Source organism: Marmota monax, unplaced genomic scaffold (assembly GCF_021218885.2).
Source record: "Marmota monax isolate L192 unplaced genomic scaffold, Marmota_monax_Labrador192_F-V1.1 WCK01_AAM20220418_F8-fsc00007, whole genome shotgun sequence".
NCBI classification, from domain to species: domain Eukaryota; kingdom Metazoa; phylum Chordata; class Mammalia; order Rodentia; family Sciuridae; genus Marmota; species Marmota monax.
In genome coordinates this window covers 1,772,244-1,916,422 of record NW_026692781.1, presented here as the reverse complement: position 1 = coordinate 1,916,422, position 144,179 = coordinate 1,772,244, and the positions used below count along the sequence as shown (strand labels likewise).

General features: G+C 33.9%; 1 protein-coding gene across 3 annotated transcripts; it reads left to right on the top strand.

Moving 5' to 3' along the window:
• The first annotated feature begins 54,927 nt into the window (after positions 1-54,927).
• On the top strand, positions 54,928-143,758 carry Scn7a (sodium voltage-gated channel alpha subunit 7). Of its 3 annotated transcripts, none has more exons than XM_046447547.2 (25): positions 54,928-55,251; positions 79,944-80,191; positions 82,819-82,937; positions 83,291-83,380; positions 84,562-84,690; positions 86,747-86,838; positions 90,656-90,862; positions 93,238-93,307; positions 95,824-95,965; positions 98,711-98,914; positions 105,243-105,339; positions 106,983-107,221; positions 108,842-109,015; positions 110,480-110,836; positions 114,742-115,179; positions 125,083-125,188; positions 127,053-127,207; positions 130,605-130,778; positions 132,131-132,238; positions 134,016-134,294; positions 135,024-135,077; positions 135,470-135,607; positions 137,210-137,314; positions 137,626-137,896; positions 140,653-143,758. In XM_046447547.2, exons 2-25 carry the CDS (start codon positions 79,958-79,960, stop codon positions 141,717-141,719), a joined length of 5,049 nt encoding a protein of 1,682 aa, XP_046303503.1. In that variant the 5' UTR covers positions 54,928-55,251; positions 79,944-79,957; the 3' UTR covers positions 141,720-143,758. The 3 variants fall into 3 exon arrangements, with proteins under 3 accessions (XP_046303503.1, XP_058436135.1, XP_058436136.1); XM_058580152.1 differs by lacking the exon at positions 54,928-55,251 and adding an exon at positions 55,758-56,227; XM_058580153.1 differs by lacking the exons at positions 54,928-55,251; positions 79,944-80,191; positions 82,819-82,937; ... (1 more) ...; positions 84,562-84,690; positions 86,747-86,838 and adding an exon at positions 89,738-89,982.
• Positions 143,759-144,179: the final 421 nt, after the last annotated feature.

Sequence of the window (144,179 nt, the reverse complement as noted above, 5' to 3'; positions counted from 1 at the left end):
AGCTCAGGAACTCCAATAGTAGACTACTTGACAGTCCCTTGATTGTTTTGTCTTGTTTTGTTCTGTTACTTCTCAGCCCTAACTTCATGGCTCTATTCTTAGCAACACTGGCGATGGTGGTGGGATAGTAAAGACAATCAATAGACCAAGCACACTATTCTCTCTTTTGAGTCTTTGCAAGACTACAATCATTTCTGCGTGCCCACACCTTGACCAATAGCTTTTCTGGACGCTCCTCACCAAGTCCTTTGCTTATGGTTGTGTCAAGTTTTCTTCTCTCTCTGGGTAGACCACACCCAGTGAAAGTCCTCAGAGTTATTCTGGGGTTTCTGCTTCCATATGAAACATTCCTCTCTCTGGGAATCAGCTCATCAAGACAGTTTTACTTCCACTGTTCTTCAATAATTGTTAGGGTCTGTAAACAAGTCAAGATGGCCCCTGGCATTTTGCCAGAGGGAGTGGTTTGTGAAATAACGCCAGCGAGCCATTAAGTGTGGAGATTCCTTATTGGTTGACTGCTGTATCTAGTTTATATTAATTAAGATAAGCTGTGTGGAATGTACATATACCCCTCCGGTCCTACAATAAAGGGCTCCCACTCCTGCTGTATCAATGTACACAAGTTCTTCGTTACCCCCCTGTTATTTTGCTGCAGCCAGACTGCGGCAAATAATGCCAAGGATTTGTATGATTTTATATTTTGTATGAGATTCCCTCTGTGTTACTACAGGAATGAAAGGTGTCCATATATTTTTGCATCCTAAACAGAACTGAAACCCCCATTGCCTGATGTTGCTAAAATCAAATCCTTAGAAATACTGATATTCTGATATTGCTACAAACAAATTGCTGGAAATATTTTGTGTTATTTTTGTTTGTTTGTTTGTTTATTTTTCCTGTATGGGGGAATCCAACACAGGGACTTAAAGATACTAGGCAAGTGCTCTACCATTGAGCTCTACCCCCAACCCCTTTATGTTACCTGTACTTAACTACTTTTCAGGGATTAAAGCCAGGGGCACTTTACCACTGAGCCACATCCCCAGTCATTTTTTTGTATTTTATTTAGAGACAGGGTCTCACTGAGTTCCTTAGGGCCTCGCTAAATTTCTGAGACTGTCTTTGAACTGACAATCCTCCTGCCTCAGTCTCCCAAGCCGCTGGGGTTACAGGCATGAGCCACTGCACCCAGAATTTAACTACTCTTACTTAGGTAGGTTTTAGATTATTGTAACAGAGATCCAACAATCATATTTTGGCTTACTGCTATAGTGATTTATTAATTAAATCAATTTTTTAGAAAGAAAGTATACTTTTCAAAAGATGTTCTTCATAAACTCAGAGACTAGTTTTTCTCCTAAAAAACTTTAAAGTAATTAATTTAATTAATTCACATGTACTGCCAAAGACAGAATTCATGATCTTCAATCTACTTTTATTTTCTTTTTTAATAAAGTCGATATTTAACAATGGTAGGTCTTCTAGTATACTGCCTGGTGTCCATTTTATCTACAAGATTATTAATAATGATGTTACAGGCAAATTTTCAGTACCTAGTATATTTCAGTATTCTTTAATGTAATTATCTTAATACTACAAATGTGTTCAAACTTCTTTCTGTGGAAGCAAAACTAAGTAGTACTTAGTTGCTATCTCTGTTCCTTGTTCCCCTCTTCTTTATTTTATTTCATAGTTTTACATCATATTTTCCAAGTAGAAATTCTTTCTTGTTCTTCATGTTTTGCCTAAGCCATAAAAATATTCATGTTCTAATATTTTATTTCTTGTTGATCTACAAATTTTCACTATACATTTGCAGGATCTTTTTTATTTTATAATGTTTATAATGATTATCTGATGTTTCTCAAATAATTTATAAATGCACATTAATTGTTAGTGCATTTAAAACCCAACACATAATCACAGATATTTTTCTTAGTTGAAGTCTTTTGGATAAGAAACAACCAAACTTTATATTTTTAAATTTTATTTTATATTTGAACCAGGTTAACATGTGAAAATAACCATATGATCTTATGTGCTTTTAAAATTAAATTTTAATCTTTCTGCAACATTATTGTTCCAACTATCAACTATACCTTTTGTCTTTCCTAGGAACAAGTAATTCTGGAATTCTAAGCCAGGGTTCTGAAAACTAAGTTCTGTTCTTTGGTTGTTTATTGTATCACTTTATTTCATCTTCTAAAGGTGATACCTTTCTCCATATTAGGGATAAAAATATTCATTATATTTTCTTTGTCCTTGATTATAACCTGTGATAATGTAAATGGTAACTTTTTGTAGCTGTGTTGAACAGAATTTCCTCAGGCAAATGCAGCATTCATCTACTCAGACCTTGACCAAATGTATTAAAAATATTTTACTTACCTCACCATTTTTTTTTTTTTACTGCATTAGTATCCTAGTAACACTTGTCAAAATAAAACATGGCTATTAAAACATAAGTTTTTTTTTTCCTTTCTTTTAACACTTTCAAAAAGAATACCAAGAAATGAAACATTTAGAATAGAGAAAGAGATAACAAATGAGTAAGTTACCAAAGTACCATTTTGATCTGATCTAATTGCAGAGCCCCCAAACAAGTCCTCAAAACTAAGCCTGACATTTCCCTTTTATTCACTTGAGCAGAGTTATATTTTCAAACAATGTTTATTTTCTCCATGATTTTGCCTCTTCTGCTTTTGTATACTCTTAGGAACCCTCTCAGCCAGGGAAAATTGACAAGTGAGTGAAGTAATTATAGGTAACTATAGGTACTATAAGTCATTTAAATTTCTCTTACATTTATTAAAAATTTATTAAAAGTATCTTTTATTTGTTTGAAATCATTTTCTTTCTCTGATTTTAATTTTGGATAATTTCTGCTTCTATGTATTAAAACTTGTTAAATCGTTTTTTTTTTTCTTCTGCATCTAATTTGCTATTTTTTTTCTAGAAAATTTTTCATTTAGAATGTTTTTCAATTTTTGGGTTGGAGGAATAGCTCAATGGTAGAGTGCTGGCCTAGCATGTGTAAGGCCCTAGTTTTGATCCTCAGCAATGCAAAAAAAAAAAAAAAAAAAGGTCAATAAATTATAAATATGTGTGTCTGTGTGTATTCTATACATATTATACCTAGAAAATGTTTAGGACTTTTAAAAATAGATACCTATCTCTACTAACATTGTCAATTTGTGTTGTTCAGTCTACATTCTAGAGTAGATTCCTGGTCTTTTAGACTGGATACCAGGCAATGTAAATTTTACCTCTAGTTATTAATATTACCCTATTTGTTCTTGAATTTTTTTTTTCTTGGAAACTTTTCTACTCTTTGGTTTCAAAGCTTTCCTTTAGAATTTACTTTCTGAGACTAAAGCAGCTTTAATATAATTTCCTCTACTACTTAGATATTATTCTAATTATAACATGAAACATGAAGTTCCCCGAATTATAGGAAAAAAACAAAAACTTTTCCATGTCTTATGCAAGATCTCTTGATTATTCCATCTACTTCTTTAAAATAATACTTTTCCTGGTCTTGGGTATTTTCTACTCAGCTGAACACTTCCATGGGACTCGCTGAAAATCTCCAGAGCACTCTCTCTTGTATAGCTCTTGCCTTTCTCCAGAAATATGCTTCCTGATAAATCAACACCAAGATCTCCCCAGGCTGTGAGCTTTCTCTCCTCAACAAAGAAATTTCCAGGATCCTCAGGTTTCTCCTAGTGGGCTTCTTCTTTTTATCACTGCCTTTGTTGCTTTCATATGAATATGTAAATTTCATTACTCCATTCTATCATGGCTGGCAGAGATTGCCTCTTGTGAATTAGTATTTTTTTTTTTAATTCTCATCGTACATTTACCATGTTTAATCATGTTTAAAGTACAAAATGAACTAGGTATTGAATAGGTGACAACTAAACTCTAAGAAGAAAAAGAACTTTTACGCAGAACACAGGCTTAATGTTTTATAAATATAATGATATTTCACTCTGAGCTTAACAACCATATAATTAATACCTGTTATGTGAGGCAGCAGTCAAACAGTAGTAAGACAACTTTTGCATGGTCTTTGTCATTTCCAATTATTTGACATTTCTTTTCCCCAGGAATTGAACTCAGGGGTACTCAACCACTGAGCCACATCCCCAGTCCTATTTTGTTTTTTATTTAGAGACAGGGTCTCACTGAGTTACTTAGCACCTTGCTTTTGCTGAGACTGACTTTGAATTTGCAATCCTCCTGCTTCAGCCTCCCAAACCACTAGGATTGCAGGACTGGCTTAAAATTTTGAGAGAAAGTTTTCATGTTTTTCAGAGAGTAAATTTGAATGAAGTGTTGGGTTTTTTTTTAGTAATTTTTTAATATTTATTTTTTAGTTGTAGTTGAACACAATACCTTTATTTTGTTTATTTTTATGTGGTGCTGAGTATCGTAAACAGGGTCTTGCACATGCTAGTGAATGCTCTACTGCTGAGCCACAACCCCAGGCCTGAATGAAGTTTTAAATATATTAATAGAGCACCATTTAAATGGTAGTCAAAGAACTTTGATCTAACCCTAATTGAAAAATAAAATTAACTTGCTTTGCTCTTTACTTTTCTTGTTTTAGGTTTTAAATCTTCTACGTATGTGTGAATTTCAGAGTATGAGACAATAGCAAAATGATATATATTTTAAATACAACATAAAAAGTAAAATATAAGCCAAATTAATATTCTGAAATTTAGTCTTTTAGAAAACTGAATCAGAAGTCTATGTTTTATATACATTGAGGAATAATATTAATTTTTTGAAGTAAGAAGACATAAGAAGATCATTCTAAGTTTGATGATATGAATTTAATTTATATGCCTGCCACACCATCAGCTATCTTTTAAATGATGGATTCTTTCAAATATTAGAAACAAAATTCATCCATATTTATGAAAAGACAGAACGATGTTTTTATTATATTTTCACTTTTCAGGCATAGTTCTTAAATAGAAACAATCTATTTTAAGGGAGAAGAACTTAGATATCATCATAATGTTTATAAGATTACATATTAATTAATTACTTTATATTCTAATAGTACAACTCTGTCTAATTTGTCATATAATAAAGTTCTAGAATTCTCTCTTATGCCTCTCTTTTCAAAATAATAAATCTCAAAAGTAAACTAAATTAAGTTGTCTATGCTTTTTAACACCATAACTTTCAAACTGCTATTTCATGTTGTTATATACATATAATATGCAAGAAATCAAAGAAAAAATATTAATGGGCCCTACCAGTAAAAATAATTCTTAAAATTCTTTTAAAAATAAGTCATAGAAATCAAAACCTAATGCTACAACAAAGATATTATAAAGGGTTAGCAACCCTTTCTGTTTTTTCCCACCACTTCCTGCCTTTTGGATAGTGACTGAACCATTTAAAGGGAAACAGTCTAGATCCCCATACCATTTTTGAAAATCATAAACACAACATGACCTTAGGGCTAGAAGTAGTCTAGTGCACTAAGTCTAGTGCCAGGGTAATATGATATAGCTCCCTGGATATAAAGTAGTGTTTCTAGCCTTCCCTAAATCCTTTAGCATAATGTAAACAAAAAAATCATTTAAGTGAGTAATTCATTTGTCTAATATGTCTCAGTTTCCACATTCTACGTATTTCAATTTTTGTGCATTTTGTTTTGTTTGATTTTTTAACGTCCCTTTGTAATCATGATATGGGAATACAAATCTTAAGAATGATCTTTAAAATGATCATTTGGATATAAATCTCTCTGAAATATCGAAAAACAAATAATTCATGTAAGAACAATATTGTCCTGGGATAAAATATTTAATCACCTACTATGCTTGATCTCAAATGCATTGGAAGCTTCTGCTTTTTAAGAAAAAGAGGGGAAAACCCCTTTACTCATTGGCTTATTCTTATTATTCCACGTTTAAAACCTCTGTCATTTGACTCAAAGTTTTGTCCTTGCTTAAACACAAGTATTCCTGGTAGAAGTAAGAAATTCAACTTCCACTTCTTATTTATGCCTTCACACAAATCATTTGTAAATTCTTGGATAAAATAGAGGCAGTATAGAATTTGAAAGCACTGAACAACTGAAAATTTTGATGAAGGGATGTCTTTTAAAATGGAAAGAATAAGAAATGCAAAAGTTGAGAGTGATAACAAATGCCACTAATGTATATAATTGCCAATTATGTACTTTTGCACTGTGTGTTACTTACTAGTATCACATATTTAAAAATGTTATTCAAATACAAGTAACCACTAGCTCCCAAAATGTCTATTATAATTTAAATGTAATTATAATTTGTATTTTACTTTTTCAATTTTATAATCTATTAATTACTTATATTATTTGTTGGAATTTTTAAAGTAATAAAAATATTATATAAGAATATAATATAAAGCAAATACTGAAATCCTAACAACAAATGTCAAGATTTCCACATGGTGAGTAAAGACACCGATAAATTTCTCTTATTTGTAGAAGGAAACCTTGAAAATACAAAGACAAGTCCAAGAGTAGTACAGAGACCTTGAAACTGATAGTCCTATACTCATGTATATGATATTATTAAAATCCTTCCACTCACTTCCCTCTAACTCGGTCTCCCCATCTACTCATATCTTTGTCTTGTATTCTATGTGCATTCTCAATGGACAGGTTAATAAAATATTACTAATTATAAATAAGTATAATTGAGGTTGTGTCCTATAATTCTTAAGAAATTATTCTTCTAAGTATTACCTGTATATTTAGTGGCGCTTATTAAAATCAAATATCAAAGCACAGAAAATAACATTGCAATGAACAGAGACCATGGTAGAAGCCTTTGGTTTCCATCTTCTACCAAACTCTTCACCTACACTATGATTGCAAGTATTATCTGAGCATGGACCATGTTAATATTATAATCACAGACCTATCCAAGATGCTTTGCAATGACACTGGAAGAAGCGGGGACAGGAGAGGGGGGTAAATAATTTTGGGAATCTGCACATACCATGATAATAAAAAACTAAAGACTTTGCTTAAAGTATGAAAAACCTTGATGGAAATAAGCAAATATAGAGAAGATCTTGAGCAATACAATAGAACTATTGTATTCCTTATATAATTCTATAGCTTTTATTGGATGCTACAAGGAGCACAGAACAGGATCTGGGCCAGATCAATAAAGCATGAAAAAATGATGTGTCATAATTGAGACACGTGGAAATTCTTATATAATAACTGTCACTGCTTGACCATAAGAGGTTACAAGATCCCCAAATTATCGAAAGTGCTAATGAACCCCCTTTCATAATAACTTGCATGGACTTCTCTGTCTTAATAAAACTCTCAATATTCCCCTTGTGCTGTGGACATAGCAGAGACCACTCCAGCCTATGCCTGTGTGTCCTGGATTGTAATCCTATTCTTTTTCCCAAATAAAAGTTCCTTTATTGGAGATTTCATCTCTATACTTTCACTGACTTTGACAGACATAATGATGTAGAAAGAATGCATCTAATGGAAACTCTTAGTGAGAGCTGGAATAATCCAGGCAAATAGAGGAAGCATTATAGATGCCAAGTTTCAGTAGGCAAATGAGGGAGAGCTTTTACTGTATTAAAGACAGGGAGTTAAAAGAATATCTTGTAATGTCACAGGTGAAAGTACTCGGGACTATGGAATGAAGAATAGAGATACAAAAACCAGGAACATCAAAGGAGATCTATCTAAAACAGAGGTCCCCAGTGGGGTCATATTGAAAGGGGACCAAGTCCAGTACCAGCCACAAAATAGGTAACTATCTACAAAACTTGATTTTAGATGCTTTGGAAGAACCTGCTGTATAAAACAAAAAGAAAGAAAACTATCCATTTGCACCTCAATCAGTTGACTTAACGCTTGGACACTCCATGCAGGAGGAAAATCTATTGCACTCAGCAAGGTGATGCAAACATTTATGATCAATCTCCAGCCTTCATAAAACTAGAATCTATGAGTAAGAGGAATCAGGGTCCTGGGTTCAATCCCCAGCACTGCAAAATAAACAAACAAATACATAAATAAATAAAATTTGCTAATTCTTTATTCTCAAAAATTAGCATAGAGTCTTATATATCGTGGGAATTTTTAAGCTTTGGTTAACCTGAATTTAACTAACGGTAATTTGGTTCAAGAAAAAGAGTGAGTTTCAGAAATGAAAGCTACATATTATTATTAGTGTACATAAAAGCAAACAGCCTGAGAACTACATTTTTTTAAAATTTAAGTTCTCCTCTCTAAATTAAGTGCCTTGTTTTAAACTTTATTGTCATTACTATAGAATTACTGTTAAAAATTTAAACAATCTTTTACTTGTGTCTCACTCTGTGTCCTTGAATGTTGCATCATTTTTTCTTAGATCTAAATTCCAGATAATACTATTGGTCTTTAGTACAGTATGGAGGGATACCCTTTATCTATCTTTAGTATGCATGTGGTTTGAAGTTATTTCTATAGTAGAGTAATATATTATGATGTGATACTGAACAAGCAAACATAAATGTTGTCTCAAATATTGCCATACAAATATACACTAAAAAAATCATATGTACACATAGTCACCTGGTCATCATTCCAACCAAAGAATTCATTTGGCTGAGATTTGGGGAAGAGCTGGTTTCATTGGCATAGGGTACAGCCAAATGCTTCATGTCTTTGTTCATACAAGCTGCGTTCATGAAGCAAATGGCTAACAAATAATGTGGTTTATAATGGTGTCAAAAGAACGCTTTGCAGCACAATTCACAATAGCTAGACTGTGGAACCAACCTAGATGCCCTTCAATGGATGAATGGATAAAAAAAAATGTGGCATTTATACACAATGGAGTATTACTCTGCATTAAAAAATGACAAAATCATGGAATTTGCAGGGAAATGGATGGCATTAGAGCAGATTATGCTAAGTGAAGCTAGCCAATCCCTAAAAAACAAATGCCAAATGTCTTCTTTGATATAAGGAGAGTAACTAAGAAGAGAGTAGGGTCGAAGAGCATGAGAAGAAGATTAACATTAAACAGGGATGAGAGGTGGGAGGGAAAGGGAGAGAGAAGGGAAAATGCATGGAAATGGAAGGAGACCCTCAGAGTTATACAAAAGTACATACAAGAGGAAGTGAGGGGAAGGGGAAAAATAATATAAGGGGGACAAAGGAATGTCAGTAGAGGGAGCAGAGAGAGAAGAGGGGAGGGGAGGGGAGGGGAGGGGAGGGGGGATAGTAGAGGATAGGAAAGGCAGCAGAATACAACAGACACTAGTATGGCAATATGTAAATCAATGGATGTGTAACTGATGTGATTCTGTAATCTGTATATGGGGTAAAAATGGGAGCTCATAACCCACTTGAATCAAATTGTGAAATATGATATATCAAGAACTATGTAATGTTTTGAACAGCCAACAATAAAAAATTAAAAAAAAAAAAAGAACGCTTTGTACAGTTATTACATTTTATCAAGACACCAAAAACCTGTGCCAGGGAATTCTTATCTTCACATAATAGCGTCTTCAACCCTAATGAATGATGCCCCCTTTTGACACTTTATTGTAATAAGATGCCTGATGTAGAGAAATTTAGATACAAGCAAATATGGCATATTCGATTTTATTTCAGTCAGTCTATGCTAGTATATTTTTAAGTTCCTCATCTTTGAATTTTATATTTTTCCTTCTTAAGAAAATTTACTAAAGGTAAGAAATCATCCATGTCTGCATAGAAAACATTCTTGGATCCTCTCCTCTGCTTCTGAGTGAGTAACTTGCCCCAGGACCTTGTCACCTACCACAGTTAACTAAACAGGGTGGACATCCTATCACATCTGGACCAACTGGAAATTGTCTTTAGGAGATATGGAGTTGCTACCCAGAGAGGTTAGAAGCAGTAATCCCTAATGCCAAAACAGCCTCTTATGTCTGCCTCTTGGCTGCCACGAACACATCTGACAAAGACATCTGGTGTACAAGGAAAAAGAGGAAAGAAACTGAGCTACAAGAAAAAGCAGAGATTAGAGGAAGAAAACATGAACCCAGAGCTGGAGACCAAGAAACAAGAGTAATCGCTCTCACAGTGTCAGATTATTTTAGGATTCTTAATTTCCACTTCTCATGACCTAATTCCATCTGCCCTTTTACTCAAAGTTAGGTAAATGTTTAAATTATAAACGTCCTTCCTTGCTGAGGTAAAATTGAAGTTCATGTTTTTACTTTCAAAAACTATGATTACACAGATGTTACAGTAAGTATTCAAAAAGTTAGTGATTAAAATATGTATATATTTTAAGAACAATATTTTACTTTAAATGTTTTGTTTCCAACAAATGAAATTAATTATTTGGAGCTCTCATTTCTGATAGAAGCATTATTGGGTCCCTGATATGTAATAAATATTGAACCAAAAGCTTTATATTATCTCCTTTTATCCCCCCAACAAACCTAGGAGTTATATGCTATTTCCAGCATTTCACAGATGATGAAACTGAAACCTAAACAATTTTATAAGGTCATACAGGCATTAAATGGTGTAGCCAGAATACAAGCTCAGGTCTTTCTGACTTCAGAGACTATTTTCTTCTCATATTTAATTCATGTAAAGTTGGTGAGGTTTGTTTCTATGCAACGAGCCATGACTAGGCTGTTCTTCCAGTATAATGGTAAATTAAAAAATAATAACCTAAGGACTACAAAAGATAGCTTATAGTATTTGTAGTTACAAACTTGCCAAATTAATAGAGTGAACAATTTCAGAATTAAATGATATATATAAATTTGGAATTAAAGGCTGTAAAATACTTAATTGTTTAAACCTAAAAGAAGACTAACAGCACTCAATGCAATTTAATTTAATACATTAATTTATTTTGATTGTGCCTTGTAGGGAATAAAATGATCTTTTCAGTATCTTTAATTTCACCATTATTATCTGTTAAGAAGATTAAATTGGCAATGTCTTTGTTGAAAAAAAAAATGTATTCAGTATTCTCTAAGCATTTCAGAAACAAATTAATATATCCTATACAAGAAATATCCAAAAAGTGTGATTCATGGAAACAAACTATTTTAATACCTTTATTTTATTTTGTTTATTTTTTATGTTGTGCTGAGGATCAAACCCAGTGTCTCACATATGCTAGGCAAGTGCTCTACCACTGAGCCACAACCCCAGCCCCAAAACAGACTATTTTTAAAGCAGTTTTACAAAACCCACAGTACAAGTAGCTATTACACATTTGAGTAAATGTATCTCATAAATATTAAACTAGATTTAACTCTCTGTGATCGAAATATTCATGTAAAATTTTAAGTACTGCCTTCTTTTTAATGCAATATCAAAATTTTTCAGTCGTCAGTGCTTAGTATGAAATCACACTTTCCAATGAAGAAAATACACTGAATTAATGACTCAGAAAAAGTACATTCAATCTTCAAGTTTTATTTTTACAAAATAAATCCACTAAATAAGTTGACTAAGCCACTAAAATAAGTCTATTAAGCAATATTATTTGCAATTATGCTTTCCTAGCATGTCATCAAAAGGAAAAGAGTGGCTTAATTCTTCCAAAAGCTATAATTATGTCATTTTAAACTTCAAAATTCTTGACTAGCGACTCACAGATTAAAAATAATTTGCATGAGTTCAGGAGAATAATTTTGAAACACCACCTGGAGGCTACAATATAGTTGTATATTTTAAGGCTTTTTAAAAAAAATATTTTAAATGACTCTAAGAGAACCTCCCTTAACCCTTACAGTTTTTTAATATTTTGTTTTAAATGAAAAAGATGACAAGGACACTAGTTCATTCTTTGAGACAGGCTCTGTACATCAAACAAACATTGATTACAGGGATAATCCAAAAAGAAAAAAAAAATTAAAAACATAGCAATCCTCAAAAATAAGACATGAAACTACGGAGACACAAAGGGAATCAGATGTAAAACCAGAAAGTAAGATCTGGGCTTCCAGCATCAGTCAGAGTAGATGGAATAGCAGGGATGAAACGTGCCTCAGAGGTAGAGGCTGAATCCATTCTCCCCCATGAAGGGGGCAAAGAAAAGCTATAACTCTTCTCAAGAAAATGAACTCTCTATAGAAGAGGGTGAAAGTAGAAAAATTTTCCCACTGAGGTCTGGTACCAAACTGTTTATGACTCAATGCCTTGATCAGAAGTATCCTCAATATTCCCCGATGTTACAGTACAAAGATGACAACATAAAGTCTGTTTACATACAGGGGACTACACAGGCCAAATCGAGACAGTCAAAACTACAGGCAGGGAGAAGTATGAGCAGGGAAGAGAGAAACAAATGGACAGAAAAAAAGAGAAAGAAATAGAAAAAAGGCCATTATAGACAGGTCTTTCAAAAGATTGTCACTTCAGATATAGTACAAAATAGTATATCTAAGATGACCTTAAATAAATGTGTTGCTGATTTTCAAAGGCCTATGGGAAGGAAACCATGAAACACAAGAGTAGGATGTTGTGAAAATAGGACTAGTTCAAAATCTTAGGTATAAAAAGTGTGATAACTGGATTTCAAAAATTAGGCCACATGTGGTGGTACATGTCTGTAATCCCAATTACTCTGAAAAGAAAGGCAGGAAGATCACAAGTTTGAGGCTGGCCTCAGTAATTTACCAAGATCTTCAGCAATTTCGTGAGACCCTGTCTCAAAAAAAAAAAAAAAAAAAAAAAAAAAAAAAATTGGGGGTGTAACTCAGTGTTTAAGTGCCCTGGATTCAATCCCTGGTACGCCCCCCACCACCACCACCAAAAGAAAAAAAAAAAAAAAGAAATTTAAGAATTAAGAGATTGTCTAGGTTATAAAGGAACATAGTTGAAAAAAAGTTTCAAGTGTTTAAAAGTTGTCATGAAGAATCTGCACTGAACATAATACCAGTAAACTAGAGAATATAAACACAAAAAAGAAATTCAGAGACAGATATCAAATGACAGATATGCTGAGAGGATCTAATTTATCTCTAGTAGAAATGCATGAGAAAAACAACAGAGGAAATATTGAACAAACAATTCCCAAAGAGGTAAGGCTGAGAATATTTTAGTGTAAATGAAATCAATCTTCGGATGGAAAGTACACATGAAATGACACACAGAATAAATCAGAATTAATCAGTATATAAATGCATTGTGGTGATATAATGGTATTCGAGGAATAATAAACATTACTGATAACAAAATTGGTGCAAGAATAAATAATTTTAAAATTTCCCATTTAGAAACAACAGGCAAGGCTGCCTTTTCCCTAGGAAATCCCCATTAATTAAAATGTTCAATATGCTCCTTTTTAAAAGAAAGAAAGAAAAACTCAGAATGATAAGTAGCAAACATCAGATGTGGGTTTTTTATTCTTTTTTAAAAATTATATTTGCTTTTCTGTTGGAACTCAATTTGAAAGAATTTGAGTTAATGACACTTTTAAATTTCAATTTATTTTAATGGATATCTAAAACCATAAAAGCTGTACATATTTGTGGGGTACCGTGTAATATTTCAATATATGTGTACATCGTGTAATATTTAAATTAGGGTAAATGTATCTAAGTCCTAAAACATTTATCATTTCTTTATGGTTAAAAACATTCAAAGTCTTTTCCTCTAGCTTTTTGCATTATAGTTATCTATAGTTACTCTATTGTGCAGCAGCACAGCAGAAATTCTTACGCCTATCTTATGTACCCATCAATCAACTTTTAAATTAGAAAGAACGTTTCCATCATCCGTCTCTCTTAGGCATCCTTTTATTTTTGCCCATCGTTCATGCAATATTTTTATCTCCCCCCCTCCGTCTCAAAACTAACATGCTTAATCTGTGCCCTTAAATATAACTTTCATAAAATATGTTTTGAATGGATAAATGTGTTTTTAGTTTACCTATTTGTGTAAATTCCATCTGATTTTCTACTTTTCTTACCAAAATCTCTTATTAGTGATCTTTCAGTGCTGCTAAAACACATTTGCATATTCTCAGTATTTTATAGTGAACCACGTCAAACATATACTGCATTTAAATATCTATCACCTATGGAAGAAATGAGCAAGCAGCTAGGCACATACAACCTACCAAAAATGAACCAAGAGAATATCAAAAGACCAAACAGACCAATTTAATTAGGTAGAAGCAGAAAAATAAAAGATTTCCAACAAAGAAAAGCTTAGGACTGAACCAGATGGATTCTCAGCTGAATTCTACCAGAATTTTAAAGAAGAACTAACACCAATTCTCCTCAAAGTATTCCAAAAATTAGCAAGGAAGGAATACTTTCAACCTCATTCTATGAAGCCAGTAGCACCCTGATAAGAAGAAAAGAACACACATATAACAAAAGAAAACCAAAGACTAATATCCCAGATAAATATAGATGCAAAAATCCTTCATAAAATATTAGCAAGCCATATTTAACAACTCATTAAGAAGAGTGTATATCATGATTAAGTTGGTTTCATTCCACAATGGAAGGATGTTTCAACATACACGAATAAATAAATGCAATTCATCACATAAATAAAATGAAATATGAAACAACCATGAAACCCAGCTGTCCCATTTCTTGGTATATGCTTTAGTCAGTATTTTTTTTTCTTCTTTCCTGCTGTGAACAAAATAGAGGAGAAAAATTCTATTTGGGGGCTCATTGTTTCAGAGGTCTAACTCCATTGACAGCTGATTCCATTTTGGGGAATCCAAGTGACGCAGTACATGGAAAAGTGTGGCAAAAGAAAGAGGCTCAGATCATGGTTCCAGGAAGCAGAGAATGAGAGAGAAAGAGAGAGAGCTCTCCTCATCAAGACAAAATACAAATTCCAGAGGCACATCCCCAGTGACCTCACTCCTCCAGCCACACCACAGCTTACTGCTGTCACTGCCCAGTTACTCTCAATAAGTGGATTAAAACACTAATTAAGTTAAAGGCTCTCATAACCCAATCATTTTACCTTTAAACATCCTTGTATCATCTAACACATGAGCTTTTGGGGAACATCTCATATCTATAACCATAGCAGTATTTATGCAAAGGAAGTAAAATCAGAATACTCCAGTGATGTAGCCACATCAATGTTTATAGCAGCACAATCCCCAATACCCAAGTTATGGTACCAGTCTAGCTGCCCATCAATAAATGAATGTGTAAAGAAAAATGTGACATATATACACAACGGCATTTTACTCAGCCACAAAGAGGAATGTTATGGCATTTGCTGGTAAATGGATAGAACTGGAGAACATGATGCCAAGTGAAACAAGCCAGACTCAGAAAGTCAAAGGTTAGATGATTTCTTTCACATGCAGATGGTACAGCAAAATAAGGGGAAAAGTGGTGCTCTTAAAAAATAGAAGGGAAGTCAGTTGAGAATAAGGGGATTGAAGAGAAGAGAGGAAAGGCAGGAAAAGGGATGAGCTGAGACACAAAAATGGCCAAATTATGCTATTTGCATATATTAATGTACCACAATGAATTTTATCTTTATGTATGAATATAAGACATTAATTTGAAAAATAATAAATAAATAGAAGAAAATCGGTAGAATTGAGGAAGGGGAATGGGGAAAAGAGAAGAGGAGTAAAAGAGGAAGTACTGGGGACTAAAATGGAGCAAATTATATTCCACATATATGTGGTTATGTCAGAATTAACCCCACTATTCTGTATAGGTATAATTCAGTAATAAAACACCAAAAGATAAATAAAATAAAGTATAAAAATAATATCATATCTCAATGGATGCAGAAAAACAACTTTGATAAAAATTTCTACCTATTCATGTTAAAAACACTGAAGAAACAAAAGATAGAAGGAACTTAAATCAACATTATAAATGTTATAAACAACAAACCCCAAACCAATCTCATACCAAAAGGCGGGAAACATCAATGTTATACTGTATAGAGAAAAACTGAAAGCATTTTCTCTAAAATCAGGAACAAGACAAGGATATACACTCTCGTGACTCCTGTTCAATATAGTAGTTGAGAAGAAAATAAAAGGGATACAAATAAAAAAGAAAAAAAAAATCAAATAAAAACAACACTCCACCAGAATACTTCTATAGTTGATAAATAAATTCATTAAAGTAACAGTATAAAAGTAAACATACAAATATCAATATGCCTTATCTATACACCAATAACAAATCTGTTGAAAATGAAATCATAAAATATTCCATTCATGATTGCCTAAAAAAAGAAAAATTAGGAACAAATCTAAACAAATAGGTAAAACCCTCTACAATGAAAATTAAGAACACCAAAAAAAGAAATAGAAGACGACTCTAAAAGACGGAAATATCTCCTATGTTCATGGATAGACAGAATTAATATTCTTAAAATGACCATATTACCAAACGTGATCTCATATTCAGTGAAATTCCCATGAAAGTATCAATGTCTTTCTTTACATAACTGGAAAAATAGTCTTTAAATTAATGTGGAAGAATAAAAGACCCAGAATAGGCAAAGAAATTCTGAGCAAAATTGAGTAATGCTGGAGGCGTCACAACATCTGATTTCAAACTTATACTACAGAGTTGTAATAACAAAACCAATATGGTACTAGCATAAGTACACACATGAAGACCAGTGGAATTGAAGACACAAAGACAAACTCTCACACTCATCTGATTTTTAACAATGTTGCCATAAACATATGGTAGAGAAAAGATAGCTCTTTTAACAAATGATGCTGAGGAAACTGAATAACCATATGTAGAAGAATGAAACTAGATTCCTATTTCTCACCTTTTACAAAAATCAACATAAAGTAGATCAAAGTTCTAGTAATAAGAAATACTGCAACTGCTAGAAAAAAAACATAACACTGCAACATAGTGGTGCAGGCACCTACTTCCTTAGTAAAACTCCTAAAGCTCAAGAAAGAAGCCAAGTGGGAAGCTGTTAAATTAAGAAGCTTCTGCAGAACAAAGAAAACAAAAATGTGAAGAGAAAGCCAATAGAATGGGAGGAAATCTTTCCAGCTACTCTTCCAACAGAAGATTAATATCCAGAATATATAAAGAACTCAACAACAACAGAAACCAAATAACCTAATCAATAAATAGGCAAATAGTTAAACAGATGTTTCTATAAAGAAAAAACACAAATGGCCAACAAATATATCCTGCCTGCAGGGTCCCAAGATGGCTGCAACCGAGGGAGCCCCACGTTGGTAGATGGGGGTCCAAAGGGAATGGTGGTCAGAGTTTGTGGGAAGCTGCCTGGTGTCCTGCATGGGAATGGCAGTAAGTGATTTCTGTTCCAGTAGGTGACCGAAAGTTCTCTGCGGGTGGTGATGGCCCTGCGTGGGTACCCTGTAATCCTGCGTGGGCAAGTAGTTGAGAGACCTACTCTAATACTGTGGCCTGAAGCCCTGGATGGCATTGTGGCCATGATTCCCGCACAGAAGCAGTAATATCGCTTGCAGAGAAGCAGTACTCTCAATATTTGAGTCCCAGGCCACGGAGCCACACAGAATGCTGCCTCCCTCTGGCCTGCCATCTTGAATCTCCTGGCCAACAAATACATGAAAAAAATATTCAACATCTTAGCAATCAGGGAAATGAAAATCAAAACTATACTGAGAGGGCTGGGGATGTGGCTCAAGCGGTAGCGCGCTCGCCTGGCATGAGTGCAGCCTGGGTTCGATCCTCAGCACCACGTACAAAGATGTCATGTCCGCCAAAAACTAAAAAATAAACATTAAAAAATTCTCTCTCTCTCTCTCTCTAAAAAAAAAAAAAAAAAAAAAAAACTATACTGAGATTTCATCTCACTCCAGTTATCATGACAATCATCAAGAACACAAGTCATTACAAATGCTGTCAAAGTGTGGGGAGGAATAACAAGTATACATACATTATTGGTAGAATTGCGGATTAGTACAGCATTTATGGAAATCAGTACGGAGGTTCCTCAGACCAGGAAAGGAACCACCATATAATTCAGTTATACCACTTCTTGGTATTTTTCAAAAGAATGAAAGTCAGCATATTATAGCAATACATGCACACTCATGTTTATAGCAGCATAATTCACAGTAGCCAAGTCATGCAACTGAGCTACAAATAAATGGACAAAGAAAGCACTGCATATATACACAGTGGAATTTTATCAACCATAAAAAAGAATGAAATTATGTAATCTGCAGGAAAATGAATGGAGATAAAGAGCATCATGTTGAGCAAAATAAGCCAGACTCAGGAAATTAAAAGTTATGTTTTTTTCTCATATGGGAAAGGTGGAGAGAAAAAAGGAAAAGATAAAGGAATCTCATGAAATTAAAAGGTAGAACAGTGTGGTAAAGAAGGGGATGTGGGAAAGGAAGTAGGGGGTATAAGTAAAGATGCTGGCGAATGAATAAGATGCTAGCGAATGAAATTGGCCAAATTATGTACGTGTATGAATATATCATAATGAATCCCACTATTGTGTGTAATCATAACACACCAGTAAAAATAAAAGAATGAATGAATGAATAAATGAATAAATAAATAAAATATCCCTCTCATCTCTCCCTGACAGACACAGTACCACTCTGATTATTCTTATCTTCTTGCATGCACAGCATCCTGGATTTGATCCTTAGCATCCAAAAAGAAAAAGAAAAATGTTATCCTCATTGATGTATGGACTTTTGTTAGAATTTCTCAGAGGTATGTATATAATCGTGGGTTCATTAGGCATATTAGTACTAATTTTGAGAAAATACTTTTCACTACAAATTAAAGTCAGTAATCCGTACACATTACCTAGAACTTGATTTTTTTTACATATTTGTTTAAATATGCTTTTTTTTTTTTTTTTTTTTTTTTTTTTTAGTTGTAGTTGTATTTTTATGTGGTGCTGAGGATCGAACCCAGTGCCTCACATGTGCGGGGCAAGTGCTCTACTACTGAGCCACAGCCACAGCCCCTAGAACTTGATATTTTTGTCATTTTTAATTATAGTCTTTCTGAAAAGAGCAATATTTCACTGTTTTAATCTGCATTTCTATTATTATGAGTATGAGAGTTTCTTTGTACACTGTTAAGCTGTTGTAGTTGGAACTATGGTCGTTTATCTCTTTCATTGGTCTTCTTGTCCGTGCTGGAGTTTATGTCTTTTCCTTGATTAACAGAAGTATTTCTATACTCTAGATAACAATTCTCCATTAGTTTTAAATACAGCCAACAGCTTACCCATTTATCAATGGTATCCTTCACTGAACATAAAGTCTAACTACTGATGACCTAAAAAAAGCTGGTTTCATGGTACTGTAGTTTGTGCTTTGGTCTTTCCTAAGAAGTCTCTTCCGACCCATAGTCGGCAAAGCTGTTCTGATTTTCTTCTCTTTGCTTATAGTCCAAATTTCTCATGTGTTGCCTTTTAACATACTGAGAATCTGCTTTTGTATTGAATATGAGAAAGGCCCAGGTTTATTTTTCTCTTTTAGAGAACTTTTAACCACTGATTTGCAGTGCCATCTTCTATATCAAGTTTCCAAAAAAGGTGTACCTATTTTCAACATTTCTATTGTGTTTCCTTTGTCCATTTTTTAAATGACAACTTGGTTCAGTTAGAACACATACTCAAGATAATTTTAGGGAATTATATTAAATTTGTGAGCTTACTGAAGAACAGTTTATAATACGTATGTATTTACTATGCTATGTCATTTAAACAAATTTGATATACCTTTTTACTTATTGAAATATTTTAATCAATTTATAATAATTTTCTTAATAAATGCTGCATTCTTTCTTAGTTGTTTCCTATTTTGCAGAATTGGATGGTTTTTATTTGATCTAGTCACCATTTTTGGTTTAAAATAGGTTATATATAATATTTCTAATCATTTATATACAGGGTATATATTATGTAAGTACTATGTATTATTTAAGATACCTTATATAATACATCATATATAGATTTTATATACATATATAGTCATATTTTATATTTACATATAGGAATATATGTTATAAATATTGAACATGTATATTTAAATATATAATATGTATACTACATATTATGTATGTATGTGCGTGTGTATGTATATATACATACACACACACATACATACATACATATAAAGGGTTAGATAGAGTTCCTGTCTCTTGAGTAGTGAGTGGAATTCATTTAGAACTTTTAAAAACTATATCACTTGCCTATAATCCCAGCTACTAGGGAGACAAGACAGGATAATGGTGAGTTCAAGGCCAGCCTGGCCAATTTAGTAAGACCTTTCTCAAAAATAAAAAAATAAAAAAAATTAAAAGAGCTGAGGGTATAGCTCAGTGTAGAGCACTTGCCCAGCATGTGAAAATCCTAGTTTAAATCCTCAAGATCACAACAAGCAAAAAAAAAAAAAAAAAAAAAGCAACTACTAAGAAAAACTTCAGTTACTTTGTGTTACAATTTACAACACTGCTGTAGACTAAACCTCCCCACCCCCATTCCCCACCTGAATTCACATATTGAATCTCAAACCAGCAGGGAGATTCTATTTGGATATGAGGCCTTTGGGAGGTAAAAGTCAGATAGGATCAAGAGGGCAGGACCTCATGATGGAATTAATGCCTTAATAAGATATCAGAGCTTGCTCCCTTTGTCCCAACCTCCAGAAGACACACAGCAGGAAGACTGCTCCCTGCTTGCCAAATAGTGAACCCTCACCAGGAAACCAAACCAACAGGTACCTTGATCTTGAACTTGCTAGTCTCCATAATTGTGAGAAACTAATTTCTGTTGTTTAAGCCACCCAGTCTATGGTATTTTGTTGTGGCAATCCAAGCTGACCAATGCAAATATTTTTCCAAGCTACTTTGTCCTTGTTTTTTTTTTTTTTTTTTTTTTTTATAATAACTTTTGTTTTTTCATTAATTTCTTCCTGGACCTGACTCAATTTCTTTTGATGTTGTTAAATCTATTCATTCTATTCAAGTTTTTTTCTGGTTTCTTCCTTTCACTTCAATTTTAATTAAAAAAAAAAAAATTCATTGTTTCTATCTTCCTGCAAGACAGGGTAGATGGTTTAGTATATTCTGTCTTCCTGCCATTCCCCAGCAAGGTCTTTTTTCTTCACAGGACAATAGAAAACAAAACAAAAAAAGAATTGCAGGTTAAATAAAGATATATTTGAATATTTGTGAACAATTTAAACTTCAAAAAATACTCTTAAATCAGGTTCCCTCCCTAAACTGTGAGTAATGCTGAAATTTTGCATTGTGCTACATAGGTAATAGGTAATGAACAAGCGTCAACTGCCTGATTTCTTTCTTTCCCGTTCTGAAATTTGGATAACTCACTCTGAAATGAATCAAATGAAGTCTTACCCAGAGCATAATTATACTTCATTTTAGCAAATTTCAGAACTATACCAGCCGTGAAGATTTGAAGACTAATTAGCAAATTTCAAATGCCATCTTAAGTTCATTTATCCTCAGTGGACCTCATATTCCTGTTGGCCTCAGTTACACCTAGGCAGGTGAGTAAATAAGTTTGATATTTCACCCCTCTTTAATTGCTTTGTCTTCCTTAGGCATACATGGGTTTTTGTGACATGAAACTTAGATTTAAAAATCAATATGGAGTGTGGTCTGTATATGAGGATCAAGGAAATAGCACACCGAAAAACTATTGAAATCAGAGTTCCAGGTTGATTTAGGAAAAAAACCCAGATCAGTGCGCCTTATGAGAAGCATTAGTGAGATTTTAGCTCCACCTAGTGTTCTGTATTGGGATCACGTCTTGGAGATAAAAACTAATTCATCCTAATCTAGATCTAAATTTGACAGCTAGCATAAGGCTGGGTGCTGACTCAAAGCAGCAGGATAAAAGAAACGTCTTTTAGTTACTGTTTGGAAAAACATTCATACAAGAGAAACCGTTCTTAGAATAAGGAATCTGAAGTCTGGTCAATAGAAGTAGTCATTCATATATTAGCCTTCAAAAACAGGAAGGCTTGAAAAGATTTCCATAAGAGAGCTCATATATAATGGTATAATTTGTTGTGAACATACTTTATATACAGAATTATGAAAAATTGTGCTGTTAATGGATAATTATGATTGTAATGCATTCCACTATTGTCATGTAAGAAATTAAAAATAAATAAATAAAAAGAAAGTACAAATAATAAAGACAAAAGATTTCCATCTTCTGCTTTGTTGGAAATAAGAATGTTATGATGCTGATTTACTGCAAAGATGGCAAAAACAACTGAAAATAAAAAGGCCACACACATAAAAGCATCATCTCACATATGCATGAATGAGGTCATACTGTGCTTTTATTAATCTCACAAGGAAGACCTCAGTGCACCCATTTTGGAACTGAATCGAGATAGTAGACAATAACCAAGGAAGGACATAGAGGCTATGAGTAACATGATTATTATATCTGATTATGTGACTACAGTGATATATTGAGAGAATCTTAAATTTATCAAGTAAAGAATGAACTTTATTGTTTCTATGTAACATTTTGAAAAATTGATCATGCACTTAGCTGAAACCTTGAAAAGGAGAATAATTTAAACAAAACCTATGTGACATAGGAAAAGCAGGATTGAGGGGAAAAAGTATACTGTTAAATGGCTCCGTTATTAATGAAGAAAGAATAAAAAATAAGGGGGTTAATATTTACCTTACACTACTTAGAAAAAGAATAACAAACCCAAAGCAATGAGGAAAGAGAATTAGTAAAGATGAAAAGGAAAATCTATTTGTTTAGGGACTTTTTTATTTTTTTAAGAAACAACGGTATAAAACAAAATTTGTGTCTGGTTGGATGGTTCAAAGTCATCCCAGAAAAATTTCCAAAATCTGACTGCAACAGAAACCTAAATATCAGGCAATTTAATATTTTTATTTTTACATCTTACACAGTGTATTGATCTCCATCTTATTTTGAAGTTTTGTAAGTGTTCCTTACCACCCAAGTTAGGCTCTTGTGATGTCTCACATACCTTCACAGAAATTAGGAGGAGTTAAAAACTTCTATGTAAGAGTACAAAAGTAAATTTTTAAAAAATATTTATTTTTTAGGTGTAGATGGACACAACACAATGCCTTTATTTTTATGTGGTGCTGAGGATCGATTGAACCTGGATCCCGCCCATGCTAGGCGAGCATCCCAGCTCCCAAAAATAAATATTTTCAAGTTTGTGAGCCATGTAGTGTCTGTCTGCTTAACGTACTTTGGCACATTGCTCACAAGCAGCCACAGACAACATAAAAATGGGTAAGTGTGAGTCTGTTCCAGTACAAATTTGCTTACAAGTTTAAAAAGAGAAAGAATGGAGCATGGATGTGGCTTATGTGCTATGTTTGTGAACTCTAGGTTAAAGTTAATACTAATTTTAATACACTATCTATCTGTCTGTGAATCCATAAACAAGTTTAATTCAAAACAAAGAAGATATTCATTTAAGAAAAATATAATGATGAGGCATCCATATTCAAAAAGAAATACTTGGTCCAGGTTGGCATACGCCTGGCACATGAGGGTATTTTTCCTGGGTGCAGGGGACTGTTTCTCCTGCCCATTTTCCTAGGAAGGTATTCTCACTTCATTTTCCAGGAGGAAACAGTTCATTCCACCTTTCTTGCTCCTTGGCCAGCATTGAGTTCTCTCTCCTTGCATCACTTAAACATGAGTGTGGGTCCCAAACATTATATCTAGGAAGCATGGGCCAACTCTGTCTTGTCCTTTGGAGCAGCAAATGCTTGCTCTTATCAATTCTCTGGATTAAGGTGAAAAAGTATGGCCTCTCCCACCCAGTGTATTCACCTGGACAGGTCAGACATGAGGGTGTTAAATTGTAGGCTCAAAATAAAAGTAGCCATATACTGCCATAATTTTCAATCCAGCTTTCCTAGTAAGAATTCTGAGACTATTTGAATACTTACTAACTCTTTGTCTGATCTCAATTAGTAAAGTTCACAAAGTTGCAAAGAATGATTGATTAAACTCACTAAAACCTCCTGATTATAAGAAACAGAAATTATGAGAAGCGCCTGACGCTACTTGAGAGCAGATTGTTTCTTAAATTTTATCAACTGCCTAGACTATATCCAAAGGCAGAATAGCTATCAAGTATGTTGAATATCTCCCCGACCCACACCCCTATTTAACAACTCTAAGAGGCTTCTTAAATGATTGCCTAAAATGAAGTTAATAGAAGACTAACAAATTACAGTCTAACCACGAAATAGGCTAGAGTTGAACCTAATGAGACTCTGTGAAATTGCAGAGGACTGTGGAATGTATTATCAGGGTCATTTGTAGTCAGTACTTTAAATGGCTGGTTTCACATAATGAAGTTCCACTACGAATTGATGAGCGATGCAAATGGATGAGCAATGCCAGAGCAATCACACAAAAGGAAGGATGGTGACCAGTTCTGCCTTTGTCCAGTGGGAATGTTCATCCCTATGTAAGAAGTATTTAACTCAGGCCCACAGAATGGTGGCAGACCAATAAGTAACTGAGATGAGGACAAAGCTTTCATTTCTCTGGGACATTTTTAGTGAATACCTTCTCCTTCTTTCAGTTTCTGGATTCTAAAGTTCTTGCCTAAATCAATGTGTCAAAACACTCATAAAAACCATGCCTTCCTACAATCAGGCAGGAAAAAGGATTCTCTTGGAATCATCTAGTGAGATCACAGCCTGTCAGTTTGCACTCTGAGCTGCTGGGAAAGCAAAACGTTGGGCTGTGAAAATTCTCCCTGCATAAGTGTGACAGAGGCGAGAGGGATGTCTGGCAAGTAGAGGGTGCTTTCTTAAATTACTTTGAAGAATAAAACTTGCTAAGCAAACACTATTTAACAAGTGTAGTCTGGGAATACTCGGTAATTATTCCATTTGTCTACATGGCCTCGGTAACAATATATAAACAATAAAGTTTTTCGCTCTGTTATTTTTGTATGTAAGACTGTACCGTGGTTATATCACTAGTATTTAAATATATATTATCTTGGCCTTGGAAAGGATCTGACCAATAGACAGGTAGATGAAATGAGCAACAAACTTATCAATTGTATACAAAGAAAAAATTAAGTATTAGACTGTAAGTACATGTTGGAAATAAACAATTTGAAGTACAAATCTGAGTTCAGAATATGCATAAAAGGAAGTAAGTAACATAGATATGAATGTAAACATTGCTTCTAATTTATTAGAGACACTGGTTTGAATGATATGATTCCAAAATGTCTTTTATACATAAGGTTTGCATCTCAGACTTATATAAGCTTGTGTGAATTCTTAACTCTCTGGAGGTCTTGTCTTTCCTTCTGTGACACTCTTACATAAGGGAGTAAAAAATGGACAATTTGTAGATAAATTGATAAATAAATTGCTTAATTCACAAATTAAGCAAATATGTTAGTCAATACATCCACTTGTATTTACATCTACATTTGCCTGCCCCTTCTACTCCCATTATTAAACTCTTAACCCCTTGGTCAAATCCAGTTTCAAAACGTAAAGTATATGCTTAAAGCATCTCTAAGAAACAAAACAAAATCATCATCATCATCATCATCATCATCATCTTGGGTTTCTTTGACCTTATTATATTCCAAGAGCTGCTTTAAATATCTCCTGCCTCAACAACTGCAAAATAATTGACTCTTTGACATGAATCAATACTACTTCTTTGCTCCTTTGCCAACCTCAAGATTAATTAATTAATTAATTAATCGCATAGAGGTATTAGACACCTGTTGCTTTTGTAAAAAAATAGCATCCATACAGTGACTTAAAAACAAAACAAATTTATAATCTTGCAGCTTTGGAGGTCAGAAGTCCTAAAATAAGTGTGTTCTCACAGCTGCAGCCTTTCTGGATCTCTAGGGGAAACTCTATTTACTTGATTTATCCAGCTTCTAGGAACCCCTGCTTTGTTGTTGTTGTTCATAGCTCCTTACATCTTCAAAACCAATTGTTCGCATCTCAAAACTCTGTCTCTTGACTCTACTGTCATAAGGCCCCTTCAAATTATGTTGGGCCTACCAAGATACTGCAGGATAATTTTCTCATCTCATGATCCCTCATTTAATCACATCTTCCAAGTCCGTTTTGCCAGGCAAAGTTACATATTGACAGCTCAGAGGATTGGGAAGTAGAAATTCGGGGAGAAGGAACATTATTCTTTTTTTTTTTTTTTTTTTTTTTTACTGTAGTATCATTTAGAAGCTTGAGTCTAAATCCAACATGGTCTCAAGGATAGAAAGAAAGATGGATGAGAGAAGAGAAAGCTCCTTTTGAAAACCATTTAAATTTCTTTTTTTTAATTTTTTTGAGAGAGAGAGAGAGAGAGAGAGAGAGAGAGAGAGAGAGAGAGAGAGAGGAGAGAGGGAGGAGAGAGGGAGAGAGAGAGAGAATTTTAATATTTATTTTTTAATTTTCGGCAGACACAACATCTTTGTATGTGGTGCTGAGGATGGAACCCAGGCCGCACGCATGCCATGTGAGCGCGCTACCGCTTGAGCCACATCCCCAGCCCCCATTTAAATTTCTTTCTTTTCTTTTCTTTTCTTTTCTTTTTTTTTTTTACTGCAATTCTTGTGAGATGTTAAATGGGAAATAATGCTGTTGGGGAAGAAGTCTGTCTTTTTCTAGACATTAATGTCTTAATTTGAATCATGAAATAAACAATTTATAGATGCAAATTACCTTCTCCTTGCCACGATCAACCTTATGTATCCTTCTACAGATAGGAAAAATGCAAGACAGAGACAAACAGTAAGGAACTTCCCAATTAATAAATTTTATAAACGGTACCTCTCCAGTTAATTCCATAAGTATTTTCAAGTCCAAAGCCCCTCAACTCTATATGTAAATTATTGTATGTCTGTTCACTAGTGCTTTTTCAAGGCTGCATCTACTTATCTGTCCTCCATATTATTCTTCCTAAACCATGCCACTTATCAGATCGCTTTGTTGATGTGACCCCTGAAGTTATACTCCTTGACTGACTGATTCATTAGCTAAGCTATATTTTCTTTCATCAATTAATTTTTCCAATATATTTTTGTCCTAGAAATGTTCTAAATGAACAGTAATACAGAGACTATAAATGCATGCAATTCTACAGTTTTTTCCATGCTCATTCCTTCTGACAATTATTTTGCTGTTTTAGGGAGATGATACTGCTTAGTGATGGAGATCACTGACAGTAAACTCAGATTTTCTGGGTTCAGCCAGGTGCTTAACCATTAATCATCTTTAAGATATTGACAAATTACTCACTCCTTTGGGCCTTATGTTTTTCCTCAATAATTGTTTTGGCCTTTACCTAAGGACTTTGTTTTGTAGTTTAAATAATCAAATTGATATAAAGTGCTTAAATCAGTTGCTGAGTAGATGATAAACATTCTAATTTCCCAGCCCTCTCTAATTTATTTTTTTATTTCTTCTTTTTAGATATACATGGCAATAGAGTATATTTTGACATATTATTCATACATGCAGTATAACTTATTCTAATTAGGATTCCATTCTGGTGGCTGTACATGATGTAGAGTTTCACTGGTCATGTATTCATATATGAACATAAGAGAGTTATGTTGGATTCATTCTACCATCTTTCCTGTTTCTATGCCCTCTTCCTTCCCTTCATTCCCCTTTGTCTAATCCACTGAGCTTCTATTCTACCCTAATCCTCTCCCACCATTGTGAATTAGCATCCTCATATCAAAGAAAACGTTCTGCCTTTGATTCTTTGGGATTGGCTTAATTTCACTTAGCATGATACTCTCCAGTTCCATCCATTTACTGGCAAATGCCATAATTTCACTTTTCTTTGTGGCTGAGTAATATTCCATTGTGTGTGTGTGTGTATACACAGAATAGTTAACTCTCACCTAGTGTTATGTGTGTTTATATCTATCTCTCTCTCTCTCTCTCTCTCTCTCTCTATATATATATATATATATATATATATATATATATCACATTTTCTTTATCCATTCATTCATCCCTCTGTTAAGTTTAGAAGAGTTATCTCCTAACCAAAAAACCTCACACTTCTCCTAACAATAAGTGGAAGGGAAAGCTGGAAAAGAGAGGTTAGGAGATAAGCGTTAGCTATAAACAATTTAAGAATGAAGGAAAGTCAGAGAAAAGTGGAGACCATGAGAGGTGTAATAGATATTTAAAGAGAGAAAATAGGCATGTAATTTTTAAGAACATGCCTTATTAAGATATTGCGCCTTTAAAATGTCTAAGAGAATCTTTTAGTCAATATTATAATTGCTTTTATTTATTTGAAGTTGCCTGATAATTGATATTTTCATTCATTTAAGCACCAAATTATTGATGAGGTAAAACTATGAATCATATCATATTCTAGGTATGTGAGATTGTGTGAAGAAAATGACAATTAGGTCCCTTTCTGCATTTAGTCTCTATTCAGGGAAGGCAACAAAATTGAATGGCCAATGTAATATATACATATCAAATGATTATTGAGTAAACTATCTCCTTGTAAAAGCACAGGGGTCTGATCTACTTGGTATGGTCAACGACACTTTCCCTGGGTTCTCAAGGATGATCATGCAAGTTTTCATAGCTGCTTCTGTGAACTGGAGGATGTGGCTGGGATGCATTCAGTGAGGACGTGTGAAAGGATGCCAGAAGGGTCGATAGATGTCAGACCACACACACTATGTAAGTGTTGGGGATTTTGTTCTTTATCTGCAGGAATAATGGGTTAGTATGAAAGGAGTTTTCCTCAGAGACTGCTTTTAGGAGAAGAGGACATGTGAATGGACCAGGAGAAAACTGTGTGTTAGTTCAAGTGAGAGCAGATAGTAACAAGATAGACTGGTGACGCTGTGAATGTGAATGGGCGTGAGGATTTGAAAGCTACCTAAGAGTGGAATCAATCTATTCCATTAGAAATGATGGAACAGATGTGAAGATCGGAGAATGGAGTGCCACGGGTGGCTCCTGGATTTCTGGTTTGAGTTCCTTTTTGTATACATAATGGTCATATTCCTGGGAAGCCTGGAGGGGAATGGAAACTGGTTTTGGATTTATTGTTAGCCAATCTGTCTTCAGAATGAAAGCAGAGTTTACTTAGAATAGTTAACTGTCATCTAGAGATGGGCCAAGAGTACTGATTACCTATGAATGTGGGCAATTGAAATTTACACTTGAGAGGCATACAGGTTGACCAGACTTAGTGTGTAATTTAGGAGGAAATGTTGTTTATCGAGATAGATGAAAATTTAAAAATTCTGGGCAATGTTTTCTCTTCTTCTTTTCATGTATTTATTTTCATTACATAGAGAAAGTCAAGAAAACTTCTCTGTAAAACTGCGACTAAACAATATTCTCAACCCAATATTAATGGAAACACAATTTTTCAAGCAGTACTTTTTCTTGGTTGGAAGAAGGTCAAGAGTAGAGGTGCCTCTGTGAATTTAAAGCCACCATGCTGGAGATGGCTACTGTTTGAAATTTGAATATAGCAAGGGATGTTTTCCATCAGAGACTGGAGACATGTGTAGGTCATTCTGTGAAAAATAAAGAGGAGCAAAGGAAACTTGGGTTAGGAGAGCAACAAACTCTTGCTATAGAAGAGGAAAGGAAAGGATCAAAGAAGCACACGAATTCTGCCAGCTTGGGAAGGTCTGGATTGGCACCAGGAGACAGTGTCTCAGCAGAAGACACCCTCCTTACACTGCAGATAGGAACTCGGAATCACATGCAAAATTTATAACAACTCTTTAGACAAGAAGGTTATAAGCAGTCTGCCTGGGAGCTTAAAGAAAAGAAACCTCTACTGAAATATAAGTCAAGGAGCTAATGTTTTCACAGATCAGTACAAGCTGAAATAAGACACGGAGTAACCTTTCTTCAAAAAGTCATCTGTCTTGATCTCACACTGAACACAAACCTCACTTGGTAAAGTTAGGAATGAATAAATTGGCAGAAATACTTTGGCAGGATTCTAGCACTAAGAGATAAGCAGCAGCCAGGTTTCAGAAACCAAATGTCAGGCCAATAAGCCTCATCTTCTTGAAGAAAGTCTCCCCAAATCTCTGTGGGCTCTTTCCAGTCCCCACCTCTAAGAACATCACGGCGAGTCTGTGGCAGAGCTGGAGAGAACATAGCTGAGGTTTCCCCGGTCAGTATGAAGGTAAATTGTGAAATGGATTACTGTGATCACTCTGCTACCCTACTTTGCATAACCCTCCTTGAAGAAAGAACAATGCAATTATAAATCTGCTGACTAAATATGCACTTCTCATTGTCCCTTCATGAATGCTCAAAAAGAAATGTGCTCACTGTGTTGTGAACACAAGGGATTGATTCTCTCTATGTGGAAGACTTAAAGAAGTGATCCCAGACATGGTACTATTAAAACCAGTGTCACATGTATTAGTAGAACACACGTAGTAACTTATCTATAGAAAAACACATATGCAAGTTTATACCTCCATGAATTTCACAACGTGGATATGGTACAACCAACTGTTAACATGCAGATCAAAATATAAAACTAACTACCACTTAAGAAGCCCCTCACTAGCACTATTCCCAAAAGCGACCACTATTCTAATTTTTGTCATCAGAGATTAGTTCAGGCTATTGCTCTGCTTTATAGAAATAGAATCCCATAGTTTGTTTTCCTTTGAATTTATCTTCTTCAGCTCAATATTGAAGAATCACCTAAATTGTATGTATTAGTAATTTGAATATATCATAATTTATGTAACCATTCCTTCCTTGGTGTATATGTGGATAATTTCTTTATTTTTTTACTATTACATATTTACTTCTATGACATTCATATATATGAATATATATATATATACATGCACACACACATATGTATCCTCAAAGATAGATAGATAAATATTTATCAGATCTATCTTTCTACTTGATAGACCTACATGTCTTATCTATTTATCTATCTATCTATCTTTGGGTTATATAGATTGGTTAGATATATACCAAGGAGTTGAATTTCTGAGTCAAGGTTTGTTACCCTTTAGTAGACACTGTCTAGCAATTTGCTAAGGTGGTTTTAAAAATTTCATCCACACCAGCAGTATTTAAAATAATTTTTGCATTATCATCACCTGGCATTTTCAGACCTTTACATTTTTGCCATTCTTGTACAATTTTTCTGGCTTCTCATTGTAGATTCAATTTTAATTTCCATAGTGGCAAATGAGACTAAGAAATATTCCTCACTGGCAACTGGCCTAACTTTTGTGAAAATTTTATAGAAGATGTTTGCCCATTTCTAGAAATTTTGGGTGGTCTTTCTGTTAGTAAATTATATATTTGCTCTAATATATTCTGCAAATGAATTCTTTGTTGGATGTATGTATTGAAAACATCTCCTCCTTTTCTGTAGGCTTGCAGTTTTACTCCGTTAGTGGTGTGTTTTTATTAAATTTTAATGAAGTTCAATTTGCATATATTTACATTTATGATTAATGCTATTCTTTCCTCTTTAAGAAACTTTCTTACAAAATCATAAAGAAAAAATGTTCTTAGAACATCTTTTAGGTATTTCATGGTATGATTTCCACATTTAGGGCTACTACAATTATGTAATTTTTCTGCATGTACATAGTATGAAGTTAAGATTCATATATTCTCCAGATAGATAACAGATTAAGCCCACACCATTTGTTGAATAGACCATACTTTATCTATGCATCTTTTGCCCTGACTTCATCATAAAATATTCTGTATAAGCATATATCTATATAATTTGGGGCTTTCTATTCTGATACATTGTTTTATTCATTTATTCTTATGCCTATTAGTAACTTTACAATAAATCTTCATGTTTGATGTCACAAATTCTTCAACCATATGTCTTTTTGTCAATATGATTTTCCTTGTTCTTGGCTATCGACATTGCCTCACAAGTTCAAAAGTGTTTTGTCAATTTAAAAAATGACCTGTGGACACTTTGATTAAAATTTCACTGCATGAATAAAAGAGTTTGGATAAAATTGAAGTATTTAAAATACAAGAACTTTACACTTCATTAAAACAAAACACAGAAAAATCTCAAATCAATAACCTAACAGCACAACTTAGGAAACTACAAAATTAACAAACTAAATTCAGAACTAGCAGAAGGAAGGAAATAACAAAAATTAGAGCAGAGACACAGTAAATTTGAAAATTAGCATAAAAAGATGTAGAAAATAAAAATTGAATTAAGAATGAAATACAATAGAGAAAACTAATGGAACCAAATTTGGACACTTGAAAACATCATAATTATAACTTTTTCTATAAGCTGCTTCATTGTTCTCCTTTAGTAATAATTTCTTAGCCTTTTTCATGTTTATTTTACTATGCAGTCTTAGGATAAACACATTAACTTAAAAATAACTTTAATATTTACTGAAATAGTATTACATTTACATATTGATTTTGAAAATGTATATTTATAATGTTTTTACCATACTGAGTCTTTATAGAAAAAATTAGTAACATCTACTAATATACTATGTGTATTATTATAATATTATTTTCATCATTACTGTTATTATTTAATCTTGCACATTTTTGTTGAAATTTTTCTTAGTTTTTTTTGTTGCTGTTACAATGTATCATTCTTTTCATTTTTCTGTTTCTTGCATATAGGAAAGCTGCTAATTTTTATAAGTTAACATTCAATGCAACTTCCCACCATATCATCTTATGTTTTATAATAAGTAGTTTTTTTATTTGTTCTTTTTAGTTATACATGACAATAGAATTTATTTTGACATATCATACATACATGGAGTATAACTTTCCATTCTTGTGGTTGTACATGATGTGGGGTTTCACTGGTTGTGTATTGATATATGAACATAAAAAAGTTATGTTCGATTCATTCTGCTGTCTTTCCCATTTCCATATTCCCTCCATTTCCTCCTCCAATCTGATGAATCTTCACTCTCTCTCACCCCCCACCCACCATGTATTGTGAGTCAGCTTCAGCATGTCAGAGAGAACATTCAGCCTCTGTTTTTTTAAAGATTGGGTTATTTCACTTAGCATGATATTCTCCTGCTGGTAAATTCATTCTTTATGGCTGAGTAATATTCCATTTTTTATACATACCACATTTCTTTATCCTCTCATCTATTGAAGGGCACCTAGGTTGGTTCCATAGTTCAGCTATTGTGAGTTGAATTGTTATGAACATTGATGTGACTGCTTCACTATAGTTTGCTGATTTTAAGTTCTTTGGGTATATACCAAGGAATGGGATAACTGAATCAAACGATGGTTCCATTCCAAGTTTTCTGAGGAATCTCCATACTGCTTTCCAGAGAAGTTGTACCCAATTTGCAATCCCACCAGCAACCTATAACTGTAACTTTTTCTCCACATCCTCACCAACATTTATTGTTACTTGTATTCTTGATAATTGCCATTCTGACTGGAGTGAAATGAAATCTCAGAGTAGTTTTAATTTTCATTTCTCTAATTGCTAGTGATGTTGAACATTTTTCACATATTTGTTGCCTATCCATATTTTTTCTTCTGTGAAGTGTCTGTTCAATTCCTTTGCCCATTTATTGACTGGGTTATTTGTTATGTTGATGTTAAGTTTTTTGAGTTCTTTATATATCATGAGATTAATGTTCTATCTGAGATGCAGGTGGCAACGATGTTTCTCCTCTTCTGTAGGCTCTCCATCTCCATGGTCTTTGGTTGTTTCCTTTGCTGTGAAGAGTTTTTAGTTTGATACAATCCCATTTATATTATAAGTGCTTTAATTTATTTGATATTCATAATATAAAACTCTGCTAAAATAATATTAATGTTACCTCTTCCCTTTCAAATTTAATCATTTCCCTCTCTATTTAGTTATAATTGACTAGAAAATTTAAACATTAAACAGGAGCACTGATATATCATTTACTTGTGTTTAATTGAAAATATATTTCTAGCATATGATGGTTAGGATATTAATTTATTATATAAAATGAAGTAGCTATCTCATAACATTCGTCAGTTTTGAATAGAATTGAAAATGTATTTTATTAAGAGGCAAGAAAATAATCAATTTATTTTTCCCAGAATTATAACATTGGGCTGCATTCACGTATTTCCTAATGTTACCTCATGCTGCTTTCTTGGTGTAAACACAATCTAGACACAATTATTGGTTTAATGTGTTTTTTATAGAATAAATTTACTGTGTATCTTCTTTGTTCTTTTTTCATTCTATATAGGAATTACTTATTCTGTATAAGTATATTGAACTTTCTCTTAAAATGTGCCGTTTTCATTATTAGTGGTCAATTTTCATAAATTTTCAATAACTTCTCTAATATTTATTCCAATTTTATCATTTAAAAAAATCATTCTAATTTGTTATTCTGGTTTCAACAGTGTTTAGTTTAGACTTTTTAATACCTCTGCAACTATATATATATACATATATATATATATATATATATATATATATATATATATAAAATATATATATTTATATATGCCTGAATATAAAAAATAAATATATATATGCCTAAATAAAAAAACCTTTTATTGTGTTTTCCATTTGTTAGCCTTGCAGGTAGTTTATTTATGTTATTGGTTTTCCTTGGGTTTTAATAATCAAGCCTACAGTGCCTTTTGATTATTTTAAACTTTTTTATTAGCTTATACTTTTACTAATATTAATCACTTATTAATGGAGTTATTTTGATCTCCTATTAGTTTGTTGAGTTGATTTTTCTTAACCGCCAAAATATATTGAAGGTATAATTTTCTTCTGTACATTTTTCTCATATATTTATTGAGTGGCTGATTTTTAGGAATGTGCAACTATGTTGATATATCTACATTTTATAAATATGTTAATAAATATAAGCAAATATTAATTAATTAAAATGGTAATGACAATGGATACAGCTAAAACATGTGATAAAGTTAGCTCAAAAGTTGAGAATACAGTTAGTAGAGCTAAAGTGCCATGAGAATTTGGTCCATTCAGAAGGAGAAAAGTAGTAATTTAAGAGACTCAATAAATCGAAGATTCATTTTGTGATGATCTCCAGGAAAATCATCACCCTGCTCCATGCAATCACAATCTACAGCTAACAATCCAGGGAAACAGAAAAATATAAAATACCTTTGATCAACTTATAAACCAAAAAAGTGATTAGACAAAAGAGGAAATAAGAACAAAAGGGAAATTTTGAAAAAAGAGCAAGATAATCTAGATCCAAATATATCAGTGATGATACTAAAAGGTAAGACAATTCAGTCAGGGTGAAAATAAATTGACTTTATTATTACAAAAAAAAAAAACCCACCTAAATACAAGAAAACATTAAAGTAAAAGAATACAGAAGATATGCCCTGCTTCATTAACCAAAGAAAGACTGTGTAGCTATACTAAAATTATATTTAAAAAGCTTTAGCTTTTTAAATATACATGATGTGGGGTATCTTATTCTCGTTTCCACTAGTGTAACACCAGTGGAAACGAGAATAACATATAATCCTAAAAGCTGAATATAATGAGAGGACATAGTAAGATTATAGCTTTGTATACCAGAAATACAGCTTCAAGATGCAGAAAACAAATATTCACAAAAATGAAAGAAAACTTTACAAGCCCACAATCATATTAGGATGTTTCACCACACTTTTTTTTTTTTGATGAATCACTCATAAAAGGGACATAATCAGAAAGTATGTAAAATATTTGAACAATATCACTATTAAAAATAATGCAAACTACATAAATAACATTCTAACTACCCAGGAAAATAGAATATGTATTTTCCCCATGGGTTCATGGAATATTGAACAAATCAAATCTTCTTGGACCACAAAGCCAAAAGTTTGAAAATCATTCAGAATAGTTCTCTGACCAGAATGAAATTAAGCTGCAAGTAAATAACAACAACAAAAAAGAAATTCTCAACTGTTTAACAATTAAATAATATATTTCTAATAAGCCCATTGGATAAGCAAAATGACAAAGGAGTAAGATAATAGTTTGAGCTATACAAAAATGGAAATAAAGCAGAACTTGTGGAATGAAGCTAAAGAGTGGTAAGTGAAATTTATAGATTTAAATAATATTGTGATATAGAAGAAAGCTTAAATACTAATAATTGAAGAATTCATCTCAAGAAGCTAGGGAAATATCAGCAAATAAAATAAGAGAAAATAAATAATCAAGATGTTTGCAAACATGAAATAGAAAATGTGATTAGCAAAGTTCTCAGTAAAACCAATTTAGCTTTTAAAGCAAATTAAAAGAAAGAAAGAGAGAGAGAGAGAAAGAAAGAAAGGAATAAAGAAAACTAATAGGATTGATCAAGAAAAAAGGAAAAAAAAAACCCTAAATTAAGAATTTAATAATGAGGGATAACTACATATTCTATAAAAATAAGATGCTAAGGGGAAAGTAAAATAGACTTTATTTCAATAATTCAAGTATTTAGATAAAATGTACTCATTTCTTTAAAATGTAATTTTCCATTTTTTCATGGTAATAGGAAAAATGGGTAGTTCTATACCTATTCGGGAAATTAAATAAGATATGAATACAATATTTTCAAATAAAACACCAAATTCAGGTGTTTTCACATCTGAAATTTTCTAGACATATATATCCAAATTATAAATAGTGTGTGTGTGTGTGTGTGTGTGTATAAACTTTTTCAGGAAAGAGGTAAAACTACTTGAATTCATTTATAACGTCAGCATACTCATGAATTCAATATCTGACAAGGATTTTTTTTTATTTTTTTTTCTTTAATTTTTATTGTTGGTTGTTCAAAACATTACATAGTTCTTGACAAATCATATATCACACTTTGATTCAAGTGGGTTATGAACTCCCATTTTTACCCCGTATACAGATTGCAGCTTCACATTGGTTACACATCCACTGTTTTACATATTGCTATACTAGTGACAAGGATATTTTTAAAAACACAAATTATATGCTGATGTCTTTTATAATCATAGGTGCAAATACTCTGAGAAAAATGTTAGTAAATCAAACTCAGTGTATGAAAAGGAGGACATACCATGTTATATTTGCAAGAATGCAAATTTGCAAGAATGCAAATATTGTTATATTTGCAAGAATGCAAAGGTAGTGTGACACTAGTAAAGTGGTTTATGCTAGACTTCCTTTTCCTGGTCAGGCCCTTCTTTCAACTGAATCATTTGCCTATTTTATTTCTTGATTTTTCCAATTTTGTTTTACATATAATTGTGATTTTTCTTTCCTTTGACTTTCAAAAAGCCTTGCTAGTGTCAGATGAAACTGTCTACTAACCATAATACCAAATTTTCCTTTAACAATACTGGGAAAAAAATTGACCAAATTATACTGTTATATTATGTATACAGGTGAATGTTTATCAATGAATCCCACTATTACATATAATTCTAAAGCACTAATTAAAAACACTTAAGAAAAATGCTCAGGCAGCTTTCAGTAAGCAGTGTTAGGCACACAATTTTCCAAATGGATCAATTTCTGACCTCTCTAATTAAGGATTCTTTGTGAAGTAAATTTCTGTATAGCTTTCCAGGCTTCCCCTGGTGGGAGTTGAGCAAACTCCTACATCCACTGAAGATTACATTAAAACTGAAATTATGTGATTAAATATTAAATCATTTATAGCCAGTCACATTGTCTCGGGTAAAAATATGTAGATACATCTTGAAGTAAAAGCTTAATGCACCTGATTTGTACTGGCGATTGCAGCCCAATGGGAATAAGTTCGAAGGATAGCAATCACCACTGCAGCACAACAAAGAAGCTCTGGCTTCAGGTTCTGATTTCTGTAAAGGCAGAAGAACACATACAGGAGTGCAAGACTGAGGTGGTCACAGATTTGTTGCAAGGATGCCTTTTGCTTTGTCTCACTGGATAGGTCCTTAGAATTAGAATGGAACTACTGAATCTCAAATAGTCTAGGCCAGTAAGATGCTGAGAGGGCATTTATTCTGATTAACTCAGAACCCCTATGCCTCATTGGTCAAAGTTTTTCTCTTGTAAGATTGACTTTCCTTCACTTCTAGATGGCTCATCTGTTTCAGCTCCAGTCAGTGAAGCCAAATGCTTCTGACTGCTGCGTGGAACTTTCTCTGGATGTGGAGTGGCAGGAGAAGGAAGGGCCACAAAAGGTGGCAGTAGGTGACGCTGCAACAGTTGAGGTAGATTGACAATAACTGGGACCAAAAAAAAAACAAAAAAAAAAAACTGGTCTTGGAAAGTCAGATTAGGTAGAGAAATATGAGGTAGGAAGAAATGGTGCCAGGTATACTCATAATAGCCTGATTTGCCTGTTAGCCACTAGAAATACATCCTATGTTTCTACAGTGTTGCCTTATTAATGAATAAAATTATTTTCTGGCTTTGAATATGGTACTTCAGAACACTGTTATATTGACTCCCTGACTTTTTTTTTCAAATTTTATACCACTACACTTTAAATATCTGGGGCAAAACACTCCCCATCTTAACAAAGCTAACCTAGCAGCTTAATATCCCTAGTAATTAGTCTTCCAGAAAATATAACATAAATTGAAATCCTGAATACATTAGTAAGAACAGTGTTAATGCCAAGCTTTATCAAAGCCATCAATTTTACCCAAACCCAGTTTTGTTTCATATTTTATAGCACTTATATATATATATACTCATTAATTTTTTAGAATACTATGCACTTTTCAGACATTATGAAACCTGCTCTGATTCTTTTGAAATGGTTACAAAACATATTCATCGAAGATAAATTTTTAGAAATTTGAAAGTTGAGAGTGGATGGTTAGAAATAAGGAATAGCCAGGAGCAATATGCTAATTAGTTTTACAAGTTTGTTAACACTTTTATATCTAAGTTACAACAACGCTGGGACTCATATTGCCGTAAGAGTTGGCTGTTTCCTTTTAGCATCTTCATGTAATCGTGTTTAGGAAATGGATTCAAATTTAACTTGCCACTCAGGGCTCTTAGTAAAACTTGGAAGGAGCTGCTTTTCAACACTCTCCACTCAGCAGTCCCAGTGGGCCTGTGAGGAGGATTATGTTCTTCCGACTCTTGGCATAATATTCTAAGCCGTCAGTGCTTGGCCAAAGCCCTTATTACATTAGGAAAAGTGAAGATCTGGAAGAGGCCATGGCCATTCTTTTTGAGTAAACAGAGAAGTCTTTGGGAGGGTGCTTGTCTTGGCTGGTGCTGGACAATGATGCAGAAGTCAGGTGGTGAGGGAACGGGGTGCTGAGTGAAGAAGTTGCCTCCTTCACCTGCTAGCTCAAGTGCACAAGTACCTAAGTACTCTTTAATTATGCTGATGCTAAAGGAGTATGTTACTATTCTTTTGTGAGCTTAAACTTTTTTTCTGATTGAAGCTGTCCTTAAAATTTAAATGTCTGGACCCCACTCCATACCTACAAGGTTTTCAATATCTATAAGTTTTTTCTTTCAGTAAGTTGCTTTTATTAAATTAATTTATTCTAATTAGTTATATGTGATAGCAGAATGCATTTCGATTCATTGTACACAAATGGAGCACACCTTTTCATTTCTCCAGTTGTACATGATGTAGAGCCACACTACATGTGCAGTCATACATCTACCTAGGTAATGATATTCATCTCATTCTGCCATCTTTCCTACCCACATACCCCCTCCTTTCCTCTGTCTCCCCTTTGCCCAATCAAAGTTCCTCCATTCTCCCCATGCCTCCCCCCACCCAACCCCGCTTATGGATCAGCACCTACTTATCAGAGAGAACCCTCAGCTTTTGTTTTTTGGGGATTGGATTACTTTGTTTCACATGATATTTTCCAACTCCACCCATTTACCTGCAAATGTCACAATTTATTCTCTTTTAATGCTGAATAATTTTCCATTGTGTATATGTACCACAGTTTCTTTATCCATTTATCTGTTGAAGGGCATCTAGGTTGGTTCCACAGTTTAGCTATTATGAATTGAACTGCTATGAACATTGATGTGGCTGTGTCACTATAGTGTGCTGATTTTAAGTCCCTTGGATATAGACTGAGGAGTGGGATAGCTCGGTCAAATTATGGTTCTATTCCAAGTTTTCTAAAGAATCTCCACACTGCTTTCCACAGTGGTTGCACCAATTTGCAGTCCCACCAGCAATGTATGAGTGTACCTTTTTCTCCACATCCTCGCCAACACTTATTATTGCTTATATTCTTGATAATTGCCATTCTGACTGGAGTTAAGATGAAATCTTAATGTAGTTTTGATTTGCATTTCTCTAATTACTAGAGAAGTTGAACATTTTTTCATATATTTGGTGATTGATTGTATATCTTCTTCTGAGAAGTATCTGTTCAGATCCTTAGCTCATTTATTTATTGGGTTATGTATTTATATTTTTGGTGTTAAGTTGTTTTTTTTTTTTTGAGTTCTATATATATCCTGGGGATTAGTGCTCTATCTGATGTGCATGTAGTAAAGATGTTCTCCCACTCTGTGGGCAATCTCTTCATGTTATTGATTGACCCCTTTGCTGAGAAGAAGCTTAGGAAAACTCAATAGCCTCAAAATAAATAAATAAATAAATAAATACTTGGGAATTAATCTAACAAAAGAGGTGAAAGACCTATACAATGAAAACTACAGAACACTAAAGAAAGACATTAAAGAGGACCTTAGAAAGTGGAAAGATCTCCCATGTCCTTGGTTAGGAAGAATTAATATTGTCAAAATGGCCATAATACCAAAAGCCTTAAACAGATTTAATGCAATTCCAATAAGAATCCCAACAACATTCCTCAGAGAACTTGAAAAAGCAATCATAAAATTCATATAGAAAAATAAGAGACCCAGAATAGACAAAGCAGTCCTTAGCAAGGAAAGTAAAGCAGGAAGCATCACAATACCAGACATTAAACTGTACTACAGAGCTATAGTAACATAAAACAACATGGTAATGGCAGCAAAATAGAGATGTAGACCAATGGTACATAATAGAAGACACAGAGACAAACCCACATAAATACGGTCATCTCATACTAGACAAAGGAACCAAAAACATTCATTGGAGAAAAGATAGCCTCTTCAATAAATGGTTCTAGGAAAACTGGAAACCCATATGCAGCAAAATGAAATTAAACCATATATCTTACCATACACAAAGCTCAAATCAAAGTGGGTCAGGGACCTAAGAATTTGACCAGAGACCCTGTGCCTAATAGAAAAAAAGTAGGCCCAAATCTTTTAAGTCCTTTGGGTATAGACTGGGAATGGGACTTGCTTAACCAAACTCCTAAAGGACAAGAAATAACATCAAGAATTAATAAATATGGCCTGGGCACTTAGCTTAGTTGGTAGAGTGCTTGCCTCCCATGCAGAAGGCTCTGAGTTCAATCCCAGGCACCACACACACACACACACACAAAAAAAAGAATTAATAAAAGGGATGGATTCAAACTAAAAAGCTTCTTCCAGCAAAGGAAACAATCGATAAAGTGAATTAAGTTGCTTTTCTAATATAAAACTGAAGTTTGAGGTTAGCTCGGAATCTAAAATTTAACAGGTTGTCCTCCAGAGGTTAGGAGAAGGACTCTGTGACAATCCACCTGAACTCGGAATTTAGGCTGGGGTGATAATCTCAGTGATCATGTTAACTGGGTTTCAAGTCTGCAGAATTGGGGATGTACTAGTTTTTAAAAATAAGTATTTTCCCAGAGATGAGAGCCCTACTTATTACAGTCTAGTCACTCCTCTACAAATGGAAAAGCCTAGACTTCCTTAATCAGAATCATCTTTGTTGAGTTTTACACTAAATGTCAGAGAATTATAAGCCAAATTGTTCCCAAATCACTAGGACCTGTGCAAAGCAATTCAGGATCTTTAAGTTCCAAATCAAATGAAGACTAATTGGATCTTAGATGGACAAAGAATGAAGGAATTAGGTTAGGATTGAGGAAAACCATCAAAAAGAGAATCTGGCTATGTTCAAGCAAACACATTCTTTGAGTTGACAATAAACTGCATTATACACATACTCCATTATGTCTCTGACTTCAATAAATAATTGACCTTCCATGAAACAAACACCTACCATAAGTTTGAATCTCAGCTGAAATACGTATGGTATACAATGTTACAAAAAAATTAAAACTATAGATAACATTTTAAACAACTGACTTTAGATAAAATGATGCCATTGTGCTCCAGCAACAATTTTCTGTTTTCAATTGGACTATCACCATTATTTTGGTCTCAAAGTCCCCAAGACTCAGAAATAGCCAGAGCAGTAATACATTTCTTATATTATTTTCACCTTTTAAATGTTTTTTTTTCAGTTTTTTATTCCCTGCTCTTGTACTATTGAAAATCATTACCATTACAGCAAGACAAATTTTTGTACCATTACAAATACTGACATTTATTCTTAATGACTCTGTGTATGGAAGCCAAAAAGCAATTGCCATTGATTTTATGTAGAAAGTTCTTTTTGTCACAATTATAGCATTTGTGGAAATTTTAAAATCTGCAATTGTAAATGTCTCATAAGATAAATTCGCAATTATCAGTAAAACACAAAATATAATTTTCTAAAGCAAGCTCTTTTAAAAAATAAAATCTGGAACTAGCACCTAATTCTGTGTCCTAATATGTTGTTCATTTTCTACTAGATTCCAATATAAAAGCTCTTTTTCTTTCAACTACTCCCTCCCAAAGTATAGCAAAGATTTTCTTACATTCCAAGTTCTTAAAACAAATTATCTTATTGAAATAAAGTTTAAGCATTGATTTCATATAAATTCCCTATTGTCTTCCTGGAACTTCAAAATGCATTTCTTTCCCTGAAGCACTTTAGTGGTATTATTATTATTTTTTTTTACAGAAGTGATTTTTAAACCATCTTATGTCCTTTCTGCCAACTCATTTCTCTCTTTTCCTTATCTTTCCTATTACTGGGTTAGGAGAGGCTCAAATATTTAATCAGGAAGAGAATGAATCCTAGCATTTTTTTCTTGTTTTTTTTTTTTAACATTGATCCCCATTTCTAAACAAAAATAGAAATATATGCCTCTTGCTCTTAGCACTAACCAAGTCAACTGTTAGAGGTTTATTGTTGAAATTGCTGCATTAATCAAAGCTTAGCACTTCAGTGGATGTTTGCTTTCATACTACTGAGGATTGAACCTAGAGACTCAAGACATATGCTAGGCATGCACTGAGCTATATACCTCCATCCATTTTCAATTTTTATTTTGAGACAGGGTCTCATTACATTGCTGAGGCTGGCCTTGAACTTGAGATCCTCCTACCCCAGTTTCCTGAATCATAACCTGGGATTACAGGTGTGTACTCCCATACTTGGCCCTATTTGTTCTTTTAATGTACTTATCACATTGCATTACAAGTCCTACTTAGTTATCTGCTATCCTTATTTAACTTTGAAAGGTGTTTACTTTGTGCCAAGAAAAATCTAAAGCATATAGAAGGTATGGGACCAACATTACTATAAATTAACAACAATAATTCCCTTGCTGCTTGCCATTGGGGAATTAAAAAGAAAAGGCATAAGGACATGTTATTGACTTGTTATTGGCCTTCTGTTATCTTAACACATCTTCAGTTGTACAATGAGAGAGTTGAACTACCTTGTCTAGAGATTATGGTTAGCTCTGAGTGTCTAAATAACATGATTTCTGTTCTGCCTTCTAATGTTTGAAAGGAGAATCAAAAAACAAATTTTCTTCTTATAAATTCTTGAGAATTCTCATGGACATATACATAAACTAAACATAATGATTAATTCTATATGTTAAATTGACTGTACCCTGGGATGCCCAGATATTTGGTGATTTTGTTGTCTGTGAGGGTGTTTCTGAATGAGCTGAGCATTTGAGTCAATGAATACTGAAGCAGATTGCCCTCCCCAAAGTAAGTGGGCTTCTTCCAGTTTGCTAAAGGCTAAGAGGGAATTCTTTCTTTCCTAAAATAAAATAAAAAGCTGAATATCTTCTGTCTGACACATTGATCTTCTCCTGCCTTTTGACTTGGATTCAAACTGGAATGATATCATCTATTCCCCTGAGTCTCAGTTTCACTGACTTCAGATCTTGGGAGTCTCAGCTTATATAATCATGTAAACCAATTATAATACACATATAACCAATATTAATACAATGAGTAATTAATAAGGGGGAGGGGAAGCAGCAAGGAATGGGAATGGAGAAAGAGTAGACATATACTCTTAAATTTAGATTGGAATCTGTTCCGATATAGTAATTGAATAAATTCAAAAATATTGAATATGATTACTAATCTCACAAAATTTACAGCTATAATTAAATTATATTTCTGACCAAAATTGTATACAACACCTTATCTCCCATTAGGAAAAAAATAAAACATGGGAGTGTAGGAATGGATGGTTAACTGGATAGAGACAAGGCTGAAATTGAACACCAGGGGGCAGTAAAGTATTCTCTTATGTAAAATGCAGTGAATCTACATTCTTGCTATAAGGAAAAACTTCATTTGAAAATTTCAGTCAGACATGGTTACAAATACTCTATGTGTGCAGATTCTTGAAGAATAAGTTGAAGAAATTCTCTAAGAAATAATGTTCACAGGCCATAGGCATTTAACATGGAAAAATTTCAGTTTCACTAGCTTACACTGTAAATGTTCAATATGGTTAGTGACTACTATATTAAACTGGCAGGTATGGAATATTTCCACCATTGCAGAAAATTCTTTTGGCTAGCACTGAACCACAGAAACAGCAAGAATAAAAACAGATCTCTTCAGAAGATGTGCCAGAGAATTGAGCCAGGAACGTATGGTGTCAACAAACAAAAAGTTCCAAAAAGGAAACAATACAACAGAAATGTATTCTGGAATTTAGAGAAAATTCTTACCTAACTATACACAGTGCCTCCCTCTTCTCAATATCTTAACAGGATGACATGATTTTTCAGCAGGGAAAAGTTATTTTTTAAAAATGAGGCACTGAATCCCAATGGCTCAGGAGGCTGAGGCAGGAAGATCAGGAGTTCAAAGCCAGCCTCAGCAACTTAGGGAGGCCTAAGAAATTCAGTGAAACCCTGTCTCTAAATAACATACAAACAGGGTTGGGGATATGACTCTGTGACTGTATGCCCCTGAGTTTAATCGCCAGTACCAAAAAAGAAAAATGAAGTGCTGAATTGTAAGATATGACTGTACATAATATCAGTTAGTTAGCACAGAATCATTTCCAGTTGAAACTTTCATAGTGTGAATTTTGCAAAATCTTTGTGAAAATAAAAACTGAAAAAAAAGATAAACTAATATGGCTCTATATGGTGATATCAACTACTATCTGTGTACACTTTGTAAGGTATTTTATTCATATAAAATGCTCTTATTGATGACCTAGCAAGAGTATTTTGTTGTAGAAAAATAAAAAGAGCCTAACACCCCAAATTCCCAAATAGATTGAAAGAGTGAATGGGTGAAGGCAGAATCCTCAAATACAAGCTCTTCTCCCTGCAGAACTCATGGGATCTCACTGTGTTGCCCAGGGTGGACTCAACCTTGCCATTCTCCTTCCTCAACCTCGCCAACAGCAGGGATTATAGATGTTTATCACCATGCTGGGCTAAGATATTCTTCTAAGAAGGTGGTATACAAAAGAAAGAGATTATCAGAGCCCACTGAAAGACCCGAATTTTGTTTGCTGCACCATTTATTTTTAGATTAATTGAGAAGCCTCAGCCTGGTTCACAAATCTTATGACAATAAGTACAAATCATTCTGGCTTGAAAATAAAGAAAAAGAGATGAAAACTAATTGAGCAAGGTTCCAGCAGACACAGGTATGGAAAGGAATCAGGAGGAGAGAGAAGAAAATCTTAGAAAAGAGTACAAAAGCCTCAGTCTTGTTAGTTAGCACAGAATCATTTCCATCACAGGGAAGGAAGGCAGATGGATGAAGAGACAGCGTTAAACAATCAGTTCAAGAAATCCTGCAACATTGTTCACAGAGCTTCAATCAAGATTTCTCCAAACATTTTTGCTAAATATAATCTCTACATAGAAAATTATATTTGTAAAATATCATTACCTTTTTTTGCTGGATATATTTGTAAATAGATTATAAACTAATTTATCAACATTTATTAATTAAGCACTTAGAAGCTGATTGTGCTTATTACTGTTTTCATATTCTTACATGTGTTTACTTGTACAAAGACCAGAACCAGCAAAGGCAGACTTTAATGCAGTATAGCTTTAATGATTTAAAATATTTAGTACAGTTGGTAATCTTACTTTTATTTGCTATTCCTGATGCATAATTTATTTTTCATCTTTCTCCAGCATCTCCAAAGTCCTCCTTGTACTTTGCAGTAAGCAGTCACAGTTCCTAGGAAGCCTGTTTAATTATAATGCAGTACTATTTCCTTAAACCTGTCCACATTGATTTTACTCTAAATGAGATGTTTGGAAATTACTTTGTTATTCTGTTATTGCTCTGATTGTCCTATAATAAACTCCAATAATAATAAACTATAACATTTTAAGTATTTAACATATCAAAAAAAACTTATATTAGCTACATCTTTAAATCTTCTCAATAACTTTAGACATAGTTACATTATTATGTTATATGGATGACTTAATATATGCAATTGTCTTAGATCTCCAAAATTCATAATTTTAGTTCTTTACTCCTATAGTCCATTAGTCAAAACTAACAACCATGCATAAGGGTGTCTAAGACACTGAGATATGGGAAGGAAAAATGACTTTCTCTGAACTTTGGGTGTTACATTTTGGAAAGAAGATAGAAATTAAACAAATATTTACACAATTAATAACTTGACCACAATAAGCAATATAAAAGCCCAAAACTGGGATGATAGGAGATAGCAAAGGATTCCCCAAGGATTTTATAAAGGAAAAATGAATAGTTGAAGGGAAAATAACACAAGAGACAAAATGGCTTTGCAGTATCTTCAGAGAAGTAGCTGACTCATGATTAAGTGACTGCTAACTCCTTAGGCTTTTTTGTATAATAAGCTGAAAAGAAAAATTTGATTTCTTATCTGCTTATAAACATTTCAGAATAATGAATTTATAGGATTAACTTTTCACCCCAGCTGATATTTGCTGTGCAAACTGAGATGCTATTGCTCCTCCTGGAGTATGTCAGTTCAAGTTGATGGTTCATCTGCTCAGAATTTCTTCCTCCATCATCTGTTATGAGGGAGGAACACTATTCTATTTCTGCAAGGGATGCAATCACCTCTGGAAAAGAGTTGCCAACACAGGGGAGGAGACAAAATGGGGTCTTCCACCTGTCTGGAGGATGTTGCTGGTTATGGAGTAGAATTTGGAAAAAGGATGGAGAGGAATTTTTCAGCTATAGCTACAAATGTAATTTCACTTAAGACAAAAGCCAATTAAATATCTGGTGGTTTTCTGGAAATTTCCCTCATTTCTGATATGGTGAGAGGATTAGGGATTTTTGATATCTCTTTGGAGGGTCATCCTTAAATTTTCATTTTGTGAAATAAACAACTCTATGTTTATTTTTTTTCAGGTAGATTACAAATAAAGCAAAACAACTATGAGCTTGAAAGTTAGGACTTTTTAAAATCTTCATATTGATATGAAAATTTCCTGGGAAATTATACTTTGGCTTCATTTTTAATTTATTTTATGTTTTATTAAATAAAACATAAGCATAGTTTAACAAGCTGGTCATATAAGATAATCAAACCTTTCTTATCTGCTGGGCATGGTGGTACATTCCTGTAATCCCAACAGCTCAGGAGGTGAGGCAGGAAGATCATGAATTCAAAGCCAGATTCAGCAATTTAGCAAGAGGCTAAGCAACTCAGTGAGACCCTGTCCCTAAATAAAATATATATTTTTAAAAGGGCTGGAGAGGGGGCTCAGTGGTTAAGTGCCCCTGGGTTCAATCCCCAATACCAAAAGCAAAAAATACTTTCTTATCTTCCTGAGTTCTCCTTCCAATAATCAACCCCTTAAGTTATTTTATTTTATTTCATCTACAATATCGTACCAAATTTACAAATAATGCATGAATGCTGATTTCTCATGATTCATCAATTTTAGATAATCGTCTATAGTGTTTATACTATGAAAATAACATTTTGTCTCTCTTTTACATGTGAATATCCTTCCAATGTGACAATATGATATTAATTAAATCTACTTCGATCATATACATAATTTTGATTCTGCTAAGGCAGAGAGTACTATAATCATATTTCTTTACAAATACATATTTCTCCTTTTCTTAAGAAAGTTAATATTTGGAGAACTTCTAGAATTTCTTAATTTTAATAACATTTAGTTAAATATTTTCACATTTTCATTTTTTTTTTCCTCTGTAAAATGCATGTATCTTCACCTGCAGTTGGAACTTGAATGATCTCAGAGACTGTTATACATCTGGCACATCTTCTTCCATCACTAGTGAATGAATGCCTCTTTGCACTTCTCCTTTGTGGAAATCCTATTTATAAGATAACGGGGACATTTTAATTTGTTTGCTTTTGCAATACCGGGCCTCATCCAAGCTAGGCAAGTGATCGACCACTGAGCTATACCACACCACTCCAAGCTCCCAGGAACCTTTTGTTTTGCTTCCTCTTTGGATATTTCATAGCTCCTATTGACTTCTTAAGCCAGAATGCATGAGATTATTTTTATTTCATAGAATAGATTGAGGTTGTATTTAACAAAATACCACATAATTGGTATTGATAGCCTCTTACTTCTTAATAGGAGGAACATGATATCTGCCTGTCTTTTTAGTGATGTTAACAAGTTTTGTTTTGTTTCAAATGACCTCATTTTATAAAAACCCACTCTTATGATAACTAGTCTAGTCATGTGAGACTTAACCCATTCCTGGAAGATAGACATAATCCCTTCTGAGGATAGTGCCCCCTATAACTTAATTACCTACCACTAGTCCTCATCTACCAAATCTTCCATTTCTCAGTACTGCTACCTGGAGACCAAGCCTGAGTACCTGAACCTTTGGGGGACAAAACACAGCTGGACAATATCACCTTATGACGGAAATTTTATATTCTTTGAGCAAAAGTCTCCCATTTCCCCATATCCCAGCCCTTGGCATTATATATATCTATATCTATCTATCTATCTATCTATGTATTCCACATATAAGTAAGATCATATAATACTTGTCTCTATCATCTTATTTCTTACTTTCATTAGATTTTATTTAAATTTACTTTCGGTGCCCCACTATTTCTACCTCTACTGAGTTATTTCTTTCAATAGGTTTTTTTTTTTTTTTTCAGTTTCCTTTCTGCCGTGCAGAAGGCACTCCTTAAATGCCTAGGGATTTTTTTTTTTTTCGTGATCAGTAGGAAACCAATTGGACCCTATGAATTTCTGCATATGTTTAAGCATTAGAGATGCAAATCCTGTGGGCTAGAAGTCTTTATTCTAGATGATCTTGTAATAACTATTTTTGAGAACATCAGAATGTCAGTATCACTGAGTCTACACTGTGGAGTAGATCAGTATATCAGAGAAAAATTTTAGAATCTTCCTTCTGAACTATAAAATGTCACAACCAGCATTTTCGGTACTGAGTATGGAAAAGAACCTAGAACAAGAGTGGGAGTCTCATTATTTAGGATGTAAGCTTTTTGTGTGTGTGCCTGTTTTCAGCCCCACTCTTTACTTTATCCTCCTCTATGTTTAATATTCTAGATTTAAAAGACTCCATGTTGCAAATTTTCTAGAGAATATATTACTTATTCTAAATTGAGGAGAGGGAAACATGATGAATTTAAGGGCATGACTAGAATCTGTTGTTATGCTGTTCAATTAGGTGTTCTTCAGTATCAATTCCTTCCTGATAATTCTAACTTGAGTGGGGAAGAATGTCTTCTGATGAATTTGATTATGCTTTTGGAAGCTGTTATCACATTAACAGTTACATTATTCTCATTTGGTCTTTGGCAGGGGCAACTTTAGATGCAGACATGACATGACAGAGATTGCTAGTAATGCCCTAAAATGTACCATTACCTTTTCCTACGTTAGTTGAAACATTGATTTTTTTGCTCACTGAATAGGCATGAGAATGGGCTGGCCATTCCCCCAGGCTTTCTCCCAACCAGTGATGTGTATGATATTATGTTCTAACCAATAAGATATGAATTCAAGAATATAGAAAGTAAATCTGATTTTTGCTATTCCCTTTTTCCATTGCCTGGTAAACATCCTAAATCATGTGAAAAATAGCACTTCACTACAGATGGCAAGTTCACAGGATTGAACAAGCTCATCTCCTTGGCCTTTCATAGCTCTGGGTTATTTAAATCTGGACTGCCAGGTTATAGAGAAATAAATTTCTGTTGTGTTTAAATCACTGCTTTTTTTTCTTTTTCTTTTTCTGTAACAGCAGTCAAATCTGCCTTTTAACAGGATGTGCACATGTGGAATGTTTCTCATACTTTCATAAAAACAGCAACAGGACTCCCAGATAAATGACAACAAATTGCAATTTTATAATTATATGTTTTTCTTTTAGTTTTCCCACATGAAAATGCTATGGGCCTCTGCCAAGCCTGTCTAGGAATTATTTGATAGATAATTGTTGAACATGAAATTGCAAATGCAATGTATTATAGTCAGGAACATTTTGAACATAAACTCCTGATGTGTCTGTGATTTTTGTAGTAGATTCCTGGGGCCAAAGCAATATTAGTAAATAAATACAAGCAGGAAAATGTCCAACTCATATTATATTAGTGTGTTTTTCCAGGAGAAGTTCAGCATATTTTTTTTCTTCTGATTTCCAATATTTAGTTTATATTTTTCTAACATGTTTTATTGATTATGCCTATACTTGGAAGATATTTGTAATGTCAAAACTGGGGCAATATGTTTACATGTATATCTCAGAGGATCTGAGAAATTGGAACCAGTTTAGAAATTTTTCAGCTGATAATTAATGTTCTAAAAGGGTTCTTATCTACTCTTTTTTATAGAGAAGTTCAAGTGGCTCTTACCATCAATTACCAGTTCTTTCACTTCTGAGAATCCTTAAGAAACAAGGGGTTCATTTTGTTCCTCTGTGATTTTCAGACAGCTCTTTACAATTTGTTTTTCCACTGCCAGGTCCGAATTCTTATAATTCTGACTTAGAACAAAGTTGAAGACTGTGACAAGGTTCTCTTGGCACAATTCCAGGAACTCAAACCACAATAGATCCACAAGTAAATTTTTATGTGTATTCTTATGCACATAAAAATAGTGATAGGGAACTGATTCTGGTTTTGTAGCATCATCTTGTATATGTATTTAAGAGTGGTAAAAACTGGGGTGGGGGGAAGGATCATAGATATTTTCCAGTGATGCTAGCATGACACCTGGAATATCAGTGGGTATTTGCAAAGAAAATAGGAAGTCTTAAGAATGAGAAAATCCTGAACTAGGTTATGTATCTTAGCGAAGAGCACTTGCCTAACATGTGCAAGGCCCTGGATGTGATCCTTAGCACCATAAAAATGTATTTTAAAAAATTATCATGAAATTCAAATGCTCAGGACAACCAGTTTCTAAAATATGTTTATATTTTATTCATCTTTCAAAAGACATAGCCCTATATTTTGACAACAATCAAAAACCAGTTTCTATTTTTTTTGTTATTCCACAATGCAGACTAAGAAATCATCCCCTATACTTCTCACACCAACAGCTTTGAGGTCTGAATAAACAACCCCGTTTAAGGAGGCAGAAAGGAGAATAAGGCTCCTGGGGAGATGGCTGATTGAGGATAGCTTGATAGAGCAGCTTTCTCTTGATAAGGACGAGCATGTGGCTCTAGAGCATCCACCTTCTAAATACAAAATAGAAAACCTGGCTTCCTAATTTTTGTATTTTGTTTTTTTTAATTGACAAATAATGACTGGGCCTATTTTTGGGGTGCATTGTGATATGCACACATTGTAAAAAGACTTAACCCAACGAATTAGCATATCCATCAACTCACCAACTTGTTTTTTTGTGGTAAGAGCATTAAAAATTTTGTTGCAGCAATTTTGCAATCTGCAATACATTTTTAATAACTGGGTCACCAGGGAGTGCAATAGGTGAGTAAACCTTCTTCTTCCAATCTAACTGAAATGTTTTACTCTTTCATCCACATCTTCCTTTTCCATCCCCTCCCTGGCTTTAACCTCTGGTAACCACCTTTCAACTTTGTTTCTGTGAGATTGATTTTTTTTTTTTTTTGCCTTCCACAGTTAAAATTGACCATGTAGTATTCATCTATCTGTACCTAGCTAATTTCATTTAGCATATTTTCTCCAGTTCCATCCACACTATTGTGAATGACAAAATTTCTTTGTTAAGACTGCATAGTATTCCACTGGTTATGTGTACCACATTTTCTCTATCCATCAATCTGTTAATGAAAACTTAGGTTGTTCTAATTTCTTAACTATTGTGAATAATGCCAAAATGAACACAAGAGTGTAGATATCCCTTTGACATACCAATTTCAGTTGCTTTGGCTATGTACCAAATTGAGAATGTTAGATCACATGTTAATACTATTTTTAGGGTTTTGGTGTTTTTTTTGTTTTTTTTTTGAGAAATTTCCATACTCTTTTCAAAACATACTCATTCCCATCAACAGTGTGCCCTTTTCTCCTCATCCATGCCAACACTTTTTATCATTTATCATTTTGATATCACAATGGGATATTATTGCCTTTTACCTGTTAGAATGGCTATGAGGGGGAAAAAAAAAACAGAGCTGCTTTTTGACCTTGAGTGCTTATTCTGAGACCCCTGGCATTCCTCACATGCAAGTTTGGTCTTCCTTATTTTCACCATTTCTTTTTCAGGTAAGTCTGTGCTTTGTATGAAGTTTCTGGAGCATGTTAGAAATTGTCATACCTATATAATATAGCAGCATCAACGTATGTTTGTGCAGCATATTAAGCAGCATGAAATCAGAACAGCAAACAATTCTCATGTCTTTCATGTTACATGTGCCGTGTGGCAAATCACCACTTTCTTCCAGGAAAAAAAATGTGGTGGATTAAGTGATGCTTGGATCGTTCCTTTAGAAAATTAACTAGGTACCTACTCAATTACAACCTCTATTTAAAGTACTTTGATACATTAGGAAATAAACACCTCCCAGCTTTCATGCAGCATGCATTCTAGTATAACATGGAAGAAAATAAACAGATAAGCAATTGATATTTAGCATATCAGATAAATGCTATGGAGAAAAGCAAAGCAATTTTTCTATGATGAAGTACAGTCTGGGTGTGGGAATTAAGAGTGGAGGTGGTGTGAAGAAAAGGACAATCTATTGCGGACAAAATCAGAAATTTGACTGTTAGATGTTCATCCCAAGCACTACTGCATCTAAATGAATGAATCATAAGGTTCTTAAGAATGACAGAAAGAATTCAAGTGGAGGGCACGACTGTGAACCATAAAATCCATAAATAAGAATGTCCATAAAGTCAGATGATTGTTATCAAAAGAAAAAGATGATAAAACTGGAGCACATATTTCAAAGGGGGAGGCTCCGCAGCTCACTATTAAGAGCTTCATCATTGTAAAACTACTTCAGGTGCAGTAATATTATCTGACAATGTTGACAAAATATTCATTCCAGAACAACAAAAAGTTTGTGCAGCTTAGAACATACATTCAATACCACTGGATTTCCTTTATTTGCCTCATTTTCATAATACTGGTTTACAAATCTTGCAATTGGTTGCCTGTTCACTGCACATTGTTAAAAGCAATACTTTTTATTTATTTCAAATATTTTAAGTTTTGAGATAGCCAACTATTGTTAAGTTTATGCTATGTTTGAATACACTAAAAGATGCATAGAATTTTACTGGGTAAATGAAAGTTAGGTTGCTTTAAGAGAAAGTTTCATGCACTGGAAATGTACATTTTCACTTCAGTAAAGATATGCTGGCAATGCATACATTATCTATGTAAAAGAAATCAGTGATTGTTTGACACTACAAAATAATTATTGCCACACCTAAGACATGATCATGTTATGGGGTTAAATTGGGATTAAATGCGCTTATTCAGAAATCTACACTGATATATTTTTGTAGAAAATGATGTGATATCTGGACAAGATAGGGTTATAAAATGATTGTTCTATGGTGTGGCAAAATTTTCCAAACTCCCTTTGGGAAATAAAGCCCAACACACACTTCTTCCCTTTACCTCCAAACTTCACTGTAGCAACTCAATGTTCTCCACTATGAGTTATTTTTCATCTGTACCTCCTGTTCCAAATCACCAGATGAGGAAAGACATATACAGCAAGAAAATTATAGTAGTTTTCAGCAACTCTTTCCCAAACAGCTACACTACACATACACACAACAGCAACATCATAGACTCCAGATATGCAGATTGGGAAGCTGAGAGATCATTACCCTTGCAGGCTCTATCTGGACAGCTAGGCAAGGCGAGAGGAAAGCAACTAGAAGAAATGAACCTGAGTTTCTCTCTTCCTCTCCTACTCCTCTCCCTCCCCCTTTCCCCACCAAACACAAAATTGAGCTATGTCCTGCTCTTCCTCTCCTCTCTCTGACTTTTCTCCAGCCACTCCATTCCATCATGCCCTGCAAGTTGTCGTCCCCCTCCCTCTCTTATCCCCAGTCCTCTCTCCTCTGCTACCTCCCTTCCCAGCAGCTGGCGAAAACGCCACAGCTGCTGCTGCTATTGCCTCTGCAGCCAATCTCTGTCAATATCACCCCGCCCACGCCTGATCTGGATTCTGAAGTCGCGCACTGGCCTGGGAATGAGGGCGGGGGAGAGAGTGGCGTGGCGGAGAGAGGGGAGGAGGAGTGGGAAGGAGACAAAAACAGCTTCCAAGCAGCTGCAGGCAGGCGCGGCTCCACTGGGCATCTGGGCAGGAGGGGTCTCTGGATCAGTGGCTGGGGAGCCGCCCAGGTTGATTTGGTTTCTAGCTAGCAATTCAATGGGGCCGGTTTACTGCTGAGCCATCCTGGCCCTAGGGGCAGCAGCTAGTGAGGACAGACGCCAGGCTAGCAACACCTCCTAAGCAACCAGAGCTGAGGAAACCAGAGATTGGTGAAGACACAAACCCAAGAGAAGGAAAGGCCTCCAGGGAACCTTGCTTCACAGGGTTCCCACGGGTGCTGGTGGAGACCTGTCACTGGGTTGCAAGTAAGTGATTTTTCTTGCTATGGTGTCCAGTCTGAAGATGGTGATAGCTGTATCTGCTGCCAGATTTTCCCACCCACCTGGCTGCCCACTCCATACAATGCGTGGGGTCTCCAACAGAACTGAGATCAAGATTTTGGTCATGAATTAAGAGAGCCAGGGACTCCAAGAGCACTAGTGGTCTGTGGGTGTTTGCTCTGCACTGTATGTGTGGTTAGTTATCTCTTCCCAACAGGTAAGCTTCTGAAACCAAGGCACTGTTAGTGTACAATTTCTAGACACCTTCTATGGCAATGGCTTTTATATTACATGACACCATGATAGTAGAAATGGAATGAGATACTTCTAAGGAATCCAGTCTCCTTATTCTATGTATCTTAGTAAGTTCAAGATTGGTATTTTCCACAGGAAAAAAAAAAACAAAAAACAAAAACATCAGTATAAAAGTAGAGGTATAAATGTGATTGAAAATGCTTGAACAACTGGGCATTTTGGTTTTGTTGTGTTCAACAGCATGTTTTTGGTTTGTGTTGTGTTTGTTTCTTCGCTTTTGCACTGCTTACATCAGGAAGATGCATACCTTCTGGAGGTTTTGCTTTTTGTGGGAAGAGAGTTGATGTACACTGTAACCAGAAGTGACTCTGGTTATGGGTTACCTCCGGCACTTGGGACACTGGACAAAGCAGAATAGATGCTGAATCCATGTGGAATTATCCACTGATGGACCACTTTCATTCCTGGAAATATTGGACTGAAGTTTGGATACTGGCCAGGAAAATATTTTGAAATAGGAGGAAATTTGGGTGTTCCTTTTTGTGGAACACAAAAGGATTTCCTCTCACCCAAGAAATCATTCAAGAGAACGGTTTGTGGTAAACTTAGAAGGAAACTGGGCCCTCTAATAAATAGAGCTACAGGCCCTGTACCTGCTAAGACTAGCCCTGATTAAAATACAATAATCCAGCTGCTGCCTTTACAGGTAAGAAAGATATTACCTACAAGGAGTAATTTGATGAAGTTGTCTAATTAACAATAGAACTGTAAATTCAATGAGAAAATCTTTGGGATTTAGAATTATAAAACTTGATCTCCATATTTGTACAAAAGAAGCAAATTACTGAACTTGATTAAGGTTTATTTTCCTGATTTATAAATGACACATCAAAAAGTTCTGCTAAGAACTAATTGACAGCAATTACATGAAGAGTTTTATGAAAGTAAAATTTTGTATAACTGTCGCTTATATAGGGAACTATTTTATGTTTTTTTATCAACTTCATTCCAGTTCTCAAAGTCTAGTACAATATGAAAAGAAAAGGTTTTTCAATTGCCCTCTCTTGAATGACTAGAGGAAGTGAAACTCATAACTGTCACTTGCCACTTGTACAGTTATAAGCATCTTCCAAACTGTAAGCCTTTTTTTCTTGCAAAAGAGTGTGCTTTGGTTAGGCTCTTATCCTTATATACCTTTAAATATTCTATAAATATGCTTTACTCTCATCCTCTTTTTAATTTAAAATTATGTTTTAAGTATGTGATGTTGCTTCCTAGGAATGAAATCATCAAGTATATTGGATATTGCTATCTTTATTTGGTCCATAAATTAATAAATCAGTGTTTAGGCATAAATACTCTTGACTGTAGAACTCATTAAAATTTTGCACTCAAGTAAGAGGTATTATGAGCCCCCTTTTCCTCCGTGGATATGTTTAAGTGATAGTAGAAAGATCTGAAATTGGACACAGGCTCTGGTAAAGGGGCTAACTGGTCCCAGAGGAAAAGTTCAGACCCCTAAACCTATTGCTACATATTAGTCTCCATTGTAGACCTGGAAGAATGAAATTGTTAGAAACTGGTCATTCTGTTCCCAAAATGTTTTGTAGTAAAGAATTTGGTAGGATAGTTTATACACATGCTTACGATTTTACCTAAGTAGGATGATTGCAAATCTAAGCATACTAGAAATTAAAACAATGGTATTTTGTTCAATCTCCTATTTAGGGAAGAAGCATCCAGATACACCTCATACATGGCATGTGTACTGCAACCAGGGTACTCAGAGACAGATCTGCAACTCTCTACCTACCACCTGAGACTCTTGAAAGCTTATGATGCAAGGATTAGTGTAATATAGACTTTCTTAATTTCTGCGAATCTGATTCTATTTTTTTTAAATAGAATAATTTTTGAAATAGAATAATTAGAATCTGATTCTAATTATTTCTGATAGCCACTCTCAGTATTGGTCAGTTAAGAAGGACATTTGTAAACCTACCTACTGCCACTGGCTACCAGGAGTGCACTGTTACCTGTCATCATATGTGACTCAATCATAGAAACAGATCTCATTTTTCCCTGACTTGGTTCTCTACTTTTGTGTTAGCTTGGGCTTTGAGGTCTCATCTCTGCTACATAGAAAGAGTGAACCTTTGAGGGAATGTTTTCATCTGTGCGTTTGTGGAGATATTTTTTATTTGGGACACATCTCTTGACTCATTTAAGATCCTGGTTTCCATACATTTGTTTAAAATGCTTTCTTTTATAAACCAGTCTCCATTTTGCTGTACTCCAACCTTATATCCTAGAAAATAGGTAACCCTATTGTCTTCAAAGTGTTTCTAACTTAACTGACTCAACCTGAAGCTGGCTGAGAATAGCTAACTCTGTGGACAGCTCAAAGACCTTGGTAGAAAAGCTGAAGGGAGGGTCCCAGAAAGAAAATTGTAAATTGAATGTCTGAGATTAGGATTAGGATAGGATATCAGATTTTAAACTAGAACCTCAGATGATAGGGGTCTAGGGGCCATAGTCCCTGGTTGAATATACTGTGCTCAGTGAAATATTCCATCCCTTCTGCTTTAAATGTTAGGGTGAGCCTTCTAGTCCACCAGTCTCTTACTCTCCAAGTTCTTCCAGAGCCTTCATGGTCTAAGCACCTGATTACAAGCTAGAACTTTGGCTCTCATCCAAATTTACTTTCTCCCCTAGGCCCTTGAGCCCTAGGGAAGGATATATATATATATTAGATATATAGTGGATATATTAGAATATATATATATATATATATATATATATATATATATATATATATATTGTTGTTGTTGTTGTTGAACTTATAATGAAATAAAAACTAACTCATGCTTACCTCAGTACATTTCAAAACTCCTCTCTAATTGCTCTCCTATTTGAAAAGGACATGAACCTATATTATGTTTGCTTCCACATTTGAAAATCTAGAGTAGCTTTTGTGGGTAGGGGAGATGAGAAAAGCAGACTATTTCATATTTATCAGGAGCAGAGGTATATAGTTCCAACAGGCCTCTAGGGTTCTAGTAAATGTGCCAATTCTGGAATTTAAAGGAACAAACAAACAAAAAAGAATTTCGTAGATCCAGTGGCATCTAAAACTGTAGACCAAAAGGTCTTCGGGTTCCTAGTGAGTAAACAAGTTGCATTCATAACAGGATCTCCTTTGTATTACTCTAGCAAAGACAAGAGTACATTCCTCCCTTTTGAGCTCTTAAATGGCCTCTGGCCAGATTCTTCTGGTCAAGGATCTGACTGAGTAGGGCCATAGGAATGGTTCTGAAAAGGTTCTGGCTTGTTCCCAACATGCTTGATTTGGTAGACTGGACAAGCACAAAATGGACATTTTCCTCACATCTGTAGAAGCAGATGATCCTTCTACGGAACCATGCTGCTTTCATAGGGAAGTTTAAATGAACATGTTTTAAACCAGAGCAGCTTTCCTTCTTGTTCCTGGAACTCTTCCCTGCCTCCTTTGTCTGCCTAGTCATCAGAGTTCACCCTGGGGAGACTCATCCTCCACAGAGACTTTACCTATGCTGTGTCTCCAAACCCTCAAACTTCCACTGAGCTTTCCCTGGACTCTATTTCGTAATTGAATTTGAGATCAGGTACTGTTCTCAGGAGTTTGTCTTATGTCTAGTCTTCTAGTGAACGTTGACAATGCCCATTGGCATTGGAATGTGTGTGACTGCAGTCCTCCTCCCTGGAAAAGAGACATTAGCAAAGACCTCAGCTCCTGGTTATTTTAATAAAGCTTCATTAGAATCTAAATTTATGAAGCTTTGGGGCAGGGGGATTCAGTCTTCCAAAGTCAATTTTTGTATTTGGGAAAAGATGGGACTTGCACCTTTGAATTTTTACTGGTACTCATTTGTTTATTGAACTATTTCCCTTGTTGTTGTTGTTGTTTTTAATCCAGAGGAAATTCCGGATTGATATTGTTAAAAACAAAATGGCAATGCACATGACAGACTTTTGTTCTTCTTTAAGACTGGGTAGTATGCCATTGTATACGTATATCACATTTTCTTTATGCATTCGTCCTTGATGGACATTTGTGTTCCTTCCATATGTTGGCTATTATAAATAATGCTATAATAAACATGGTAGTACAGATATATCCTAAACATATGAATATCCATTCTTTTTAACATATACTATTTTTGACAACATAAATGAACAACATAGATGACTTTATGCTAAATGAAATTTGTCAGGCATAGAAAAAAATGTAGCTACTCCTTGGTATTTAGGCAGTGGGTTCTTGGATCCCCTGTGGATGCCCAAATCTGCAGATTCTCAAGTCTTATATAAAGAGATGTACTATTTGCATATGATTTATGTATATCCTCCCATATATTTTAAATCATCTCTAAAATTACTTATAATACTTAATACAATGTAAATGTGTGTAAATAGCTGTCACATTGTATTGTTTAGGAAATAATGATAAGAAATTGTCTGTTCATGCTCAATATAGATGCAGGTTTTCTCCAAAAAAATTTTTTTTTCAAGACTGTGAAATAGTTTCTTTATTTAATCAATACAAAGCAAGGACATTGGTAAACAGCTGTTCTGCTGTCAGGATGGCACACAGTTCAAAGTAAAAGTCTACAAAGTAAAAATCTACAAAGCTGATGTTGTTTTCTAGGGCACTGAGACCTCAATTGCTGAGATCTGGGGTATGATCCTCATCCAGCATATTTCACTTAACTCTGTCAATATTTGCTAAGTCTTATTAGCATTTATGTCTATGATCTAAATGGTTTTGATCCATTGTTAGTTGAATCTACAGTTGCAAACCCAATGGCAACAGAGGGCCTACTGTGCTACATGATCTCATTTATAAGTATAATCTAAAATAGTTAAACTCATAGTTAGGAATAGAATGGTGGTGCCCAGAATATGGGGTGGGGAAATGGATTGGGAAAGAGGAAATGATATAATCAAAATGTACAGTTTCAGTTAGGCAGGAGGAATATTTTACTGATTTGGACAGCATGAGAACTATAGTTAACAATAATGTAGTGTATGTTTCAGAATTGCTAAAGAAATATGTTTTAAGTATTTTCACACAAAGAAATAATATATTAATCAGTTTGATTCAGTTATTTTACGAAGTATGCATATATCAAATGTAACACTGTACCTCATAAATATATATAATTGCTATTTATCAACTAAAGGGCAAATACAAATTTTAGAGCTGATAATTTATACTTGTTTTTGAGAAGGTTGATTATTTCCAATTTTATTCCTCAAAATAACATATTCTAGGAATGAGTTGGCTGAAATTTTCAGAGTGAAGGAGTTGAGTTCAAAATGAGTGGATTCTAATCATTAATTGAAGAATAAGACCTGCAGCCAAAATGTCTTGACCTGAGACCCAGACATAGCTGCAGGCAGATTCTAGATCCAGGGACAAAATGGTAATGTCATCTAATTCAGGCTAGATAATCTGTCTACCTAGGACAAGTAAAACACTTGGTATTAGATAGTCAAAGCCAGAGTGGAAGTAACCAATTCAAGTGGAAAACTAATGCTTTCCAAAAGCAGAAAGCCAAGCTGATAGAAGATGAGGGGAAATTTAAAGAATACTTGTTCATACGGATGCAAAATCCCAAGTGAATCAGTGCCATTTAAGTAAAACTGTCTTTTTTCCTCAAAAATTCAGGGTGCAAACTTTTCATTTCTAGACTTTGAAAATACACTTGCATTTTGAGTTGTGTCCAAGCAATATGGAAATGTTAACTGGGAAGCAGCAGAATTCCCTACAACTGTTTAGTCTCTTTCCAAAAATATAATAGTTTATTTACTTCAAGAGAAGAAAATATTAGGCACAAAGTACTGCAGTTAGACAGGAATAAATTTCAAGACGTCTACTGGACAATAAGCTGACTATAGTTAATGACTTGACTTCTTGAAAAAAGTAAAAGAGTGTGGATATTACATGCTATCACCACAAAAATAGCTATTTGAGTTAATGCATTTGTTACTAGTTCTGCAGTGTATATATATTTTAAAACATCATGTTGTACACAATAAAAGCATTCAATATTGTCAATTTAAAAATAAATAGTTTTGCCCAAAATGGTGGTGCATGCCTGTAATCCCAGTAACTTGGGAGATTGAGACAGGAACACCACAAATTCAAGTCCAACCTCAGCAATTTAGCAAGGTCCTCAGCAACTTACTGAGCCCCTGTCTCAAAATTAAAATAAATAAATAAAAAGGACTGCAAATGTAGCTCAGTGGTAAAGCACCCCTACCAAAAAAATAAATAAAATAGTTTTTAAAATTTACCCAGAAACAAGTGATACAGTTTGTTCTCAACTTTACATTTTTCACTTAATAATTGGTTTGGCAAGTCTTTCCATATGAGCACAGATGTATCTATGTCTCCTCTTTATTACTGACTAGTAGTCTATGATAGCAACATCTGAGTGTTAATTGCATTAGCCCTTTATACTGTGCACTTTGTTTCTCTCTGTTGAGCTAAAAGTGTGTTGTAATAAATATACTTACAGATATAACTTCTTCAAGTTCTGAAAAAAATTTTCATAAGGCAGTTTAATTGTTGGATCAGGGTACATGAAGCTAAGAAAGTACTGATAAATTTCCCTTAAGAAGAAGAAACCCACCAAATTGCACTCTTACGTGAACTGTATGAGGGTGCCTGTTACCTCCATGGACCAATCTGCAGAAGGTCATATCCATTGAGATGAATCTGTATTATCCCTCTATAGAGTTTTACTATTAAAATTATTGATTATGTTAATTTTATCCATACCCTTCAGAATTTCTATCTTTAGCCATATTTCCTCACAGGCTTCTGCTTCCTAGAAGTCAATGAGTATATTTTTGAAGCCTCCCATAAAAGAAAAAAAGTAGAGCATTGCATTTAATATAATTTGAGATCTAATCCCTGTGGGGAAAAGGAATTCTAGTCAAGAGTGCTTTAAGGGCAGAAGGTTTTGCCTCAGAGAATTTAGCTGTGAGTCATTGTGCAATGTTGGAAAAGTGAATTACAAGCCATAATACTAACTGCAGTGAATTAGGTCCATCCCAAAATAGTCAATTTAAATTGGTTACTAAATGACCAAATTGGTCATAAGGTGTGATTCCTATGTATCAACAATATAGATTTTATTTAATAATTGCATTTCCTTTATATCTTTCTCTTACGTAAATGCTACATTTAGTCCCAAGTTAACTTATTTCATGGGTCTTACTATTATCTTTAAAAAAAAAAAAACAACAGTTGTTATTTGAATGTCATTAGTACAATAGGCTTGGTACACTGTTCATGTCTGATGCAGTGTACAATTGTTTCAAAATACCTTGAAAACTAAGTGAGAAGTTGTTTTCTCCTTATTTGCTATTCTATGTCCTCTTGAAATTGGATTTTAGGATATTATCCTTAGTCTAGGCATCAACTGTCCTAATTTTTTGTTTCAGTTTTCTTTATTCTTAACTTACCTTGCTCTATGATTTACATTCTTGTCTGCTAACCTGATTTTTCTTGAAATTCATTAGATAGATAAACTCTCTCTCTCTCTCTCTCTCTCTCTCTCTCTCTCAGAGAGAGAGAGAGAGAGAGAGAGAGAGAGAGGTGCACACTCAGAGGATATATCACAATTTCCCAGTTCTCTCTGGCAGAGCTAATCTAGCATTTGTTTTCTTTTCTCTTTCCAGTTCTGGGAAGGCATGTACATTGATTCTTCAGATGCTACAGTTTCTATTCCCGTAGATAGGAAAAAATGGGCACAAAGAAGCTGTGAGTGCTGGGTGGCCACATCGTACTTGGGGAGAATCTGTCTCCACAGTCTGGCTGAATTACAGGCAGGAATCACATTAAGAAACGGGAAGCCATTGGGAGTGGGAACAGGAAAGATGACTTCTGGCATCCCCTTTACAGGAGAGCTGAGGGGAAAGAGTTTAGGTGCCCAAAGAGACGAAAAGAAAAGGGATCTTCTATTATGGAATATTGTTAGGCAGGTGTTTGCCTCAGCAACTCTGATTTATGCGTTCTATTTGGCATATTATCCTATATAGATCCACTATCCTATTTTTTTTTTTTTTTTTGCTGTTGTTTCATTTATCCTCATACTCAGGATATCAAATGAGAAGAAAAAAAATGTACAGAGGTGTCTTATTGCTTCGTAAAGGTAGTTGGATGAAGTGTAATTATCAGCCAGTAGAGTCGGGGGTTCTTTATATGGCACCAGAAATTGAACCCAGGGGCACGCAACCAATGAGTCAAATTTCCAGCCCTTTTTACTCTTTTGAGACATAGTCTCCCTGTGTTATTTAGAGCCCAGCTAAATTACTGGGGCTAGCTTTAAATTTGTGGTCCTCCTGCCTCAGCCTCTTTAGCTGCTGGGATTACAAATATGTGCTACCATGCCTAGCTCTAGGTTGGGGTTCTTCAGCCTGGCAGCCTTCATCAGAATCATCTCAAGGAACTGTAACCTAAGATATTCTGAAGTTGTCTGGGTTGGACCATGGGCTCCTAGGTTTTCAATATAAGCCCCAGGAGATTTCTAATGTACATACAAAAGCTAGTATGATCTATACCACCTATACAGAGAGAATTTTCTCTCTCTCTCTCTACAGCTCTCAGTACAAAGGTATAGACAGGTGTTGATAAGAGTACGTCATCATTTAGCCTTTTTGTCTTCTCAAGGGCTTCAGAATTCATGAGCTACAGATTTGACACAAACACATCTAGTCTTCTTCCCAAGGTCTAGTACCTTGGTGAATTTTTATGTCCATCTAAGCTATCACAGAGCCAAACTAGATATTAGCCTTCTTTGTTTGGATTTACATGACAACTGTTTCAAAACTCTTTTGTTGGTCACAGATTTAGGATACAATTTATGGATCTATGAGCTTAACTCCATTGCTGAGAAGCTAAGAAATAATAGAGGTTCAAGGAAATCTAGCAGTGTACTCACAGATGAAGTGGACATTAAGGGAGGTCAGCTGGTTCTGACAGTTTCCCCAAAGTTTCAGAGACACTAAAAGCTCTGAAATTTTTAAAATAGAAATAGAATTCAGGTCTTCCATCTCAGGATGACTAGTTATATTAAGTACTTCAAGATCAAGAGCAAAATTTAGATTCTAATCCCATGAAAGAGCCTCTTTTGTATTCCTCTGGGAAGTGACAAAGGGCACTTTTCTTTCACTTGTTGATCCCTAATATGGCCACTAGCCAGGAATTTTTGGTCAAGGATGTAATAGACTGGGTCCACTACACATAGAATTCTAAGACAATACTGGCTCCTTCACAACTTGCTCATTTTAGTGGAGTAACAAGGGATAATTCAGAAATCCTAGAGGATGAGTTCACAAAGCAGTGGGTGTGTTGAGAACATCTGGGTAAATTGGGGAAACTGAGTGTTTTAGAATATTGGGTTGGATCATTTTCTCTGGGTGACTGGTAAGGAACCAAAGACCTTTTTTGTCTTGGAAAATTCAAGTGGGAACATTTAAGGCTGAACAAGCTTTGCTTTGTATTTTTGGTAAACTCCCTTTCTGCTGGCATTTCTTATTGGGGCAGGAGGCCCTTGAGAGGATCTTTTCACCACTAATCTGCACCCCTTCCTGGCATTTTAGCTGCCACTAAGCTCTTGTTACACTCATTGCACTTGTAAATTAGAATCAGATGCAGGTAGGAGGATTTGGTTTGGTTATCTGGCACAGTTTGTGTTCTTTTAATCCTATTATGTCCACTGACTGTGTCATCCTAAAGCGTAATATGTTTGCTCCCGTCCAGAAGAAGATAGACATTAATTGATTATTCTTGAACTATTGGACAATGACAATCTGTAGAATCCACCAGGGTTTGGATGATTTTAATTTCAGTCTCTGCTCCTCGTGAAGATTTAATCATTTTCAGAAATGAATTAAGGTTGAAACTTCATTCTAATTTATTCACAAATCTGTTTCAGATTATTCTTAAATTTAGTCATTTTATTTCATTAATACTTAGAGCATTATTGTCTAATATCATGCTTAGCACTTAATAAGTGTATGTTCCACAAATGAATGTCAAAAAAATAACACCCAGTACAGACTGAATCAAAATTTCACATTTTACATCATATATATGTGTAAATAGTATGTGTCAATCAATAATTTAAAAATACATAAAAAATGATTACACCATGGATAAACTTATTGCAAGATAGGGACATATCAAATTGCAGGAACAGTCATTTAAAGAAAAATTGGAGTTCACTTTAATATATATGAAATAAAAATAAAAATTTTAAAAGTAGTGAATATGATTATATTATAGAGAGACTTACTTGTTTATACAACATTTTTCAAAAGAGAGCAAGCATATTCCAGCATTTTCCAAGGAATCTGAGAGGAATTAGAATGAGGGAAGTAATGAAGACAGAGTTAAGCAATCTGGAAAGCTGGAGCCAGCAAAATCACAGAACAGGGATCCAGAGTAGGCTTATCTTACCTCAGGCAGATATATTTAGGAATCTTGGCCAAAATTTGCACTAAGAGACTCCAAAGCTACATAAATGAAAAGTCATTTAAAATGGAAAATAAAATGGTCTCGGGGTAATAAAAAGTTGTAATGAAGTGATAGCATGCTGAAGAGATGCAAATACAAGAATAATCCCAAGAGTATCAACCAGTTATGCAACAGAGGAGGCAAGTTTTGAGATTGGAGCTTGTGTTTGCACAGAATTACATGACCATTTCCTACCAGATGTTAGGTCTGTTCAGCTGGCTGCCTTTTGGTCTTCACACATAGAAATAGCTCTTTCCCTTGGGAGTGGAAGTCATTAAGTAAAATTGTGATATGTCTTGTATTAATCTGAAAACAAACAAACAAACAAAAAATAAAACAAACAAACAAACACCAGATCCTTATAAACCTGACTAGACTCTGGGAATCTACCGAGAAGTATGCTATACTTTCAATTCCCAGGAGTCATCATCCACCAATATCAACTGTTCAAGCTGGGTCTCAGGACAAGAGAAAAATGAATGACACATTGAGTAGGGCAAAGGATAGGAGCAAGGAGGCTTCTAGATATTTAAGACTTTTGTAGCATGGTGGATTTTTTCCATTGGACATGTTGGGTTGCCACTCAAAGCCTATTATTAAGGTGCTTAAACATAGTTGTAGACAATTGTTAGAAGAGGAAATACAAGCAAACAGCTTGAAAGTAATAAAAATGAAATCTAAAAGTCTGATGAAGAGAGATACAAATAAAGCAGAAGAAAATGTAAAAAAATACATAAAGAACTTGGAATTTTAAAACCTATTTAATAAAGCCACAGTATTATATATGATCATTATAACAGATTCTTGTTATTACTTTGAGCTATGAGTAAAAAAAATAAATTGTATTCTCCACATTCCTTGTGTAAATTCCAATAAATTATATAATTATTTCAATTTAAAAGATGGTTAAGCTTTAGTGCTTTAAAGTATTAAGAACAATGATAACTAATATTTATTGAAGTTATATTTAGGCATTTTTCTAGATGCTCTTTTATTTATTTAGTTTTTTATACTGGGGACTGAACCAAGGGGGTACTTAGCCACTGAGTCACCTCTCTAGCCCTTTGTTATTTTGTATTGTGAGACAGGGTCTTGCTAAGTTGCTTAGGGCCTCACTAAATTGCTGAGGCTGACTTTGAACTTATGATCCTCCTGTCTCAGCCTACTGAGCTTCTGGGATTACAAGTACAGGCCGCCATATGGCTGGCTATATATTTCTTAACTCATTCATAATTGTATTACTCTAAGAGGTAGTTATTCTTATCTATTCCATTCTATAGTTGAGAAAATTGAGTTTAAGGACTAAAGTCAAAGAAAGTACCACATTTAAATCTAGAAAATCTAGCTCCAGAACTAAACATTTTTTCACAAATATTTATCATAAGATACTTCAAACATATAAAAATATAAAAATTTTTGATAGGACTCTGCAATCAATAATTAGTATCTTCAGCTACCATTTTTAGATAATTTATCATATCTGTCTCCATCTGTGCATCCCTCTAATCATGCATTTTTATAATTATTGACATTTACTGAAACAGTTTTAAATATTCATGCAATTGTAATATATAATAAGGAGAGATCCCTTGTTCCTGTTTTCCCCCAATGGTAACAAAACTATAGGATAACAACTAGGATATCTTAATGTTTTAATAATAAGATAGATCACTAAATGAGTATTTCTCCAATAATTAAATTCTCTATATGAATTATAGTCAGTCATATAAGCCATATGTGATAGACTATCATTACTCATGACATAGATAGATAAATAGATAGACAGAATTAGGAATTAACTATTAGGGTTTTTTTTTAATATAAGGATATTAGGAAGCACATCATTTTCTAGTTAAGACCTGTTCCTATTTTTAAATACTTCTATATGCATACACCTTAAAAATTGATGTGGCTACAGATGCATAAAAAATTAATAGTAGTCATTAATAAGGATATACCATAAATTTTTTAATGATTACACCAGATGTACATGTTGACTTCTTCTCTTATTAAAATTACACTACCATGAAACATCTTGTCCATATAAATTGTTTGACATGTTTACGTAAGTGGTAAGTACCTTTTACTCAGCTTACTAGGGAAAAGTCTACACATTTCAATCTAAAGGGTTAGTGCCAGATTTTCTTCTGGAACTTTTATACCTATTTGCCAGAATATCTAGAATATCTCTAGAATATGGCCTCAGCAGCACTTTCTGTTATTCAACTAATACTTTCATCTTGAATTATTATTCATAAGTTTACTTATGCTTTTTTTTAAAGAGAGAGAGAAAGAGAGAGATAATTTTTTTAATATTTATTTTTTATTTTTCGGTGGACACAACATCTTTATTTTATTTTTATGTGGTGCTGGGGATTGAACCCAGCGCCCGGCGCATGCCAGGTGAGCGTGCTACCGCTTGAGCCACATCCAGCCCTTATGCTTTCTTTTATAAGTTTTATAGTTTATTTTTTTAATTTAAATTTCATTTTCCATTTGGGTAATAGAGTCACCTAGCATTTACCTGGATAAGAAAAGTATATGGAGCCAGGGTTAATAGGGATTACCCAATTATAAATCCTCCTATATATGCTCCCCAAACAATGGAGTACAAAAAATAAAGCAAATAAAGCTGCACAAAACTCTCACCGTCAGCATAACCAGAAGGCAGAGAATGCTCAAATTTCAAAAAGCAATAGAAGAAAAGCAAAACCAAATCCATTTGTACTTTACATCATGATCCAAACCCTTTATGGAAATTGAAGTTAGGAAGAGAGAGAATGCCACTGGTAGTGACTAAAATTGTTTTAAAATAACTGACAGAAAGGGAATGCCCACCCTAACTGTAAAATTCTTGGGGTTAAGGGGGGAGCATTTTCCACAAACTTTCTTGCATCCGTTATTAAATACCTCTATTTTCCACTATAATTTAGACAAAACACTTAATGTTTTTGTAGATTCTATATTATATATACTGATAGTTCAAGTTATGCTTAATGACAATAACAAAATCAGCATGGGAAAATAAAACCATATGGTAGATTAAAAGCCAACTTTGAATAGTCTTAAATTCAAGAGAGAATTAAGTTTAAGACTAATAGCCAAGACCACAGTCATTTTCAAATGGCTGAGACATTAATAATAACTCAGCCTCAAACTGCCAAATATGCAGCACTTGGGCACTGCCACTGACTCCATTGCTACAATTGTCACTGAAGTTGCCAAAAGTTGCTACTGGAACTTCTGTTTGTTTTGCAAAAATGGATTGTCTACAGCCCCTCTTACATTATATCTCCAGGTCCAAATTCAAAATCTTCAGTGTATGCATTTGATTGGTTTAGCTGAAGAAATGTGATCATATCTTAAATTCATGAGAGATAAATTATTTTCTGTATTATCTGGCTCACTTTTTCACTTCCATTGCAGGAACTCTCCTACAATGAAATAACAAATTCCCTAAATCTACTCAGTGGGTTAGAGGATGGGAACATAGCTCAGTGGTAGAGTGATTGACTAGCATATATAAGGTCCTGAGTTTGATCCTCATCATTGAAATAATAACAATAATAATAATAACAACAACAATAATAATAATGGAGGGTTACCAGGTTAGGCAGTATATTGTCCTTTCCAAATTAATGTTGACTCTGCTTCCTTATCTTCAGTTTTATAAAAGGTAAAATATTTGACTTTGGTAATATTTGCTTAAAGTCTAGCCATTTCCACCTGACATTAACCTGACAACTACTTAACAATAAAAGTTGGTGGCCAAGTGGACATTTCTAAAGGATCCACACTGAAGTATCAATTGTTTAGACTTGCCTTAAAATTTTTAAGTTTGCATGAATTTTTGTGGTATAATTTAAATGTATACAAATTTAGATTTAAATGCAACCTGATTAGCATTCATCTCCACCACCTAAGCAGCTACACAATGATGGAGAAGTTATGAAACTGATCAAGTTCTGTCTCCACATCTGTATGGCAATCATAAGGATGATATAATGAGAAACATGTAGTCTGGTGCCTCAAAACTGGTAGTCATTCAGTAAGAGTGGTCATAATTCAATTGTCAATACATTATAATGAATGTTGGTTCATATTTGAATTTGAAATTTAGGGAAAATAGTTTTTCTTTGATAATTAACCCCATATTTTGCAGGATCACTTTTAATTTATACCCAAAATAAACCATTTCCAATTCAATCAGCAATTTAAATTATTAGTACAACTATAATTTGTTAGAGTCCTAGCCTGAGTTGAATGTGATGCATTTATTGCCAAAAACTTACTTTAGCTATTCAATTTTTTAGGAAGGCCTTCTAATGGACAGATTAACTATTAATCTTTCTGTGTGTTTCAGTCTTTAGTGCTGTATTAAGATAGCTCACTGAAAAGCATGGTGCCTGAACCATATTATATAAATACCCCACAGAAATGCTTTTACTGAATTATTATTTAATGATTAATAATTTACAGTCTGCTTTCAACCATTTAGAAGTCCAACTCATGCCAGTTCCATTTGACAAATGAAGCCTTGCTTTGCAATGCTGTAGAAGACAAGGCCTTCTAGCCATTCATTCTTCTAGTCAACAATCCCACTAATTCCATTCAGTGTCAGAATTATCACCGAAAGCGTCTTCTAGGATAAGTGGGTTGGGAGAATTCATATTGATGAAGCCAGTAACATGGTCCCAGGATTTCTGTGTTGTCTGATTTAATCTTTACAGCATTGAGAGATGCATGAGGGCTTCTAAATTTTACATAGGAGGAAAGTAAGACTTGAGAGATGTTATTGAGGTCTCATATCTAGTAGGTAGCAAAATGAGGAGTCAGACTATTTTACCATGGAGTAATAACAGAAAAAATAGAGAGAAATTATACTGGACAATGCAATAAGAAGGCAGGCTATCAAATTGAATCTTGAGGTTTCAATGAAAGAATGAAAAATATGCAGATTCTTTTTCCATTAATGGAAGCATCTTTGCAGTAAGTTTGAAACCTCCCTTTTTGCCTACTTTTAAACAAGATATTCTTTATATAAATAGGTGTAATAATGTTTGTTAGCCATCAGACTAGGTCCTTAAAAACATCAGTAAGAATTCACTGTAAGTAATTCAGTAAGTAAATCAGTAAGAATTCACTGTAGTGCAAACAGATGTAAAAATGCTTTTGATTTTCTAAATTTAATGCTGTATAGGTTTAATTTAGTTAATAGTGTAGTCCCAAATTTTAGGTCACCTGATACTGTGGAACACATTCAATCCAAAAATCTTAACATTGGAAGGTTCCAAAATTATAATTTATTAATATTTCCAGTAAATATTTGGACCCATTGCAATCATCCCACCCACTGTCAAGTCCATGCTTCCCAGTGCCAGTTAAGAAAAAGGTCTGTTGCCCAAATCAAGTCATTCTGTTTTTGACAGCTATTGAGAAAACTCTTTATTGACTTGAACCAAATCTGTTCTGGGTTCAGCTCACTGACCCCAGTTCATTCTTTCTTAATAATATGGATGTCTCATTTTCCTTCCATATCTCTCATACCTGAAAATAGTAAGGATTCATTTGCATCTTTTCTGCCTCAACTGTTATACATACTTCCTTCTTTCTGTTGGTTACTATATGGATTCTTTTTAATTCAACCAACATCCTGTCCTCACTTAAAAACACTCTAAGTAAGAAGACAGTAGAATGAATTGAACATAACTTTCCTATATTCATCTATGAATTCACAACCAACGTAACTCCACATCATGTACAACCACAACAATGGGAAGTTATACTCCACCTATGTATAATATGTCAAAATACACTCTACTGTCATGTGTATCTAAAAAGAACAAATAAAAAAAGAATTTAAAAAAAGGAAGAAGAAAAAAAACTCCAGTTTTTGTACACACCTGTGAACTGAGAGGAGAGCAAAGGGACTTCCCCTCCATCTTTCATCAATACAGTCAAGGTTGTATTAGTTTTCTTGCCAGACAAAAATTGTTATTGATTTATAAGTCTCATTACTATCAAGTAAATTTCCTTGACAGTTTTTTTTTCTGCCACAAGATCACATCTTTTCTCTACTGTAATTTTGAAGATTGATTTATTTAGGTCAAATTTCCAAGACTTATATGTATGACTTTCATATATTATTTCATTAGATTTGGTCTACCATTCTAAGGTATCAAATTTTATCACAATTAAAATTCACATTTATTCTGTGACAATTACTGGGTATCAATTACACCCATTAAACAATTATCATTATTTAACTCAATTTTATGACTGAAAAAACAGGTTCAAATATATTAGATAGTACATTTAACTGATATCTTTCAGAATTTTGGTAATAGTTTTGGATTTGAATGTAGATCTACCCAATTTCAGTTTCAAAGTTCATGATGTTATTTTTTTTATTCCACTGATTTATTTCTCTACCACAACCTAAATTATTGATATGTCTGATAAGTCATGTAGGAAACCAAAGGCTTTGATACGTCATATTTGTTGGTCAAAGGGGTTGTGGATAAAGTGCTTGGTAAGCCTATCTTCTAGTATTTATCCAGTACAGATTTTCATATTGAGACATTTTCAGAATTAATTTACTAAACATTTAGTTTGTTTTCCTTATTAAATAATCAAGGCCCGTGTTGAGTACATAAAGCACAAATAGAATTGGTTTTTGTACAAAGAAAAAAGTCCATCTACAGGAATGAAGATGGTGTTTAGAGGCACCCAGCACTCACCCACTTTCTTTTTTTTTTCACTTACTTGCATATGATTTATTCAATTTTGGCATGAATCTTTCAAGAAGAGTCTTCCCAGACCTTATAAAAAACTGGGAAAATTAGAAGACTTCCCACATTTCTCACATTCTCAGGGCTTCTCTGAGTATTTTCATATATGAGAAGGAAAGCAGGGCTGAGATGGGAAGCTGACAGAATGTACCCAATCTTCCACATTCTGAGGTTTGTTTTACAGTGTGAGTGAAATGACTTTGAAGGCAACAGGGAAAATGGAATGATTTTCCAAAATCTTCACATTTAAAGCATTATTCAGTTAGATCTAGTAGTGTTTGCCTTTAATCCCAGAGACTCGGGGTCTGAGGCAGAAGGATCACAAATGTGAAGCCAAACTCAGCACCTAAGCAAAGTCGTAAGGAACTCTGCAAGTACTTGTCTCAAAATAAAAAGGAAAAAGGTTGTGGCTCAGTGATAGAGGACCACCAGACTAAATCCTCAGTACTATTTATAGATAGATAGATAGATAGATAGATAGATAGATAGATAGATAGATAGATTTGGACATGTGAGCACTTTCTTCTCTTTGATTTTGACAAGAAATGTTGATTCACAACATTTCACATTCAAAGAATTTTTATACAGAAAACTTACTACATGTTAATGAGTGAAACATTATTAACAGAAGACTTTGCCAATTGTTTTCATGAGTATGATTTCTCTGCACTCTGGGTTCCTTCATTTAAGTGAAGCTGAGCAGATGTAACAAAGGCTTTTCCACATTGTTTACAACCATAGCACTCACCCACTTTCTGGGGGATAGGATCAAATCACCTGGAGAGCAGCTTCTCATAAAATTGATGACTGTGGGAGAACACTGAAGTTCAATAGTGGACAGAGACTTGGAGAAACTCAAGGCCTTTGGATAATGGAACAGAGGGTAAAGCAGTTTCCCAGAATCAGAAGGCAGTGTGGCAGAGGGTGGGGACTGAGGTAGAAGAGGGACAGTTCCAATGAGCACCACTAGAACAGGAATCAATCAACTATTTGCAGAAATATAGTTTAAACAGGCAGTCAACCTGGGATCATCCTCATACCAGTCTGCTCTAGACAAGTTTACTACACTTAGCAGTGTATTCTCATGGAACTTTCTTGAGAAAGTCCTGTCTGACTTGCTGTTCCGAGAGTCAAAGATTCCTGCATTTTCCAGCCTCTAGTTCTTCATGAAGGTAATACTACACTGACTTAATGGAGGCAGCTGCCTCCAGAGTCAGTTTGGACTTGGGGAGAGCCTCTGATGCAAAGCTGCTGAGAACTATGTGCCCTGGCCACCTGGACTGTGACATGTAAGGGAACTGAAGATGCTTCCACTTTAAAACTGGCAATTCAGGAAGTCAGCTGCAGGAGTCTAGGCGAAGGAATAGTCAACTTATGATTTTGCATGGGAGCAAAGTCTCAGAACAGCAGAATCATAGGCAGTAGATTGCATGGGGCCAGCTGCCAACCCCTAGCACAGATAGTTGTGATTCTTTAATATCTACTTGCCCTCAATGGATGCAGCATAAAAAGTGTCAGAGTTCTTGACACATTGCAAAGCCCAACAACAGCCCTGCCTTGTGAGTGCATAGTGAAGAGGGCACTTATTCCAGATGAATTCCATACTCCACACTATGTTAGTGCCATGCTGCAATATCAGTGTCTGCAGCACTCTTGGAGTGCACAGTCTAAATAAATCCAGACTAAATCCTCTCCTCCAGAGCTCTGAGTTCCACCCTAGTTCACTCTAGCATGCAAGGCAACTCAGTTATTCCAACTGACTTCAGCAACAGACCACTTCAGCTAGTTGACTGACAAGCACCACAAAGCCAAGAAGCATGAGTAATCCCCAGACTTTGCTGTCTTGAAGGGGTGGACAGCCTAAGAAGACATGGAAAGAACCTCTGAAAAGCACAGGTCTCAAACAACCAGTCTTGTCTCCATAATCCAGCATGATGGAGAGGACATTTTTACTCTCCATTAATCCTATTTTTTTTTGGTGTGTGTGTGTGTGTTTGTTTGTTTATATGTGTATATATAAATGTGTGTGTGTGTATATATATATACATACATATTTTTCTTATATTCCCTTTATATTTAATTTTTCCTTTTTACTCTGTTTCTAAATTAATTTTACTTTATATAGACACATACACTTATATGATAAAAATTTGCATTTTATATAATATGTATATCTTTTATATACATATGTATATGAATTAGATATTTACACATACTTACATAGATATGTAGTTTTTCTACTCCTTAGTCTCTTAATTTTTTCTTTTTTCCTTGGTTTCTCTCTTTTTGAATTAATTTTACTTTTTATTATTTTTTAACTTTTTAGTTTATTCTATATTATTTTCCCTTCTCTTTTTTGTTGTTGTTGTGTTGTGATTGTTTTTATTGGGATTTTACTTTATTCCTTTCTCTGGTTTTTGTTGTTTTTATTATTGTTTGTTTTCTTCTTCTATGCAGTCTTGTGTATCCAACCCAGCACCTTGAGCACATTAAGTGGGTGCTCTACTGCTGAGCTACATGCCCGGCCCAGCTTAGAGAAATTATTCCATACACTAGCAAGCAATAGTCTGTCCCTGAGGCATGGCTGGGTCATGAAATCCTACTCCTAGACATTCACTGACTTCAGTAGCAGCAGAGAAAAAAAAAAAACAATGGTTGTGGATACCACATCAAGAGGGACCTCAACATAGGTTGCCCTCACAACCGGTCAGACTGCCCACATTGCTGACAAGACTGAAGGAGTAACCACACAGGTGTGCTCACATATTTTTCTGAGCATACCACATCTGCCTGAAATACCAGAAGGACTCCACTTATGCAAGACCTATAGAGAAAGTGAGTCCCTCAGGCTCCAATGCAGTTATGCACTGCATCAAAATTCACTAATAAAAGCCAAAGAAGCAACAGGGCAACTATGCTATGAAGTCCAATTGGAATTAAAGTCAGCACTACACAGCAAATTGATATTCCAGAGCAAATCATTGAAAGAAGGCTGCTTGCAAAGAAAGCTCTCATATAAAAATGGAAGAGACATCCATCTCAATAAATCAGCAAATCTCAACACAAAAACACAAGAAATATGAAAACACAAGGCAACATGGCACCTATAAAGTTCAAGGTTCTCTAGTTAGTGATTCTAAAGACACCAAAGTTAATGAAATGGCAAAAATTTCAAATGAACAATTTTTTTAAAGTTCAACAACTTCCAAGAGAATACATTATAGCTAAATGACAATTTGGGATGCAAAGAGGAATTCAATAGAGAGAGAGAGAGATTTTAAAAATTGAAGCATCAATCTTAGAAATGAAAAGCTCAATAAGTCAAATTAAAAACTTCATTGAAAGCCTCACCAATAGAATGGATCAGTGGAAGAAAAAATATCAGACATATTAAAATACCAGACATGCAAATGATAAGAATAGACAAGAGAGAAGAGTTGAAGACAGGCTGAACACAGGTTGAAGACACAGAAAACTCATTGATGAAACCATATTAGAAAATTTCCCAAATCTTGAGAAAGACAGACATGCAGGTGCAGGAGGCATTTAGAACCTCACATAAACATGACCATAAAAGAACTTCTCTACAACAATATATTATACTTAAATTGCCAGAAGTACAGAACAAAGAAAGAATATTGAAAAATGCAAGAGATAAGTGGGCTGGGGGTGTATAGCTCAGTGATAGAGCACTTTCTTAACATGTGTGAGGTCCAGGGTTCAAAACAGAAAAATAAAAAAATCTATAAATGTGAAGTGCTGAGTCACACTGAAAGGCAAAATCTCTGTCCATAGTGGCACACACCTGTAATCCCAACTATGTGAGGAATGAGCAGGAGGATTAGAAGTTCAAGGCGAGCCTGAGCAATTTAAGGAAGACCCTGACTAAAAGCAAAAGGACTACTATAATCATACCTGACACAACAGGCTTTAAGCCAAAATCAGAAGAAACAAGCATCACAGCCATGTGGATAAAGAAAGGAATTCATCAAGGAAATGTGACAATTATACCACTAAATTTTGGAGAACCCAATTTTATAAAACAAACACTACTGGACAAAGAGTGAGAGGCAAGACTCCATATAATCATAGTAGTTGACTCCAATACCCAACTCTGACTAATAGATTGATCATCTAGACAAAAAATAAACAAAGAGATTGCACTTTTAAATTACACTACATATCAAATGTATCTAACGTACATCTACAGAATATTCCACTCAGCTACAGAATATACATTATTTTCCTAATCATACAGAACTTCTTTTCCAAAATAGGTCACATTTTAGGATATAAAGCAAGTATTAACAAATTCAAATTTTTTTTTAAATTTCCTACATCTTGTCAGATCATTATGGAATGAAACTAAAAATGTTATTGCAAGAGAAACTACAGAAATAATGCAAATAATTGGATACTGAATAACACACTTCTCAATGATCAAGGAGGGAGTTATTGGAGAATTCAGGGGAAATCTTTTAAATTCATGGAATTAATCAAAATGGAAACATGATATACCAGAATCCATAGAATATTAAAAGCAGTACTTAAAGGAAGTTTATAGTTATGAGTGCCTACATTAATAAAATAGAGAAATCTCAAATAAATAACCTAATGATGTATTTTAAGGTCTTAAAACTACAAGAACAAACTAAACTCAAAATCAGCAGAAGGAAAGAAATACTAAAGATCAGGGCAGAAATAAATGAAATAGAATATTTTTAAAGTAATGCAAATAGGAGCTGGGTTGTGGCTCAGCAGTAGAGTGCTTGCCTTGCATGTGTGAGGCACTGGGTTCGATCCTCAGCACCACATAAGTAAATAACACAATACTTTTAGTTTATTTATAGATGTACAACTAAAAAAAATAAAATATCATAATACAAATAATAAATGAAACAGAGTTGATTTTTGAAAAGAAAAGTAAAATTAATAAGCCCTTAGCTAAATTTACCAAAGAAGAGAAAAAAACCTATATATAAAAGGATATGAAAAAAGGAACATTACAACATATACCATTGACATTCATAAAATCATTAGGGATTATTTTTAAAAATTATATAACAATAAAGTGGAAAATCTAGAAGAAATGAACAAATTTCTGGACTAAAAGTGAACTACTAAAAGTGAACCGAGAGGATATAAAAGACCTAAATAGATGAGCAATGAACAATGAGGTTGAAGCAGTAGTAAGAAGTCTCAACAGTGTCATATTGAGCATATTCAAATGTATCTTCATGTTATGTATGATAATAATTCTTAGCAAACTTTCAATAAGTTTCAGTTTTGCGCATGATATTGAACAAAGACATTTGGAAAATAAGCAAATTTTGAGGTGAGCAAGAGTGAATTTTTATATCATTAGTCTGGGAAAGGGAGCTGCAAGTAGACATATGCTGATTTTTCTAGTCCATAATCCCCTATTTAAACTTGTTCCACATCCAATACCTGGAACATATCTTGATGACTTTTGAATAAAGCAACCATTTCCGATGTGAAGTTGTCCCTCTTTCTGGTCACAGGTGACTATTTTAAGAGGAAATGGATCCATAGGCTGTGGTAGTTTCATTAGAATAACCTTTTACTTATTTATTTTTGACACAAAGGTTATTAGTACACATGGGAACTTAAACTGAACAATCAAAGTTATGACTGTGATATGTTTTTGGTGGGTATATTCTTAGAAGTACATGAAGGAAGGCTTGTTCCAGTAGAATGAAGCAACATGAAAAGCAATGCAAAACCCAAAAAATTTATGATCCCATGAAAGACACAGGTGGTCAATCCAATAGATTTTCCATCGTACATTTATGCCACAGAAATATACTATGTGTTCTCCCCTTGGGTATTTATGAGATTGCCTTTTTTATCTATAATTGTTTATATCCATCATTTACCTATGTTGGTAGTGGATGTATAATTTTTATAATAAATGTTATTCCATTAATATTAACTCACCTTTTTCTTCTGATTAATAGACAAACAAAATATTAAAGTATTAATTCAATTTTTCACAACAGTGAAAAATTCTGAAGTAGACACATGTTCTTGTGAATGTAATTTCTTTCTTAAAAGTTTTTTTGTATTTGTAGATGGATAGAATTCCTTTATTTTATTTGTTTTATTTTTATATGGTGCTGAGGATGGAACCCAGTGCCTCATGCATGCTAGCTAGACAAGCACTCTGACAGTGAGCTACGGCCCCAGCCTGAATGTAATTTCAGTTGTAGAAAATCTCATAAAAGAAATTCAGCTAGTGCCAGCACTGTGAAATACATGGCATATGATATAAAATGACACAACATCAAGTACAAAATTCCTTATTCTTTATTGCAATAATAAAATTACAGGAAAAAAATAGGCAAATAAATAAAGGAAACCTGTCAGTTGGCATTAAGTAAGATCAATTGAAGAGAAAATTTTGACAAGAATTGGAATAGAACGAGTCAGCAAAATAGTTGGTTTTGACCAATGATTCAAAAAGATTTCAATCAATTATTAGCCAGGTCCGTATTATGTACCACCCACTCCTAGGGCCAATGTTAATTTGGAACTCACCATATAAATCAAGCAGGAGCAGTTGACAACCTCCTGATAATGCTACAGATAGGAGCCAATAGTCCTCCACTGGATACCAAAGACATAGTGGGAAGATTGTAATAATTAATACTGTCAATTGGCCAACGTGAAAGATTCATGATAGATGGATAGAGAGAGAGGGAGACACATATTCCTGTATAACAAACTCCATTACAGCATTACTCTGCCTTTGCATCATGGAATTATCAGAATCTCAACACAAATGCACTTATCACATACAAAAAAAAAAAAAGAATGTTCAAGTAATGAGTAAATAAAGCCAACTGAGTCACTTGTGAAATTATAAATTAAGTCTAATATTAAGTCTAACAATTTACATTTCTATAGAATTCAATGTACTCCATAAATATATGTATTTCTTTTGCTCTTCTCCATTCTAACAATATTCTAGGTTTTGTAAATTAGATTTTCTTAATAAACCCAATTTTTATATGGAACTGAAGAAAAGTAATTTCTTACAGGTACAAAATTGGAAATGTTGGATTCTCCGGAATCAAAGGGCCTTGTCCCTTTCACGGAAGAATCTCTTAAACTTATAAAACAGCATATTGCTAAAAAACAAAACGAGAAACATGAAGAAGATGATTTAAAGCCGGACCCTACCTTGGAAGTTGGCAAAAAGCTTCCATTCATTTATGGAGACCTTTCTAGAGGAATGGTGTCAGAGCCCTTGGAAGATGTGGATTCATATTACTATGTGAAAAAAAATGTGAGTATTAATTGAAATTATTGTGATTACATTTTCATTATTTTATTTGAAGACAATGCAAAAGATATAATTGACATAGGACAAAAAAAGAGTGAGTGAATGAAGAACTGATAAAGATAATTTTATATTATACAGAACTACCTAAGATATATTATTTGGGGAATGCAGACATTTGAGATTTTATCAGAACTGCTATATATTGGTTGGGTAGTTTGTATTGTTAACTTCTTAATGTATATACTATGTGCCTTCATGGAAGCAATTTGTTTTATGACAGCAAAGTTGATTAGCTATTTATGGTTATCAATTTTAAAATAATTTTGAGATATTCAGAATAAACACAGCTATTTAAAATGGCCAACTTGGTGAGCTTCCTCAGGAGACAGGAAAGTGAATCGAATCTGTATGAGTTTTTTAATCACTTTTTCTCATTTATTCCTTCATATTTTCATACCTGATCTCCAGAAAGACTTGTGGCACCTATTAATATATCCTAGAACAAGCACAAAATGCTGAACATGAAAATAATTTTGCTTAGAAAAGATAGATCTGTGTGGAATGATGAACCTGAAAGTCCTCACTGAGGAAGTAAAATTTGAATTAAAGCTTGCAGAACACTTTTGATTTTAATAACACAAAGGGAGAGCCTTTTAGAAACAGGCAAGAGCAGAGATTGTTCTGGAATGTGGAAAAGAAAGGCTGATCATGTGACTGGGAACATGGTTATGTTGCAAGTTGTGGGAAATAAGATGAGATCATGAAGATGTCAACAGGGATTTAATGTGGTAATCAAAGGACAGATATGAATAAAGTGATTAAGTAAAGTCAGTCTGGTAGATTTCTAAATCACTATTACATAAAATCAAAAAATTGAAATATGAGGGAGAATAATCCAAACTGCTGGATTTGAGGTCCAGAGTATAGTAGGGTCTTAGAGAAGAGGGAGAGAACAAACCTGACAAGAAATAGAATCTGACTGACAAAGAATGCCAGGATTTTCAGCTTGGAAGAATGGTTGGAGCCATTGACAAAAATGAAGTAAATATAAAGTAGATTAAGTTTCCGGGGATGAAGAGGAGCTTCATGGTAGACAAATGTGATTTGATATTCTTGTAGTATTTTCAAAGATGTTATAAAATTAGTGAAATAAATTTGAATTGAAGTCTCTGGAGACAAAGTGCGTTTTTGTTTGTTTGTTTGTTTTATATTAATATAACTCTGGAATACCTTTCATGATTAGAAAATAAAAATGTGTCAGCTGCATAATCTTGAGTGTTCTTTACAGTGCAAGTCTTCATCTCCATTATTTCAGCATTTAGTTGTTGGTATGCCTAAGCGATAAGATTTCTATGGCACAGTATTAGTAGCTGTGATGTAGCAGAGAAAAGAGTATTTTGTCCTGTATATGATATGGTAGGCAAAGGCAGACTTGATATTGAAGACAAAGACAAGGCTATTGAAAATTAGTGCAAAGCCCAGAATTACTCATGGTCTAGTTGCCATGAAAAACGTGGGGCAAAATCACAAGAATAGTTTCATGTAAAAAGTGCTGTGATTTATCAGTGACACTGTGTTATTTAAACACTTGAGTTGTATTCCGTTTATTCTGTTAAAGATAAAACATAGAAACAAATGATTATAAAATTAATACAAATTTGAGCCCTTAAAAATTGAGAAACCATTTTATCTGTAAGTATTCATCCCTTTGCAATGACACAAATTAACTGGTTACATATATATTACATCTTGTGTGAAGTTTGAAATTGTTCTGGAAAACAGCATAGAAAGAACACTTTAAGTAATCAGATTTATTTTCTTTATTTCTTTTTAGATTTTTTCTCTTTACATCGAAAAATCAAAAGGGGAAAATTCAATAACAGACAAACATTCTTCATAATTTCAATGAATATATACAAAAAAAACACATACATATGCTCCCATACATACATATACATGTATATATACACATATATAAATACATACAAGAACACACACTCATAGAGATATGAAATTCAGTTTCAATTTTAGGACACTTCTGATCATTCATCACATTTGTTAGGATTTTAATGCTTTAATATCCCAACATCTTAAGTTTCCATAATATAAAATTTTGGATTAGATATGTTTATGTAGTGATATCAAAGAAATCAGATTTTATTTCACAGATAATTGTTAATGATTAATATAGTATTTTCATACACTAAATCATATTTACTATTGAAACCAACATTTAATTTGTTCTTTAATAAAATTAACTTTTATACTTTCCTTACATTCTGAGATGTGACACTTCTGGTACTTTTAAGTGTGTCTTCATGTGCCATCAGGATACAGTAGTCTTCCTGTTATGCTGGTGCTGTGGAGACCTGGTGGTGTGGTCTAAGGCAACTTTCTTGACTATAGCAGTGGCAGGACAAAACAAAATGAAACTGGTAGATGAGCACATAAAAGTAAATATGAATGAAAACTGTAAAAATCTTTTCATTTGACTTAGTCTGTAGAAGGATATCAAAAAGATATATAGCTGTTAAAATCCTAGATGGTAATGATAGTTGGCAATGTTACATAATTAATGAAATTCCAGTTCTACATTCTTATTTCACTTCATTTGTTTTTTCTTCTTATAGACTTTCATGGTGTTAAATAAAAAGAGAACAATCTTTAGGTTCAATGCTGCTTCCATCTTGTGCACATTGTCTCCTTTCAGTCCCATCAGAGGAACAACTATCAAGGTTTTGGTGCATCCATATCCTTTGCTACTGGCTTGTGGACTGTGTTTTAAACTGTGCTAATACTAAATTCAACTATTCTGTACTTAACTGTTGCTGCCAAACTTTTCTCTTTCAAATTGATATCTCACATTAGGTGATAATGAAATGTGAATAATGCTCCACTAGTTATTCCATGTTTGAAAATACATATGAAATATATTTTCTAAATACCCATAATAGTAGAAATTAACAAATATTAATGTCCATTAATTTTCAATAATGTTTTCAACATTTAAAAATATTTTATTATGTGTTTTTATAAAGTTTGATTATAGAAATATTTTTTCTAATATCATTTATTATCCACTATTCCTTGACTGTAGCTCACCTTTTTCCGACTGTTAATTTTAATTAGCGTCCTCATTGATTGCATATTTATGACTATGACTAATTGGTCAATATGGATAACAGCAATTGAGTAAGTTTATAAATTTTATTACACATAATGTCACATATTACTATATTTTCATTTTTAACATTTTGTAATTTTGATGTCATAACATTAAGTTACACAATATATTATATACTATAACATTACATGATATAGTACTTATACTTTATATATAATAAAATATTTAAGGTATATAATGTATTTATACCTGCAACAGAATGAGTGAATTCTCCAAATAAAAATTATCATATTTATCAACTCATTAATTTTAGTATTTTTGTACCCTTTCATTATTCTTAGTTAGATTTTAAATACCTCTATTTCTCAATAGATTAACATAATATAAATGTTTGAGACTTTAGTTTAATGATTTTGTTATAATCCTTATGGAGGATATAATTTCAAACTTAATATTAATGATTAATATATTTTAGTGCTTTGGGTCTTAACTCTTGTAACCCAACACCTGATTTGTTTCTAACTCAAATAACTTTTTTTTTTCTCCTTTTCATTTATTAAGAAATTGTTAGGGCTGGGGATGTAGCTCAGTGGTAGAGCACTTTCCTAGTATATCAGGGTTCAATATCCAGCATTAAAAAATAAGAAAAAGAAAGCAATTGTTATTGTTCTGTTTTTCTTTCCTCTGCCACATGACTTGAATTAGACCACAATTATAGAAAGACCCTTTGAAATTTCTAGGTAGAGACTTTCTTGAAGTTATGCCCCTGAGCTTTATAAATTCCTAGAGCTGGTTGACTTTGGAAGGTAACTCTAATACTGGTTCACCAAAGATATCTTTGTGTTTATATATGTATAAAATAAAGGTAAATCTTACATATTTCCTTAATTATTGTTAACTATTGTGCAATCCTAATGTTGAGTAAATTTGATATTTTTATTATTTACATAGATGAAAAGCCTATCATCTCTGAGACAGAAATAGCTAAAAGAAGTTGGTAGCCAAACTCATGGCTAATGCCACAAGAGGTAACCATCCTAGGAGACCTATCTAAAATGATACTCAAGTTCAAGGGCACTTGCTGTTTTGTTTGTTGTCTGATTGGTTGTTTTGGCCTGCCTACCAGACATGTTTTTACCTTTCTGATGACTGATTTTCAAATACCAGGTAGTCACTTACAGATACAGTATTTCAGAACTGACAGTATGTTATTCTCACTTTTAAAATTTATGTGAAAAATTCTCTACAGGAATACTTTACTTGGAATTTACACATTTGAAATACTTGTCAAAATCATTGCAAGAGGCTTCTGGGCAGGATCTTTTTCTTTCCTTGGGGATCCATGGAACTGGCTTGATTTCGGTGTAACCTTATTTGAGTGAGTATTTCTTCAAGTTGCAAATACCTGAGTCTTTTGCTAAACAAGTGCTTTTCACTTAAAAATTGAGTTCTACAAAAACTTCTGCTTCCAAAACTTCAGCAAATAAAGAATATTTCATGAGTCATAGTTGTAGTGAGTCTCTTGGGCACTATTTCTGAGTGAGTCCTCAGAACATGCAAAGAGAATGAAAGAAATGAGATGTTTTCTATCTTGAGCAAAAATGATAAAGATTGAATTTGTACATTTTAACTGATTTTTTTTTCACTGAGTAGAGAATTCCCTGAAGACTTAGGCCATCCTAGCATAATTGATTCTCAGTCCTTAGTCAACATTTCATTCCGCTACATTGCTTGGACCAGTAAATATCCTAAATATCAGAATAAGATATTTTAAACACACACACACACATTTTTCTGTAGTGTTATATATAATTCTAATCGTTTCTTGTTACTTTTTCAATGCTTCTATTTAGTATTTTTTCAGTAGATATAGAAATGATATTATTGCCTTCAAGTTTCTTTTAAAATAATTTAAAATGATATTCTAATTTTAGTTTTTGGTCAATTAAAAAATTACCTTTATAAAGAGTTTAAGCAGTTTCTGCCATATTGTAAGCAAGCAAAAATAATAGATTAAAAAAAAACTTTTATAAAGAGTATAAACCAAAGACCAGGTGTGGTGGTGCATGCCTGTAATCCTAGCAACTCAGAGACTGAGGCAGTGGGATTGTAGGTTCAAGGCCAGCCTCTGCAACTTAGTGAGAAACTATCTCAACAGAAAACATAAAAAGTGCTGGGTATGTGGCTTAGTGATTAAGCTCTAGGTTTAATTCACAGTACACCCTCCCCCCCAAAAAAAAATATATAAGCAATTCTTGCCATATTGTAAGCAATTAAAACATAGTTAATATCATTTGTAATTATCATCTTTACTACTTCTATTGCCACTACCATTATTTTTGTTGTTCCTGCTGCTGTCAGCTAATACTAAGCTAACTTAGCTAACAACAAGAGAGCTCTTACATGTGCAAAGTGCTGATATGTGTACTTTTCATATATTATCCCATCTTTTTCCCCACAAAAAGACTGTGCATCAAGAAATCATATCCCTACTTTACCATTAAGGAAACTGCAGCAGTATTAAGTATTAGCCTGCCACATAGCTAATAAATGGAAGATCCTACATTGCCACACACAGTCTGGCTCCAGAAGCTGTGGCTCTTAACCAACATATATTCTGCCTTCTCCAGTCACCATCATTCACTACCTTCACAACCATCAGCCTTCCTCTGTCCCCAGTATCCTCATCCTCATTCCTGCCGTCACCTCACTTGTCAGAAGTTTAAATATTGAAGATGGACCTTATTTGTCCAAAACACAGCTGTTGTTTTTATTTTAACTCTCTTCAGTAATAGATAACAAAATTTTATGAACATAAGAGAATATTCGACATTAAATTATTCAGTGTGAAACTGTTATAAATTCCAGTAATTTTTTATTATGCTATTTTTATTGGTTCTTTTTAGTTATATACAACATTAGGATTCATCTTGGCATAATTATAAAACAATGGAATATAATTTACTCTAATTCAGTCCCTGGACTTCCCATTCTCTCCCTTCCTTTCTCTTACTATTCCTTTCCTTCTGCTGATCTTTCTATTTATTTATTTATTTTTTAATCTGTTCCTCTTCTCTCCTCCTTAATCTAATCCTTTGTCTACTCCATTGGTCTTCTATTTTTTTTTTTAACTCCCACCCCACCTGCTTATTTTGGATTAGCTTCCACAGATCCAAGAAAATATGTAACCTCTGACTTTTGGGGACTGAACTCCAGTAATTTAAGTTTGTAAATTAATATTACCTGGCTACATTTCTTTATAGTAATTTTTGTCTTCCAAGTAATAATAGAACAGTTTGCAAAATGGAATAATCTAAGTGAGGGGTAGTGCTTGGATGTATAATTTTTAAGTAGTTTTCAAAGAGCACAAAAAGCCAATGATAAGTCCTATAGATTCAATATGACTCCTAAATAACTCTAGTTTACTTCCACAGGATTATAACAAGATATTCACCTCTAAACTTCGTTCTAAATCTTAAAACTGTAAGAACTTTGAGAATTTTGAAAATTATTCCTTTAAACCAAGGTAAGAAGTGGAATTAGGTTGTTCTTACTCATTGTATTTTATACACATCCATGTGTTTGTTTGAATTTTCTAACTGCTGCTCAGAGAAAATGTTAAATTGAGTCATGTTCCACTTAGAAACCAGTGATTCATCTATCTTTTAATTTATTTGTCACTCCAGGAAAAGCAAGAAAAAAAATACATTTGACTGTTATTTATGTGATATAGAATCAATACTTAGGATAACAAAATATAAATTAATCAGCTTTATTTTGTTTTAATTACTTATTTTTACATATTAAATGTGCACTTATAAAATTATCCTTAGACTTCTGAGAGGAGTAGTCTAGACAGATGTCTAGTATGCCTCCTTTTCTTTATTGTATCAAGATACCAGTTGAATTAACAAAATTAAATTAGATAAATTCCTCTTTGCTGTAAGTGCTTGGATAGGATACAATTCATGTGCTGCAAAGTGCAGGGAGGTTGGAACTCCTTGTAAAGTGATCATATTGATGGGAGCTACAGAGAACTAATTTACAGCTTTCATTCTGACCATGTCCTGGCAGGAGTCCACCAACATCTTCTTATTTGTTGTTCTGAATGAATAAATACTTTGGAGTCCAGGATGAACAAAAACAGAAAGACAGTATGTCGATCATAGAATATTTGTAACCTTTGAATATTCTGAAACACTGAATTGTACACATGAAACAGATGAATTCTAGGTTTTCTGCCTTACATCTCAATAAAGTTGCTTAGCAAAAATGGTTTGTGAATGAGTCACCCATGTAGGAATACCCACAGCTCAGGCTCTCCTTCTTTGCTCTACAAATGCCCAGAACATAAAATCACATCACTTTGTCATCATCTATATGTCAGAGGTAAGGATTATAAAAATAAATCAGTTGAATTTAAGGTAATACAAGAACACAACCACCTGAGTTGGGCACACAGGCTGGTAGGGAGCTCTTGCTGTATTTTTTTAAAGATGAATACACAAGGCATTTACCTGCAATATGGACTGCATAAAAATATTTTGTAATATATAGAAAGAAGTATTTTAATGTTCATGAGGGTAGGAACAAAAGAAATTATCCATCTTGTATTCATAATAGAAGAAAATCTGGACTTTTTCAGGCAGAAGATAAAAATAAGATAGTAAAATAGACAAATACAAATAGCTTGAAGATAAAAACAAAAAAAATGATAAAAATGTAATGCCCTTAGTGAATACTCAATTGTAATAGGAACAGTAAAATGTAGCATTACCAGTGCATCAACAAAACCACCAGGTGAAGAAACACTAGAGAAGTTATGTATTAGCTGAAAATGAGGTGGATTAATGAAGGAGAGAAAACTAAGTTTTTTTTATGGATGATTAGTGATCCTTGAAAAGAGGCCAGGGATAAATATAAAAAGAAAATTGTTTAAAAACATATAAGAAAAATAAATTTTTCATTTTTTTAACTGGAGGAAAACCTTACAAATAGAAAGAGTTCATCTGATACTAGACAAATAAAAATAGAGGATACACTTATACTACGAAATTTAACAAAGCATTGAAAAAATAATAGTATTGTAAGACCCCCTACAAACAATTAAGTAGAGAAACAGACTGCAGATTCTCTACCTGTCTGTTATTACATGTGAAGTCAATAGAAAAATATTCTCATTCATTCAAGTGTTCTGAATTTTTACAAGCGTTCTAAATAACTGCTGGAAATATATGAAAATGAATAAAATATTCTAAACTTAATCACAGTGTTAATGACAATTTGTGTTTTAGAAAACTTTCAAATAGATACCAGAATTAAAAAAAAAAAAACTTGATAATTTTCAATGAAATCTAAATTAACTCAGCTGAATATTCAGCATGGATCCACCCACATTTGTGAATGGGAAACACCCTGTTGTAGTTAAAGAGCTGCTTCCCCTTTAAGCTGCTTCTCCTTTAAGTTCCTGCCATGCCCTCTCAACACCCTATTTGCATGAATTTAACTTTCCTCTTAAACTCTTGTAAAGATTTGAATGTTGCCTGTCCAATACATCATGACAGATTACATATAATGCTATGAATAAATAAAATATATAATAATGTAGTAATTAAGTCTAATTATATTTTTTTAAAAAACTTCAGAGATGGGAATAGAGAAATGGGGAAAATTGGTAATTTTTCTTTTCTTGTGTAGAAGAATTGGAGCAAATACCATCCCCCCCTCCACCCCAGTGCTAAAGGTAGAACCCAGAACCTGAGGCATCCTGGGCAAGCACTTCACCATTGTACTACAATCCTCCCAGCTCTGAATTATTTTTTTCTATGTAGAAATTTACATATTGGCCCAAAACTACAACTGAAATTTGACAGAAGTTCTAAAACAGATATATTTTATCTAAAATACTAGAGAAATAAATTAACGCTTATTCAAAACAGGAATCACATTAAATCAAAAGGGAAATACAGATATATAAAAACCAAAGAGTTGTCAAGTGTAGTGGCACACGCCTCTAGTCCCAGCTACTTGGAAGGCTGAAGCAGGGGAATCTCTAAGGTCCAGGAGTTCAAGACCAGCCTGGGCAACATAGCAAGAGACTGTCAAAAAAAAAAAAAAAAAAAAAGATTTTCAGTTCTCACAATAAATGAAATAGTGTTCTCATTTTAAAGATAATAAATTTGATGCATAGAAATGTTGATAACTTGCTAATTATCACAGAGTACTATATTCTCTCATGCATTGTTGAGCTGAACATCTGTAAGTGTTCTCAAAGTGTTCTTCTTGTCAGACAGACAAGAAGAGAGCCATGGCAGCAGGCGGTAAAGCAGCTGAGGAAAGAAGAAAGAAAGAAAGGCAAGGAGGAGGAAGGGAGGAATAAAGTTACACACCAAAATGTTGATAGCAGTTTCCTCTCAGAGGGCTAATTGCATTATTTTTGCTTTTCTCTTCTAGTTTCCTATGTTTTCAGAATATAGTGTATGTTACTTAATAATTAAAAGAAATAAATATATGTCCTTAAATCCAGATTTAAGTTTGACTTCTCACTTAGGAAACTTCTTCTTTCTTAAAGAGAGAAAGAGAGAGAATTTTAATATTTAGTTTTTCGGCAGACACAACATCATTGTTTGTAAGTGGTGCTGAAGATCAACCTGGGCTGCAAGCATGCCAGGTGAGCGCGCTACTGCTTGAGCCACATCCCCAGCCCAGGAAACTTTTGATACAAAGTTAACCTCATTACTAATTCTCATTCCTAATCATGAAAATTATTGTCACGAGTTTTATTTATTAGCTCCAAAATTGAATTCTTATAAAACTAACAAATTGTGCAGAATGATGTTATTTCAAACTATTTCTTGTTTTAATATCTTCGGTGCATTTTGATTTATAACTTTACATCTTTGCTTTTATACTCATCATCACAGTTGGCATGACAAGTAGCAAAGGAGAGAAAGCCGTTTTATTGTCTAGTCAAGAGAAACAAACAAAAAATCCAGTTTTAAATATTCTGTCTGAATTATCTCATCAGGTGTTATAAACTAGCAATAATACAGAAACTTCAAAGTTTGATGTTTACTCACTTTGCTAGATCTAGTTAATTAGATTAACCTGTTGATTTCAATTGATTTGGGAGAAATTTGTCACATCATTATCCAAAGTACATCTATGAAGACACAAAATGGAGTCAACATATTTTATATACAACCAGAGATATGAAAAATTGTGCTGTATATGTGTAATAAGAATTGTAATGCATTCCGCTGTCATTTATTTTTTTTAATCAATAAAAAATACATAAAAACAAAGATTTCTGTTTTTACCAAAACACACCTTTCTCTTTCCAGGACTGAAGTCCCTTGTAGAGACCCTGATCCAGTGCTTGAAGAAACTTTTTGGTGCCATTATCTTAACTCTGTTTTTTCTGAGCATATTTTCTCTAATTGGAATGGGACTCTTCATGGGCAACCTAAAGCATAAATGCTTGCGATGGCCCCAAGAAAATGAAAATGAGACCCTGCACAACCGAACTGGAAACCCATATTACATTCGAGGTAAGAATCACCTGCCATCTACATCATAAATGAAAACAGAATAGTTTCAACTCTCAACTTCAGGGCAAATTATTTAAATGCTGTAGCTATGTGAAAGATTAATTTGAGTCTGCTTTGCTTTTGTTTTTTTATTTTATCAAGATAGCAAAGTTTCAATCTTCAGTGAGTTAAATCAAGGGAACCTAAATTTTCAAATATTATTCTTTAAAATAATATAAGTCTAATTTTCAATTTTATCAGAAACAGATTAAAGTATGAGCATCATAATATTTACATTTTTTCAATAATTTTTTAAATATAAATTTGAGCATTAAAATTTTTGAGATGACTTAAAATTAAAATTTTTTTTCCTATATTGTGAATTCTTACTATGTTGGATTTCAATTACTATTGCACATTTAAATTAAATACTTTTGGTTCTACTTTGTTAAGTAATGGAAATATTTAGTCATAAAATAGTAATGCAGGACAATCAATATTGATTAGCTCTTATGCATAAGTAATTCTTATGTCCAGTCTCATATATTCATCATAATTTTTGAGATAAGACAATGTCCACTGCCCTGTTGCAAAACAATGAAATAATAATGCAGAGAAATTAAGCTAGTGTTCTAGGGCATTGTAACTACTAGGTAGTAAAACTAGGATTGTGTCCAAGCTCAAGCTGCCTTTAAAATCTGTTTCATTTTCACCAGGTCATGCTTCTTTACTGCATTTTCCTCTCATATTAAAATTATCAAGTTTTTCCTGACATTGTTTATGATAATAAAAACCTAGTTTTCAACCATTATGAATAATATATTAACAAATGTCATGTACCTGTGCTATATTAATTTACTTATATTTTAAATTTAATAAGTTCTAAAGCAAATCATAACAACTTTTACTGTTTGGTTTCTTGCATCATATGATTATGATGCAAGTAACACAAAATTATTAGAATATGAGTTTGTGAAATGTTTGAATATTTGTATGTATCTATGTCATCATCCTAAATCAAGTATTAAAGACAAGGAGAGATGAAGCTTAAATCTTAGATTCTAATTGAAATTCCCATTGCTTTCTTTGATGTTGTAATAAAAATATGCTAATTAACTGAAAATAAACAATTTTGCTACTTGTCTGGTCACTGCTAAGAAAACAGACCCCGGATTTTTTTTTTATCTTTGTTAAAAAACACTATTATAGGAGTTGGGGTGGTGTCTCAGTGATAGGGCTCTCCCCTAACATGCATAAGGCACTGGGTTCGATCCTCAGCACCACATAAAAATAAAATAAAGGTATTGTGTTCACCTACAGCTAAAAATACATGTTAAAAATTATAATTTTTAAATATCATTTTAAGGATTATCACTTTAAAATCTATCCAACTGTATTTATTTAATTTCCTCAAATGACATGTTAAGAACTGCAGAAAATATTATGTTCATAAAACCTTTTCAACCCAATTGCCATATCATAGTTCTTGCATGGAGAATACTTTATATCATTCAGTGCTACTAATGTCAAATTTCATTTGCTTTTTGACTGCCAGCCAAAAAACCTAATCAATGTTACTGAGCTATTCATAACTTCAAAATTATTCTAAAATTATTTTAGGTGACAAATTAAAGTCATATTCCTTGTATTAGGGTAATTTACACACACACACACACACACACACACACACACACACGTCTGTCCACCCTTCCATCCATTCATCCAATGGGCTTGGTCCATGTAATTTGAATCTAGAAACTAAAAGCCAAAACTCCTGAATAACCATGTTCGCACTATGCAACATGGTATCTACTATCTACAAATACACAATTTACATTTGATACATTTTGATTAACAGAAGATGTTAAGACATCTGGATACATTTTGTGGACCATGACTTACATTAGCAAGGACTGTGGTTGAAATTATGAGATATTATTACTAGTAGATGGCACTATATGAATGTAGTAGAATCAACTTCAAGGTAGGAAGAACTCATAAATTAAACCCAGGGACAGTGGAATCTGGACTTCTTGCTCACATAGCTCATCTGGAATAAACCTTGGGGGGAAAGGTCTTCAGTTTTCAAACAATATAATCTTGGAAATTTTTCTTCCTTCAGAACTCTGGTCAGACCTGGCAATTTTATTGATTTTTCATGAACTCTAATTTTGAAAGGAATTTTCCCCTTTTTGTACCGAGCTTATCACTACCAGGGCAGTGAAACTTCACATCCTCAAAGGCCTTTTGACATGTGCATCAGATGGTAGGTAAAAAATATCAGGATACTTGCTGCTTCCTTTTGAGCTGTAAAGTGGTACTCATCTTCTATGGAGGTCCAAGTAGCTACTAACTCAAGATCAGATATAGAACATGATGTCTTTCTTATCTTACAGAAACAGAGAACTTTTACTACTTGGAAGGGGAACGATATGCTCTCCTTTGTGGCAACACAACAGATGCTGGGTGAGTGGTGCTAATGTTTTCTTCTATCAAGTCAGGAATATCCATCAATAGTACTTATTGAGTGATCATTTCTTTTATCACTGCTTCCCAGTTAATTACATTATCTCGTTTTATTATCAAAGTCAAACTAAGAAGTTCTCTTACTCCCTTTGGGAGGTATGTAATGAAATACTGCAGACTATGCAGCTTAAAATCAACGGAAATTTACTTCTTACAGTCCAGGAGGCTGAAAAGTTCTGATCAAAGCACCAGCAAATTTGTTATCTGGCAAGAGCCCACTTATTTGCTTATAGATATGTCTTTTTGCTGTAAGACATTAATCATTTTTATGAGGCTTTGCTCTGACCTGAACATTTACTATAAACTCCACCCCTAATGCAACCACTTGGGGGTTAGAATTTTAGCATACAGATTTTGATCATATCAAAAGCATACATATGGTAGTAGTAATTCAGTTTTACAGAAATCCTGCATTCAAGGTCAAAAAGCTACCAGATTGAAGAGCTAGAACTTCAACTAGGGTCTAATCTTCTGTTTCCAGTGTGCTCTTACCTTAATGAGATAAAAAATACCAAGAAAGACAATTTAAATCTGTTCTTTGGCTGGAAGTTTTTAAAGAACAGACATATTAAAGATGTGCTGTCATTTCACTTTTTATGTCTTATATGACTTTTAGGGTTAGAATTTACCTTAATAGTGGGCTGGGGCTGTGGCTCAACGGTAGAGCGCTCGCCTCACACATGCAAGACCCTGGATTCAATCCTCAGCACCAAATAAAAATAAATAAATGAAATAAAGGTGCTGTGTCCAACTACAGCTAAAAAAATATTAAAAAAGAACTTACCTTAATAAAATTGTTATTATTGAAACACTATTTATAAATAATTGATTAGTGAGATAACAAAGTTTTCATGTCTTATATTCCTATAATTTCAGATGGAGCAAATAAAAAAGTAGAAACAGGGCACTTCTCAGCATTGTTGAACTTGTGTGATCTCCCTGTCTTACTTTGCATAGTTGGAATGACTTGACGTCTATCCACAGGCTCAACTCTTTCTTAGGATCTGGGGCCCATATCCACAAAAGGCATAATTTCTGGGAAGTAGCATAAGTGTTATAGCTTAGTTAAGTTCGGGTGATTTAGACATTTTATCACCTACTCAGCACAAATCATTGCATCCAATACTGCTGGGCTTCCATATTATTCTCAAATTGAACCCAAGAAACCATCTAGTATCTGTACATCCTACTTTAACTAGCTCTTCTTATGTACATTCCTAACTCAAATAAGATCTGAAATGCATTTTGAAGGTAACTGGGGATTAATATATAGAACACAATGATATATTTCAAGACAAGAAGACAATGTCATGGGATGTTTCACTTATACTGATCTTACTTGACTGCGTGGATAAACTACCTCTTGAGTTAGTGACTAAATATAGCAATAAAAAACTGATTTGCTCATATTCTGCGGGTCTGCAATTTAGAAAGCCTCAAAGTTGTGGCCCATTTGCAGAGTGCTTGCCTCACACATGTGACGCACTGGATTCAATCCTCAGCGCCACATAAAAATAAACAAAAAAATAAATAAAGATATTGTGTTCATCTATAACTAAAAAGACTTTTTAAAAAATGCACAAGTGCTTTTTAAACAACACTGCTTTGTTCCATTAATGAATATTAAAACATATGACACGACTAAATTCAAAATATTGTGGGAAGGAACTATTCAAGAGCTTGGCTAGAGAGAAGTAGGACTTATTGGGTCACTACTGTAATAATCTACCACAACATAAAAGTTTGAGGAGTCCCTAAAAGGAAAGAAAATTAATATTTAATCTGATTATTCTCCCCAAGTGCAAGTTCTGCTTATCAATTATTGATGTGATAAATGTTTTCTCACCCTTAAATAGTAGGATCTAAGAGTTTGAGGAGAGAGCATTTGAAAATTAAACTCTCCATCTTGGCATATTTATTTTATCAGAATCATTTTCTAACAGCTGAACTTTTATTTTGACTTTTGGATATTTCTCACTTAATTTTGGATAGCAAAGATAGAGTTAACACTATACTGTTATATTCTTGAAAATTGCCAAGGCATTTGATTTTTAAGTATTCTCACCATAAAAAATAATAAGTATGTGGGTAATACATATGTTAATTGGCTTGATTTAGCCATTTCACAATGTATACAGATTTCTAAACATCATGTTGTACCTGTAAATGAATACAATTTTTATTTGCTGTTTATAATAAATAAATTGATGCAAAAAATACAGTCTGAAAAATCCATTTTTTGGAACCCCTTTTTATTTTAGCTTGATTAATAGTGTTCATGTGTATCAACTGAAAATCATGCATTGTTTTGGCTTTACATTTTTGGAGAGAAGACTAATTCTTGTGGAAAGGGGAGCCCATAACCATTCATGAACAAATGTTCTATATTTATGATTTGGCCATAATTTGAATATCACCTAAGAGTAAGCAGTTTTTCTTTTCTTCATCTCCTTTAGTCAGTGTCCTGAAGGATATGTGTGTGTAAAAGCTGGCATAAATCCTGACCTTGGCTACACAAATTTTGACAACTTTGGGTGGGCTTTACTTGCCCTATTTCGATTAATGACTCAGGATTATCCTGAAGCACTTTATCACCAGGTAAGAACAGAGAACATATTCATTACCTTTAAAACTGGGCCAAGACCTCTCTTCTAAAATAATGATCAAATGTTAAAAAAAAAAAAAACCTCATTAAATTTTGATGTAGAGAATAATTTAAAGACAGAAGAAAAGAGAACCAGAATTAGTGAATGTCAGATTCTAAACTAGCTGTCCTGCCAGGTCTGCTTTTGTATGTGATATCTTATTTAATCTTTAAAACAATTCTAAGAAATCAGTACGAACTGTTCCTAACTACAATGGTTTCATTTAAAATTCTTTCAATGGTGTTGATATGTTACAAATTCAGTAGAAACTACACTTCAAATTTTGAATTTTGATCTTTTCCCTAGCTTGTGATATGTGGTTTGAATACTTCATGCTGGGCAACAGTAGCTAGATACAGCTCCCCAGAGGGCCATGCCATCAAGGGGGAAACAGCCAATACTGTATGGTTGTACTGTGGTGTTAGGCTATGCAGTTCAGTAGGTTGGGTCTACTAAGTGTCACATTTAGGACTTGTGATGCTTTCAAAGTGTGATGAGTTTATTGCAAAGTGATCTCATCTTAAGTTGAGTAGCACCTCTGCTTTTTATGAGACACTGAGGTTCAGATAGACTGGGCAATCTTCCCACAACAGATGTCCCTGCTAGAGCTCACTCTCCTGCTCCAAAGCCTGTGATATTTACCCCTTTGATATTAATTAAGAGCATTTCTAGGTAATTCTCTAGTCAAAATATTAAGCCTATGAAATTACCATGTATTAAACAAATATTTTGAATTCAGTGTACTGTTTCTTTTTATTCTTCTATTTCTTCTCATTCCACTTTGATACTAATTCTTGCTCCACTTACAATAACAGACGGCTTGCTCCTATGAGATTTAAACTCCAAATTCTAAGAATTCATCTTCAGAACTAATTATATATGTGACACAGATTCTCAGAAATGTATAATATTCGTTAAAATGGAGGATCAGTTTTTATTTAATGAGAAGTACCATCACATTAGAAAATGAAAATTATTTTCAAAGCAACATAGTTAATAAGCAAAATGTAGTAAATTAATACAAATTACTCTAAATTCTGAAGGTATTTATCGGTCATAGAGACCATTATTGTTTTAAAACATTCACATATGCCAGGTGTTGTGGTGCACATCTTCAATCCCAGCTACTCAGGAGACTAAGGTAGGAGTATGACAAGTTGAAGGCTTGCCTCAAAATAAAAAAGACCCTGTCTCAAAATTAAAAATAAGGACTGCAACACATGGTGGCAGGTGCTTGGAATCCCAGCAACTCAGAAGGCTAAGGCAGGAGGATCACAAGTTCAAGGCCAGTCTCAAGCATCATAGTGAGATCTTGTCTCCAAAAATAAGTAACTAAAGAAGAACAGAGGAGACTGGTGTGGTGTCACGTGCTTGTAATCCCACCAGCTCAGGAAACTGAGGCAGGAGGATCTCAAGTTCAAGTCCAGTCTCATCAACTTATCGAGGCCCTAAGCAACTTAGAAAGACCCTATCTAAAAATAAAAAAGGGCTGGGGATGTGACTCCGTGACTAAGCACCTCTGGTTTCAATCCCTGATAACAAACAAACAAACAAACAAAAAGACAGGGGATTTACTTCAGTGGAAGAACATCCTTGGGTTTGATTGCCAGTATCAAAAAATAAGAAAATAAAAATAAATAAATAAATAAATAGGGCCGGGGATGTAGCTTATTGGAAAATACACCTGGGTTCAATCCCTAGTACTGCAAACATCAACAAAACTTACACACATGCTATGCTTATTTTGATTGACAAGATAAATTATGGGAAGTATTGTACGTATATATGTGTCATTAATAATGATATAATAAGTATTTTAGGCATAAAGGTTCAAAATATATTATCAAATGGAAATCAAATGGACTAAACATACATGTAATATAATTGCATTTGTGACAAAAGAAATACATGAAAATATTACAAATGATATCTTTTTCTTTATATAAACTGTTTTTCAAATTTTGCTAATTTCGTATTTTTATTGTTATCTCCCAACATTTTTGACAAGTATTGATGCTTCTTCCATAATACCAGGAACTTTTTATTTCTAAAACAAAATTGGCATGTTATCCTCCTTCTAAAATTCCTTTAATGGTTTCTAAATGTCCATGGAATGAAGTTCGAAGTCCCTGTGCATGACACATAGTGCCCTTTCAGATCTAGTTTCTACATACTCGTCCAGATTTATCTTTTGGCAATATATCAGTACGTACTATATACTCTGTTTGAGTATATATATGTACATATATACTTTTTATATATTTATTTCTCCTAATTATATTTCTCATAATTCCTTGTTTCCATAAATGATGTGCCCTAATTTTAGTCTCCTATTATCTGCCTTCAGTCTCTTGCTACAAACTCATATGATAGGTACACAATAAATGATAGCTACCCTGTTAAACAGAACTCTATTCCATAATAGTGGCCCCTATTTTGTTCATTTCTGTTCTCCCTAAATTAATTAAATTATTTAATTCATCCTTTTGTTTTGAAGTATATATTTTATATCATATATACATATATGAAAATTTTTTCTTTCTTCAGGTAGAGCCAGTACTTAAGCTGTCTTGTGATTATACTGTACTTATTACTAAATTATTTTCATATTACAATTTCTTTGTTCATTTTAAAATAGGAGAATACAGAAAGATGAGTAACATGTCCTCCTTTTTTCCTGCATTCTACTTCTTCTTAGATTCTTTATGCTTCTGGGAAGATCTACATGATATTTTTTGTTGTGGTCAGCTTTTGGTTTGCCTTTTATTTGGCAAGTTTGTTCTTGGGCATACTTGCCATGGCCTATGAAGAAGGAAAGCATGCAACTGATGAAAAATCTAAGGAGGAACCAACATTTCAACAGCCTATAAGCAAACTTCAGGAAGGAAGCGAAGAAGCTGAGGTATAACTTTTTTATGCTTCTGAGAATCACAGTTCTGGAGGTATCTTCTCAAGGTCTTGGAATATATTGCTTTCTGATAGATGCCCTTATCTCTGTGTGAATGTGATCAAAAAATCAAAATGGTTTTCATAACAGGAATTTAAATATGAATTTCCTTTCTTGGTACATTATAGTCAGAATGACCAAGATGTTTTAATATTTAATTTGTATACTTTCTGTTTCAAAATTTACATTGCTACTGATGATAAACTATGGAGATTATATGTCTTTAGAACTGTACTTCTCCCAATACAGCTACACTTTACTGATTTAAACTTGGTTCACAGAGCACATCAGAATTAACTTTGGAAAATGCCTATGTCCAACTTAAAAGTGATAGTCTATCATAAATTAGAAAGTATGAAACACTAAAAGAATGGGTAAGAACACAGTACCAAAATCACAGAGAAAATTCTTGACTTTCTAACTCCTTCAAGAGGAAATAAACTGTGCCTCATAATTATAGGGAATTAATTTACCCACCGAATAATTAATCGTTCAGTAGTAGAAACTAAAAATATTTTGCCCTAATTTTTAATTAATGTTGCATTTGAATATTTTTCCAGGTTACTAGCCTCATAGCAAAAAATTTCAGTCTGTGAATTTGAAAGTCCCGATGGAGTAACATTAATGAAGCTGTGGGAAAACAATTTTTAAAATCGTAATAGTGCTAACAGTGTGCTAAAAAGAAAAGGACTGAGGGGGCTGGGGCTGGGGCTCAGTGGTAATGCACTTGCCTGGCATGTGTGAGGCACTGGGTTTGATTCTCAGCACCACATATAAATAAATAAATAAAATAAAGGTCTACCAATAACTAAAAAAAAAATGAAAAGAAAGAAAGGAAGAGAGAGAGAGAGAGATAAAGAGAGAGAGAGAGAGAGAGAGAGAGAGAGAGAGAGAGAGAGAGAAAAGAACTGAAGAAAGCCACCAGAAATACTTTTTGTTATTTTTCAGGAACTCTCACAGCTCTTCCCTTTTCTAGGAGATGGGAAAAGGGTCTTGACTAAAGCAGAGGACAAAGCATACAGAGGAGCCATACCTGGAAACTCTTCCATATTAAGCTGATAAGACCCAGGGAAAAGGAAAGAGCCAACATATACTCTGACACCAAACTGGATGTGGAGGGCTGGTAGTGTGGTTCATTAATAACAAAGTTCCCTTCTAAATCCAAAAGGGGGCAGTGTTAACTCTCCCAAAGATATAAATGTTTTGTTAAGCCACCATTAGTGGTAGAAGCTCCAGAAAATCACCATACCCAAAGGTGGAGCCTAAATGACAGGATGTGGGATCATGTCCAATGGCTTGATAGATAGTTGTGTCTGTAACGCATGTACCCTTGAACAAGAAGCAATTATGAACTCTGTGAAGAAAACATGTATAAAAAGCAGGCTATTAACACTCATGAGTAAGTCACAGAAAAACAAATTACAGAAACTGTTTTTGTCCAAAAATGAGTCCCAGGTCCTTCAGATTGAATGATTAGTGTCTGAATGGTATGCTGAATATGTAATTTGTTCTGAAGTGGCATTTCAGGATCTCAAGGACTTGTGGGTACCCACAAATGTATCCAAGAGTAGAACAATAGTCCTCTTATCCCAAGATGAAATGCTCTGTTAGCTCTGATTATGAAAGAACTGAATATTTCCCAATATCTCCTCTCACTTTGCTACTTGGGATTATATAAAGCCTTCCTGCTTTTAATTAAAATCTTTCAATTTTAAAGATCTTCTTTTCCTGAAAGATGCTTAGAACTTTTGGTCATGCAGGGTTTTCTGGGAAGTGAGAGTAAAAAAAAAAAAAAAAAAATTTTTTTCTTAAGACTTATTTTATTTTATATAAAAGAAAACACAGGGAGAGAAGAATCTAAAATGTAATATACCAAGGATTCTTTAGGTGACTAATGTCATTAAAGAACAGTTAGATTCCAATTCCAATGCTGGAATTATAGGGAGATGGATTAGATTCTTCATATTACCATATTATAGGAAAGATGCAGGTCATATTGCTATCAGATAAATATGTAGATTTAAGTATTTATATAATAGGTTTCAATTCATTTCAGCCACTTAATAGATGTATGATATTTGTAAAGTCCACTATCCTTGCTAAATTTTTTTATACATCAAATATATATGATTACAGTATCTGTCTTATAAGTGGTTGGGAATTCCAAATGAAACAAACACACATAAAGCACTTTGTCATGTTTAGATGATATTAGGCAACATAAAAATTTTATATGGAAATATTAATAAAATTATAATAACATGTCAATATCAAAGATAGCTTTTAACCATACTATCACACACAACAATCCACTTAAAACCTTAATCATTATAGAAAAAAAAATCTGTCTTTGAGTAAACCTCACATTTCAGATGTAGATTTTTATAACAATATAATATTCATATCATGTGACAGGTATTGTTCATTTACTGTGTGTCAAATTCTATGAAGATGATTTGTATACGTGATAACATTACCCACATGACAACCTTTTGAGTCATAGAAATTATCGTAAAATCTTATATGAGAAAATTGAGTTTTAGTCTCCAAAGAAGAAAACGTAGAACTAGCCACAATATAAACCCAATATTAAAATTCTTATAGTTGTACACTATCAACTTTAACTCATATGTAATAAAGATTATAAAGAGCCAATGGGCACCATTGTCCCAGTGAAGAAATGTTCATTAATACAAAATTCTTAAGTCTTTGTATGTTTGCATAATTAAAACAACATGAGCAATGATAATATTAACAGCCAATAAAGTTAATCATTAGCCTGTGTGACAGATATATGACCTGTCTTCCGGAATTCTCAAGTTTAATCCTTATTGTTCCCACTCTTAGTGTGATCTATACTCACTGGTATCAGGTTTCTCTAAATTGAGGAGAACCCATCATTCTCCACTTCTCTGCCTTTTCTGGAGGGCCAATGCTGAGACACTGTCATTCCTCCAGTTACACAGTGTGCAGGTAAAACTTTCCTACTGTTTGCTACTGGCAAAACCTCAGGAAGAAAGTCAGACACTTAAAACTGCAGTAAACTGGGTGCAGTGGTATATGCCTGTAATCCCAGCAGCTAGAGAGTTTGAGGTAGGAGGATGGAGAGTTTAAAGCCAGCCTCAGCAAAATCAAGGTAATAAACAACTCAGGGAGACCCTGTCTCTAAATAAAACACAAAATAGGGTTGGGGATGGGGCTCAGTGGTCAAGTGCCCCTGAGTTCAATCCCTAGTACCCCAAAAAAATAAAAAATAAAAAATTGTAGTATTATAAATATTTTTAAAAATATTTTCACATCTAAGCCAACATCATGTAGCTCAAGTAAGTAATTAATTTAAAGCATTATTCCAACTCAACTAAGAAATGGAGATGGAAAACTTTTAATAAATACAAATACAGTGTTTATCTTCATGAAGCTAGTGCTTCGTGGGGAAATAAACTATAAAATTGACACAAACATAAAATTGTATCTCTGGAACACAAAATGAGGATGAGTAGGAAACACAATGCCCAATGTACATTATACTCTTGCTGAGATCCCAGTTAAATCTAGTCAGCCTTTTGGTATATTCTTTTGCCTTTATTAATGAAAGACAGGAGAAAGAAGGACCTATTAAATTGTACTGAAAGGATACAATATGTCTAAAATAAAGAATTTGGATAACTCTATATACTAGAAGTGACCCCGTATCTTTAAAAAATAAGTCATATTAGAGAAAATAAATAAAAATCACAAGATAGTTCATAAAAATCAAAGATAGTTAATAAATCTCCCAAACAAATATAATATATTGACCTTGCTTGTATTTGATTTGAACAGTTCAACTACAGTGGAATGTTTTTGAGCAATGAAAGAAAACTGAGTATGATCTAGGTGTTGGATATTAGAGAATTACCAATTTGCTGATCATCTTAATGGTACTGTGATATATGTTTTTTAAAAGGTTTTTCTGAAAATTATGCAATGTCTGAATTTTATTTTAAATATTTCAGAAAAAAATAGAGTGAAAATAAATGAAATAAATTGTTGGGGGTGGATACTGGATACATTGTTATTCATTGTATTATCCTCTATTTTTTAAAAATATTAATTCAAAAAAATGAATAAAAAATAAAAAATAAATATTAATTCAAATGGGACAAGTCCAATAAAGCAAAGAGACATGGTGCTTTGAGAGCCTTTAATAAATGATGTCTGAGTCAGGAAAGGTTTTTATAAAAAGCTGACACTTGAGCAGAGAGGTGGAAGGAAGCATCCGCACTAAGGAGAAGGAGGGAGCAGGATGAATCAGAGGATTACAAAGGCCTTTGTGGCTTCATGAGGAGAGCAAGTCCATGATGAGCAGGCCAGATATTCAGAGATAAGTGCAGGAAGTAGGCAAGTGTTCTTCCTTATTCATGAATCTCCAGCAAAGAAAATTTAAACCAGTTATGAAAAGAAGAATCCTTGACCCTTTTCCCAGTCTAATCATGATGTAGGGCTGTTTAAAGTTCAGGCAAATGATAACTTCTATTTTATGTAATAAGGAAATCAACACTTAATTTAAAAAAAATAGCTAGTGCATTGTAAATAACTATATCCTTACTAGTTAGCCAAATTGTGGGCATTCATTCAATGTTTGTAAGAAACTCAGTCAAGGTAAACATATTACTAACCTTGTATGTGGTTCATTCTTTTTATATTCTAAAATATCTTCATAATTCAGGCTAAATTAATAAAAAATTGAGCCTCAACTATATAGCAATAACATTCTTGATGATCTCACTTTCAACCCCTTTCACACATACTAGTTATCTTTGCTGGATAATTTATTTTTCATTAGTGCGATCCCAACAAATATTGTTGCTCTCTAAACAATAGCTCCATAAGAAGTAATTCCTGTGAATTCAGGAATTAATTGGGATATTCTGCACTGTATTGCAAAATATCATATGTATGATAAAAATAACATAAAGTAGAATATATAAAACCCTGATCCAATTTTTCCTTTTGTTGGTTTTTATCTCATGGAAAATTAGAATTCTATGCATTATAACTTCTATTTTGTGTAACCTTGTAATTCAGCTAAAATATACTTTCTGAAAAAAAAAACACAATTTTAGTAAATAAACTAAATCTCACAACCTGAGTTGTTAGCTTACCATTTCAATTTATTTTTTCAGTTAGGAAATGAAGCTCTGCAGTCCCACCATATCTGCCATTTTCCTGGTGAAGCTCAGTATGCAGTATAAGTGGTTTTTAACTCCTCTAACTCTACTACTTAAGAAATTAAAGGATATTTGGCTGATTCTGAATGAACTGAATATCATGACTCCATTGCTAGCTACTAGCCACTTCAGATATGCTATAGCAGAATTTGCCACAAGAATGTGCTGGCTATGCATTATCAGTCAGTAAGCCTCAACCAATTTCCTCAGTGCTGGGGCAGCAGCAGCCCCCATGACTCCATTAAAGGGCAGTCTCACCTATCTACACCACATTAACAAATACAGAAATATTGTCATTCTTTGTGCTCCCATTGTGAAAACACTTGGAAATCACTACCATGCAATATCTACTCATTGTCAGATGAGTTCAATTTTGTACATCACTAGAAATATCTTTGGCCATTCTTGTGATTAATAGGAATGTGTAGAGATTGTAATAGCTACATCAAATCCTAGGACTTTTGAGCACCTTTCCCCTGCAAGAATTATTTCAACCTGTTAAAAAGATGAGCAAAGCAGAGCATCACTTAAAAACAAACCAAAACAAAAAACATTACTCAAGACACATGAGAAACAGAAAGAAATGATACCTATCCCAGGTAACTCTTTAAAATTCATTCCATTATCTGATATTCTTGGAGACTTATTTCATCATCAAAAAGCCAAATCATATCATTTTATCCAGATAATTTACAAAGGTATAAAGTTAACATGTCTTTAAACAAAAAATTAACATATTAGGAAAATATTCTTATTAATCAGTAGCATATTTACTGACTAGATATTTTATAATAATCTTATTGAATTGTTTCTCAGTTATGAATAATACCACTCTTTTTATAGTTTAGCTCATAGTACAAAATTTTATTGGATGCAAGTTATAATATTTGTTTCCCAAATAACCCTAAATCATTTTAATATTGCCAATAATATGAAGAACTACAAATGATAAAACCCAGAAAGTCTCCGGGAGGTTAAGAATCATCATTTTAGATTGGTGAGATACCTTCTCATAGTTAGAGTCTTGGACATGTAAAAGGTAGAAGCCAGTATTAAACTAATTTTCTTTTCAGAGTAAAACCACACAAATAGAAATGAAGAAAAGATCACCAGCTTCCATGAACACATCTTTGGATGTATTGGAAGAAGATACCCTCAGACATAAAGAAGGTAATATGATAAAATTGTCAGATATTCACTGTGGAAGGTACTACTCCTAAGAGTCTCTTGTAAATAAATCCTGCTACCAGGATTTCTGAAGCAATAGCTTCCAAACCTTGGGTGGCAATAACCAAAATTTAAGAAAACTGTGAGAATATGAGAATGAATGATACATACAAACTTCAAAAGCAAAGTGTCTTGAACATTGGAACTTACCATCAAAGAATAATGTGGAATTTTCTCTAAATCTTAATATGTTGAACTATTAAAATGTGACTAAAATTAGAAATTGGAGTACGCAGCTTGCCCTTGATAACAGATTTGAACTGTGGGTCCACTTACATGTAGATTTATTGGAAGATTTATGACAATTTTAAAAACCTTACAGGTGACTCAGGCTAAAAATATTGAAAAAATTAAAAAAAAAGTTAGGTATTTGATGAATGCCTGAAATGTGTACATAATGGTCTATTTATTGCTTAATACCATAAAATATCCACAAATCTATTATAGAAAGTTAAAATTGTCAAAACATGCACACACGGATCTTACATGATCTTACATGCTATTTGCTGTTGAGAAAATGTAAACCAATGTAAAAATGCAATATTAAATCATAACTGCATAAAATTAACTGTAGTACCTATTGTTCCATGGTAATAATCCTGTAACCATGTCCTGTTGCTATTGCATGAGCTCAGTTGGTAACACCTGCTGAGAATGTCATATGATGTTAATCATCTCCACATGAGCAGTTTCTCTCTCCAGTAAAGCGTATGTCACAGCTAAAAGTGGCTCTTGATATTGGTCAAATTATACTCTTATGTTTTGCATGTACAAATATGTAACAAAATATCCCACCATTATATTACAAGTATAATGCACCAATAAAAATTTCAGGAAAAAAGTGATCTCTCATAGTTCTAGCATATATAATACATATACATATAAACTGTTCACTGAATGTTTATGTTATCTGTAAAGCTTCTGGTCAACATGAGGCTATTGGTACTTAGGTTTGGAGCCAGTCAACTTACATCTGGGCTTTTAAAAATTTTTATCAGTGCATTACAGTTATAATAATATTTGGGTTTATTTTGACATAATCTTACCAGCATGGAATATAATTTTCCCCACATCAGGATTTTTTAATGCACAGGTGTCTTTGTACATAATCCCCACATTGTTCAAAGCTCAACTGTATAACATTAATATCTCAGGGTCCTTTCTAGACTCATCTCTAGTTTTTACATTTAACTGGCAATTCTTTATCTTGGGCAATACAGAACAACATTATTTGTAAATTGTATAAGTATAGAAATTTTAAATCATAATGTTCTCAATTATGTTATTTTATATTTGTTTTCTTGGTAGATATTTCTATGTTTTTCTACTCATATGTAGTTTGCCTCATTTTTATTTCAGTTTCTTTCTCCAGTAAAGCATTATCACAGCTAAACTAATCAGGCATAAATAAAATAGGGGAAATTTATTTTTCTCTGTTTTATTTTCATATATAATATTTCTAATTAATAACTCCAAATCGGAAGTTTAGTTCTAAATCTTCCTTTGCAGACAAAATTCAATCATTTTCTATTAGTTAGTATTTAAACTATTTTCTAATGTTTAACCTTTCTATTCTTTCATTTCAGAACTTAAAAAATCCAGGAAGAAGTGCCCATTGTGTTGGTATAGGTTTTCCAAAATTTTCTTGATCTGGAATTGTTCTCCCTGTTGGTTAAAATTGAAAGAATTTGTCCATAGGCTCATAACAGACCCATTTACTGATCTTTTTCTTCTCATATGCATAATATTAAACATATATTTTTTGGCCTGGGAACACTATCCAATGAGTGATGACCACAGCTATCTGCTAAGCACTGGCAACTTGGTAAGATCTTCATTGTACATTATTTTCATTTGCAAATTCTGTTTTTCTTCATTCTTCATTATCCTCATTATTTTATATCTCAAGTATTTGTAGCATGCATCATTACATTATTATTAGATGATGTATTGTATTCATGCTCTGCCCTACACCCCCATTTTCCCATCTTGTGAATGTTCTTATCATTGAAAAAATTTACATCTGGAGTTTGAAATCCCATCATTTAAATTCATGATTCCTATAGCCAGGCATAGTAGCAAACACCTATAATCCTAGCAACTTGGGAGGCTAAGACAGGAGGATCAAAAGTTCAAAACCAGCCTTGGCAATTTAGCAAGGCACTAGATAACTTAGGGAGAGACTGTGTCCTCAAAATTAAAAAATAATAATAAATAAGAAGGGCTGGGGATGTGGCTCAGTAGTTAAGTGCCCCTGGGTTTAATCCCTGGTACAAAAGAGAGAGAGAGAGAGAGAGAGAGAGAGAGAGAGAGAGAGAGAGAGAGAGAGAGAGAGAGAGAGAGATTGATTCCTACCCAGATGCTCATGGTAAACCTAATTGGAAATTTCTATTGCCTCTGCCTTCCCAAATATACATTCATTCACTTGGTACCTCTGTTCCATAGGTCAGAGTAGGTACAGGTGGAATAACAGGCACTGACACCTGAATTCTGGATTCTGAATCCTGATTCTAGAAGTTCCTGGCTCACCTGTTCCTTAACCACTTGTCTTTGTCTCAGATTGGAGCCTGTAATTTTGGCAAGGTATTTTTGAGATTCACCTGTCCTTTTTCCACATACAATGCAAAATACAGAACAGGTTTCTGTGAGTTTAAAAACAGGTAACATTTAAACAAATGTATACTGTTTAAATTTCTTTGCTTTCATTGTCAACATCTAGCTGCTTGGTTCCAATACAGACAAGACTACTACTATCAGTTTCGAATTATACATTTACTCAATATTAAAACATTAATTTGGTTATTTCTGCCAGTATAGTTTTTGTTTATTTATTTAGCCTGGGGATTGAACCCAGGGGCCCTTAACCACTGAGCCACATCCCCAGCCCTTTTTATCTTTTATTTTGAGACAGGTTCTCACTAAGTTCTTAGTGTCTTGCTTAAAGTGACAAGGCTGGTTTTGAACTCATGATCCAGTAGGATCTTGAGGTCTCAGTCTTCCAAGCCACTGGGATTTCATGTGCCACCTTGCAAGTACAGTTTAAAAGACAGTTGCCATAGGTTTACTTTATAGTTTTTTCCTAGATCATAAATGTACTTAAAAAAATTCTCTCACAGATGGAAAAATTAAATTTCTTAAGATGTACTCCAGATTTTAAAAGAAACTATTCAAGAATGGAAATTTCCACTCTCAAATATTCTTTTGATTTCTTCAACATGAGTTTTTATTAAAATAATCAGAGATTCCATATATAGGTACCTTACATTAAGTTGTTAAATAAAATGCATGTGTCTCTCATTATAGACTCTAAAATTAACCAGCTCTTGAGAGAGGAGCTGTAAAAAATGGGGGTGAACATTGATGTTGTATCTTAAAGCTTCTGTGCCTGAAGTTTCTGATGCAGGTATTGGAATCATTCTCACCCACATGTTTTGTTTTTATTTAGGTTTTCCTTGGAATTTTTACAGCAGAAATGATTTTTAAAATAATTGCCATGAATCCATATTGGTATTTCCAAGTAGGCTGGAACATTTTTGATAGTTTAATTGTGTTACAAGGTTTAGCAGAACTTTATCTAGCAAATATTGAAGGATTGGCCCTTTGTCAATCATTCAGGATGGTAAGTAGAATCCAGTGCCTGATTTTTGTTTCATCAACATTTATCTCAGCTTCCTCAGACATTAAATGAGTTGATTCAAATATAAAATGTTCGAATTAAATAGATGAATGAATTAATGTATAAAGGACCTCATGGAGAAAAAAAAAAGCATTTCCCAACACTATTATTATAGAATTAAAATATTTAAGGCCACAGAGATTTGACACACAGTGATAGGAACCAGTGCTAGGGTGTCTGGGTAAAACAATGACAAGTTCCAGAAATAAAATTTCCACATGGGACTAAGAAGCTAGACTCAGACAAATGTTTCTAAATGTAGGATAGCAGAATTTATCTTAAACTTGTTTTAAAATGGTAGATTGTTAGTATGGAGATTATTAGGTCTACAGGTAGGGAGACGGTGAGCATCAGAAAATTTGTCAAAGAAATAAATTGTATTAGAATAGCATTTATGGAAATGTTAACCCCCCCCCCCCAAAAAAAATAGTTTTGTCCTACTCTGGAGAGAGTTTAAAACATATAGGAGGGATCGGGAACAATGAAGCAGGTTGAGCTTCTCCAGATCATTACTTCCTAGAGGGTAGCTTCCTCAGAATCCTGCCTTAAATCCTCAACCATCAATGTTAGCATAATAATAAAAATATATACAAGATGTAGTCATCAAATTTATGGGTGAAACAAGACTGGCAAATGCAGAAGATGTTATAAAAGATAGTATCAAAATATTTTAAGGGTTACTAATGAACTGAATCTAACATGGTTAAATTTTATATTGGTTAATATAAAGCCTTACTCTCGAGTCCAGAAAGCTACCTATATACTAGAAAAGATGGAAAGATATAGTTCATGTTATGTGTAGGTTTTAGAAGACTCTAAGTACACTATGCTAACTCTAGTTATAGTACACAAAAATATTAAGCTAATTTTATACTGTATAAATACAAATTTAAAAATCTAATAAAACAGAAGTATATTTAGACTAAACCTGGAGTGCTGCATTTGGTCTTGGATATGTGATTTTTAAAATAAAAATATACAGTAAGATCTTCAATGTCAAAATTCAGTGGATCCTGATGAAACTTTTCAGTGTCACCTGTATGTATATTGTGAAAAGCAAAAAAAAAAAAAAAAAAGAATGGATACTTGTCCTACCAGATATTAAAACATAAATCTATAGTGATTATAAGAGCACAATACAAAATTGGAGTTGACAAATAGATCAATAGAAAAGGATATAAACAGTGTACAAAATTACAGAATATGTTAAGATGCATTAAGAAGTATGTAAAATATTCAGAATATTGATGATATATATTAATACTAGTTAATACTAAATATTACTTTAAAGGTGATAAATGTGTATGTGTATATGCATATAAAATTTTAAATGTACTTCACAATGAGTAACAACCAGGTTTTCTTGTTTGTTTCTTCTTATTGTTGTTGTTTACATTGCTCTATTAGTTGCGTATTTTCAAGTTGGGGAAATATTGGCCAACATTTGAAATATTGATGCTGACTCTTGGAAACTCACTGTCGGCCCTGAAAGACTTGATTCTGCTGTTGTTCACGTTCATCTTCTTTTCTGCTGTGTTCGGCATGAAGTTGTTTGGTTGGAGTTACAAAGCATGTGTCTGCCGCATAGATGAAAACTGTCAACTCCCACGCTGGCACATGCATGACTTCTTTCATTCCTGCCTTAATGTGTTCCGAATTCTCTGTGGAGAGTGGATAGAAACCTTGTGGGACTGCATGGAGGTAGCAGGCCAACCCTGGTGCATCTCTTTTTACATGATGGTCATTTTAATTGGAAACTTACTGGTAAGGATCCCAAGCTTTTACATTTTCCTTGTAGAAATTGGTGTAATATAGCCTGGTGTTTTCAATGACCCAGTGGTCCATAACTGCATTGTTCAAAATAGAGACCACTATCCACATGTGGCTATTAAGAGTTGAAATATGACTAAGTTTCATTTGAGATGTGCAAGAAATGTAAAAGACACACTGGATTTGAAGTTTTCCCCCAAAATAATATAAATTACGTAGCAATAATTTTTATTGAATGGATTTTAAAATGATGATTCTATTGAAACACTTTTAATTAAATAAAATACATTAGTAAAATTAATTTCACCTGTTTCTCTTTGCACTTATATATTTTTTGTTCAAAATTACATATGGGACTCACATCATATTACTTTTGGATAGCAATACTTTTATAACCTTGCTACTAAAAGGATCATCAGTATCATGTGGGAGATGCTTAGAAATGCAAAACTCAAACCCCATCCTAGACCTCTGGAAGCATAATCTATATTATGATACTAACCCCAGGTGATTTGTGTGCACATTAAATTGTAAGAAGCACATAAATATAACAATGTCTTTCAAATTCGCCTGCACATTGGAATTACCTGGGGAATTAATGATAATAGGCTGAATCCTTGGATCCACTCCCAGAGATTCTGATGCTATTCATATGTGAATGTGGCTTGGTCATCAAAATTTTCTAAAAAGTCTCACTTGACTAAATAGTGCAGCAAAGACTGTAAACCGGTAGTCTATAAAAGCATTATGCATTAACTAAAAGAAAAAGGTTTCACTTTAAAGTATTCTAGTAATTTAATGGGTGAATTGAATAAGTGGTTTTCTCTGCTTCTCTTGTATCTTATAAAAATGATTCTTACAGGAAAAAAGACTCAATAATTGCTTTTTATCCATATGTAATAAAGATCAAATATATTTTCCAAAAGACTAGGAAAAATAAATCACAGTTTAGATTAAATTTTATCTGTGCCCTCCCTTATTGTTTCAGCTTCATCTTGTTTATCTCACTGTTATATATTTATCACATTGGCATTGTGTTTATTTCTAGATGTGATTGTCCATTTCCTTATTGAACTGTTAACTCCATGAAAGAAGGGACCATGGCACTTCTCTATGTCACAAAACCTGGAACAGTGCCCAACATGAAAAATACTTTAATATTCTCTGTCCTCTGTCCTCTGTTGCTATGAATACACTTCCAACTCCCAGGGACATAGAACACTATTCTAAATGGATGAAACAAAGCCAAATTGATAGATCAGTACACATAATTCAAAATACCATTGCTAGATCTTGTTTCCATGGTAGTATGGCGCAGAGGTTCAGATGCAGACATTATAGGCGTGTTCTGCCTTTTCTGTCCTCTTTGCACCTTGGTGTTCTGTGTCTTACCAAGACAGCTGCTGCAATCTAAAGCTTCACATATTCATATCATATTGTTTTAGACAGGTTTTTTTTTTTTTTGTTTTTTTTTTTTTTTTTTTTTTTTTTTTTTTTTGCTGTTGGGACTAAAGCATCTGAACAGAACAACTGTAAAGGAGGAAAAGTTTATTTGAGGTCTCATAGAGGTCTTCATCCATAGAAGGCCGGCTCCATTCTTTGGAGTTCTAGGTGAGGCTGAACATCATGGGTGACAGTGAACAGCTCCCATCATGGTGATCTGGAAACAGAGACTCCACTTTCCAGATACAAATATATACACCAAAGCCACACCCTAATTCCCATCTCCTCCAACCATACTTTACCACTTCACTTACCACTCAGTTAATTCCTATCAGGGGATTAAGTCACTGATTGAGTTAAGACTCTTTACAACTTGATCATTTCTCCTCTGAACCTTCTTGCATTGTCTCACACGTGAGCTTTTGGGGGACACCTTACATCCAAACCATAACACATATCTAGTCAATGGAGAAGAGAATTCCTTTCTTAAAAGCCACAATAAACTTTTTATTATTTTACTAACTCTGAGTTACATACTCTTTTCTGAACTAATCTCTATTATCCAGGGTGTAGAATACATTTATTACAGTAAGCTACTCAGAGCCCTCCCTCCCTTGGAGGTAGAGATAGCATCAGTCCGAACCCAACGACTAATTAGAAAAGGGCAATATCCCAAGTGAAATGTAGATTTCTGTCTCTGAAAGGAAGGGCCATGGCTGTTGAGAAAAGTAACCACAGCCACAACAACGAGAAAACACACACACACACACACACACACACACATGAACATGTAGTCCAAACTCAAAGAAGCAGAAATGCTGAAGCAAATATATGAACTCCACTCTCTACTTTTCTGGTTTCTACTGACCAGAAACTTCAAGTCATGAACTTCCATTTCCAATTGTTGGCCATCATATTTCTTCTTTATATAAGTCCTTTAAGCTTTATTTCTCTCAGCAGTCATCCATCTCTGGGACACCATGATAACAGTACTAGAGTAAATACAAGAGGAAAAACAAATGAAAGGGGAGAATTGGTTGATTTTTTACCCTCCACACTTACAATGTGGATGGTGTAAACAGAAACTATTCTGCAGTTTTCAATTTAGTTTTATCTTTTTCTCCTAATAAAATTCCAACACTGATTCAGAACTATATAGAAACCTTTTAAAAATCATATGCAAAGGCAAGAGTTCAATGTGGTTTTCAAAAAATGTTAAGTTGTAGAAAAGTAGAATGCACACCCAAACAAACATAGGTTTAAATTCTAGTTCTATCACTTACTAACTAGTGCTTATTATGCATATTCTGAAGCCTTTTTAAACCTGACTATATTTAATGGGAGAATGAACACAAAAATAATTAATGCTTATGATGTTATCATAACATAAATAAAACAAAATCATTTAGCATCCTATAAACAGTTTATGAATATTTGTTTTATTTCTCTATAAAATTTCAACTTCTGATCTATAGGTTTTGTTAATCATTTAACATTATTTAGAAGTTTAAATTCCTACCAGACCCTTTTTTTTTTCTAGGTGTTTTACCTATGATTTAGATAGTTGCCACCAGGTGAAATCAGATTGTGGTTGCATAAACCAAATAGTAAATAATATAAATATGTAAATAAATTAAAAACAATACAAAATAGAGTTGCAATGTAATTCTAGTCATGTACTATTCCATATATGTGTGTATATTCCCAAATTAAATGTTTGTTAAACAATTAGTAGAATATTAAAATAAAACATCTTCAATATATGTTAGAAGCCTTGATGCATGTTTATTTCTAGATTCTTAATCATACAAATAATTACTTCACCAAATTTTTAATTCTATTTATTTTTCATATTATTTGATTTTTTATGGGCACTTAATTCTCACTCAGTGTGGGGATATCTCAAAGTGAAGACAGCCATCTAGAACAGCAACTCATTTTTTGCCTTGAGAAAGACAATATGACTGATAAAATAAGCTTTGGAATAAGACAGTCTTGAGGCTAATCCATGTGACCTTTGATGATATCTGTAAGAGTGCCTTTTTTCATCTCTAAAGGAGAAACAAATCATGTTGCACAGAATGTTGTGAGTTTACAACTAGAGTCCTGGTTACAAGTCTCAGCACAACATCTGCCACGGTGAATAAGAACTGAACAGCCTGTAGACCATATGCTCGGTCCTCAAGTCTTAGGTCAGCCTTTTTAGAGGATTGCTTATTATTGTTTTAAAAGAAATACAACATGAGCTACACTTATGCTCCTTTATTGTTTTTTATTTATTCTAATTAGTTATACATGACAGTAGAATGAACTTTGTCACATCATATATAAATGGAGTATAACTTCACATTTTTTCTGATTGTATATAATGTAGAATCACATTAGTCATGTAGTCATAAATGCACATAGGGTAATAATGTCTGATTCATTCCACTATCCTTTACTTTTCCATTTAGGTACTTTACCTCTTTCTGGCACTGGTGAGTTCATTTAGTTCATACAAAGACTCAACAAGTGAAGAGAACAATGAAGTAAAAAATATCCAGCTCGCAATGGCAAGGATTAAGAAAGGATTAAACTATGTGCTTCATAAAATATTATGCAAAAAGCAAAATGTTCCACAGGAAACAACGGACCATGTAAATGATACATATGTTAAAGAGAACATTTCTGACCATACGCTTTCTGAATTCAGCAACACCCAAGTTTTCCTCAAAGATAAGGAAAAAAGCAGTGGCACAGAGAAAAACACAATGACTGACAATGAAAGCCAGTCACTTATCCCCAGCCCCAGTGTCTCAGAAACTGTACCAATTGCTTCAGGAGAATCTGACGTAGAAAATCTGGATAACAAGGAGATTCAGAGCAAGTCAGGCAATGGAGACAGCAGAGACGTAAGATGTTTTATTTTCCTGATTGCTGATTATGTATGGTGGTGTTGATAAGGAAGTCAGTTTATGCTGAATTTCTGGATTTAGATTACCCTTTCAACCCTATCTCCCCCACTCCTAGCTCCTGTTGTTATGCTCTTGATTATATTACTTAAATTACTTACACTTCTTTTTTTTTTTAATTTTTTATTGTTGGCTGTTCAAAACATTACATAGTTCTTGATATATCATATTTTACAATTTGATTCAAGTGGGTTATGAGCTCCCATTTTTACCCCATATACAGATTGCAGAATCACATCAGTTACACATCCATTGATTTACATATTGCCATACTAGTGTCTGTTGTATTCTGCTGCCTTTCCTATCCTCTACTATCCCCCCTCCCCTCCCCTCCCCTCCCCTCCCCTCCCCTCCCCTCTTCTCTCTCTGCTCCCTCTACTGACATTCCTTTGTCCCCCTTATATTATTTTTCCCCTTCCCCTCACTTCCTCTTGTATGTACTTTTGTATAACTCTGAGGGTCTCCTTCCATTTCCATGCATTTTCCCTTCTCTCTCCCTTTCCCTCCCACCTCTCATCCCTGTTTAATGTTAATCTTCTTCTCATGCTCTTCGACCCTACTCTGTTCTTAGTTACTCTCCTTATATCAAAGAAGACATTTGGCATTTGTTTTTTAGGGATTGGCTAGCTTCACTTAGCATAATCTGCTCTAATGCCATCCATTTCCCTGTAAATTCTATGATTTTGTCATTTTTTAATGCAGAGTAATACTCCATTGTGTATAAATGCCACATTTTTTTTATCCATTCATCCATTGAAGGGCATCTAGGTTGGTTCCACAGTCTAGCTATTGTGAATTGTGCTGCTATGAACATCGATGTAGCAGTGTCCCTGTAGCATGCTCTTTTTAGGTCTTTAGGGAATAGACCGAGAAGGGGAATAGCTGGGTCAAATGGTGGCTCCATTCCCAGCTTTCCAAGAAATCTCCATACTGCTTTCCAAATTGGCTGCACCAATTTGCAGTCCCACCAGCAATGTACAAGTGTACCCTTTTCCCCACATCCTCTCCAGCACTTGTTGTTGTTTGACTTCATAATGGCTGCCAATCTAACTGGAGTGAGATGGTATCTTAGGGTGGTTTTGATTTGCATTTCTCTGACTGCTAGAGATGGTGAGCATTTTTTCATGTACTTGTTGATTGATTGTATGTCCTCCTCTGAGAAGTGTCTGTTCAGGTCCTTGGCCCATTTGTTGATTGGGTTGTTTGTTCTCTTATTGTCTAATTTTTTGAGTTCTTTGTATACTCTGGATATTAGGGCTCTATCTGAAGTGTGAGGAGTAAAGATTTGTTCCCAGGATGTAGGCTCTCTATTTACCTCTCTTATTGTTTCTTTTGCTGAGAAAAAAAAACTTTTTAGTTTGAGTAAGTCCCATTTGTTGATTCTAGTTATTAACTTTTGTGCTATGGGTGTCCTATTGAGGAATTTGGAGCCCGACCCCACAGTATGTAGATCGTAGCCAACTTTTTCTTCTATCAGACGGCGTGTCTCTGATTTGATATCAAGCTCCTTGATCCATTTTGAATTAACTTTTGTGCATGGCGAGAGAAAGGGATTCAGTTTCATTTTGTTGCATATGGATTTCCAGTTTTCCCAGCACCATTTGTTGAAGATGCTATCCTTCCTCCATTGCATGCTTTTAGCCCCTTTATCAAATATAAGGTAGTTGTAGTTTTGTGGATTGGTTTCTGTGTCCTCTATTCTGTACCATTCGTCCACCCGCCTGTTTTGGTACCAGTACCATGCTGTTTTTGTTACTATTGCTCTGTAGTATAGTTTGAAGTCTGGTATCGCTATACCGCCTGATTCACACTTCCTGCTTAGAATTGTTTTTGCTATTCTGGGTCTTTTGTTTTTCCATATGAATTTCATGATTGCTTTCTCTATTTCTACAAGAAATGCCGTTGGGATTTTGATTGGCATTGCATTAAACCTATAGAGAACTTTTGGTAATATCGCCATTTTGATGATGTTAGTTCTGCCTATCCATGAACAGGGTATATTTTTCCATCTTCTAAGATCTTCTTCTATTTCTCTCTTTAGGGTTCTGTAGTTTTCATTGTATAAGTCTTTCACCTCTTTTGTTAGGTTTATTCCCAAGTATTTTATTTTTTTTGAAGATATTGTGAATGGAGTGGTTGTCCTCATTTCCATTTCAGAGGATTTGTCGCTGATATACAGGAATGCCTTTGATTTATGCGTGTTGATTTTATATCCTGCCACTTTGCTGAATTCATTTATTAGCTCTAATAGTTTCTTTGTAGACCCTTTTGGGTCTGCTAGGTATAGAATCATGTCATCTGCAAATAGTGATAATTTAAGTTCTTCTTTTCCTATTTTTATGCCTTTAATTTCTTTCGTCTGTCTAATTGCTCTGGCCAGTGTTTCGAGAACTATGTTGAACAGAAGTGGTGAGAGAGGGCATCCCTGTCTTGTTACAGATTTTAGAGGGAATGCCTTCAATTTTTCTCCATTCAGAATGATGCTAGCCTGAGGCTTAGCATAGATTGCTTTTACAATATTGAGGAATGTTCCTGTTATCCCTAGTTTTTCTAGAGTTTTGAACATAAAGGGATGCTGTACTTTGTCGAATGCTTTTTCCGCATCTATCGAGATGATCATATGATTCTTATTTTTAAGTCTATTGATGTGGTGAATAACATTTATTGATTTCCGTATATTGAACCAGCCTTGCATCCCAGGGATGAATCCTACTTGATCATGGTGCACAATTTTTTTGATAAGTTTTTGTATCCGAGTGGCCAGAATTTTATTGAGGATTTTTGCATCTAGGTTCATTAGAGATATTGGTCTGTAGTTTTCTTTCTTTGAAGTGTCTTTGTCTGGTTTAGGAATCAGGGTGATGTTGGCCTCGTAGAACGAATTTGGAAGTTCTCCCTCTTTTTCTATTTCCCGAAGTAGCTTGAAAAGTATTGGTATTAGTTCCTCTTTAAAGGTTTTGTAAAACTCTGCTGTATACCCATCCGGTCCTGGGCTTTTCTTAGTTGGTAGTCTTTTGATGGTTTCTTCTATTTCCTCAATTGATATTGGTCTGTTTAGGTTGTCTATATCCTCCTGACTCAATCTGGGCAGATCATATGACTTAAGAAATTTATCTATGCCTTCACTATCTTCTAATTTATTGGAGTATAAGGATTCAAAATAATTTTTGATTATCTTCTGTATTTCTGAAGTGTCTGTTGTGATATTGCCTCTTTCATCCCGTATGTTAGTAATTTGAGTTCTCTCTCTTCTTCTCTTCGCTAGCATGGCTAAGGGTCTGTCGATTTTGTTTATTTTTTCAAAGAACGAACTTTTAGTTTTGTCAATTTTTTCAATTGTTTCTTTTGTTTCGATTTCATTAATTTCAGCTCTGATTTTAATTATTTCTTGCCTTCTACTTCTTTTGCTGTTGTTTTGCTCTTCTTTTTCTAGGGTTTTGAGATGAAGTATGAGATCATTTATTTGTTGGTTTTTTCTTTTTTTAAGGAATGAACTCCAAGCAATGAATTTTCCTCTTAGAACTGCTTTCAATGTGTCCCATAGATTCCGATATGTTGTGTCTGTGTTTTCATTAATCTCTAAGAATTTTTTAATTTCTTCCTTGATGTCTTCTATAACCCATTGATCGTTCAGTAACCTATTGTTCATTCTCCAAGTGATGTATTCTTTTCCCTTCCTTCTTTTATCATTGATTTTCAGTTCCATTCCATTATGATCAGATAGGATGCATGGTATTATCTCTACTCCTTTATATTGTCTAAGAGTTTCCCTGTGACATAATATATGATCTATTTTTGAGAAGGATCCATGTGCTGCTGAGAAAAAAGTGTAACTGCTTGATGTTGGGTGGTATATTCTATATATGTCAATTAAGTCTAGGTTATTAATTGTGTTATTGAGTTCTATAGTTTCCTTATTCAACTTTTGTTTGGAAGATCTGTCCAGTGGTGATAGAGGTGTGTTGAAGTCTCCCATGATTATTGTATGGTGGTCTATTAGACTCTTGAACTTGAGAAGAGTTTGTTTGATGAACATAGCTGCACCATTGTTTGGGGCATATATATTTATGATTGTTATGTCTTGTTGGTGTATGGTTCCCTTGAGCAGTATGTAGTGTCCCTCTTTATCCCTTTTGATTAACTTGGGCTTGAAATCTATTTTATTTGATATGAGTATGGATACTCCTGCTTGTTTCCAAAGTCCATATGAGTGATATGATTTTTCCCAACTTTTCACCTTCAGCCTATGTATGTCTTTTCCTATCAAATGCGTCTCCTGTAGGCAGCATATTGTTGGGTCTTGTTTTGTGATCCATTCTACTAGCCTGTGTCTCTTGATTGGTGAGTTTAAGCCATTAACATTTAGGGTTATTATTGAGATATGGGTTGTTCTTCCAGCCATATTTGTTTATTTATGTTACTAAACATGGTTTGTTTTCCTCTTTGATTATTTTCCCCCCTTTAGTGTCCTACCTCCCACTGTTGGTTTTCATTGTTATTTTCCATTTCCTCTTCCTGTAATGTTTTGCCAAGGATGTTTTGAAGAGATGGTTTTCTAGCTGCAAATTCTTTTAACTTTTGTTTATCGTGGAAGGTTTTAATTTCATCTTCCATCCTGAAGCTTAATTTCGCTGGAAACACAATTCTTGGTTGGAACCCATTTTCTTTCAGTGTTTGAAATATGTTATTCCAGGATCTTCTAGCTTTCAGAGTCTGTGTTGAAAGATCAGCTGTTATCCTGATTGGCTTACCCCTAAATGTGATCTGCTTACTTTCTCTTGTAGCTTTTAAAATTCTCTCCTTATTCTGTATGTTGGGCATCTTCATTATAATGTGTCTAGGTGTGGGTCTCTTATGATTTTGCACATTCGGCGTCCTGTAGGCTTCTAGGATTTGGGGTTCTGTCTCATTCTTCAAGTCTGGGAAGTTTTCTCGTATTATTTCATTGAATAGATTGCTCATTCCTTTGGTTTGAAACTCTGTCCCTTCCTGTATCCCAATGACTCTTAAATTTGGTCTCTTGATGTTATCCCATATTTCTTGGATGTTCTGCTCATGGTTTCTTAACAGTCTTGCTGAGCTGTCTATGTTCTTTTCAAGTTGAAATACTTTATCTTCATTGTCTGATGTTCTGTCTTCTAAGTGTTCTACTCTGCTGGTAGTATTCTCAATTGAGTTTTTAAGTTGGCTTATTGCTTCCTGCATTTCTAGGATTTCTGTTTGTTTGTTTTTTATAACCTCTATTTCCCTGTATAGTTGATCTTTTGCTTCTTGGATTTGTTTATGTAATTCATTGTTGAAGTGATCTTTCATTGTCTGATTTTGCTGTCTGATGTCTTCCTTGAGACTCCAGATCATCTGAAGCATGTATATCCTGAATTCTTTATCTGACATTCCATCTGCTGCAGCTATTACCTCTTCTAACGTTGAGTTGACCTGCAATGCTTGTGGTCCTTTCTTTCCTTGTCTCTTCATACTGTTCGCGTTCCTTTCTACTTGGTGAAACTGTTGTGATATTGAATTTTCCCCCTATATATTTATATTGGTCTTGTATAGTTGCAAAGTCTCCCTCGCAGGCGCGGGCGGCGGTTCTGTCCCTCTGCGGGCCGCTAGGCTTGTTCTGTCGGTGGTCACAGTTCTGTCTACTCTGCAGGCGCAGGCAGCGGCACTGCCCCTCTGCAGGCCTCTGGGGCTGTACTGCCAAAGGGTCGCAGGTGCGCCTACCTTGCAGGCGCGGGGGGGGGGGGGCGGGGCGGCTCTACCCTTCCTCAGGCCACTGGGCCTGTTCTGTCTCTTGGTTGCAGGTCTGGCCTGCTCTGATGGTGGTCACAGTTCCGTCTACCTTGCAGGCGCTGGGGGGAGGGGGCGGCTCTGCCTCTCAGCAGGTCACTGCTCCTCTTCTGCCGGTGGGTTGCAGGCCCGCCTACCTTGCAGGAGTGATTGGAAGCTCTGTCCCGCCGCGGGCCACTGGGCCTTTTCTGTCGGTTGTCACAGTTCCCCTACCTGGCAGACGCGGGGGGTGTGGGGCGGCTCTGCCCCTCAGCAGGCCGCTGGGCCTGCTCCGTGCATGGTCACAGTTCCCTCTACTTTGCCGGCACAGGGGGAGGGGGCAGCTCAGCCTCTCAGCAGGCCGCTGCTCCTCTTCTGCCGGTGGGTCACAGGCCCGCCTACCTTGCAGGAGTGATTGGAAGCTCTGTCCCGCCGCGGGCCACTGGGCCTTTTCTGTCCATGGTCACAGTTCCACCTACCTGGCAGGCGCGGGGGGTGGGGGGCGGCTCTGCCCCTCAGCAGGCCGCTGGGCCTGCTCTGTGCGTGGTCACAGTTCCCTCTACTTTGCGGGCGCAGGGGGAGGGGGCGGCTCAGCCTCTCAGCAGGCCGCTGCTCCTCTTCTGCCGGTGGGTCACAGGCCCGCCTACCTTGCAGGAGTGATTGGAAGCTCTGTCCCGCCGCGGGCCACTGGGCCTTTTCTGTCGGTGGTCACCGTTCCACCTACCTGGGAGGCGCGGGGGGTGTGGGGCGGCTCTGCCCCTCAGCAGGCCGCTGGGCCTGCTCTGTGCGTGGTCACAGTTCCCTCTACCTTGCCGGCGCAGGGGGAGGGGGCGGCTCAGCCTCTCAGCAGGCCGCTGCTCCTCTTCTGCCGGTGGGTCGCAGGCCCGCCTACCTTGCAGGAGTGATTGGAAGCTCTGTCCCGCCGCGGGCCCCTGGGCCTTTTCTGTCGTTGGTCACCTGGCAGGCGCGGGGGGTGGGGGGTGGCTCTGCCCCTCAGCAGGCCACTGGGCCTGCTCTGTGCGTGGTCACAGTTCCCTCTACCTTGCCGGTGCAGGGGGAGGGGGCGGCTCTGCGTCTCAGCAGGTCGCTGCTCCTCTTCTGCCCTTACTTACACTTCTAAACTTTAATTTCTTCATCTGTAAATGAGGATAAAGTTGTACTTCTTAAGGAAGTACAAGACTCAAGATAGAAGTAAGAAAAATAGTCTAATAGCACAATCAACCATACCTAATATATCATAATCACTTAGAAAACATTAACATAATTGTGAAATTCTATAAATCAATAAGCAGACAGTGATGAAAAGCATACTAAAAAACTAAGTTTGTAAAAATCAATGGGTGTGATTGGAAAAGTCATTCAACTTCCCTATGCTTTATCATCTTCAAGGTATGAGAATGGACTAGAAGAGAGCAAATATTATTTTTTACTTGCTCAAATTCAAAGGATCTACTCATTTTATTTCTGCAACACATAAAATAAGTAATTACATTAGACTAAAAGAATAAGAAGAAAAACTAAGAGTTTGAATTATGAAGAGGGGGTAGCTTTGTGAACTACTGGCTTCAAAAAAAGAAAGGGGTTACATTTTTTAAGAAGAGCAGGTGTTGTTGGCTTACTGTTTGTTCCCTTACTGGAAGAGTCTTATAATCTCCATTTGCAAGCGGCATAATGACTTAACTAGAGGTATGATCTAATAGAAAGCCAAACCTACAGGATCACATAATGTACTACGGGCTTTTTGCTTTGGACCTATGTGAGGAATCATTTCAGTTTGCTCAAAATCCTCAAGAAGGAATAGAGAATGCCTTTTGCAGGGGTCCAACATCTCTATACCATTTTCTCCCCCAGAACTCTCCTGGCTTGACAGATCCTCTTCATAATTACTTCTCAAATTGGTATTTTAGAAAAGTTGAATTTCACTTAAAAAGGATCTTTCTAGCATCTATCAAAGACAACTTTATTTTAGTTAGAGAAACATTTTCTCCCCTTAACCTACTCAATAGTCTCAGGTATATTTACATTTAATTAATACCATTAAAAGAAGACAGGAGAAATTTCTGCCAAAAACCCTACTCTACGATCTCTGAAGACTTTGACTACCATTCATCTCTAGATAAATTCATATTGGCAGATTTCTGGAAACTTCTTCCAGCATCTTTAGAAAGTCTGGAGTATGAAAATACATAAGAAAGACTTAATGTAAAAATAAATGTAAGTGTTCAAATTTCAGAAGTTGTCATGTATACTACATGATTATTTAGTCCTATTTCTTGGTTAACTACTCACAGGAGATGTATTCATTTACTTATATGTTTAGTTATGCATATAATTTCATTAATCAGATTTCAGATTCTGCATCCAGTAAATATTTAATATGTTGATCTAAGAAAATCAGAGAATAAAACATAAAAACCACATGTGATCTGATAATTCATACAGTACTATTTTTATATTTGTGCTTGCAGTATTTTAATTGTTTTAATTAAAATTTGTATTTATTGTAAAAATAATACACTTTACATCTGATTTTGTAACTTTTTCTATAACCTAGCAGTATTCATAGTCACTTTTATGCCATTAAATAATCTACTAAAATAAATTATTTGTAATTTTGATCTCAATTGATTTTTTTAAAAATTAGAAAACAGTGTTTATGAAAAATTCACTTCAAGAAGTATGTGAACAAGGGTTTTAAAAACTCAAAAATATAATTATAAGGTTTACGACTGTAACAATTGAATGCCAAAATATTATAGTTCTTTATAATTTCCTACTTTTAGATAACTACATTTCTACAGTTTTTTTTCCCTTTAGAAATCAACAAAGAAGACATAAAGCGAATTGAGACTTGAAATAACTTTTTAAAACTCAGTTTTGATGGGTAACATTTCTCTGGAAGCTTAATTTTGTTTAGTTGAGCACCATAATCATTTGCTGACAACTGGCATTATAAGGATTAAAGCAAAACTTTCTGTTATTCATGCTTATTGAAAACCAAAAGGCATGATAAAATATTTATAATATTTATAATTTCCTCTTTTGTTTGAGTTCTATCCAAGTCACACTGGCTTTCTTGGAAATGTTAGAAAATACAATTGATATGCCATTAACTTTAGGATCATGGTGATTTGTTGGATGATATGTTGTATATTTATTCTTAAATAAGGAAAAATAAAGACTATGTGAAAATAATTTTAATTAAAGATAAAGCATGTAATTTGCATTATTATCATATGTACAAAGCAGTGATCACCTGGGTTTAGCCAGACTTGAACTTTAGTCAAGAGTAGAGAGGAAAATAAGATTCATCTCTACAACAAGGCTCTTTCCATAGGACTCGTGCCACTCTCCTACATCTGTCCTAGGTGCTACTCCTTGTGTCTTTCCCTCATTTTATTTCAACAGTAGCCTCATATCAGTGCCATCCACTGATGAGAAACACAAGACTGTCTGGACTGAATTTTACAATAAAAGCTATATGCATGGTTATCTATTCACATAGCATCAAGGAATGATTTACTTTGATGCTACTCATCTACAAGAAAGAGCATATAAGCCACCCTTGGTTTTTGTTTTTTTTTTAAGAGAGAGAGAGAGAGATAGAGAGAGATAATTTTTTTAATACTTATTTTTTGATTTTCAGCGGACACAACATCTTTGTTTGTATGTGGTGCTGAGGATCGAACCTGGGCTGCACGCATGCCAGGCGGGCGCGCTACGCTTGATCCACATCCCCAGCCCAACAACCTTGTTAATAGCATTAATAAAACTTTGGATCCCAAATCCTTTCATAAATTGAGTGATAGTTTATGCATTTTTGAACAAAATGTTATTACCTAAATGTTCATTTTAATCTAAAGTTATTTTAGCATACATTATTTGATTAAAAACATCAACTCACACCAATAAATGCACATTTCAGTATCATTAAATTGGCCTAAAGTCTTTTAAACCTAAAAATGTTCTTTCTGTACATATTTTTTCCCACTTTTGAAAGTGAATGAAATGAAACTTAGTGACAATGAGCAAATTAAACTCACAACTCTTTTGGTGGGTCTTTATTTATTTTAGAAAATAAAGCAATCTAGCTCATCTGAATGCAGTACCGTTGATATTGCTATCTCTGAAGAAGAGGAAATGGTATATGAATGTGAAAAGTCAAAGTATCTTAAAAATGGTAAGACAAATGTTTCTTTGGTAATGTTATGGAAATTAGACTAAATGTCCCTTAATCTAAATAATACCATTGAATTGACTTTTAATGTAAAGAGTTTGTTTATTTATTTATTTATTTTGCAAAGGGATACAAATATTAACATGCATGAACACTATCCCAAATCCTGGTAGACATTTATAAAAATTTCAAGAAAAAAGTCAACATTGGAGAAAGAGGGATAGAGCCTATTTCCCAGACAGCCTAATGTAGTGGTTGAAAAGATTGACTCTGGAATCAGACAAATGTATACTATTTACTTATCTTCTCTCTGTTTCCTAATCTTCAAAATTATAAGCCCCCTAGGGTTATTAAAAATATTAAATAAGTGTGTATGTGTGCATGTGTATGTACATATAATCTCAGAAGAGAAAGAGAACCTGACCCAAGGAAGAAGTAGCCATTCAGTAAAATAACATCAGCAGCAGCAGCAGCATTCACTGAATTGTCTTATAGTTAATGTAGAAAAGAAGCATGAGTAGTGGTATGGCAGTGAAATATTGTTTATGATGTTGATTTCATTGATCATGCTATAAATAATATTAGGTAAAACTCATCATGTCCACATTTAATTTTACACTATTAATTGTATACCTATATATATTAAAATAGAGCATGATTTAGGACTAAAACAGAAAATCAGCATAGTTAAATCAGCACTGGAAAATACATGTGTGTATGTGCATTCACTGAAGTGAATATGTGTGTGTGTGTGTGTGTTGTGTGTGTGTGTATGTATAGAAGTGGACATATTTATATGTTGAAGTATTTTATACCTCATGATTGAGGTCAATATTTAAAATATTCATGAAAACATCTTACAGCTTTCATAGGAAAACAAATCATGATGATGACACACTTCTATGCTTCATATGAATATTAGAAGTGTCTACTATATGGTTCCAGTCAGTAATCTGACCCACTAGGTATATAGCACACACCATTCAATTACTTATAATTAAAATTGGTTTCTTAGCAATATTAATGAATGATTACAGGTTTGAACATTTGACATCACTGAAAAGTCATCAAAATGGAACTGCTAAGTACTCAAATTTCTATCTTCACAATAATAATAATCTGTTCTCAGCAGCTTAAGCTCTATGTTGCTTATCATCTAAGACAAATAAGAAACATGTCCTGTATTTTTTGACTAGAAATGTATAATTTGACACTGAGCAAAATTGTAAAATGAAATGTTTTTACTTTAAATTCCACCCACATCCATTTCTTCATTTTCTCATCTGTTAATCACTCCACTTTTAAGCCTCACATTTTCTTCTTGCAACTCTCTTGACTGGAAGGCAAAGTTCAGTTTCGAACACATACACACATCCCACAAAGTACTCCATAACCCTTGTTACCTCCTTAAACAGTCACAATCCAATTTCCCATGCCCATGCCAACCAAGAACTGAAATTGAAACAATACACTTTATTTTGTCTCTTTAACGTCTTAAAATAATTTGTGTTTCTAAACAGGAATGTCACATGATATCAAAATGCAATGTTCAGAAGATAATTGTAAGAGCAAGGAATTAATTCTGTTCTCAGATTGTCCTGCATAGTGAGGGGATGTTCTAAGTCACCCTGCCTTTTCCAACTCCTTTTCTCTTACTACTAATGAGCCAACGAAGTTAAGCTTTTCTTTTTCCCCTTAGTGATTATACACACTATAGTAAAGGTAACAATCAAATGTTCACAAATATGAGACCAGCTGTATTAGAGTCTATAAATAAATAATTATGAAGGCATAGAGAAGAAGGTTTGAGATGTTTCTTTCCATGCATTTGCTACATGCTTGTTCTGGATGGTTTCATTTTTGACAGGTTTTGACCAAAGATCTTCACCTGGTCAAATCAGTAGAGTATCCAAGAAAGCAAAAATTTGGCAGAACATAAGGAAAACCTGCTGCAAGATAGTAGAAAACAGTTGGTTTAGGTGTTTCATTGGCCTCGTGACTCTGCTAAGCACAGGTGCCCTGGTAAGTGAGCCCACCGTTTGAGTGATGTTTAATGGGGACAAATGTTTCATAATTCTTGCTTTCAGAAAGTCACCTTGCCAGATTTCTTTTCCCAGAATACTTATTACTTAGTACAGCACCGACTTTCACATTCTGTGATTTTAGTTTTAGAAACTCTATGTTACACTTTCTTGGAAAGTTCATCAATGTATCATTTAATATGAATATTAAATTTAAGTGTAAAGATTTAATCAATAATGTCATTTCAAAATATATGAGTTACAGTGGGAAAAGTAAATAAAAAAATACCTGATTCTCCTGATTTTAATAAAGTTTTAATTAATAATTTAGGTACTCAAAACTGTTATATTGTCGTGGTACTATGGTTCCTATTCCACAACAGAAAGGAAGTATTACATGATTTTTAAGGGCCTTTGAACTGTGAATGTATTTACCCTTTGACCCAAAGATCATAATTCTGGAATATTATCCTACAAATATCTGAACATGTACTAATTGCATAAAAGAGGTTATTCACAGAAAGATTTTTTAAATAATAGTAAAGTTTGGGTGGGGAGAAAGTCTATAATAGGTGAACATTTCTAGTATGTTACAATGACCTCATGGATTACTGTGCAATTATTTTTTAAAAAATGATGCCAAATGCATACTGATACTGCAATACTCCTTGATATGGTAAAGAAAAATAAGAAAGGTCTAGTATAATATGTAGTCATGCTGCATTTTATGTAGGAAAAGAAGACTAGAATGTGTAATGAATTTGGTTGCATTTGGTTAAAATAGGTCAAATCTGAATATACAAGAACTAGTTAATTGTGTTATATAGGGCAAAGACATTGAAGTCATGGTTGGGAACCAGACTTTGCAACTAATGTCTTTTCAAAGTAAACTTTATATTGATGCTTACCACACATTCTGAAGACTGTACATCACGTCTTGGGTGTCCAGCATCAATGATCTACACAGAGTGAATGCACCTGTGTAATTGTCACTTGGATTGATAAACAGAACATCACTGAAACTCTAGAACTGTACTCTCACCCCTTGCAGTTACTTCCCCTCTCCAATTGGTAGTCATTTTGTGGATGTCAAATGCCATAGATTACTTTTATCCATGTTTGTACTTTATAATAATAGGTGCAAAAAGTTCTGTGCTTGTTTATTTCTTCCTCTTTGCATCTTGGAGCATCCCACTTTCTTGTGATCATTGGAGTCAATTATTCCTTTAGTCTGATAACTTCTTTCTTTTCATCTTACTACAAAATTTACCATATGACATCTTAGTTCAAGTTTTAGTGAAGACAGACTGTCTTCTAATGCCCTATTCTAGGATCAAAAACTTCTGATTCCACTTTTCCCAGTGTTAAGGTAAGGGAAGAACAAATACCCAAGCTGACTTGCTAGATGCTCTTCCCTACATCTTTTTCCATCACAGATTTTTTTCAAGCATCATGGTATCTTTACGTGGCTCAAGGGGAACAGTTACTTAGAATGTAACAAATCTATTTTAGAATACTTTCTTGCACTAGGCCCTACTGAAAAGTAACAGTTTTCATGTGGTATTGTCATACCCACTGGTATTGTCAGTCTTTCTTAGTTTTAGAAGATGTATGTCTCTCCAAAAGATCTAGAGAATTTACTATTTCTTGTTCCTAAGATGAGATTTATAGGATGTCATCATATAATGATGAATATGATGTTAATTACTGTCACTGGAGAGTGACTGCATAATCGACATATTTGCCCTTTTATCTAGCTTTATATTCTATCCTCTCTGATCAAGCTTGTAGTAGACTAAAGAATGGTTTCTAAATATGCTCATGTCATAGTCCTCAGACCTTGTGAATATTAATATATGGCAAAAGGGTCTTCTCAGATATAATTAATTTAGAATCTTAGACTGGGGATATCACCCTGGATTATCCATATGGACCTGATGTAATCACTGAGGTCCTTACAAAAAAGATGCAAGAGGAGTCAGAGTCAGAAGAAAAGATGATATGAGGATGAAAGTGCCTACCCTGGCGTCAGATGCTCTGAAGAGGAAGGGAGATGATGCAAGCCGGGTAATGTAGGCAGTCCTCAGAAGCTGAAAAAGAATGGAGATAGATTATCTCTTCAGAGCCTCATAAAGAAATCAGCCCTAGGGCTGAGGGTGTAGCTCAGTGGTAGAGCAACTTGCCTAGTAACCATGAGACATGGGTTTGATCCATAGCACCAATAAATAAATAAATAAATAAATAAATAAATAAATAAATAAATGTATTGTTTCCATCTGCAACTAAAAATATACATGAAAAAAAAAGAAATCATCCTCCCTAACACTTTGATTTTAGCCCAATGACACAGATCTCACTTCAGTCATTGTAATAACATAGATTTGTATTGGACCCTCATTTTGTGCTACTCTCTTGTGCAGCATTGGAATGTAATATCCAGCTCCTCAGGATCCCAGGCAGACTCTCTCACTTCCTTTCAGCATATATTACTGCATCCTACCTATGAACCAAGTCCTCTAGAATACAATCCCTGTCCTTCCTTAGCAATATTAGTGCTTCTCTAGCTACTTTATGAAGACATTTGACTCTTTATTCTGCTGGTGGCCTGAACGGAAAGAGAAGGTAGATCTTTTTTTTTTTTTTTTTTAAAGTGGTTTTTAAAGGCATTTCTGTCATTAAGGTTTCTTCATGCTCCTCAAACAATATTAGATTCAGTTTGATTTTACAGGGAAGCTCTGCAGTTGGAGGGTACAATAATACTCCACTTTCATTGAAAAGATTGCTGACTTTAGCATCTCTGTGTCAATCAGCCATTGTCTGATGTGTATCCCGTTTGGAGTGGAAATCTGCTCCTGGGTGAGAAATCTGGCCTCCTTCTTGTATGGTAGATGCAATTCTCCAGAGAGTTTCAGTTGTGTGTTATCAAGCAATACTCAGAGTCACTATGGAAGGAGTAGATTTTCCCAATAAAGGGGCCCTTGGTGAGCAACACCAGAATCAATACACTATGTACTTTTGAAGAATATGTTATGTGATGTGATGTATTGGATACAATTATGTCATTTGTAATTTCTATTGACTCTCCATCTGCTATATTCTTACTAATGTAGTTAATACTTTGTTTCTGTTGTACTTTTAACTATAAAAAGAATGTAATTTTTTCCCACTATGACTGATCTTTTTCTAGACCTTTTGGTTTCAATTTTAAATATATTTTCTTAACCTTTATTTTGTGCACACAAATTTATTCTTATGAGACCGATCCCTTGATCAATATGAAGTGTCCTTCTTCTTTAGTTATGCATTTTATTGTATTTGAGATAGAATTTCATTCCTTTACATGTGAAAGAGTTTGTTGAAATTATATTAGGCAAATCCTTAATTTTTTTTACCCACAGGCTTTTGAAGATATATATATAGATCAACGAAAGACTATTAAAATCTTATTGGAGTATGCTGACATGATCTTCACTTACATCTTCATTCTTGAAATGCTTCTAAAGTGGATGGCATATGGTTTCAAAGCCTATTTTTCCAATGGCTGGTACAAGCTGGACTTCATGGTTGTCATTGTATGTATCTTATAAAAAAATATTTAAAGGCTATTTGATTTACTCCTATTTTTACTCTTTCATATCTCATTGTTTTGCTTCATTATAGCTCCTGTTTCCCTTCTCTGTACATTTTTTAGTGGTTCACATGTCATCTTTATTTATCTATTTAACATCTATCCTCATCTTGTCATTCTAATATTTTAAAAGTTCAGGACTAGGCTCCTGGATTATTGTAATACCTGTGAATCCACCGCTAACAGAACAGGTTTGTTGCACAATATCTTGAAAATATCAGCTTCCTAAGGTCTTTAAATTCTACTGAGTTGACTTTTAAATAAATAAATAATATCCACAATTGAGTAAGTATTATAGCAAGCAACCAGAATTTCTCATTAGGACCACTGCAATAAATTCAAAACTTGTGTTTAATGAACAAATGACTCCACATTCTAAAGCCAATAGAGAGAGATCTCCTCAATAGGGAACTCCTCAACCTACAATTAATGGCTTGCAATAACTGACCTCTGCCTTTTAAATTAATTTTTACAAATTTATCTTCTACTCCAGTCAAACTGCACTTTACCAAAATCACCTTCCCACTTTCTAGTCATTGTTCTTACATGTCTACACCACTCTTTGCTTATTTATATAAATGACTCCCATGCTTCAAAGCCTAACTCAAGATCATCCTCCCTTTAATATAAAGAAAAAAATGTTCATCTATGTTGACTTGAAAATTTAGAAAACATGAAGATATTAATAAAATGTAATCATAGCTCTATCACCTTGCTCAATTTTGATTAATATTTCTCAAACATTAATCATTTTTATCTACACATATTTACTTTTAAAATCACTTAGTACATAGTTATACTTTTTGTAATTTGTACTTTTGACTTAATAATATTCATATCTTTCTTGAGGCCTGGTTTATGAAATCTTATTGGGTATATTTTATTAATCATAATTACACATGGGTGAATATATGAATATATTCCAAATCTTGTTTTAATGCATATATCATATACAAATACTGTGTTGCAAATAATTATAAAATTGATTCTTTAATTTTAATTGTAAAATATCATTATAAATATAATTCTTCATCATAAAGAATATAAGTACATATGCATATTAATGTTGTTATACTCTTTATTACAGAAAAAAATTGTTTTATATTTTTAAGTGATTTTAACAATTATGATCTTATAATTTGTTCTAAGTCAATAAATAATAACATTTTGAAACATCTGAAAATATTTCAAAGTTTTATTGACAGCTTTGACTATTATTTTATAATAAATATGAAGTTTATTTTATATGTTATTTCAATTAAGATTCATATTAACTCTTTTTAAAAAATATTACAGGTGTTTTGTCTTAGCTTATTAGGCAAAACTCGGGAAGATTTAAAACCACTTACTTCCATTAAGTTCCTTCGGGCACTCAGAGTTCTATCTCAATTTGAAAGAATGAAGGTAAATATAAAGTTTCTAGACTGATATATGAGTTTTTATTTGAGATTACTAAATTTCTGTGAATAAACAAGATTTGTTGTCTTTTCATCAATTTCAATATAACAAAAACCTTATAGCCTATAGCATGAAAATAGAGGGGAATGTATATATTGGTTATGTTTATTGAGATTTTAGGTCCTTATTGCTCATAAGATATGAAAACTAATAAAGCTGAGTGAAAAGACCATAATAATCCACAGGGAAAATATTGTTTCACAAACAATACCTTTCTAACTCAAATAAATACATGTTAGTGGAGTTGTCTCAATTTTTAAATATGTAACTGTCAGAAAATGAAACTTTGATAGCTAAATTTTTAATTGTGAAAATATTGTACACACAAAGTTGTTATTTACTAAATGAGAGGAAACTTTGAATTCTAAAATAAATTAAATTTTTTAAAATCAGACATCACAAATTATTAATTTTTACTTGTCATTCCCCCCTATTACCATGTTAAAGACTTTTCTAACCCATATAGAGTACAAATAGATTCATTTATATAAAATGTCCAGGGTTTCATCTTTTGCACTGTAATAGAAATCCCATATGGTTCAAACTAAAAGAAACAATGGAGTCTATGGTCACCATGAACAGTAATCATATGTATGCAGATAAACAGTGGTCAATTGTGTGCAGAAATGAAAGGAAAAGTCCAATTGTACCTTTTATTACATATTTACATATATGTGCATTTTACATTTTTATTTATGTAGATTACTTAACATTAGTCTCAGTACTTAATTAAAAATACCCAATATTACACCTTCAATTCTATGATACGACTGAATAAAAAACCTATTTATGTTTAAGCTGCATTAACTTTGTAATTTATATACTTTATCTTAACATTTAAAGTGTCATTGATTAAGAAACCTTAACACTTAAAATCTTTCTGCTTGATCAAAAGCATTTTTACATCAAAATTGAAGTGAGAATTCAACTAGAAATATATGTAATTTAAAATATATATTTAAAAATATCAGAAAATTTAATACTAACACCTTTATAGAGAATATACATAAATACACATATATGAATCACAAGCACATTTATTATACATTTTTGTATATTTTTTAGTGGTTCTGGGGATTGAATTCAGAGCCTATCACATGCAATGAAGTGCCCTACCACTAAGTTACACCCACAGTCCGCATTAATTATATTGGGAATATTTTATTACATATATATATATATATATATATATATACATATATATATATACATATCCAATATATTTACCCAATCATATATATACCCAATATATATATATATATATATATATATATATATATACCCAATATATATTATATACATATAATATATATTGGCATATATACGCCAATATGATATTATTTTTATTTTTATAATTCATGTGAATCTTTGGTTGACTCATTATAACAAGACTTAGGTTTGATCTATGTATTTCTCAAATGTATTTTATTTATTGGAGTTGGGGAAGAAACAGTTTATGTAGCAAATACAGAAAAATTCTAAATATTATATACCTATAACACAAAAATCTAAAATAGTAATTGTAGTTGATAACTATAAAACAGATTTTATTAACCACATCATGGAACTTTGCAATATGGTGATATTTATCTCTGATTCTAAACCAAATTGTGAAAAATTAGCTGAATTATGTAATTATAATAAATTACATATGTAATTAGAATTTAAAAATTTTACATTTTTGATCTAAAGTTCACATGTTCATTTTTTTTTTATATGCTAGGTGGTTGTGAGAGGTTTGATAAAAACAATTTTACCCACTCTGAACGTGTTTCTGGTCTGCCTTATGATCTGGCTGATATTTAGTATCATGGGAGTACACTTATTTTCTGGCACATTCTATGAATGCATTGACCCAATAAGTGAGGAAAGGTTTCCTGTATCTGAAGTCAAGAATCGGAGTCAGTGTGAAAACCTTGTGTTGAATGAATCCATGCCATGGGAGAATGCAAAATTGAATTTTGATAATGTTGGAAATGGTTTCCTCTCTTTGCTTCAAGTAGTAAGTACCCTTTTGAACTTTCTTTCTTTTTTAAATCAATAATATGTTCATCCACGTTGTAAGTTGAAGGTCAAGGACAAGATATGAATTATTAATACATTTGGTTATAAGATATTTTATCAATTGCTATTTAAGGCAGAAGTTTTATGAGACATACTATAATTTGGAGTGACAGAGGTGACAATTTCCTGCCCTATTGGGAGGAAGAAGTGAAGAGAACAGAAATAGCAGATATTGGCCAAACCTGCTTCCACCATCACTGACCATGTGGTCACATGACCACAATTCCTTGGTCCTACTTGAGTTGCCTTTAGTATTTTTCTATTTGCTGCTTTCAGAAATGGCTACTAAGGAAACCCAGTATCTAGCAGACATTAAATGACAGACATTCCTTTCTTATTTATCTCACAGAAAATCACATCTATAACAGCTATCAGTAATTCTGGCATTTGGCAGCATGCACTTCTTTACCATCCATTTCCCTATTTTTCTTTTTTTAATATAAACTATTTTAAAATATTTTATTATTAATTATAAATAGACTGAGTAAAATAACTGACAGATAATATATTAATTAAAAAGCTAAATACCTCAGTTATCCAATATGTTGAAGTATGGCAAGTTTTAGTATCAAATGTTTTAAAGTGTTAATAGCAAATTGAGTTGTACTTTTTATTTGCCATGAAATACAGATTTCCCTAAGAACTAAATATATATTATTTTTTATAGGCAACATTTAATGGATGGATCACTATTATGAATTCAGCAATTGATTCTGTTGGTGTAAGTACCATATAATCTTAAAGGCATTATTAAGATTCAAGCAAAGTCATTTTTGTAACTCAAGCACAAGAGATAGGTGATAATTTATAGAAATTTAATATTTCAGGTTGGGTATTTCATGGGCAATTAAATCCTTCCAGAAATATATGTAATGATTGAGTCCCAACAGGCCCATTTGAGGGATTACCATATTTTATAACAATAATTAAATAAATAAATAAACTTTAGAGTTTAAATAAGCAAAGCAATAGCGTTCTTTTTACCAGAGAGTAAAAAGAAAACATTACCTTGAATAACATTGTTAGACTTTCTTATCCTAAATTGTTTTATGAATCTTAGGTTTACATAAATTATCACCAATATTTTACTAATTTTTAAAAATTCAATTTTAGGTTAATATGCAGCCTGATTTTGAGTACAACGTCTACATGTATTATTACTTTATCAGCTTCATTATCCTTGGATTATTTCTTCCTCTGAGTATGCTGATCAGTGTTATTATTACTAATTTCAACAAGCATAAAATAAAGATAAGTATAATAGTCCTTTTTTGTTCATCAATGACTGAAAAAAAAACAAACACATTTATAAAAATGCCGATTCACATAGCTCAATGTCATTTTTAATTTTTTAAAAATTTTTAGTTGTAGATAGACACAATATCTTTATTTATTTTACTTATTTTTATGTGGTTCTGAGGATTGAACCCAGTGCCTCCCACATGCTAGGAAACTACTCTGCCATTGAGCTATAACCTCAGTCCTCGATGTCATTTTTATTTGGTACAAATGCAATAAAAAATAACTGATGTTCTTGCACATTGTTGCACATTGCTGTAATGTTCTTCCTTATATTGATTTCAGTATTTAATATATACACAGCCAGATTAAAAGTTAAAAATTAGGGCTGGGGTTATACAGTGGTAGAGCGCTTGCCTAGCATGTGTGAGACACTGGGTTTGAACTTCAGAATCACATAAAAATAAACAAATAAAGCCATTCTGTCCAACTACAACTACAAAAAAATTTTAAGTTAAAAATTGCCTGTATTTCTATATGTATATTTTATAAATAATGATGTGCTGGAAAATGAATATTAATATTGTGTATCTGCTCAAATATATGAAGTATACACCAATATACTCAATGCCTCCTAAGTAGGAGTACTCAAACCCAGGAATAGAGAATTCAGAGACAGAATTGAACAACCACTTGTGTGCACAAAGACTCCCTTCAGGGCTGCCACAAAAGTAAAGACCTCAAAAGACTGTGAGTCCATATAGATGCCCTACTAGGGGCTCTACTGTCAAAAAGCCTTTCAAAAACATCAAAAGAAAAAAATGGTTTAATTTGGAATTTCATCTTCAGCTGTGTCATCAAACTAAATCACGTGCAAAATCTGGTATAACATTTTGAGTCTCTGCTAATCAGATGGTAATAGAGAGCTCAGCGATCAAACACAGTTCTGATTGGGTGCTTCAGCTTCCTGGCCACTTCCAGCTGTGGGTAACTTCCCATGCTTTGCTTCTGTACTACCTGTTGTTGACTCCTGTCAGTGTTAAGTGACCAGGTTCTATTTTAGGGCATTAACAATTCCTAATTCCTATATTATCATAAAATTATATGCACTAGAAACACAAAAACAATTCAGCTGTAGGCGGTGCTATGAAGTCAGCACAAGGTACTTTTGGAATAATAATAAAAATATTTTCTGATAGTATCTATAAAGCAAAGCAACATAGAATCTTGAAAATATATATTTGACCAATTCTCTTCATCCCTGCATATTAAAGGGCACAATAAGCTCTACTTTTATCTGCTGAGTTCAGCCATCCTTAGTAAACTTCTGAAAAGTGAAAGGGCCTCAAAAGACTGAAAGGAGAAAAATAGCGTTAGCTGCACACAGGAAATACAAAAAAGAAAAAAAAAAGGTTTTTCAATATCACTCATTCACTCATTGCCAGCATTCCAGGTTTTGTATGTATTTTTGTACAAAGTTGAAAATGTTCAAACATGATTTAGTTTCTTATATTTAAGCTTTTTGCCAAAGTTAGATCAATAATTCTCAAATTTTCTATAAGGGAAAATTTGGATTATATGACATTTTAACATCTTTTTCTTTCATTTCTTTACCAAGGAGGCTCAAATATCTTTATAACAGTAAAACAAAGGAAACAGTACCATAAACTGAAGAGGCTAATGTATGAAGACTCCCCTAGACCAGTACCTCGCCCAAGAGTAAGAAGAAGTCTAGATCTTTTTTTGAAGCTTTAAAAAGATTGACTTTATTTTAATGAAAGTGTGCTTCCAAAATTCTTAACAAATTATTTTGACAATATTTGTAAAATATGTTCCTTGACAAAACTTTTAATGACCATTTTTTTTGCATGTGCATTGTTTTCACTATACACTGTCATTGTAGTTTGCAAAAATTTAGACTCACTTATTTTCCTAATTATTTTAGGAGGAAAGCTGTAGAATCTAAAAACTATGTGCATGAATATTTAACCTACTAATAAAACTATTAAAGTTATTTTCTTTATTCACAGAATAAGTTCCAAGGCTTTATCTTTGACTTGGTAACAAATCAAGTTTTTAATATCATCATCATGGTTCTTATCCATGTTCAAGCAGTAACCATTATGATCCAAAGTGATGAACAGAGTCAACAAATGGATATTGCTGACTACTGGATCAATGCAATTCTTGTTATATTGTATACTATAGAATGTATACTGAAGCTCATCTCTTTCCATTGTTACTATTTCACAATCATATGGAACATTTTCGATTTTGTGGTGGTAATTTTCTCCATTACAGGTAAGATTTGCTTTGTCACAATTTCCTTTGTAGTAATATCAATTCAAGAAAACTCTCATAAAAAAAATTCTCTAGTATTTTAAGAAGCAAAAGAGGTAGAAACTTTCTTACTCACAACATAAAAATCTCACATTTTTTTGCATTCATACATACTTACATGCCTGACAGATAATATTTGAAAATACAATTCTTGAACCAATGGCAAAGATTTCATATCACAAACCACTAGATAAATGCTGGTTTATACATTCGGTATAAAACATGCATTCATTTTCTAGATGATACTGTAAGGATCTTTATGTATTAGAATGCCATGATTTGTCAAGCTCATTGTTGTTCTGTTTCCTCTAATATTAAAAAAAAAAAAAACTATTTTAACTTTTACATATGAGAATTTTAGGTTTAAATTAGTTGTTTGCTAGTTTTCTATTACTTTGGAGATCTCAATTATTTAACATTTTTAAAATTATTCTTTTGTGAATAGACATTGTGCTACATGCAAGAGTACAGTGATCAATGAGATAGGCATAATTTCTGCATGCACACAGTTTATAGTCTATTAAAGGTTACAGATAATTGAATAGTGCATTTAAATGCTGTGCTCTTGAGGTTGGTAAAGGAGATGCAGGGTGCTATAGCAGCATAACAGGGAGAAGCACCTCCAGTAAGTAAAGGTCAGAGAAAAATGTAAAATTCAAATAGAAATTTATGGATGTGTTTCAGGCAAAAAGAAGTTTCTTTGTCTACTGCTCTATGACACACTCACCAAAATGTAAACTCGATGAGAGTGTGGACAAATTGAAGAGTTCATTGTGTCAAGCACTGTTCTATGTATTTGTTGTTGGAAAATGTAGATAAATAATTTGCCCATCTGTACTTTAAGAAAATTCAGTCGATACGTGAATTAATGCAACTAGTTATTCAGAGAAAAAGTATAAAAAACTTGATAGAAGAGTACATAAAGTCAGGAGGGAGGTAACAGGAAGAAAACAGGTGAATTACAGAACTAAAGCACTCTGTGAGATTGAAGTAGAAATTATTAATCAATCAGAGAACTGGGGTTGGGGAGGGGGATAAAATAATATTATAGCCAAAAGATAACTGAATTTGAGATTTCAAGGTTGTCAGGTATCCTGGGTCAAGAATGGAGTTGTACATATGGACTACTGAAATTAAATGATTAAAAAAAAACTATAAAAGTTTGAAAGGTTGGAAACTCAGAGACAGGCCTTTGAATGGGCTATGGTAGAAGATTCTGGGGTGGAACAGAAGTGACTCAATTCCTGAAGTCTTTAATGAATATAAATGTGGTGCAATGAGTAGATTGCAGAGCCAAAGAATGGTAGAAATGGTATAGTTGAATGGTGGTAGGATCCACAGAGTTTCAGAACTTTATTCTACTTTTTAATTAAAAAACATAGTGGGAAAGAGAAGTGTCTGGAAACCTCACTGAGAAGATAGAAAAAATGCTATTCCATCTTTCTTCCCTGAGAAACATGGAGTTGGAGGTGGAGGGTGATGAGCTGCATGCACTTGAAATTAGTGCCTGGGAAATAATGTCAACAGGATGAATTCAGATTTTAGAAAAGAAAAAGAGTTTTAAAATTTAGTAGTGAGGATGTGAAGACAATTTGTTTAAAATTAAATGAGGATACTTCCTACATAAGATGAGTTTGGGAGATTGAGGAGAAATGAGAGTGTGGGTCAGAGTGGAAGATTCTCTAAAGCTCTGCAGAGAGAGGTGGGAATGGTTGGAAGAATGTCTCCTGAGTCCATGAGCAAGTTTTACGGCAGTATGAGGCAGGATTCTTCCTGTAAGCAAGCATAATATCTCATTTAGAAACTGTACAGGATTCTCCCCTCCACCACCTTCTTGACACAAAGCAAACCATCCCTAAGTGCCAGGGAAAGGCTTCTATATTCAGTTCACATGTAAACTCCTGGGACTCAAACACTGTTTATGGAGAAAACAAATTACAATCTGTACATCACTGAATTCCAGGCATTACTGTAATTATATTTATCAACTAGGTCTTTCTAACTTACATTGTAATAATTTTAAATGTCTACAACTGGTAACAGATTATAGAGTGTTCTAGAAATCATGTTCTTCATCTTTGCATATCTGCATGATGCCTTTATTAGCATTTAGTGCAGATTGGATTGAACAAACTTTCTTGATACAGAAATAATCAGAAAAAATACAGCTGATGTTCTTTATTATGAATCCAAATCATCTGTGATTCTAGAAAGACTGGATCTGGTAGGGGGGTGCATGGGAGAAATGCAGAAACTTTGATTAGGGCAAAGGGGAGGGGGCATAGCAGTAGGAAAGATGGTGGAATGAGATGGACACCATTACCCTAGGTACATGTATGAATACACAAATGGTGTGATTCTACTTCGTGTACAACCAGAGAAATGAAAAATTGCGATTCATATTTGTCCTATGAACTGAAATGCATTCTGCTGTCATGTATAACAAATTAGAACAAATAAATAATTTTTTTAAAAAAGACTTGATCCATAAAATTCTTAAGATGATAGTCCACAAGAATTCTCTTCCAAATTTTCCTAAGTACCCTTATCATTAGCACCATTAGTATTTGACTAATCCAAACTTTTAATATACTGTTAAATGTGAAGGACTAATAAAGGATTATTATACAGGAAAAAGCAAGTAAGAGTAAAATAAGTTTCTCTAAATACAGTTGTATTTGAACAGTTTTATTTCCTCTTTCTTTTCCCGCACCTAGGGCTGTTTGTGCCTATGACAACAGGATACTACCTTGTGCCTCCTTCACTTGTACAACTGATCCTTCTCTCTCGGATCATCCATGTCCTGCGTCTTGGGAAAGGACCAAAGGTGTTCCATAATCTGATGCTTCCTTTGATGCTGTCCCTCCCAGCATTGTTGAACATTGGTCTTTTCATCTTCCTTGTCATGTTCATCTATGCGATCTTTGGAATGTACAATTTTGCTTATGTGAAAAAAGAAGCTGGAATTAATGATGTGTCCAACTTTGAAACCTTTGGCAGCAGTATGCTCTGTCTTTTTCAAGTTACAATATTTGCTGGTTGGGATGGTATGCTCAATGCAATTTTCAACAGTAAATGGTCTGACTGTGATCCTGATAAAATTAACCCTGGGACTCAGGTTAGAGGAGACTGTGGTAACCCTTCTGTGGGGATTTTCTATTTTGTCAGTTATATCCTCATATCATGGTTGGTCATTGTTAATATGTATATTGTTGTGGTTATGGAGTTTTTAAGCATTGTTTCTAAGAAAAAATCCAGGACCTTGAGTGAAGATGATTTTAGGAAATTCTTTCAGGTATGGAAAAGGTTTGACCCTGATAGGACACAGTACATAGACTCTAGTCAACTTTCAGACTTTGCAGCTGCTCTTGATCCTCCTCTTTTCATGGCAAAACCAAACAAGGGCCAGCTCATTGCTATGGATCTTCCCATGGCTGTTGGAGACAGAATCCACTGCCTTGACATCTTACTTGCTTTTACTAAAAGAGTTATGGGAAAAGATGCAAGGGTGGAAAAACTCCTCTCCGAGGTAGAATCAGGGTTTGTATTAGCCAACCCTTTTAAAATCACATATGAACCAATTACAACTACTCTAAAACGAAAACAAGAGGCAGTTTCAGCCACCATTATTCAGCGTGCTTATAAAAGTTACCGCTTGAGGCAAAATGACAAAAATACTTCAGATATTCATATAATAAATGGTGACAGAGATGTTCAAGCTACAAAAGAAGGTGTCTATTTTGACAAAGCTAAGGAAAAATCAACTATTCAAAGCCAGATCTAATCCCTAATTATCACCTCTTTACTTTCTTCATATATCCCCCAAATGCTAAAAGCTTAAGAAATTAAAACAACCATCAGAGAGAGTGAAGCTATCAATTGTTTACACCTGGTAAGTGTTAAGCTTCTGTTCACAAGTCTTCATGCCAAACTCACTTTTCACCTCTGTTCAGTCTAACCAATCTATCAAGAAAGACAGTCCTTAAATATTGCTGCAGTTAAAGTAAGTGACCTTTTGATAATCCAGCATTTTGCCTGCATGGCTCATTAGATGTGTGCCTATGATAGAGGACGGATGCAGGTGGTGGTAAAGATTACCAGCCAAATAGGTATCCTTGTACATTTTACATCTGCTTTAATGGTCTTCTAGTTGCCACTACTATGACTTAGTTACAGGTAAAGAAGGGCTCTCTTAATATAAGCTTTCTTTTTTATTTGATAAGTTAGATTGGCAATTTTTATGGTATCACAAAAAATAACCTTACACAAAACTAGTGAAATCCTACAGAGCATTATATCATCAACTTTCTTAAACCAATGCCAGTTGGGTCAAGGGAGGGTGCAGTTGTTTAGGAAGTACCTTTGAGATCAATCCCAGAGACTCTCAAGCTGATTAGAACCATTTTTGTGAAATATTGGTTGAAGCCCTACCTTCTGTTTTTTTTTTTTTTCTTTATTTCTTCCCACCTCTTCCCCCCACTGGTAATGGGAATTAATTAATGGGAATTATTGTTCTTGGTTCCTGGTTTCTTATCTTTTCCTCTAGTTCTATCTAAGCTCCAGTTCTTCAGCAGGATGAATTCATAGAACAGAAGAACATCCATCCATGAAACTGCCATTATGGCCTACATTTTCCTCTCACTTTTTTTCAAAGTATACATTTACTAAAATGATACCGTAAATAATACATTAGTGGACCCAACTTTATCTTATTATAAATCTATTTTTTTCCCATTTATCCTTAGTGTAACATTAAGTATGTATGACTTGGCAAATGCATGTTATAATATCGATTAGAAGAGCTGAAACCTACCAGTATGTGTAGTGATTTTTGCAGTGTCTTGATCTTCCTTGGAAAACTAGCCACTCCAAAGTGCTTTTCATTTTATTTAGGTACTCATAGCTTAAAAAAAGGAAATGAGCATTCGAACTCTAGGGGCTGTGAATTGGGAGATGAGAATGGAAGTCATATGCAGATTAAGTTTCACTTACTCATTTCTTTCTAAGCGTTTTAATTTCATCATATACAAAAGTAATTTATAAATTGTTTATATTTCAGAAACTTTAAAATTTGAAATGTTAGTTTTCACCATTGAAATTATTCTTAAAGTTAGAAAAATTTGTTTTGGGAGTTATTCATAAAAAAGTAGTCATTTATATACATGTAGTTCAAGAATCTGGTACTTACTCCATTTTTATGAACACTAATTTCAATGTGCCTACAAAGTCCTAAAGGATTCAAAAGAAAAACCTGCATACTGTTGACTTAAATAACAAGCTTTAAAAATGTAGTATGACATTGCCTATTATTTACATATTGGTAATTGTATTTTTATTATAAATGCATGATCTTGAGCCTTAACAATTATATTTCTGCTCCTCAAAAATTTAATAACCTTACCAAGATGCCTTTGAGGGACCCCTAAGTAAATGTAATTTCAGGGTTCAATTTTTTTTCTATACATATTCCTTCCCTTTCTCCTCTTGCTCTCCATCATGAGATGGGGACCAGAGAGCAATCAGTGTTGACTTACAACATGGTGATAGCTGGTGCTTTACCAAGGCTTCTTCCTTTCCATTTCTTGGGATGCTTTAGTATGGAAACTGCTTCAGAGATTGACACTGTAATATAACTTGCTTCTATAAATTCAACAAAGACAAAAAAAAACTGATTTAAGTCTGAAAATTATTACTTTTACTTGTAAATTGTGTTTGCCACTAACCTTCCAAAAACTGTGTAAAGGTTTATTTTTAACAAAATATTACAATATATTCTACTTTTTAGAAACTATAGAAAATAATAAAGACAATCTGTTAATGACAGTAAGATTTGTTTGTTTTTCTTTTTTATTTGATAAGTCACTTTGGTGATTTTTATAGTAACATTAAAAAAAACTTTACTCAAAAATTTTTTTATTCAGTCTCAAAATTTAAGATTAGAAACACTTAGGTTTCTTTACCACACTTTTTTAATAAAGTAAATGTTAATACACTTACCAGAGCCCCTATACATTGACGAAATGTAAAAAACAATTCTCTTACCAAAATCATAACTGCAATATTACAAACTAGAGCTCAAAATCGTTAAAATTCACTTTACAGAAAATAATACCAAATTAAATTTATTGGTGTGCTACTACTTATCAATTTCTGTTTCTTCAAAACATTTTATTTCTTTTTTATTAATAAATACAATACATTCAACACAGTTTTAGACAATGGTGATAGCTACCATGTATTCAGC

What these genes read in the sequence shown, in the direction of transcription:
- Scn7a (XM_046447547.2), top strand. Translation starts at nt 79,958, where the DNA reads ATGTTGGATTCTCCGGAATCAAAGGGCCTTGTCCCTTTCACGGAAGAA. An exon ending in ATCAAGGTTTTGGTGCATCC is followed by an intron (nt 82,938 to 83,290) that starts ATATCCTTTGCT and finishes ACTGTAGCTCAC; the next exon opens with CTTTTTCCGACTGTTAATTT. An exon ending in GGCAACACAACAGATGCTGG is followed by an intron (nt 93,308 to 95,823) that starts GTGAGTGGTGCT and finishes CATCTCCTTTAG; the next exon opens with TCAGTGTCCTGAAGGATATG.